Below are 121,896 nucleotides of genomic sequence, written 5' to 3'. Positions count from 1 at the left end.
ATAAAACTTAGTAATTGATGATTTCAAATGAGACTGTTGATATCCTTGTTTCATCAATATGTTTGTCAATAGCTTGCCTCATTTTAGAAACTGTTTATGCGGAGAGCATGCTCTTGCGAATCGAATCAACTGGGAGACTAAAACACCATATGCAGGTGATGAGGATATATATTACTATATAAGTAAGGGAAGTTGACGATTGAAAAATTGAAGTCATCACGTTATAGTTACATGTATCTCTATTACGCCTGTTGTAAAACTCCGGAGAATTTGACGAAAATGTAAGCTAAAATAGGACAGCGTATTCCAAGTGAACGTTACTGCAGTTTATATCAAGACGGGATTTAATGTTACTCACAAAACAGGAAGAAAGAAAAACACTGCTATTTTAGATTAAAAATAACATTTGAAGTCAAAGCCTTCTTGTATAAATTATTTATTAATATATTTGAATTTTGATATCATTCTTCTTACTATTTTCTTACTATCATTTTCATAGCACCATACTTTATTCGTAAAAAGTCGCTAAATCTACTCATCTCAGTAATATAACAAACACATATTACACATAGGAATACCTATAGATAATTGTATATTTTTCCACTTTTTTTACCTGTAAAAATAATAGATGTGTGGGAAAGCATTTTAATTCTCGGTCTAGATACGGGCTTAGTTGGAAACAAATACTCTAGATTGATACTTTACTCTTTTATTGAAAATTAATTTTGATACATTTCAGAAATGGATCATTCAGATACAAAGTGTAATAAGATTTAAGGTTTTACTCACTATGGGGCTTAGCGGGAAAAAAATTAAATTCCAATATTTTAGATACAATTTATTCTTGAATTAGTTTCACTAATCCGTAATCTAAAATCGGGTTGTTAATGCTAATATTGTTAATTTATTTATTTATTTATTTATTTATTTATTTATTTTTTACAGAATTATCAATAGATTTCTATTATATACATTTAAATTAAATAAACTTTTATTGCAACACTTATACAGCTTCCCAGTTCTAAGATTTAATTGCATGGTACAGAAATACAAGTATAGACATCTGGTTTCATCGACTGCTTGTCAAGAAAAACAGCTTCACTTTCAATAAACACCATGATCTTTCTATTGTATACAAATGATGAAGATGTTTAGAATTTCTTTCAGAGAAAATTAGGATGGGTATTTGGCACCAAAGGGGAAAAAAATTTTTAGAGGTTAAATTTCATCTATATTTTTTATACGAGCTGCAGTCGTGTCCAATGTTTTGTGAGTAGTCATCCACGCGCAGGATAGTAACACGTCATGTACTTTTTAGAATATTCATAATATATAATGAAGAAAAAGATCTTTTTTCTGTATAGATACACAAACTCGTTATCCAACCCTGAATAGGCCTGCCCCTTGATTCATCGGAATACGAGAAACCCTGATGTGATAAATTGCTTTGATTTAATTTGTAAAATTGAAAACCAAAAATGAACAGAGGCATTACGAGTCGGTCCTCGGCTGCTTTCCCGATGGTCCCCGGAGAAAATCGAACGACATATCCCTTTAGACGCATCTTGGGTTGATTTGAGTGTTAAAGACGTTTTCTTGAATTATAAAATCATTATGCCGCAGAGAATGGTCGTAGGATGGGTTTGTTATAATGGAAGAGGTAGCGGGTCACCTGATTAATTGATTTTAGCGTTTGGAGAGTCGGTATAGGTAAAAGTCTGTGCTGCTTGATGGTGACACTCGTGATGTGCCTGGAGGAAGGACGAATCATGGACAGGGAGTTGTAGAGAAAATGGTTCACAGTTTTCATCATCATCATGGCTTGTAAGTATTTATTTTGTCGTTGTGCAGTATTATTTCGGTGAATTTGTCAGACTGTTCACACAATCGATGGTTGCCATATTGGAATTTTCAATCGATCTAGCATGCCATTCAGCTGGTTGAAACTGTTCCTGGGATAAGCAGATGTCTCGTCAAATAATAGCCCATAGATATTTTCAAAATCAGTCTTTCAAAAATTTGATTATTCATTTAAGACTTTTGGTCAGTTCTAATTTTTTTGCTCTATAAAAATACCAACTGAATACGAACATGTGTTTCCTGAAAAGAAATAAAATTCCCCCGTTTCTTCATTTTAATTCTTTACTTGTAGTGACTGTTAATTATAAATAAGATTTACACACAGTGTTGGAATCTTTCATGTCTTAGGCTATGATTACTGCTCAGGAGCTTGTAAGGAAAATCTATAGTACAATGTGGGCTGTATGGCACATCTTTCTCCGACATCATTAGTCTTATTCCGAGTTTCAAAAGCCAGAAACTGTAGAATAATCATTGATTTCTACTTAAAACATGTGTTTTAATGTCCAGCTTTACAGTCATAGGACTTGATTCCAAACATCATCAAATCCATCGGCGAGGCTAAAAAGTGTTAGGAAGGGAAAATGTGTATTGGATCTACATAAATTTCTAAATCCAAACAGATTCTATAGACAAGTACATTAAACAAGACATGTTATTTGGCCAAATTGCTGATCTCCATTACGTGCCCAGAAATTAGAACAGACCATTCCACTCTGCTTGAAACCGTCCGACCAACCACTTCAAAGGTTTGCTTATCAATGCCAAATAAACAAAGCACCCCCTAAAACAAAGTGCCGTGGGTGTCGGAAGTCAAATTATTATTATAAGAAAACTTATTTTACAATGCTTGTTGATATGAGAAGTACGGAAAAAATAATTTAAGAAAAAGATGGATTTGCGTTTGAATTTGCTTTTAAAATTCGCTTGAAATAACTAATAAAAGACTGATATTTCAAAATTCTTGTATATTGAATTTTAATTGATTAATTTTATATTGCATTCATTCTCGATCAAACTTTGATAAATATTTTAATGAATCTGGTACACGATAGTGTAATTTCTAAAACACATAATGTTCTCAACTAGTGATTACACTGCTAAACAAAAGTTGCATGAAAAATAAGTATGATGGATTGCTACTAGATGCTGGTGTCACATGGCCACGATTAAAGTTCATGTCATAAAATGTATATCGAGCCGTTAAGTTCCAGATTAATTTACATTATTAGCCGCACGTTTCCGAGCGTGTAAAACTTAGAAATGATGAATCTTGGGTAAATAACGAATCTCCAGCTCACATGTTTCTGAAATGTGAATGAATGATTATTAGACATTTATCCATTTTTCTTTATAAATTGCGCCTTTCTTAAAAGAAAAGAAAGGAACTTCTAGACACTCAAGCAATGTATCACCCGTAATGCATGATTGTCTTCTACAAATAAAGTGTTTTTTCTGCATTAGTAAATAAAGAAAAAACAGAAAAAGTACAATATGAAGGGATAACGATTTTTTCCCCTCAAACAATAAAACTTTGAATGTCATATTGGCACTCTTCTTGTTTTGAAATTGTATTTCTATTATAGTATATTCTTTTCTTCAATGTTACTTTTGCCCCCTTTAACTTTCATTCATCTTTCATCGTCATTTATTCTACACACTGTAGCTTAATTACTTACTTCACTTCAATCAAATATGTTCATTAAAAAAAAATTGAGAACAAAGGTTTTCTTAATATTTTAGGCTCTATTACATATCAGGTTCTCTTTCAAACAACTTTCAGAACTCGTAGTATAGTCAAATAGTTTTACATATGTTACTGAACAAACTCCGTTTGATGTTTCAATAAAGAAATAAAGGATGAACATGTATATTTTATTCCCGTCATGCTTCACAACGGTTCTTAATAACAATTATGCTTGACGCTGTCTTCAATGGCTTTGTTGTGAATGCTTATCTCCACTGTACATTTCAGCAACAATTTCAAGGTCTTTGATCTAAAATGTACCTTGTAAAATACAAAAAGTTACTAATATGTTCCATTTTCAGCACAAAAGGAATACTAAATTTGGAGGTAAAATTTGATGTATATAGTCAATATATAGAAGATTATTCTTATTTTCTTACCCAAATGCGAATAAGCCGAGAAAAAATACCCATGATAAAGAAAAGAAATATGACAAAAATAAGACTAAGGAAAACTAAAATGAAACATTAATTTGTGGATGTATTAATATCATAGGTATACACGTAACACCGGTATATACATATCTTAAGATCTGTATACACAGTGTATTAAAATCTGCTTAATAATGTAAAGTTACCATTTCTACTATAAAGCTGGAAAAATGGCTAAATAGGCGATTTTTCGTTTAATAAAAGCATGAAAGAAGTGACCCACTATACATTAAAAACACGTGTTATAACAGAACGTTTTCTGTAAAATTATGGTAGACCAGCTGTTTGAAAGTCATATCACAAAAAGATTTAAATGGCACTTTTTTGAGTTGCGTGGCCAAGTGGTTAGCATGTAGGTTTTGCTGACGAATGCCGATATATAGGAGTTTTGTAGTGTAGGCCCAATCCTTGCACAAATCTTAAATCCTCTTTTTCTACAGAACCCTTTTGAATAGAAAAGCATTGTTTGGCACAATCTTATACCTTTTATTTAAAAAACTTTGTATTTAAAACCGAGTTCAAAATTTTTATTTCCTTAATTGAAATTCTGGTACTTTTTTATCATCTTTCTAATGCTGCAGAAAAATGACATCTCAATACCCTAAGTCCTTCTAGAAAGAAACCATCCAGATATAGAAATTTCTTTCCGACAGACGAATAGTTCTAATAAGACACATCTATCTTATTCCCTGGCGCCATTCTCCTTCTGTCGTTTAACTGTCTCCTTTTCTTAATCATCAACAATCATTTTTTTAAGTCTCGCTGTCTGTTACGTCAAATAATCTTGATACTCTTCTCTGACAGAATGTTCAGACAAGCGTAGGTGTGGAACGTTGAATAAAAACTGTTTTGATATTGTGTTTAAAAATAAATTTAAAAAAAAAACCTTTATATGTAAGCCGATTTTGGCCTGAAATTGAAGTAAATGTCAAGAAAAAAGATTCCCAAATGTATACACGATGTCTATAGTTAGGATCAAACTACATCCGCATTGGGCTTCAGTGAAATCCAGTCGAAATGATATCTATAGGAAAAAAAATCTTCTTCCTTCAAGACTGTTTGCAGTTTATTTTTAAATATTTCCTAAGTGTATTAATGTTACATTGATATTTCTCTGCTGATATCTTTGAGCGGTAACTATTCTGTGTTTTGTGTATTCAAACAGGTATTGAATAACCTGTAAGTGCTATTCTTAAGACAATAAAATATTAAGGCGATTCTAAAACCGTCTGTCGAAATCAATAATAGCTACCGCCCCAACTAGTTCAAACATTATCGTACTTTTTTACGGGCACCTGCTTGCTTATTAGGTTCTCCTCTCAATTCAATTAATCCTTTATCATTAGCGATTAGTATCGGTATCCTAGTCAATCCAGTATCGACTTTGTTTGAGTTTAAATACAGAAGAATATATAGATTTTTGGGTATTTTCTTGAAGATTTTTTTTTCTATACATTATTTTGAGTTCTCAAATCCTAATTCTTAGATTTGAGCTTAAATACAGTTACAGAGGTTTTACAAATAGTTTACACATTCCTGTTGAACCATAAGAAAGACGTACATGTATTAATAAGATCAAGTTTTAGTATATCACATATTTTTCATATAATTTAAACAATGCAGCATCATTCTTAACCTAAATGAATAAAAATATCATAATCATTCTGTTTTGTAAGACTTGCGAGATAATAGGCTAATTAAGGAACGTATTAATAGATAAACCTATTGTTTATAAATTAGTGTATCTGAGTGTATATATATATATATATATATATATATATATATATATATATATATATATATATATATATATATATATATATATATATATATATATATATATATATTCAAGTAAAGAAAAAAAGTTCTTCTGGTGTTCTGTGTTATTCAATGTAAGACTTGTATTTTTCTTAATTAGGTTTCACTAGGTTGTCTTTTATCGTTTCCCCGGGAGATTAAAACATAATAGTCCCATGTAACGGAAATGTGACAAACCACATCGGGATCGGAAGAGATGACTCAAATTATGTTTTCTTGTTTGTGGAATAATTTGGTTCCCAGTCCTTAGGGGGTACTGGCAGTGTCAAAAGTCTCTTTAACGTTTGATGCAAGTGATCTTCTTGGTAAAGTGATTTAAGACTTGTCAGATATTGGTAATCTTGAGTTATTAATTTGATTTTACATATTTAAAAAAATTTCCCTTCTTTACTCACAGAGTTGTGCAATCTTCTTTGGCATCAAATGAAATACTGCAAAAAGCATTGTTAATTTTACTTTTGTGACAGAATTAAGTTACGCATTTTTTTTCTTTAATCACCCCAGAGTATTATGTAATAGCAGCTATTTTGATATCTAAAGATAATTAAGTTATTTAGTTATGTTATTGCATAATCTAAATAAACAATCAGAGCGCGTTGTTGTTAATAGACTTTTGCAAAGATGATATTTCCAGAAAAGTTGATAATTTTTAATCAAAGCAAAATTATTTCGTAATGAAAAAAATATTACCACATTGACATCAAGATTAGATTAATGCACTGGACATGCAAATAATTTGATGTCTGTATTTCACGAAAACCCAATATGTATAGGAGCCTTGAGATATTTCTAATTAATCGCAGAGTGTAGACACATCAGTCACAGGTTATCGCCGGTGTCGTGAGGAGGAAAATTGTATCGTTCCATCAAGCAGCCGACAGCCCACGTCACCGAACAGCCAACATCATAGTCCGCAACTATTAAAATGGCATTGACATTACTGTCCACGTGAAACCCTTCACCGATAGGTTCTTTCAGAATCAGCAATACATGCTCATCTTCTCTAAAGCTGATATAGAAGTTGGCTTAAATTCTTTTAGCGGTAGACATTTGGAATGAGATTGGCAGACAATAGTTTGTATTCAACAACAGTCACCAGGGAATGAGATAAATTCCTTTTCAAGGTGCCAGATCCCTTATTCTTCTCATTGGACAACTGTATCATTCTTTATAATAAGATTTCAAATTACAGTGGTTAGTAGTTATCCGTTTATGCAGACTTCAGGGGTCTGTTTGACAAAAGAACTTACGACTAAGACCAAAATTTAATTCTGCTTGTAACTTTTTAACTTACATTATATTAAAAATGGTTTTTATCTTTTTGAAAGGAATGTACTAAGATATTTTTACGCTAGCAATTTTAAGCAAAATCATCTATTTTGCAAAATTTTACAATCGACTTAACATTTCGGTCTTAGTCGTATGTTCGTTTGTAAAACGGATCCCTGGGTTTTAATACTTTCATAAGTATATCTAAATACATTTAACAGTATTCAAGTACCATATTCCTTTTGACTTCAGTCCATATCTGTATGCCATTAATTCGGCGGACAAGGAGTCAATCTAGGTGATCAAGTTTTGAATTTCATATATTTAAGTCCGTATTTTTAAAAACAATAGGCCATTCCCTTCAGATAATAAGATGACCTCTTTTGGATCAAAAGCTTGTTTCCTAAGTGCACAGTGACGTCACTACTGCCTCTACAGTTTCCCCAAAGTACATATGACTGCGTTAATAAAGCATTGCTTTTTATTGAACTTCCTATTCTTTCAGAGTTGAAAAAAACATTTTCCATACATTCAGTTTTGATTCTGATATGAACCCCTTGTAATCTTAAATGTCTTGATTTAGTTAATCCCATTGCAATCTTTTTTTTTTCTTAAATTTCACTGCGCATTATTCTTTCTCTCAGTATCAAAAGTGTAATGAAATAGTGTTGTAAAGAACTTCAGCCATTGTCATATAAGTGTTATAGAGCTTTATATACAAGAAAGGACCTTTTTCCGAGATCATAACTCTAATTTGCCTCCTAAAGTTTTTCAATTTAGTCGATAAAAGACTGTAAGATGTTTTTGTTTGACAGCGACCTCGTGAAATATATAGATTTTTTTTGTTGTTGTAAAACTGAACAATCTATTTAAAAGCTTACTAAAGTACCCTTGTAATAAAAAAATAATAATAAACTAGAAAGGTTGGTTTTGGAAGCATATGTCATACCAAACTGACCCCATCGGAGATGAAAGCAGAGTCAGCAAATATTATTTTGAAAATGTGCTTAATATCAAACTTTAAGAAATATACCCATTTTTGTTTCCATGACATCGGCTATCATTTTCGAAATTTAAACCTCAGAAACTTGGAGAGACACTAAGTCATAAAATATAAGGCATTTTAAAACACCTTCAAAAATAACATTCCCCTTTTTATTTGTCCAACCGATTCCATTTTATTGCTTAAGTCTGTTTGACTTTATGCAAAGAATAATCCTGAAATGTTTCATAAGCATTGGCTGAACTGTTGCTGAGATTTAAAAATTTCGTAATTTTTGTTTCAATGGCAACTGTTGCCATTTTGAAAATGTTAAATATTGCAGTGACAACTAGACTTAGTGATTATCATAACATAGGATACTCGAAAGAAAAAAATGTGGTAGAAATTTGTTAAACAATTTGAGCAAGTTGTATTATTGCTTTCACGATGTTTTCCTATCAAACCAGCCTAATTGTTTTTTCATTCTTCCCAAATCTATTTTATATATTTATTGAAATTCAATGCAAATAAATGAAAAAGGAAAAGCAATCAAATTAAATATAAATTAAATGTAATTTTGCCATCTAACAAACTAATTTGAAATCCTCTTGTTTGAGATTTTGGGTATCTTATGACCTTAATGAAATATGGAGATAATGCTCAGAATTCAAGCTCAAAGTCCTTATAAACAATACAAATCGGAAGCAGAGCAAACAGGACCTCCAAAAACACCAGAGGTGGGATAAGGTGTCATGGAGAAATGAGCATCCCCGACCGGTCTCACCCGCCGTGTGCTCCTTGTCATGATCGGAAAAAACAGGACCATTCAGTGTGTAACTAAAGACCTAACAATTAGTATGAGGTTTCTCTAACTGCTCTCAATATCAAAATTGTATTGCATTAGTATTGTAAAGCATTTCCCCCGTTGCAATATAAGTCTTAGGATCTTTATGTACAAGAAATGGCTTACTTCCAAGATCAAACTTTAGTGTAAAATACTGGGGTTGAGATTTACAAATCGATGACAGAATATATACTTTCATGTTAAGGTTTACTATAACCCTTAGCAATCAGACCATGGGTATATGGTATAAAAACTTTTCAATGTTAATTGTTACAATACAATTTTATAGAAACCATGCCTTGCTAGAATGCTCTAATAACTGAATAGAGACAATGGTGGAAAAATCTTTGAGGAATCTTTTCCATTTTCAATAAAGAACATCTTTTATAGTACAAGTATATGTTAAAATGTCAAGGGGAAAGATTATTAATTACAAATCTGATTTCTTAATTAAGTTAGACTTCCTCAAGTTTTCTCCTAGTGAGTAATGTCAAGAGTTGATTTTTTCTTTCCAATTTCAAAAACTACATTTTTAAATGATACTTTCCCAACTTAGAAGCAGGTTTCTGTGTAGTACTAGTCAGAATCTCTTTTAAATTCTCTTTATTCTTTAATATTAAAATACATGTAGAACGTATATAAACAGGTTCTTTTTTCAATATTGAAATTTCAAAATTAAAGTATCAGATTAATATTTGACTTAGCGGCAGTCATGAAATGCCTGGCAACAAAGATGAGATATTAAAAATGGTGTTTAATGGTTATTAGAAAAAATAATGACAAAGTTCAAGACTATAATGTCTAAAAGAAATGTTATCAAGTGCATAAAAAGGTTTGTCATATAAGGTTCATTATTCCAAGAATCAAATTATTAAGTTCAATACAAGGAGTGTTTCTATGATATTCATGAAATGAAAACAAAGGTAATAGGACTAAAAATGAAATGAGGATGATAACTATGTGTATCGAATTTCCTTACTTAGCGATACCATGTTAAGTAAGAAGTATATTGAATGAAGCATTGAATAACGTACAACTCCTATCATTAAGTCAAAACTACGATAATGTCATTTTAAAAAAAATATGTAAATTCATTATTTTAGGAAAAGGAAGGAGCATATAATATTTTCTAATTCATATTTCAGTAAAAGGACAAAACACCACTGTGTGGTTATACTTTGTTATAGTTTATGTTAAGTAACTGTACATGAAATACTTTGAAACTTGATTAAATAAAATAAGTTTGATTATTTCTGTGGCCAGTACCCCTCTGAATATTGGTGGATATTACATGGCTCTATAAGTCAAAAGACGAAGAGTACATCATTTTCTATATGTCAAACACAAATTGGGTTAATCGGTACCTTTTAATTTTAAAAAAAGAAGAAAAAATATCTTTTTCTGCATGTCTAGTACAAATTAGGTTACTCAGTATTACGTAATTTTGGTATAAAAGAGTTGAAAAAATGAAATCTAAAACTGTCATTAATGTCATTCTTTTCTGTGTGATTTTGTTATGTTGTAACTATAGTTGTCCCTACACAGATAATTCTCAGAAATAAAGCGTTAGGACACTAGTTACTACAGTTTTACATGGTTTAAACTTATTTTAGCATAGTTTACATTCGAAGATTTGTTGACTATTGTTTACAATTAATTATAGGAATTTATTTATTTATTTATTTTTGTTGCTTTTTAAATACAATTTTCCTAGATTAATTATATAGTTACATCTATTTTAACACATCCCTTGACAAAAAAATATGATTTCATGTATTGGGTACAAAATAGACATCAATAAAATTTGTTTATTCTTTTCATTATACATAACAATGAACTTTTTCAATTCTATTTATTACATTGCTGACAATTGTCAAATTATCATTAATAATTCCTCTGCCATTGGAACCAATTTAAGCAAATGCTATTATGAGAAAAAGATACTTTGAATATCTTTATTGTCACGGGTATAATCTATCATTATAATACTTCCATGCAAGGAAAGACATTAGAGGGCCCCTTAGGATTTTACAATTCGCCTAGTCGATGCAAGACTGGAAGGATCTTTTGTTTGACAATATCTTCGTGAAATATTTAGAACTGTTTTGTTATTAAAATCAACAAACTGTTAAAAAGCTTACCAAGCAACCTTTGTAAGAATTAAGCACAAAACAAATTATAGACTTGCAAAGCTTTAAGAGTTTCAACTACTTTTTCACGTTAACTTACTTTTATGTTTGACTAGATATATCTACACTTTATGGAATTCTGTCAGGGACATTTCTTTTCGTAACATTTCACGGAAACAAGGTTCTTAGGATTTTATTTTAAATGAATTTGAGAAAATTATGTCCTAAAAGTACAACAGACAATATGCAGACATACAGACTTAAGTATATGCTATACTAAGTCTGATATATGATCAATTTCTCATACCTGCATGATGCGTTTTATGTGTTAGTAACTCCCAAGTGTCTTTTTCATCTTTTTTATATAGCATTTGGAATTTTTCTTTTCAATTGTATTTCGTTCGAATATGTTTTAACTATGTTGAGGGAAACGAATCTCTACCTGGTCAATATCTTCAGTGGATTTTTGTCCTTTTTCCCTCTTTGATCTCAAATGTTGAATTTTAAATCTTTGTCTTGTACTTCCAGTTTTAGTCTTTTATTTTAGAATATCATATATTTTATTGCAAAATAGGAGTGGAGCAAATTTGCCTAGAGCTTACATTATAATACAAGATGACTGATAAAAGTTCTTTAACCTTTTGAAAAAAAATGTGAATGGAGGTACAATTTTATAAAGTAATGCTGGGATTAGAGTTCATTTGTTGCTTTCTGGTCTTTTTTTTAAATTCACCACAGTAACTCCACTAATTGCTGCCGGAAACTCTCGTGTTTGTGATTGAGTAATCAATGAATGAACAATTATTGATTGGGGCCACAATAATGTAGCGTAATAAAAGCTTTACTAGAAAATATACGAAAATGTTCCAGAACTTTGACTTTGTTACCCCTGAAGTAAAATATGTTATATGACATTTACTGTAACGTTTCCGATTGATCGAAAGAACTACATGAAAGTCCTTCGTTACTTGTAGATTAAAACGAGTACTACAGAAGCTTTTTCACCACCACAATAAAAAACTTAATCGTTGGGAAAATGTGCTAGGTATAATGAAGCATTTGAAGCAAATCGCAGAATTCAGATACTTTGGGTGAATTTTGTTTTCACGAAGCGACATTGCTTTGTTTCCATAGCCACGAACATAACAGTAATTATAAGTTAGAAAATCTTGACGAAAATCAATACTACTCTGAAGGTAATCCAATTTTCTATTTTGTGTCGAGTGGTTTGGACACATCGTTTGTTGGCAATGCTTGATTGGTTCTCTTTGGTCATAAGACAACCGAAAATGAGACCGACCGTTCTGTATCACTTACGCTGTACTGGGCTCTTGATGTCTTCTCTTGGTTAAATACAGATAGGCCTCTTCCATCGATATTTCGTGACAAAACTTCATCGTTGCTTTGATTTGATAATGCCGAAAGAATCGATTTTTATGATAAGATTAGTGATGCACTGTAAAAGTCAATTTTTTGGTGAGATAAATGTTTGATGAAATTCTGAATGCTTCCCGTTTATTTTGTCGCTATTTTTGTTATAGATGAGATCTTGTTATTTAAACAAGGATCAAACAGGCTTTTTGTGGTATCCCTACATCTTCCAATTAAATTACTTCCGATCTCATAGTTCATAAACAAATTCAGGATTTAGTCGTCCTAATTTTGTTTTTTGCACAATCATATGGCATGCCTAATTCTGAAAATATGAAAATATATGTCAAATCTTAGAAAAAAATTATTACGTATTGCGGAACACATGGGCCATTTATTTCCTATTTACTGGTCTAAACTTTTTTTATGTTACAAAACAACTGCAAAAATTTTTATTATCGGGAGTTGCGTGTAAGATATTATGTCAAGCATAGAAAGTATTACAATGATTATTCCGGATTTAGGTTAATATGGAATGGTCAATAAAATGATTTGTTTTAGTACGTTCCTTGAGCTTGGGGCTTAAGTGACCTTTGACGATCAATATCAATTTTGTCAGCGGACGTGCCCTGTTGTCAAGAATATTTACGTTCATGATTTCCACTCAAAAACTTTTTTCCCATTAATCGAGAGGAGATTTATTTTGAATGGAGTGTAAATTAAAAGTTTATCAATTTTATTTCTGAATCGGCGACTCGTATGAATATGCTACATTCTTGTTTGATTGAATACGTAAAAGCGTTATGTTTGGATACAAACTGATTGCAAACAGGGTAATTAAATAAATCAACAACCCCATATATTGATTCGTTTGCTGAAAATATTTAGTTGACTACTTTTTTGCTTTGAATTTTGCTCTAAAGTGATTACAAAACAATGAATTTAAGATTCTCCGATTGATTCAATTTATTTGAGTTAGAATATTAAAGATGAATCGGTAAAAAATCTAACACTGACAAAAAATAATACCCCAAAGATAAATGACAGTTTTAAGAATTGAATAAATAAAAAGTTTTCGTAACATGATAATTATATCTCATTCTCTCAAGGAATCTGAAGGTTACTTAAGAAATATTTGTTTGTTTGTTGTTCAACGTCCCTCTCGAGAATTTTTCACTCATATGGAGACGCCACCACTTGCCGGTGGAGAGTTACAAATTTTGACCTATACTTGGCACTAAAGGCCATTGAGCAGTGAGGGATCTTTTTCGTGCCAGCACCTACTGCGACACTGGACCTCGGTTTATACGGTATCATCCGAAGGACCGGTCTCCACGTCCCACATTAGGATTCGAACCCGCGACGTAAGGATCAACTCCTTACTCCGCGACTCTAGAGCAGACGCTCTAACCACTAAGCCACGCGGGCGACTACTTAAGAAAATAAGGAATTATTCTAAAATATCTATCGGGATATAGATGCGGGTTAGTTGGTGCGCCTTATGGTAGTTTGATCACGTTTCAAACCCGTATCTATATACCAACAGATGTTTTAAAAGGATACCTTACTACTAATATTTACATTTGTGACTTACTTAGAACAAATATTGTGCGAAGTTATAATCTGAAACTCATAAGACGTCTTCTTTTTCAAAGACGTCTGTATAAGCCGTTGTATACGTCGACAATTTATGACGTCACTATGAAAGGCATCTTTATTTTGTGGTCATTCGACAAACCTGTAAAATATAAAGTGATATATACTCATTGCTCATATAGTGTTATATATGGGAACACATTTGCAAATGTAAAATATAATTAATATATAAGTCAGCAATGTTATTTTTCCTTTTTGGTTTTTCCCCATTCACTCATCTTTCATATAGTGCTTACGTGTTTATTGTGTTAATGAATATCCGGAACACCGAGTTTTAATCTTTGCTATATTAAAGCAAAATCCACTCTCCGCTTTGATTTAATTAGCGGAGGCCATTCTTTTATTAATATTCTCTTATTATTAAGCTAATGTAACAAGGTTGTGTGGAGGACAGGTTAAATCTATTGTATTGGGGGATCTCTGGCTATCTGAGGACATCTTTGCATATTCATGAGAAAGTTCAACGAAAGTGATCAACGAAACATCCGTTAACTTATTGTTCTCAGGGCTTATTGTCCTCGATAAAATAAAAACGAAATAATTAGTGAGCTATTAAAAACTGAATAAGGAAAACATAGGCAAGCTTATGATACGTAAGTAAAAAAACTCAGTAAGCTGTAACATCCACTGTTCCCTAAGAAAATCCGAAACAAATTACTCCTCATTAAAAATTATTTTTCGTTACAAAAAATTATGAGAGAGAGAGAGAGAGAGAGATTTTGGCTGATGTGGTTTTTCAGTTTAGATCTTATAATTGAAGGATGTCCGTGTAATTTTTAATCTATAAATTGTTACATGTATTATTGTATAAAATGACAAATGCATATATTAGTAGTCAAATGTAACTTTGTTCCTTTGGGTTTTTTGTGCATTTGGCTATCATTTTGTTCATCCTTATACATGCACTTACAAAAAAAGTATGGGTATATCTTATTATCTCAGTTCCGTCCATCAGACTAACTTCTACTCAAATTCCTCGTACATTTAAAACAGTAGCTATAAAGCACCTTTTGAATTTGTTTGGTGATGTCCTGTATATGTGCAGTAAGGTTTCGGAATTCTAATCTTTATCCTGTGGTCGAAAAACGACGTTTTTCTTCAGAAACAATATTCGCATAACCCCCTTACATTTTAAGCAGTAAAGCAGTAGTTAAATCATACCTTGGAATATGCAATAAGGTTTAGGAATTTCCTTTTTCATATCAACAGCACACCACCAATCATATTTCCAGGGGACAATTTGGCTACTGAGTAAAATGTAAGAAGTTCTTGGAATATGGTTTTTGTAGGAAAAAACGTTGTTTTTCTGTCCCCAGTTGACCTTCCAGAGAAAAATAAAATGCTATGAGGACACCACCCATCACGTTCCAAAAGACGATTTCGCTACTGTTTAAAAATGTAAGAGGAAAATGAGGAAACAGACAGTGTGACAGCTGTACGGACAAGGATAACAATAATATACCCGAACCTTCTTTAGAAAGTTCAGTTCTAACATGCAAAAACAACATTTTTTTTGTGAAAACTGATTTCCCCGTATGACCGCTAATGGGCAAGGTTATTTTCTTTTCAAAAGTAGGTTAAACTCAAAAGTCATGAGGTTTAAAATGTTAGTACTCAAAGAAAGGTTTTGTCCCAAGGAATACACATGTGAATATGAAAGCATAGGTCAAATTCCAGGGTCATGCAGTAAATAACAAAATGTTGGTACCCATATAAGGAATGCACCTGTGAAATATGCCATCCATTGCACTAACCTTTAAATAGCTATGACTAGGTTAGAGTTTCGGCGGATAAACAATTGCTACAATGAACATTTCTTAACTGGGAACCTCTAGTGTCATACAATATACATGTACATGCAACATACGAACATGCTACAATTATTATAACATTGATGATAATCAAAGTATATTAATAATGTAACAGATGTGAAATCATATATAATAATAAATATGTCAGGTTATATGTATGTATCATATAGATAATCAAAATAAATAATACTAATTCATATATTTACATAATGTGTGATTTCTATAAGAATCTTAAAGAACTTTTTATGACCAATAGCCGATGAGGAGTCATATTGCAGCAGCACTTTAAGAGAAGAAATATATTCCTTCGTGGACTTTCAAAATATTATAGACAGCGATCGCTCATTATCAATATTTCCTGTTTCGTTTAAAAAAGGTAAATTTGATGATACTTTTACCCTTTTTTGTGGTAAATTTATTGCACATATGCACTTCAAAATTTTTTTTTTAAATTCTAAACAGAATTGTTTGATGGATGTTTCACTCAAAGATTATGATTTAACTATAAATTATAAAAACAAGGAAAGACAAGGGGATTCTGGAGATACCATTATTCAGATCTCAAGCCGTAAAAGTAATGTAACAAATATACTCATGAACGGTAACAAGTTTATTAATTCATTATAAAAATGCAATGCTGCAATGCTTAATTATTCATCCTTTGCGTACATTATGATGTCAAGTGCCTCCACATGAAACTCAAGACCGGAATGTTTGATATAAAAGATTATGATTAAATTAAAAAAAAAACATTGCAACCTTTAATAATAAGGTTTATTTTGGAGAAATTGTATCTCTCACAAAGAAGTATTTTTATTATTTAAAACAATATTTCACATCTAAATAAAACCTCCAGACTGAAATATCTTTTGCCATAGTGAAAGATATAGTAATATAAAACAAAGTAAACCAGCCAATTATATGCCCTCTATCCTACCTTAAAATTATTTTAGCATCCTTCAGCCGTTAGGAATGTAAAAAAAGGAGAGAATTCGTTCAATAAAACAAATCTAGATCGTTTTTAAGGAGAGAACTTAATCTCTTTCTTTAACTGTATTGTAATATTTCATGAGCAATGAAACTTGCATGGGATCAATTTGATTCATTACGTGATCACTGGATCTCAGCCTTATAGCTGCCAAATATTCAGCAATTCAGTTTCTCAGCCTAGTTGATATCATTAAGATAATTACATATCGAATTATCAATTTGTTTCATTCGACTTTTGCCTGTTAGTAAATCGAAGATTTTCGAAACTTACAAGCTATGGACGTCTACTCTTTGTAAGACAGTTTGTTAGAAAACATTTTATCGCATTTCGGTAACCGTCATATTTGACAGATGCATTGTGTTCACCGAGCCTAGAATGGTTTATTTTGGGTTTTTTTGCTGCTTATTGCTGTCTCCAAATACAAACAAAATCGATACATGGCCTTTAGAATAGAACCTTTTTTGCTTAAAGTGGGGAAATGACGGCAACATGAAAGTTATAATTCCTTCAAAAACGTCATCCACCCCAAAAATAAAAACTTAAGGACTGAATTTTTTTCTATTTAAAATAAATAATTGACGAAATTTTCGGTAAACTATTTAGAGGAAACGCCCACTTATTTCAGTTCTGATATCTGAGTCCTAACATTGTGCTAACAGTTTCATTGAATTCATGAATTCAATGTTCCCCTTTTAAAATCTACAATGAAATAAACATATTGTTCGTTATTATCATCCATGAATCATGAGGCTTTAAAGTATAACAATGAATAAGGAATGATAACTCCTACACGTCCTTATTTTAGTCCCAGCATGAACAGCCACACGGCGCCTAATTGTAATATGTGTCTATGTTAGGATAATAAGAGTTGTTTTTTTCTGAAGGCAATATAGTTCATTGGGGGGGGGGGGGGGGGGGCGGATGAAACTTTACAAATTTTTACACAGAAGTAATGTGTTAAAGTTTTAACAAATTAATATAACATTATTTTTAAAATATCATTTACCTCTCTACTATAAAACTTAGGAAATTCACATTTTTACACATGCGATTAGAACTGAATTTTTTTTTCAAATATTTTGAACATTTACAGATAATAATACATGTACATATAAATGTTTACAATATAATTCAAAACTGCGTGAAAGTTCAATAATTCCAGAATTAATCGTTGATATAGAAATGAAATCATTAAAAGAAAAAAAGATTTCTAGTCTTAATAAATGGCGCTGGCTGGAATATGATTCGTTGAAAATTATTATTGTTTTATAAAGAGTACGTATAAGTGGTAATTAACTTCAATAAAAACATAGGAAAAGGTACGGTTGCTAAGGAAATTAAATGAAAAAAAAATCATTTTAGGTATAACCACATCTGCTTTCTTGGGTACATACCATTTTAGGTATAGTTATTATAAATCGGTTAGCTGGCTATCAATAAATAATACGCTTCCATCAAAATGCACAAAAGAATGCCAAAATACAAACAATTGCTGAAATTTTCTTTATTGTAATCAATTTTACTGATTTATAACTATGGAAACCAAAGTATATTCTAAATGACAATTAATCAAATATTCAGTTTTAAAAATTCACGTTTGTTTAATTTCATCAACTAAATATAGTCTAATAATCCTTGTGTCTGTCACAATTTGAGAGATAATTGATAATGTAATAATCATGGTGTAATGTTATGTTGCATGCAATCGATGTTTAGTAAGCAAATTATTAATATGTTTATTTTTCTATAGTATCTTGGGTGTTTTATATCGTTTGATGTCTTTACTCTTTTAAATTAAAACATGAGACGATTTTCAATTAAATGTAACTGTAGTTACAACGTACATGTGTTTCACATGGATTCCCAGTAGTCCTAAGCAATAAGACTTGCCATTCATACATATGTGATCATTTACATTCTTTGTTCCTGCATAAAGTCATACTGAGGATTCAAAATAGTTTTTAAAAAATTCAACTGTTAGACCTGTTGCCATGGAAACAAAATCCATAGCAACCTAATTATTATTAGTTTAAGTTTGCTGGATGAAGTTCTACTTATGCAAAATGTTTCAAGAAAATCCATGATCATGCTTGCCAAAAAAAAAAAAAATAAGAAAAATAAGGGCTTAATGAGAATGTATCTTAAGTATAAGAACTAATGTCTGACATTTTCATCGTGTTAAGTAAATTGAGACCTAGGTATCCTACATGCATATGGAGTCATGCAAGTTACCCGAGGTAAAATCGGTTTGTTCGATTTAAAGCGTAAATAGTTTGTAAAAAGTTGTTTGTGACACTATATATTCGACGAAAAGGGTGTGCATATCAGGCCCGTAAGAAGCAATTTTAGATTTTTTTTTTTGGGGGGGGGGGGGGGCACATCCATACATTTTCAATTGGAAGGGCACTATCAACTACCAAAAATTCTTGACAAGCAAAGAAAAAAAAAAAGAAAAAAAAAGGTCATCAGACGTTTTTATTGAGGGGGCACAAGCATATGGTAGCTATGTTTTCTATAGTAATCTATATATCGGCAAAATTATGGGGGGGGGCACGCCCCCCGTGCCCCCCGGTTCCTACGGCCATGCATATGTCCTTTACGATATGGTTTCCGTACACTGGAGTTTCTTTCGGGGGTATATAGTTTATGCCCTGTCCGTCCGCCTGTTTTTCTGCCCGCAAAAATTTTAACCTTGCCCATAACTTTTGATTGGTTGGAGCTACGGCTTTCCTATTTCACATGTGTAATCCTTGTGACAAAACCTTCCTTTGGGTACCAACATATAAGACCTCTTGACCATGAAGTTTACCCAAACTTTGGCCATAACTTTTGAACAGTTGGTGCGAGGGCTTTTATGTTCTTAAGTAACTTCTTCCCTTGCGTACCATTAATTTTGACCCTTTCACCTTGACCTTGGAGTCTGGCCCACTTTTAGAAAACATCAACCTTGACCGTAACTTTTAAAGTTGGTGCTTGGGTTTTCAAATTTACTAGGTATATCCATTCACACATGTTCTATCTTTGGGTAACAACATTTTTGATCTCTTGACCTTAGAGTTTGACTTGCATTTTGAGAAACTTTAACCTTCGCCATAAGCTGCCATACGGGGGCATCAGTTTTTCATAAACACATCTTGTTTTTAAATATTAACTCATTTTATTTTTTCTCCGACTTCCTTGTTCTATATAAAACAAAAGAACAATGTTTTTTTTTTTTTTTCGGGGGAGGGGGGGGGAGCTGATAAAAAAAACTTTCGATAAGAAAATTATTTAATCAGTTATTGAAATCCTTTGGATAAAGGGTAAATATGTGGTAAATTGTTTACCACTCATTTGATTATATTATTGTTTTTACCAATGTGTGACATGTATGCAGCACTCATTTTTTAGTATTTAAATCATGCAATGATTTTTCTTTTCTTCGTAAATGTAGAACTCTTATTCTGAGACAATGAAAATCCATTCTAGAGAGTTCAACAATCTCATATTTTTTCGATGTTCACAAATTTTAGATAAATTCCCTCAAATACCTATTTTTTTTTATATTTTACATGACATTCAATTACGATATTTTAAGAGAGGAACTAATAAATTCAAAGAACCCTTTTTCTAATGCCGTGGCAACCGTTGATTATTTTTTCATTAAAATTTAAAAAGAAAAAGAAGAGATTTTATAGAAATAGTTGTAGAAATAATTGTAAAGGGTCTTTTAGTCCAGGACTAATGCTATATATTTTGAAATGTTGAAGAATTTTGGTATCCAATATTTTGTAAAAATACCATTTATGAAAAATGGACAAAAGAATAATAACTTTTGTGTTCAGCAATTTGTCATCATGTCGGATTGTTCACCGGGAGGAAATTAAACCTTGACTCAGAATGTTATTAACTAATTGTTTGGTAAATGTCAAATTGGAAGGATAAAAAAATATTGATTGGAACTATTGTACTGTATACTAAAAAAAGGATTAGAAACAATTTGTTAATACTTAGAGTTCATGTCCTTAATTAATATTTCATACAACAGTCGTGAAATAATATACAGGAATATTATATAATTTTTTTAGTATTTAAATCATGCAATGATTTTTCTTTTCTTCGTAAATGTAGAACTCTTATTCTGAGACAATGAAAATCCATATTATATAAAAAGTATTAAGTGTTAAAGAACAAATTTTACAAATCAGATGAATCTATTAAGAGTAGATAAAAATGTATGAACTGCAAAAGATATGAAGCAGCTAAAATAGTATGTATGAACGTGTCGCTAACCTTGTGTAAAAAGACGAGTATCAATGACATTCATCTCAACTTACCTAAATATTTTATCAGCAAATTATTTCTAGCAATTGATTATTACTAGCAGAAGAACAAAAAAATGATGTGTCTTATACTTGTCTTCATTCACCAAGAACATTAAAATCAAAATTAAGACAACAAGAATGTATCACTATGGTAACATAAATTTCCTGTTTACCAAGTGAAAAATATTTAGGCGGTTTTGGAATGATTTCTTACGGAAGTTGCTTCCCTTGATTGTATCTATTTTCTGACTGTATCAAGCACCACTTTTTTAATCTCAAGCCTACATATTAGAACAGTATAATTTTTCACTATATATTGTTATGCTAAGGAGAATAAAAATTCATTAAACAAAACTTTCTCCTGTAAAGTAGTATAATAGTTAATTGAATAGCTCGATAAATGGACAGTGTTGGAATCAATTCATCTACTTAACAAATTTGAATAATGAAAACCTTATATACACATTAATCATTACTTCCACAAAATCAAAGAAAATTCATAGTTTACCACATCGCCATATCAATAAAAAAAATTATATGCAGTAATAAAGATACAACTGTTGACCTGGGGAAAAAAGAAAACTCGCTAGCATCCTTGTTTTTAAGGATCGGTAACTCTTACTGGTACATGTATCTAAAAGTTATTGATTGATAATTTATCACCTCTCCAGCAAATTGGAATACTTCCCTTTTAAATATTTCACTATGCGTACAATGTAGAACTTTGCATAAAGAGTTGTAACCATGGTGACGTGAATTCAAAAAGGCTTCTTTATTTGCCTCTTTATGCGCTTTGCAAGTTAAAGATCCATTTCATCTCGGATTAGATGTTGTGTCAAAATGATGAGACAGAAATGTGATACATTTCTTTCTTATGTCATTCCATGGCGCCAAAATTATTAACTTCTGCTTGGCCAACACATCGTAAAAGTGAATGCATTATTTCATCAAACACCATCCTTGTTTGGTATCTTTATTTAATGATGAAAGATTAATAAAGTAATAAATTCTACATTTACACCACCGTTGGAATGTATATAATGCCTAGACATGAAGTCAAGAGAATTAAGCTTTAACGATTTTGATTTCATTTCAAATTCCCTCTCTGATACAGAAAATATCGAATTCAACTTAAATATTCTGAGTGCGTGTTTCGTAGACGCATGTTAATTGAACATTTTAGAGCGTAGGTTTTAAGTTATAGAGATTATGAAAACTCAATCGATGCTATAAATGTAAACTATGTTTGTTGACATTATTGATTGAAAAATGTGTTATTATCAAAAGATGGTGTTTCTTATGGCTCATCAACGTTGTATAAATTTTATATGGTCCAAAATAAGAGTAAAGAATGTCAAGAATTCCTAGAACTTTTGTTGGCAGTAAGATAGAATGATCATGATACGATGCATATTCTAAGCAGGTAAGGCTTTAATTAGTGTCGTATTTCTATTTTTAATAAATCACCAGCCTATCCTTCACTCTAGATGTTCTAGAAATAATTTATGAATGATTCAGAAGGATCTATAATGATATTGAGCCTCTCTGTCCCTCCTTCTCCCACACCTCTGTTAATTAACCTTTTCTATGACAGAAACAGGTGTTTTTGCCGCTATTAATATTTTTCCATGTACTCAATATAAAAGGTACAAATCAATATCTAAAAGGTATTTGTACTCCGTAGACTAAGTTAAATTAAGTTTATGCCATTTCTTATTCTGATATGTCGGAAAATTATATGTATGAGGCGCCGTTTTTGGTATTGATTGCAATTTAGTGATTCAAATAGTTGATATCAGCTATTCAAATAGGTAATATCACCTGTTTATTTCAAAAAGGTGATATCACTTATTCCAATAGGTGATATCACCTTTTCGAATAAGTGATATCAGCTATTTGAAATTAATAGGTGATATCACTCATTCGAAATGTTTTTTACTCCTCAATAAAATATTAACAGCAGTGAAGGAGAAACTAAAGGAGTACTGTACAACAATGTGTTCGAAAATTGGTGTAAATCAGATGAGGATACTTTAAATCTCAAAGGAAGCTAAAGGAATTTTACCAAAATTAATAACATCAAAACTTTCCAACACTTTATACAACCATTCCGCACGATAAATTAAAGTCCAGGCTTTTTGACATTATAGACAGCTGCCTTTTTAATAAAAATGAAACTCGTAAATTTACTTACCTTGCCATTGGTCATTTGCAAAATCATTCTCTTAAAAAAACATTTTTATTGTGAACACAAGTACTCTGAAGTAGATATTAAAAAGATTCTTGAGATTCTGATTGACAATATCTATGTAGTTTTTGGAGATCAGGTCTTCCAACAATCTGTCGGAATTTCCATGGCTACCAATTGCGCCCCGTTATGAGCAGAACTATTTTTGTATTCATATGAATCAGAATTTATTCAAAAACTTATACTTGAGAAGAAGAAGACACTTACCGTGGCCTTCGACTCGACATTTAGATATATCAACGATATATTATCAATTAACAATAGTTACTTCTATTCATATGTCGACTCGATATATCCCAGTGAACTTGAAATAAAAGACACCACAGAGTCTGACACATCTGTTTCAGATTTGGCATTTTACTAGAAAAAAGACAATAATGCTAACCAAACAGCAAAACCTTATGATAAATGCGATGACTTCAACTTTTCTATCGTCAACTTCCCTTACTTATGTAGCAATATACCTTTATCACCTGCATATGGGGATTAAATCTCACAGTTGATTCGATATGCAAGAGCATGCTCTAATACGAACAATTTCTTTAACAAGGTAATCTATTGACAAACAAGTTGATGAAACACTGATATCAACAGTCTCGTTTAAACTCATCATTTTTCAAGTACTATGGTCGATACAATAACTTTATCAGCAAATACAATTTATCATTTAGTCAAATGCTGACTGACGTTTATCATACTTATTGTTAAACCATTGTTTACACAGTGAATTGTCGCGGGATTTTTCCGTTATTTCCCTTTTATGACAAGGAGCACACGGCGGGTGTGACCGGTCGGCAGGGGATGTTTTCCCTTCCATGGCACCTGATCCAAACCTCTGAATTTTTTTTTTGGAGGTCCGTATTTGCTCTGCTCCCGATTTGTATTGTTTTGATGGACTTTTGAACTTAATTACTGTTCGTTATCACCATATTTCATTCATAAAAAGGGTAAATTTATGCAGTACATACATATACATGTATATAGTTTTGAGAGCAGATATTTTTATACATAGTTTGAATAGGTGATATCACTTATTCAAATAAGTGATATCACAGTAAGTTGATATCACTTACTGGATTAGGTCATATCACTTAATGGCTGTAAACACCAAAACGATCCTTCATAGAAAATACATAATATGTAGGTGAACAGCGATAACTTTACATAGAGAAAGGCGTATAATTTAGTTTAATTGAAAGATAAATCAAATCAAAAATTCAGAACAAAGAGTTTGGGTGATATCTCGTGATTTGAAGTGAAAGACCCAGTTATAACAGGAAAAAATCACTAAATTCGGTAACATCAATTCATTTTATCCATAAAAAACCAAATCTGAAGACATTAAAAATGAACCAGCTTCTATGGGTAGGGGAGCATTGAAAGTTTTGCATTTTGAAAGATGTTATTTCATTTGATAAACATTTTACTTGGTAGCAACAGATTGTTAAGTGGTGTGAAAACTATATCTGAGAACATTCAGAATTTATATGAACTGAATTATGAGTTGGGTAGCATTTTTGGCATTTAAATGTTTTTGCATTTTGAAGGGTGTGGTGGGGTTAGACATTATATTTCTTCTATTGTAAGAAAAGAAACTCAATTTAATTTGTAAACATTTTAAAATATACCAACAGATCATTTAGTGGTCAACAAACTTTAGGACATTTATTTATTTATTTATTTATTTATTTATTTATTTATTTATTTATTTATTTATTTATTTATTTATTTATTTTTGACAAATCATATGAGTAAGTTAGCATTTTAGGCATTTTAATTTTTGCATTTTAAGGGTGTGGCGGGATAAGACAATGTATTTCTTGTTTTGTAAAGATTCACAATTTATACATTCAAACCTATATTATTCCACCGAAAGCCCACATCATCGATGATACACGGAAAACATTTTGAGGAAAAAAATATTCAGCATCCAGATGGCTACCCCTTTTCCAATTAAATCCCTGGAGATCACCATGATATATATTTTTGCGAAATGTCCTTGAGCATATATGGGTTTGAATGCCTGTATATACATGTAATTAATCCAAAGTTCAAAGACTTTGACTTCAGATAGTATCAAAATTTCATTACTTACTCGTAATTAACCAGTAGCTTTGACCTTTGAGATAGGACAATGAATCAAATTCATAAAACACTCTTAGGTCATTTATAGTGTACTTATGTATTAAATTTATCACAAATTTACTGATAGACAGTTATTGCTCAGTATTTTGACCTTTGAGATATGACCTTGAATCAAGATTGTAACAGTCCTTTATGTCATCAGATCAACATACGAGTACTTCAGTTTAAATCCATTCCAATCAAAGACTTGAGTTATTGTCCGGACATGATTTTGTGATAGATGGACAGAAAGTCAGACAGAAACTATACAAGTATGTCTCTTATCGTTTGAAGGTACATAATAACATTCCTTCTCTTAATTACTGACTTTCTACTGGACTTATGCGAGAAGCGCTGGCTTTTACAATAAACAGATTACATTTAAACTAGGCCAATATATAGAGGCTCTTTTGCGATATACATAATTAACTTAACAGTTAATTAAACGATAATAATGGGCATTTCAATGCTCATATTACGTTGTCTAGGAAGGGAATGACAACCACACTATCCTTATTCCCCACCCTTCCCACCTCGACCAACTCCTGCCAAGTTTTCCTTTCGGAATGGTTTTTTTTCTTCCTTGTTGGTTCCCTCAGAAAATTGGATTGAAAGGAGATATTTCGCTCACGAATAAGATATTTTAAGTTATTTAATCCTCTCTCCCATTATCACTTGTGTTGATTGCATACCGATAAATCATGTTACTGCCTCTAACACCATACCTACGACCAATAGTAAGGTTTTCTTCCCTACCTCCGTACATAACACAGGTTTAAATGCCATAGTAAGCCGTAGACTATAAAAGTCAGTGCTTCTCGCAGAAGACCGGTGACTAAATAGGGTATATGAAAGTTTTGGTACTCATATATAATGAAAAAAAAATAGAATTATTTCAAGTTATAGTATGTATGTCTCCACTTGAAAGGGATAAGATATATTTGCTTGTCTCTGTACATGTGTTCGTCCATCCGTCCATCTTAATGTCTGTTAATCTTTCATGAAATTGTACAGTTTTCATAACTCATGCGCTTAATTGGAATGGGGGGTGGAACTTTGGATATTTGTTGCCAATAATCTTGAAGTCCCATACGACCTTGACAGAGATCAGATTTCAAAGGTAAGGTCACAAAATGAGTAAATAAAGCAGTCTCTTGATTATAATACTGAAACCATTGACTGGTATGTATTCAAACCTGTTTGATAAACCATAAGTATTTGATGGTCCTGACCTAATGACATATTTTACAGTTTAGACTCGTATCGTCAAAGTTATTCATTGAAGGTCAGAGGTCAGAGGTAAAGTGAGGGAAGGAGAGTTATCCGGTTTTGTTTAATGTATGGGTTTTGTTTAATTTTCTTCTAATATGTTTTCATTATTTCCGACATGAAGAAACATCATGTTAAAAATGATTTTTGTAGCTTTTTGAGAACATTTTTATGAGAAATGTTTCTTTCCATAAATTGTCATATCGCTTTTCAAAGGAAAGAAAATTGATATTCATTTAGAGTAACTTTTGTATTCAAGATAGCAATGTGGACATTATTGGTCTAGAATATGTAACACCAATAGCCTTGTTTGATTGGCCGAAGGCCTTGTATGAATGGCCAATGGCCATGAGCATCCGTTTGCGCCCGATGGTCTTGAGTGATAGGCGGATGGCCTTGTATGATTGGCTGATTACCTAGCACGGTTAGCTGATGGCCTTGTATAATCGGCCGATGGCCTTGTGAGCCTGCAAGGTCGATGGCCTTGTAACTGTAATTAACCGAGGCCATGTGTTTGTGTTTGTGTCCTATGGCTTTGTAGAAAATAAATATACAGTGTATGCTAAAAAAAAACGCAATTTCTTAGGGTTTGAAAAAAATTGACAGAATTATTCATGTGTAACATTATCAACAAAATTAGTTCTCTGTCATCAAAATACAGTGGTGTTGGGGAGGTGGTGGTTTGCAGAAACCGAGCGAGAGAGACAAGGCAAACTCGTGGAGTAATCTGATTGTTTATTATTATCACGTGACATTGGTTTGTTCATTTGTTTGTTTGTTTATTGTTTAACGTCCCTCGTGACATTGGTAAACCATCGGCTGTTTAACTATATGTAATTACACTCAAATCAATTAATTTTCATTGACCAGAGGAAATACAAAATAAAGTGCATTTACCTACGGGCCTAGTTATACTTGTATTTTATATTTTTGAACTATGTTGCATATTTCAAAAGGTCCAAAGGCCACAACGCTCACCTGAGTCACTTTTGCCCAGCAGAATATTTTTAAAAGATTTTTATACCAATATTCCTTTGAAAAACTGTGACCCCATTAATGTGGCCCCATCCTAACTCTAAGGGGTCTTATTCTCCACACAAGGGGACTCTACAGTATCAATATGACCAACATGGTCTTGCAGTTATGGAGAGGAAAATTCTTCTCCGGTATACATGCATAATGTAAATTTTGATCCTGATTTTAAGGAACTCAAATCTGGGGTCCATAATTTAAAAAAATTGAATTCATACAACGTAGGGATGTTAGCAAATCAATTATTTTATTGTATTTCTTTAGAAGTTTAAAAAAAATTCTTACATAGTTCCATGCAAAAATTTGATCCTCTATTGTCGCCCCTCGCTATCCCCAGAGGCCATGAGTTGAACATTTTAGAATCTACACTACCTCAGGAAGCCTTCATGTAAGTTTCATCTTTTCTCGTCTAGTGCTTCTTGAGAATGAAATATGGAAAAGAAGGTTTTAAAAGATTGTTCTTATATATTTCAATATAAAAAAAATTTAGAATCTTCACTTCCTCAGGAAGCTTCCAAATAAGTTTTATCATTTCTGGTCCAATTTGTCTTTAGAAGATTTGAGTTTTTCTTAAATATTTCAATGTAAAACTTTTAGCCCCTATTGTGGTTCTAAATTAACCCTGGGGTCTTGATTTGATTAATTTAGAATCTACACTCTCTCAGAAAGCTTTCACAAACGAGGGTCATTAAAAAAATACGTATACTTTTGGCAGAACTTTTTTTAACATTATATAATTATAATCGAATTTGATAAAAATATTTTAACAATAAATCCGAATAATTTTGATGTAAAAATTCAAATATATATATATATATATATATATATATATATATATATATATATATATATATATATATATATATATATATATATATATATATATATATATATATATATATATATATATATATATATATATTAGGGATGTCAACGAATAGTCGACTATTCGACTATCAGTCGAATGGACCGACGATCGAATAACGAAACGACATTCGAATAAATAAATTCAGTGAAAGTGTAATTCTCATTCTAAAATTGAGAAATTGTCTTTCCTCAGACACAGTCGATAGGATAATTTTCCTCATTAAAAACCGCTGACTTTACATATAGAAAGTACAGTAATTGGAAATGCTTCACTTCCGCGATAATTATTTGTCAATTAATGTGTTGTTTTTGTAATAGATTTATCTCGCTATACTGCGCTTTCTTTATAAAAATTATTAAATGGACTTGATCTCATACCTCCTACCCATTATAGCCGTGACATGTTTGGACATTACGATAATTAGTATAAAATTAATATTCTTTTACATACTTCAAAGACATTTTGATAATTGGTACAAAAAGTATATTCAAATATTTAACATTATCACAGCCAGACATCGTGTGCCCCCCTCCCAAATCATTTTAATAAGCTTTAAAAAAGATATCGTATTGTCATTTTTTATGCTTCCTAAAAACCGACTTTACAGACCAATTTATGAACATGATTGACGGGGAAATCATACATTTTGGAGAAATCAGCGGTCTATAATTAGTAAATATAAACATGCTATCCACATTTTAGGTCCATGTGAACACCTGTGTGTAACATTTGATGTTACTTTTTGATAGATGTATATTTAAGAAAAGCGGATCTGGGGTTAAATATGTCATGTACCAGTGAAGTTTGAAAAAAAATTTTAGTTTCTGAAAAAGTTTCGAACATATTCGACTATCGTTCGAATAATGCAATCGAATATTCGACTAAAGAAAATAAATATTTTGACATCCCTAATATATATATATATATATATATATATATATATATATATATATATATATATATATAAGGCACAATGAAATTCACTTTTACAAGGATTCCCACTTTCGCCCCAACCCGGGGTCGAACTCTCGACCTACGGAATCTGTCTTCTAGCAGTACAGGAACAGCGTGCTGGACCGCTCGGCCATCTAGACTGGTCAATAGACTTGCTTTCGATGCCGGTGGAATTCTCGCGGCGCTGTCCTACACTACACGGTTATTGAGAATGGAATTGAGATAAAGTTATTTGAACATTAGATTTATTAGAGGATCGTTACCGACACACATTTTAATGAATGAATTTTATTTATTAAGCACATTTTACAACAACTCTGAAACTAACATAACTGCCCTAAGTGAAGAAATATTAATATAGAAAGCACAAAGAAATTCACTTTTACAAGGATACCCACTTCCGCCCCTATCCGAGGTTGAACTTTGTAAAAGTGAATTTCTTTGTGCTTTCTATGTTAATATTTCCTCACTTAGGGCAGTTATGTTAGTTCCAGAGTTGTTGTAAAACGTGCATATATATATATATATATATATATATATATATATATATATATATATATATATATATATATATATATATATATATATATATATATATATAATCTTAAATTCAAGACTGCGTAAATGGGGTCACGGAGCACTGTCAAAATTGAGTAATTAACTGACAATACACTTTATAGTTTCTACATTATATCTCGACAGATCCTGGTTATCGAATATCTCCAATCACTTATTTTCACAGGGCCAATATTAAGGGAACCGTGATCTTTCAATTCGCATCATAATTTCATAATTATGAATGTAAAAATATCACATTAAGCGACTGAGGGGAAATATGAAAACCATCTATCCTTATGTGTTCAATAACTCAGTAGTGAAAAAAGAATTAGATAGATTACACGATCAGTATGTACTGGTTCCAGCTGACAAAGCAGGTAACAACATTGTCTTTGTTTATTAGGCTCGTTATTTTAATTGTATTTTAGAGGAACTTGGATTTAATTCTAGAAGTAGTAATCCAACTTATACCAATAGCTCCCTTTTTAAGAAGGAAATTCTTCAAAATCATATGTCAATTTTGAATATTTTTAATATTCCCAACAACCAAAATGAATTTGGATTACTATATTTATATTGGATTCCGAAACTTCATAAAAATCCTTAAAATCAATGATACATAGCGGGTTCCAGTAAATGTTCTACAAAGTCTCTTTCTTTACTCCCCACTAAAATATTAAGAGCAGTGAAGGAGAAACTTCAGGAGTACAATGCATCAATATATTCGAGAAGTGGTGTAAATCAGATGTTGAGACTTAAAAATTCCAAGGAACGTTTGGAAAATTTGAAATCACAAAATTTTACCAAAGTCAATACATGTATCATTAAATCCAACGACTTTTTAACTCCATGTAGAACCATGATAAATTCAGGCTTTTTGACATCACTGACAGCTGTTTTTTCAATAAAAGTGGAACTCGTAAGTTTACATACCTTGTCATTGGTTATATGCAAATTTTTTTGTTAAAAAAACATTCTGATTGTACACACACAAGTACTTTGAAGTAGATATTAAAAAGATGCTTTTTTGGAGATTATGTTTTCCAAAAATCTGTTGGAATCCCCATGGGTACCAATTGCGCCCCGTTATTACCAGACTTATTTTTGTTTTCATTTGAAGCAGAATTTATTCAAAATTTTATACATGAGAAGAAGAAAACACTTGCTATGGCCTTTAACACGACATTTAGATATATCAACGACGTATTGATCAATTATCAATAGCTATTTCCATTTTTATGTCAACACGATATATGCCATTGAGCTTGGAATTAAAGATACCACTGAGTCATCATACTTGGATATTTTACAAGAAAAAGACAATAATGTAACCAAACAACAAAGCTTTATGATAAATGTGATGACTTTAACTTTTCAATCGTCAACTTCCCTTACTTGTGCATGAATATACCCTTATCACCTGTATACGGGGTTTATATCTCTCAATTGATTCGTTACGCAAAAGCATGCCCTATGTATAAACAATTTCTAAAACGAGGTAAGTTATTGATAAACAAGTTGATGAAACAAGAATATCAACAGTCTCGTTCAAAGTCATTATTTCGTAAGTTTTATGGTCGATACAATGATCTTATCAGCGAATACAATTTATCATTAAGTCAAATATTGACTGACTTTTTTCATACTAATTGTTAGACCATTTTTTACACACTGAATTGTCGACGGATTTTTCCGTTATTTCCCGATTATGACAAGGAGCATACGGCGGTTGTGACCGGTCAGCAGGGAATGCTCATTTCTCCCTGGCACCTGATCCCACTTCTGATGTTCTAGAAGTCCGTGTTTGCCCTGCTCCTGATTTGTATTGTCCATATATTTCAATCTAATAAGTTGCACTAATACAAAATAAAATGCAAACTTTGAAAGCTAGTGTTGCCAAATTTAGTTCTTGAGCTCTACTCAAAAATATTTTCATGAAACCAAAACACTATAGGTCTTTCACGAACATACGTAGAGATTGATTGACAAAAGGACATATTCATAGAGGAACTTCTCTTTTTCTCCCCTCCCCCAACAATAAATATTTTTAAAAAAACAGTTTTTCCCATTCCATTCAGTCGACATAAATATGTACATGATTATCAGATTAATCACATTTTGATAAATCTGCAAATGGACAAGTGAATAAAAAGCAATTCAGAAAGACTGCACTACAATCATCATGCTGCAAAATCCCTTCTATCTATTGGGAAATTACGAAGATTTTGATTATCCTGGATTTCACATCAGATGCATAAAGGGATGGTATAGACAGCGAAGATAACGCAATAAAGCTATAATACTACTAAACAGAACAACTAATTATGATGAAAGGCTTTTTGTCGAGGATTCTAAGCATTCATTCTGTTTATTCTTTAATTTTCTGCCTAAAATAATTACTGTTTTGCAAATTCATTATAGTATGACCATATGATATTAGGGCTCTTCAAAGAGCGTCTGATTTGAATGCTGAAACCCATTTTTTACGTTATACAAATATATGAAATAAAAGATTGTTTTTATTTTGTTTATTCAAACATAACAAATTAAGTGAAAAGAAATCTATTTGCGCAAATATTTCATTTTTCTTCCGAAAGAAGAGAAATTATTATTTTATTGACTTGTCTAAAATAATTTTGAAAAAGGATAAACTATTTAAAAGCGATGTCTATTATTGATTTTGATATTTAATTATATGATGTTGTTTGCATGTTTTAATTAACAAACATTTATTCTGTTTCTACTGAATTTTATCCCTCAGATTTTAATTTTTTTAATCTTGCAAATTAAGCAGTGGACACAGATATCTCCAGAAAGCATTGAATTATTTAGCTATAACGAGTTCCAACAAGCAATTGAGACTAGTATGCAGGCTTAATTATTCTTCTGATATTAGATTTTGACCAGCATGAGATGGTAGCGTTTGATCAGTATATTGGATACGTATTAATAGAATGTGATATTGTATATTTCCCATTACAAGGCATATTTCTGTTTGTATAATTGTACATCCTTTCGTGAAACACAACGAATTTGTATACAGACTCTTAAAATTATTTCAAAATAAATCAATTATACAATGTTTAAATCACATTGTCCCAAACTGCAATTTTTATTTTGTTGATTCAATGCATATTCATTTCAGAGAAAAAAATCTACATTGAGGCAGAAATATGGGAATGTGTACAGTAAATTAAAATATTGAAGTACCCTGGTCAGTTGAGAGGACAGGCTTTTTAAATGTTGAAATTTTAGCTTTATTTATGAAAAAATGCAATCAAACAAGACTACCCTGTTTTCATTCAGAACCAACATTTGGGTGTTACACCTCGGTCAGGGGATGGAATGGGATACAGCGAAGATTTACAACTCCTTATCGATATTCTTACCAAATGTGAGTAAATAGATGGCATTTATTAAAAATCCTTAGCATGTTTCAATTAAACCATAGCTATTCGGTATCAGCGTAAATTGCAAAATAGCATGTCAGACTCTTAGGTTTCCATCCATGCTTTTTTTCACTAACGCTATATTATATTGAGTTTTAATGCAAGGGAAGGGTTTTTTTAAATTTCATTTCGTTTCCCAAGCAACAAAAAACGAAAAAAAAACTCTAAAGCCTGTCACCTGAACAGACCCTTTGACTTAATTTTTTTTATGTGCTTTTATTTTACCTTTCTGCATTTGTCGTTGGAAAATGCTCATATGTCACTCCATTTATACTTTATGAACTCTGCTTCAGTGTAACTGGAATTAAGAAGTTAAAATTGCGAATTTGAATTCACTTGAAACACTGAAACTTCTAAAAATAAAGTGGAATATTGAAATGGGGTTCGTGTAATTGTATCAATGCCCCATTACTACCACGTACAAACTAGGTTGTATGAATATGCATATGACGGCTTTATTTTGCAGCAAAGGCTAACCACATCGAAATCTGACACTTTTTTGGAAATATTATAGCTCTATTAGAGTGAATATTAATCAACGAGAGACTTAAGACACTGACTAGATTTTGTCACTTGAAATAAAATGTGGAAATAACGAAAAGTAATCAAGCTCAAAAGTCCATTGAAACAAAACACATCGGAAGCAGAGCAAACATGGAGTATCTAAATTGTATAGCCTTTCTGATACGATTTTAAGGTATTTGAGATATTCTTAAAGGTGACATTGTAAAAAAAAAAAAGAGGAATATGCCAGCGTATTGACATCTGCAGGAAAATAAACAGCTTTATAATAGTATTGCTCTTAAAAAGTAGCAGATATTGTCTAATAACTAGCAACTTGAAATCTTAAAAGGTAGCTAAAGTAATAGAAATTTTAAAATATAGCTAGTAGCCAGCAAAAATATTAAAAATTAGTTAAAATAAATGATTAGTGACCAATTTCCAGTGAAGATATTAAGGAAAGATTTTAATAGCCTAAGCATTTGTATTTCAGTTGCTTTTTGCCAATATACAAGATGCAATCCTTTTTACAAAGGGCTTATTGGTTAGAGTTTAGTAACATATGTGCCACTCTGTTTCATAAATACAAACACTGATAACCACAGGATATACGACACTGCAAAAGAAGAACTTAACGTATCTACCATATGTGTTGATTCCTGTTGTTTATACATTAAACTAACATAATTGATTACTGAAAATATGTTGCTTAGTTCCATCCACAAAGTCTGTTTTGACGAGAATTTCTTTTATCTGTAAGATGATTATATCTATGATAATAAAGGAGTTATCGAACTTATAAGTTTTTATATAGCTAAAACATTTTCCATTGAATTATATTAATGATTTCACTTAAATAACGCAAATTAAGGAGAATTTTTTTTAGTATCTGTATTTAATTAAAACTCTGCAATATCAGCATCTGTCCTCTTAAGTATTCAATATCACATCATTCCAATGATCTTACCAAGCGTTATGATTTGCTTATTGATGTCAATACGTACTTAATAATTTTAGATTAATTTCAAATCGTTGTAAATCACTGGTAACTTTAGTGACATACTGATATCTGATTTTTGTCCCTTGTCGTGTGTTGTGTGCCGTCCGTCGATCATGAACTTCTGAATATTTTCAATATTTTCTCTGGAACAGCTGGATCAATTTTAATAAATTTTGGTATAGCTGACGATCTGGTGCTAGATGTTGCAAAAACCACCAATATTTGTGCAATCTTCAAAATTTGTCTACTCCTGTACAAGGCCGTAACTAGTCTCAAATTGTTAGTTAGGCAAGGGATCTGAGAGTCATTTGAGTCCCAAGCGGGTCCAGGGTAGGTCATGTAGGTTCTCGGGGGAGCAGAGAGGGTAGGGTGGGTTCCAGAAACCTGGTTTAAGTAAATTAAAGACTTAAATCTTTGAATATTTTCATGTTTTGAATTATTTTTTACATGCGTTCTAAACGATAATGAAGCACGTACTTGTGAGATGATCGATTTACAGAAATTGAAACAAAAGTTGAAAGTATTAATTTAGTACAAAGACACAAATGATTAATTGAAGTTCAAAGTAAAGCTTTTTCACTTTTCAGAAAACTCTAAAATTTTAGTGACGCATTTGCCTCACTTGCCTCAATGGTAGTTACGGCCTTGCTGTACATCGAACAAACTGTTCTCATGAAAATAAAAAGGCAGTAAGTTATTTATGAAAATTATGCAATTCATGACCGGGGGACTCAGAGTTCAGGCTCCAGGGTGGGGCTAAATTGGTCATATATTGAAAATTCATTGTATCTGAAAAACTTGTTTTTACTCATGGACAGGCAAACTGTGTGCATGATTATACTGAGTACTCAACTTTTTACCAGAATTTTTGCCACTTGATTCATAATTTAGGGGTTAGTGTGCAGCTTCGTTGACTATATATATTGAAATGCAATATATCATAAGAAAATATTCTTTTCTTCTAGTTGGCATTTAGCTGGCTGACTGTTTTTTTGTTTATAATCAAGACTGAGCTTTCTACCAAAATTGTGAAATTCATGATGGCCTCAGGGCTGGGAACAAGTTGGTCATATATTTTGAAAAATATTTTTTCCATTTCTTAAAGAGCACAAAAAGAAAACCACAATTTGATTACATTATTACCATTTATTTTTAACCCTCTAGCAAACCATCTAGCGATCTGGTCGCTAATTCGGGCTAAATTGGTCATACATTGTAAATGTGTTAAACGTTTGAAAATTGTGTCTTTACTCGTGGATATCTATAACATAAACTGACTGCATGATCTCAAACTGTATTTTTTTTTTATCACATGAGTTCAGAGTTCCATTTCGAAATTGGGCTAAAGTGGTTTTTGCCTTGAAATATCTGATGATACTCAGGTACCGTCAAGGCCATGGGCCTCTTGTTTCTCGAAGTCTTATTTTGTTTTTCTGATTAAATTACCCAAGACGAATGTTGAAAAATGTCGTGAAGTGGATCATTTAAGAAAGAGATTTACCATGTTGCTAATGATAATTTTACTTTTATTAGATAAAACTAACACCACAGGCATGCAAACTAAACAGGCCCCTGGAGTATGGCCAGTTTATCTTAATTACATCAAGTCGATGAAATGTGTGCCATTTTCAGTCTCTTCATCCTCAATAATCTATGTTCTGTTATTCATCGATCTCCACGCAATTTGCTTTGGTAATGTTTAACCAATTAAAATATAATCTCGTCAATAACTGAAAGAAAAATGAAGTTGTCACTCCATGAATTTCTCACATGATGTAATCGTGATAGCGAAATATACATTCTGGTCACTTCGGAATTGAGCCAATTATTGATCTTCCAATATAAGATTTATGCTGTGTATTTTATACGGAGATTCTCCTTGTAAAATTGGGTAGTAGGGAAAGTCTAGGAAATCGGCGCGTTATCCATGAAGATCAATATAGATATATGCTACAGTTTGCTACCTGGACAAGCACTTTTTAATGACGTATAGTGTAGCGCTTTGTCACATCACTAATAATGCGTTTGATACCAAGAATGTGAAATATAGCTTGATAAATATATCGAGTGGGAACAGGGCTATGTACAGCTACAGCTGGAGTTGATGTTATGCCGTTATACCACTATTAATGACAATTTATAAAACTGGAGCTTATAACGATTTCCCTCTATGTATTGGTAAGTTTACATGCATCAAAAATTGGAAGACCAAATAACATACCTGTTCATTGATTTCTGTGCATTAATCATGTCTCATGATAGTATTAAAAGGACTTTTTAATATGTTTACCTTTGAAATATGACAACGTTGCGATTTCCATGGAGAGCAACGTTGGCAATGGTTCAATAGGTTTCTAATGAAAATGAGTCTGATGAATGTTGGTATATTAAGCTTTAATATCTGCATAGAATATTGAAAATTCTTAAAAGTCCTGTAAATGTTGGTTAAAATATAAACCAATGTAAAATATAATGCAAAGTTACAGTGGATGTAATGATTCTTTATTAAAAACAATAGATAAAGTATAAATGTTTTATATATTTTGCAAAACTAAAGACTTACTATCAATGTGAATTTTTATTGCGTGTCTCGTGATTGATAAGATAAAATTAATTTTCAATATCTTCTTCAATCATGAATTATTGTAAAAATTTCAAAAGAAATATTGTTATTCATTAATTATTTCCATATCGTTATATTTTAGTTCTACCACTCCTTAAATTCTAAAAGTTAGGTTAGAATGGGTCAATCATTCTATCTGGAAATATTCCAGCATTTCAGCCACTTTAATATTGATTAATTATTGATTTGTTAAGTAGATTAATTTACAGAAATCAATCTATTTCATGAATAGCAGCTTCTTTATATGATTACCTTAAAGTGGTACCTTTTTAGGTAAACAGCAGCGAATTCAGCAACCAATTTTAATTGCATTTATGAAGCTCCTTTTAAGAAAAAAGATTTCATAAATAACAGATATAAATGTGAAATTGTTTTTATTATATATGTAATATCCAACACCTTAAATGAAATAACAGAACATGTGTTTTCGCAAAACTATTACACATAAAAGAGAGGTGTGTTTTAATTATTGAACTTCATAATATATATTATATGATTATATGTTATTACAGATTTTACAAATACAAAATGTGACCCGTCATAGCAAAGAAATCTTCTATTTTTCGCAAAACAGTAGTATTTCTGTGAAAAATCATAAACCTGTAAGTTAAAATTAAACTAAATGTGAGTTGTAAGTACAGTTGCAGCTTTCGAAAATGATATTTCATCAAAGTTTTAAGAATTAATTGCTATGAAATTAAATCATTGTAATCAAATTTAATGAAGTATAAGTCAAAACAATATAATTTAGATAAATGAAATAATAATGATTAAATTTTCACAAAAGGAAGTAAACTTGTCAAAGTTTAAAATTATCTTGATGGAAAAATGTATATATTCCTAAAGCAAATCATAGCAGGCTTTATTTGAGTATAATTATGAATGAAAAAGTTGCATGCAAAAAGACCTTATGTGTAATGGTATGAAATTATATCAGAAAGCACAAGAAACGTGCGTGATAAGTCATAATGTCTAGACCTAAACTCAACATTTGATGAAGATAAACTGTGATGTTAGAAAATATAACCTCCAAGGAGTAACGTATTTTTTTTGATGAGGACAGTATGGATGCACATTTTCCCATAAACTTATGGATTTTTTTTCATCATGATGTATTTTTATTTTTCTGATAAGGATGATGATGTAATTTTTTAGTAAGAGTATGTTGATTGTTAAATAAATAGTTTCAATTATAAATGTACACTTTGGGGAAAACAGATAACATATTTAGGTCAATGAAAGAATTTCTCGATAAATTATAACAAATTGAAGAATATCAGTGTTGTTCAGTATTCTAAGTTCAATAAAATACGAGTTAATTGCCTAATATTTGTCTTAACGTTCATGCAATGGACCAATCAATATTTGAACAAAAAACCTGACTTCAGTCTAAATCTATCAATATTTTGCCTTCGTGCCCAATTATCGAATTTCGCCCTAGTCCTTTATCGGAGCATTATTCCAATGATGCCAGGGTATAGGTTTTTACCTATCATTAACAATGCGTGTATTTTAACTAGGCAGCCATTAACGAGCGCAGTGTATACCTAGTCTCATCAAGAGTGTTTATTTTCATTCATTCGACTTGTATAAATCAACAATGGTTATCATTAACTTGGACAAACAGTCAGAATCTGTCGATATTTTCTTTCTTTCGTTAGCGTTTATATAAGTAAATATCTAAATAATATTAACTTGCCATGGAGTATGACTTTTTATCATCTGCCAAATGAAAATGCCTCAATGCTCAACCAATTCACAAGGGTTTTAATAATTTCATTTACTTGTTCCAAAGAGGTTTTCGTGCCACAGTTTTTGAAGATAAATTTGTGTTTTATGAAATGTTTCGCTAGTCTGGATGTTGTTAGCGGAAGACCCTTTGTCCGGGACTAGACAACAGAGGATATAAAGAAGAGAAAGGATATAAAGTCTTTGGGAGTCTTCGATGTTTAACCTCCTAAGGGGTGTCTGTTTGTGGCGTATTATGCATATATATCGGCTATGTACAATTTATGAAAATGTATAAATTAAATTAGGCAATAAACGAACACCATTTGTGACTTTTGATGTCCGGCTAATATTGGCTTTGCGTGTGTGAGATCCCATTTGGTCACCTATGGATAGTGTTGCCCCGAGTTTGGATATGTAATTGAAAACATTCATCAAATAAAGACTTCAGGAGAATTCAGCTATAAATATTTAACCACTTTATACCGTCCTCAAGAAACTTGTTGTCTTTATTTGGTGTATTGACTACATTCTCATTGCTGACTGCATTTTATATGGAACTATACTCACTGAGTGTTCCAATGGAATCGTCTCTTAAAAAGTCGATGAATCTTGCTTTGTCCTGCAAAAATACAACCTAGACATGATCGACTCTTTAAAGTAGTGAACCCGATATTATTGACATTTATAGAAAATTGATGGAATGACAGTTATAGCATTCATTTGGTGGTTTTATGGGTGGCAAATCAAAATCGGGAGGATCGAAAGGCTCCAAGGCATCCAAAGGAAGTAAAGGAAACAAAAGTGGAGCAAAGACCCGCAAACATCACCATCACCACCACAACCACCACCTTAATCATCATGGCGGGCACCACAAGGACCAAAATAATGCGCATGCGCAAAGTCCAGAGGGAACACAACAAACACATGGTAGCAATGATGATGAAGAAGACACAGAAGGATTCGAATTATTAACCGCTCTTGGAGAATATGCTCTCCCGGAAGGGTAAGGGGTTCCATTCAAGTGTGTTTCACTTTATTTGTCGGTTTTCTAGACATTTTCTATATATCTGAGGAATCTATACACATATCAAAAAGGATTACTCTGGTTTCGTTTGTTTTCTGTGTTGAAAGACCATGTATTAATTATTCTCTTTGATGGCTCCCTGTATCCTTTGTTCTCTTTCGGCTTTTTCTACTGATATTGTGAGATCAGTGCAATAAATATTCACAATTAGAGTGATTTTATTGATGGTTGGATGCAAGATAAAAAGGAAAATGGTATACCATCAAATCTCTTTTAGTTCACTCTCTTCCGTGCATTTGATTTATACATATTTTTATCTTCAGTTCTTCTTCCATTAGCAAGTTTATATAATAATTACCTAGAAATCATCACAATTATAGAAATCCAAAAATAACTCTTACCTTTCATTGTAGTCTAGTTCACTGAAATTTCTCCCCTTCCAATTATGTAAGTGAATTTTATCTCACTTAGATGTTCTTCTTACACATCATTATCATTTCTGGTCTGTTTTATTTCCAGTACAATCTAAAGTTTACATGTATAGAAATCCGAAGTTTGAATCTCTACAAAGTCTCAACAATCATGACGCCTCATTCAAACAATAAACCTCCAGCATCTTAATTTAACCAATCGTTATCAAAATTTTCATATCGAGGATAAAGTGTTCATATTTTTTTGTTTTATATCATAAATTCATTTCTTTAAATGTTTAAACACAATAATACTAGAATTAAATAATTTGTTACATCGTGCATGCAATCAGCACTTTACAATTAATTAATTAAATGGAGATTAGCACATTAGACTTCAATTCAGACTTCTAACTATGGTGTTGGTTGCATGTTTGTGGAAAAGTAAAATGCATACACAAAGAAATATTGAGTTAAATACGGAGATGATATATCTGAACTGAGTAATCGGGATAATTAGCGAAAGATGTTGGTATTTCCATTGCGTCAATATATCCTTTTCTCGGTTCAGTGGCCAAATTACTTTTAAAGCAAAGTTGGAGACATGATGCAAGGGTACACATGAATTTTTAATGTACATATACCATCTCTTAAATTAAATTGATCTTCATGCATTTTATGACGTGATTCAAAGAAAGGTGCGTAAACTTTAAAATTATTTTAATTTTCTCTCATCCTTTATTTCTTTTGATTAGGTTTATGTTTAATGTTTTATGAATAAACATACGTCATAATATCTCGAAGACTTTTTCATTTATTTATACCAAATGCTCCCATAGGACTATGTTTAGCGTTACTCTACGAAATATTATTAACTTTTAATGAAAATTGTCAAACCCATTACACTTAATCATTGGAATGCATGATCCATTTAAACTGAAGAGAATCGTAATGGAATAATTTTGTTTTTTATCGAACACTCTCACTAAGAATGATTCAATGAAATGTCATTGAAAATAGATTAACTGTGAAGTATGTTTGATAAATGCAAAAGAAACTCGTAAAGTATGTTTTATAAATGCAAAAAAACTTGTAAAGTATGTTCGATAAATGCAAAAGAAACTCGTAAAGTACCTTAAAAATACCCTGGTATCCTGCTGCTTGCAGATTTTCAAGTCTGCTTTTATTTTATCTTCTTTAAAATATTCTGCTGCCAATAAAATATTCTGCTGCTTTAGAAAAAAAGGAACTTTTACACATTTGAATACTTTTTGTTCTCAAATCTCAGAAAATTAACCGTATAATTGATATATTTGATTTTTTTTAAAATGGATATGTTTGATTTTTTTTAAAATGGATATTTTTTCCCATCGTATATTTTTGTTTAATCCAAACTTACTAAATTGCCAATTCAATGCTGTCTGTTATTTTCATCATCATTTTCAGTATCATCACTTGTACCAACAAAAATGAATCTATTTGCTTCAAGTAATTAATAATGTGACATAAACATTAATTTACGGTACAAAAGTTAATGTTCTGTTACTCATTAAGACAAAAATCCGCAGGATTTTCGGAATGTTTATATATCTTTACATATCGATTTTTATTCACATTTTTTCTGAATTCTGCATTTTTACATTATTGTATCTTGTGTTAATGTAAGTTAATTGTCCGGAATTAACCATGCAAAATTAAAACTTAGCAAATAACAATCAAGCACTGTTTGAGTTGTTATAGCAAATTGTCTGTTTTGTTTGGATGGTTATTTTTTTAGAGTTGAAATATGTACAATGTTTGAAAATAGATTGAAAAAGTAAAAAACAAAAACGAAACAAAAGAAAACAAAAATTGATTTAAGTCAATGAGGTCACAAGAATTGCAAGCCTCTTTTTACTTTATAATAAAACCTAGCCTTAAACAGTTGTATAACATCCCTTGATAGCGAGTCAATCAGTAGGTCCTTGGACTTCTAATACATCTAACAGTTATTGCAATATTACTTCCTGCTCAGTGTACTTTCATAAAGGAAATTATTTTCCAGAAATAGAATTCCTTGCTTAAAATTTCATCTTCAAGTTTTTAAACTGTAAGATTTCATTGTTCTAGAGTTGTGGTCAAATACTTCTGCCGGCTCATTTTTTCAAATCTTTTAAGAGCAAAGCAAACCTCGGCCTACATGGCAGTTTCCTCGAAGAGTTGTTTAGAAGACTGCTAGCTCAATAGTTAGATAAGACCAAACAATTCCTCGACTGCTGGTTCTTGACTGCTGACAATACAGATATTAAGACACAGCTGCCAAACTTGTATTGGGATTACTTCACTTTCAGAATTACTTGGTTAAAGGGATTCCAGTCTGGAATGTACGTTGCAAAAATGAGAACAATAGGAATTCATAGAACCATTTATTATCATTTTCTGAACAAAGTATTGTAATACCTCAAATTATGCATTGTTTAAGCTTACTTATTTTAAACTGGTAATGAAATAATTTACCAAAGTGTATTTTAATAGGAAAAGCCCCTTTCAAAACCATATCAAATTAACCCTTTGTATTTAATTCCACATGTCATTTACAGATAATATTATAGAGCCAACACTTAAGGTCAAGATCTAGTAAATGAAAGATGCCTACAAATTTTTCAAATTTGAGAAACGAGTTCTTTTAATGATCCTTTACAAATATGGCTTGCAAAAATAGGGTGTTTCGGGACATAATTTTTTGATAAACTAGACGAAAAAACATATTTTAAACAGTAATTTTTAATGAAAAACGAAGAAAGTCAGGTATAAATTTAGGAGTTTTTTCCATCTCAGATAGAAGAAATGCATCAATATTGCCTACAGTTTCTCAGAAAACGGTTTTTCATTTCTTCTTAACCTCTATTTTAAAATGATATTATATTGAATATAGATATCGGGGTTACTTTTGACATGATTTCAAATTGAATACATTGAAAATCCTTCATTTGCTACACAATTCTTTTACAGCAATAAAGTACAGGAAAAATTAAGCTTAAAACAATTATGACGTCATAATGGATCTAGCACCAAAAAGACAGTCTAAAGTCATTTACTAGATCTTGACCTTAAATCTTTGAAATAGAAATTTTGACGGAAATTCATGAAAATAATGAAATTTATTAAAAATTGAATTGTCCTCGTTAGCCTCGTAATTTTTTTTTTTAAATGATATATTTATTTCAGTATCGATGAAATGATAAATCATTCCTTCAAATGCTAAAAAAGGTAATGTGTCATCCAATGGTTGCCCGAGGATCCTTACGATAGCTCATTATAATGAATAATCATTATCGGAAAACATGCACCTCAAATTTGTATTTACTTTGTAGAACTGCCGTTGACCCAAATCCTGGCTCATTTTTGCAGACTATGCAAGACTTTGACAGGGAAAATATCAATAATTGAAATTATTTCTTTCTTACTTTCAAAGTTTATGAGTAGCACCGAACGCCAAGGTTCTACGAAAACTCAATATTTCAATGCTTATATAAATGTACAATGATGATAATTGTGTAAGTTGAAAACAATTAAAAATACTATGCAAGACATCATTTGAATATATATATATATATATATATATATATATATATATATATATATATATATATATATATATATAGTGTAAAAAAAAATTATACAAAGAAATGAAAATTTGAGTTCAAAATCAACAACACGACATAGCTGGGACTAGTACCCTTGATAAAAAAAAAAAAATACGCATGACACTCAAAAACTTCTGTACATGGAGTCTTTCTAAACAAGGTACATGTAATACTCACGTCTAATAATGAAGAATAGGAGAGATAACTCTGTTTACTTCATCAGAATAAGTATTGCATAATAATCAATTTATTAATTATGACATGATAATTATTACTTTTGCTCTTTTATTTATTCATTTATTTACTTATTTATTTATCATAGATAACATAAAATTTATTTTGTTTTGAATTTTATTATTTTAGTCTTTTGTGTAATTTTGATTCAATCTTTTGTTTTTATTCTAAGTTGAATCAACATTACAATACAGCATTTTTAGAGTTCCATGATTTTTAAAATAGTATTCCATTTTATAAATGATTTTTGAATTAAAAAAAACTATAAATGTACTATTTCTATTTAATTAAGGACAGTTGATGCAAACAAACTTTTATCATAAATTTTGAAAATAACCACTTTAATCATGTTTATATAAATAAAATGAATAAGTTTAACCGCATTGATTTTAATTTTTAATTCAAAATTTAAAAGTAATGTGATTTTAAGTGACAAAAAATTGTATACATTAATAAGGAGGGGTGCAGAAAGGTAGAATTTTGAACATCATAGAAAGTTTACAAATTTTTAGTATTTTAGAATTTTTTTATTTGCATCATTTACAGTCAAAATAGGTCCAAAAATATACCAATCCATGGATCCATTTTTTTTGGCTTGTATCATCTGTCCTTAATATGAAAACAACAATCAATATATTTCATTTTATAAATTTTCCTATTTGTGCTTTTTTTTTTTAAATTTTACATTGTATATTTGTTTTAATAAAATTATATTTTAAAATTCCTTTTGCATTAAAGTGACCATCCCATATTTGGTTATTTCTCTGTTCATGTTTAAAATTCCTTATCTAGTTGTGCTTTGCAAATTAAGTAAAACGTTTTTAATCGTCAAATGTATCTTTTTTAAATTAATTATTATTTATTTATTTATTCATTCATTCATTCAATTTATGTTGTTGTTAATTTGTGAATTGGATGCCTTGGTATATGTTTTTAATTGTATTTTGGAACTCTCTATACAGGAAATTAAAAGGATAAATTGACGTTTTTCAATAATTTAAAACATGAAATAGAAAAAAATTAAAAATATTATTATTGTTTTAAGTACACTGTTTATTTTGTTGATTTTTGTTGACAACTTCCTTTTTAAGAAAGGACAATTTTGTTACACGAACAAAAACATAAAAAAATGAAATGACAATGTATCAACATACTTCCTTACCTTTGCGATTAAATTACAAATAAAGCTGGTAACACTACAAAACACGTGACATATACGGTTGTATTCCAAATGAAAGTAGCAATACTACAGAACACGTGATTAAAGTGTTGCTACACTCCAAATAAAGCTAGCAATAATACAAAAACCCATGACTAATAGTGTGGCTACAGTCCAAATAAAACTAGCAATACTACAATACATGTGACTGATAGTGTGGCTAGAGTCCAAATAAAACTAGCAATACTACAATACATGTGACAGTGACAAATAAAGTGGTTAAATTCCAAATAAAACTAGCAATACTACAATACACATGACTAATAGTGTGGCTACAGTCCAAATTAAACTGTCTAGCAATACTACAATACATGTGACTAATAGTGTTGTTAAATTCCAAATAAAACTAGCAATACTACAATACACCTGACATTGACAAATAAAGTGGTTAAATGCCATATAAAACTAGCAATACTACAATACATGTGACTAATAATGTGGTTAAATTCCAAATAAAACCAGCAATACTACAATACTTGTGACAATGACAAATCATGTGGTTAAATTCCAAATAAAACTAGCAAAATTACAAAAACACGTGACTATTAGTGAGGCGACACTTCAAATAAAGCTAGAAACAGAATAAAATACCTGAAAAATAGTGTGATTACATTCCAAATAAAACTAGCAATGCTATAAAAATACCTGAAAAATAGTGTGATTACATTCCAAATATAGTTAGCAACACTACAAAAACCGTATCAAATGTAAAAGTAGCAATAATACACAACACGTTACTAAAAGATTCCGTTTGTATTTTACACTGACTTGAATTTTTTATTGTATCAATTGAGATGCAATTTTTAAAACTACATACATAGAAATTACCACTTTTTTTGCTAGATTTTGTATATTCAGTATTATCTCAACAATCTGTCTTTTTTTCTTAAACATGATTTTTTTTCCCTTAACCTACTAACATAATTATACCAAAAAGAATTTTCAATTAATTTTTCAATCTTTATCTCCTTCAAGTTGTTTTATTCAGATTGCATGACATATATGTATCGTTAACTTTTTAATGTCACCTACCTTTCACTTCTGATGATTTTTTGTTGGGGTATTTGCATGAAAGAGAACTGACGTTATATGTTGATTTGCAGTGAAGTAGGTTGCTGTGGACATCATGTCTTCATAAATAAGATTAATTTCATCTTCCATTTGTTAAAAATTCGTACAATTTCATATCAGCAAAATTAATTTTCTTCCGATACTCAACTAGAAACGTACAACACTTATATTCATAAAATGATACGCATTAATCATGAATAACTTTATATCACCCAAATTTGCAGGCACTCACCTATTTCACCTTTCCCTGTAATATCAAATACACGAGCTCTCTGACAAGGTTTTCTTTGTTTTGAATGAACAAAAAAGATAAATTGCCGAAAATGCATGCTGTAATATATACATATAAACAAGACATCGGAGCGAATATTTGTATATATTGCTCATGCGCAAAGACAGGAGAAATTGAATATGAATAAAATATGTAAGAGGACAAATCAAAACAACTTCATTAACATTGCTTCATTATATTTTTATATTCTCTTTCAAAACATTCATATAAAAACAGAAAAGAGACGATTTTTAGAAAAGTACTTGAAACTAATGAAGCTATTATAAACATAAACTGAAATGAAGAAATATTCAAAAGATACTTATAATTAAAAGTACTTAGAGCACTTAGCTCACAAAATGAACCCCAAACTCCAATATGAGTAAAATGGAAAAACCCAATTTTTTGGTTAGGGAAACTCCAAATATCTGTCCGATCAAAATGTAATATACGAGGACACAATGGAACTATGTAAAACAGATTTTGTGAAAGTCTGATTAAATGTTATTCAGTGATATAGGAGAAGTTGCGGATAAGAGACGGGTACCTGCAATGTTATGGAAAGAATGGCAGTGTCCAGGTTTTGCTATGGGATACCCTAAATATCTGGCCAATCGATATGTTAAATAGGTGCGCAATGGCACTATGTAATTTAAATTCTGAGAAAGTCTCATTAAATTTTGTTCAATGGTATAGGAGGAGTTGTGGATAATCGGTATACGCAAAGTGTTACAGACGGAATTACGAAGAAACATACAACCCCATCCCTATATTCCCTATATTTCCCCGCCCCCCCCCCCCTTCATTTCAAGCTGGGGGTATAAAAACTGTTCACAAAGGGAAAACTGTGAACAGATAAAGTTTTTATTCCTCTGAACCTGACACTACATCTCAGCTGTGACTTTAAAACAGTCACAGTTCATTTGAAGGATTTAGCATGGTTTCAAAAACTTGGGATAGCAAAGATAAGCCATAAGAAGAAAAAAAAAACAAACAAACAAAAAATTAAACAAAACAAACAAAAATGTCTGCAGTTTCTTAAATGATTGAAGTTAAAACTTAACAGATTTCTGTTCCTTTTCTTTAAGTTTTTAAAGTTCTTCTGTTACAGGTTAAGATAAAGTCAAGAAAGGTTACTCACTGTTCTCTATACATTCATAAACAGTTTGTATTCTTTTTTCTCAGATTATTCTTCTATCTAAGAAGAAAAGAATGAAATAGAGGATATTTAGATATCAAAGTATTAGAGTATTGCATATTTACTATTGTAATTTTCATGTGTATTCAATTGAAGAACACATTTGCAATAAATGTTAGGTAAATGATAATTAAAGGTATTCACAATTTATATATTGAGGGGTATTGCACACAATATTAGTCATGGATTATAATTCATCTATTTGTACTTTTTATTACTTAGGGTTCTATAAAAGCTTAAATAATTTGTTTGTTGCTTACTAAAATGATAAGAGTCGTATTTACTCTATTCTATTTTTAACAGCTCTGAAAGTTCAAAGGGATCGAGCAGTTTAAGCACAGTGATGATTAATATCTCTTTTGTTATTGTTTTTAATACTATACTAAAATTAACTTAGTTTGTCACAAAAGAATGCATAAATGTTTAAAAACACAAAAAATTAAATAACAACCGTCTGTTGATAACATACTTTCAGCCAATCCCCTTGCTAGTGCTCTATATGTTGACAAGTGACTCACTGTATCCTCTGATATGGTGATATGTACCTGGAACCTCAAATAGTCTGCCTTTATGTAAACTCTACAAACTTGACCTGTTCTGGTCCAGTCTCTTCGCCATCTTAACCGTATTTTCGGGAGAAATAAAAAAAATCGTTCGTATTGTTTGAAACTTTAGCTATACCTCTGCTATCAAATGGTGTTTTCTGCGTAAAACAGTGCCAGAAAAATCAAAATATTAGTACTCTGTTGGAGTTCTGTTTGTAGAAAGATGGCATTGGTCGTCAAGTGCAATTCCGCATGATGAAATTCAAATATTACCGATTGATAATATTTGCTTTGTGTGGCATCGATGTTTCACTGACACTGGAGAGTTCTATTGCTCTCTCACTCTAACTCAATAACATCGCAATAATGATTTCACTCATTCTATCCTCGATTATCCATCTTGATATATACTGAGCTGGCCTACATCCTCCAATTGCAGGAAAGACAAACTAATGATCCACAATAACAGAAATTTTCCCCTATCTGCCTACACATTTGAGTCGGGAGAGGGCAAGCAAACTTTTCTTTTTTGGTTTAAGTACTAGTATGGCCTTAGAGACTTCACATTTGTTCAAATGGTGATTAAAGGGTTTATTGTGGCCTTAGTCTAAGGTAATTTGAACAAGTTAAGGTCATAGGAGATTCGAAGTGTAAAATTTGAATACTTTATAATGGTTAAACATTAGAATCCATTTCTTTATGCTCAATAGTTTAAAGTATGTGTAAGCCTTGAAACAAGGCCATTTTAAACAACATCATTGTCACGTGGGTTGATGTTCTAATTTTTCGATGAACTCAATTTCAGGCGGGCTATCAAATATGGCTTTGGTGAATGTGTCGTTGAAGAAGTAGGTCAGTAACTGATGGTACGCACTTTTTCACGTGGAATAAATACTTTTGAGTGCATAGAACTGTATCTTCTGGCTGTCCTTTCTAATTCTTTTTTTAAATCTGTGAGCTAGATTTGCAGCCAGACTAGAGAATATGTTACGATCCCGACTTAAAGTCAGCCGAAGCCGGGTCAAATATATTTTCAGTGTTAAAGTTTTATGATTTATACGAAGAATCAAATATATTCACAGTGCAAAAGTTTTATGATCCATGAGTACTTACATGCATTTTTCCACATATGAGCTGCATGTTCATAATCTTCTCAAGGGATGTCTTTGTCCAGTAAGGGTAGCTATAACCTGGTTCAATTTCTAAAGACAACTGGGCTTTGCTGTGCGGCATTTTGTTTCAAACATCTTCCTAGACGATACATTTCCCTTTTGATATGGTCATCCTCTTTATCTAAAATGTAGCTAAATGTATTTGAGCTTAGATGTCCTTTTCTCGTTGCTTGGAAAAAAATTCTTTTCGATATACTTATATCTAGATATCTTTTTTACTCAAAAATATATCTATTAAAAAGTGTTATATTTATTACGGAATTTCACCTCTGAGAATCAAAGTTTCCTCTTTAAAAGAGTAACGCTTTTCGGAGAGGAATATCTCGTTGAAATTCTGAGGTGCAAGTCACTTACATGAGATTTTTAAGAAGAGTGGATATTTCTTTATTTGAACAATAAATATATACGATTAAACGAAAAAGTAATAATGCGATAAAGCATTTCTTAATAATTAAGCCATCAGAATTGGATTATAGAGGCGTAGGTCTCTATATATGCCTCCTTTAACTACATCACCAACAAAAAACGACACGAAACAAATCCCCATGCAATGAATGTCACTTAAAAATTACACAACGCTAAACCAAATCTCTTATGCACACTTCATGTGCACTTGGTAAGCTATTAATGTATTTGCTGCATGGAAAATTGAATTTAACACGAGACGTGCCAAATGAAAATTGTTTTTACCACCCATATTAAATGGCGTCGGGAGAAAACCCGTGGCGGAGGAGGTTACATCAATTAGAGCTGACGTCGACTGATTTCCGATCCCGACTTATGTAAATTTGATCCTAACAAAGTGATTTAAGTGGCAAGCACCATATTATTAAGCAGGGGACAAGATTTATTATGGCCGATGTTTATTTATACCAATTTGCTTGCATGAATAATAGCCCTGAAAGTAGTTTTAGGGAATTAAAACTGTCCTCTAGATGATGCTAACAAAGTTACTGGTTTTGCTATAATTTCACAGAAGCCCTCTGCGAGAACGGAACAAGTCCTTTGGTAAACGTGAAAGTTATTCTTTTGATATTGCAAGCTCAGTCACCGTGAAAAGCTAATTGCTGGGGGATATGTCTGGGGACCCTTCTGTCCCAGTCGGTCACCATAGTCAATAAAACGTTCGTGCGACAATACGTGAAAGTGTCAATCGACAGATGCATGTGATTTGTGAAACAATCACATCGCCAGATAGCGCCACATATACGGTAAATAATAAATGTGTTTTACACAACATTATCAACCTAGGAATTCTGCAGTAATTGTAGCTCCCTGTTCACCGTAATCAATACTCATTTTCCAAGCGTTCACCTGAAAGCTTCTTGTCGTTTTGGCCGCACGTCTTTGTTGCCACAAGTTTGAAAATTTGGCCTGCTGCGCAGCTTTCTGAAGCTGGCTCGTATCGCCGGATAAAATTCAATGACATACTTCTGTGAGAAGCAATCAAATTCTATTTCTTTAATTCATGCGATATATAGATCGATTGCTGATCGATCTCTTGAACAGATATGGGAACGCATTTTCATGAAGTAAGACGTATTGAATTTTTACTCATTTAAACATTGCGATACTAAAGCGAGCTCGCTTCATATCCGATACATTAACAGGAATAATCGAATAAAACAATTTATTGGGTTTTCATGTATGGGTTTTTACCAATACAGGACCTTCAGCAACTAGGTTTCAGGCAGCTTTGTTAAGTTACAATAGAACTATGGATCTGACATTGTTTAAGCGAATCGTTAAAGTTTGTCCTGGCGGAGACTGTGTAAAATATTGATGTGATTCGGGTATACCTTTAGTATTTACCAAAGATCTATTGTTGCATTTGCCTGGACGTGTACACGACCTCGTATAGGATTTAATTGATTACTGTACTGTTGTGACACGTTTGTGGGACTGCCTAGTCTCATCATAGTGTTTTTAGTCATTTACCTTTTTCCCTTGATGCCACAGCCGCGCATCTTTTCAAAAGGTTCTTGTTTGAGTCAGCGTGAGTGATGCAGACAAATCCAAACATGCTGCCCTGGATTTAGAACATCGATACAGGAGTAGATTCTGTCTCGCTTGAATGTTATTCCCTTTGTGGAGTTTTGTTCTTATTGGTAGCTGGTTAAATGCATGAGTAACCAACATTATTGTAAGTGAATCTATTATGAGAATCTGGAAATTGCAAATTTGGTCAGGCACTATTTATTAATGTGCAAAACGTGAATTCTAATGTTTTAACACTGTGAGAGGATGTTAATTTTTGATCTCTCTAACCAGTTTGGATGAGGAATCGCACATGAAAAGCTTTCCCTCGGGATCTTTTGTAGCCAAGGAATTATCGTCTTCTGGGGAAGATTCCACACTGAAATATTGATCATATTAAAGGATTAAACAGAAAATGTCGAGCCTCTGCTGTGGTGATTGACTGAAAAATAATTTTAATTAATCCTGTCTGTAGTCTTTCTCTGCCATCACGGGCCTTATACTCAACAACTGTATCTCTGGGCTTAGTCAGAATGTGCCCTCTTTTTAGCCAAGGTTTTCCTGTTGTCGACACGGGTCAACGATGAAATGCACCTTCTTTGGAAAGAAATCTGTGTCCAAAGAAGAATTATACGTAAAAGAGGAAGAAATGATGTAAGTAGATATAGGTAAAGATGGCATAAGTAAACTACCACCATACCAATACGGTCAAGTCTCCCTGCACAATGCTTTGTGTGTTTGTTTATGTTTCTCTATCCTCTTTTCACAATCTCAGTAAAAATGGCATTTTGGTAAAAATTTAAATATGATCATATTTTTTTGAAAAATCGGGTAAAAATATGTACTTAAGTTGGAAAAGTTGATCTAACATTATCAAGAACGCTTGGCCATCTCTGGTATTAATTGTGGAAAAGGCGTTCTTCAAAAGGAGAGTCCAGGGGATAATCGCCTACTTTCATGCAAGCCACATCCTGGACAAAGGATTCTGAACAACCTCATATCAAAATCGACTGTAGACACCAGGTCCGCAGCGCAAAGATGTGATAGTCCCCTTCACCGAATTCTGTCAGTTCCTTGTTCTTTTCCCCGTCTTTTCTTGTAAAGGTGAAATTTTGTCCAATCATCTTGTTTAACATGCAGAACAATTAGCTTCGTTTATCGATAGAAATAATTACATTAAATGAAACCCTTGAAAGAAGTCTGCTTCAGGTACCACAAAGCGTCCTATTAACAAAATGTACATAGGTTAAATGTGTTGTTTAATTAATCAACGATGATCATTTTTATTGAGGGAAAAAAGAATTACATTTCATTACGAAAATTTGTTCCCTTGAGGAAAGATGTCATAAAAATGACATAATTAATCTACAGACATTTTAATTGATTACCCCCGTTGCCCTTTCGCAAACATAGAACGAAAAGTGGAAAGAAAAGGACTCTGTAGATGCATTGTTTCTTTGAAGTGGTGGGCTTCTAAAGGTGCCGTTGGTATACAAGAGTATTTCGTGTTCATGTCTATTAGTTCAGTATCGGAAAGGGCGCCTTCATAGCCTGTCCTGTACAGTTACCCGAGTTTGAGGTACTTTCAAACGTTGAATGACTCTTGCAGTAGTATTGGGTCAATCGCCTGGAAATGTCCTATCCTAAAACGCCCATGACAGTCATGAATTGATAATATCCGTGTACTTTGGATTGTGTAATGCTTGACAATTACATGTGTCTATCGGTAATTGTGTGCGCATTGTAATTTTCGAGGAAATGCACTGAGGATTTTTTTCCCAATTGTGATGATGGAATTTTTAATGAGTCTTGACGAGCATTAAGTACATTTAACAAAATATTTATAGAAAAGTACATACAACTCTATTCAGTATCTAAAGCCCAGTTTCCCTATATGTATAATTCTATTTGGAAATGGATGGTCATTACACAGTATACGTTTCATTGCTTTAAAGATATTAAAAACATCTATTTCCATTTTCCATCACCTGATTAATTAATTAAGAAAGGCAAATGAGACGTGACTTAACTATAATTTTCAAAATGTGTAGGCACGTGACATATTTCTTTTTCCCATGTGGACACTTTTTCCCCCTGCCTTTCACAATTTCACTATCCTATTATTTTGACCCTTTGTTCGTCCTCAAAAGTGTTCTTCCCTGATAACGTTAATGAGCTGTTAATCCACTTCTAATTTCACATTTATAGAGTTACTTATTCAATAAAGCAGCAGCAATGCTCCAACCTGAACAGGCAAAAGCCTCTGTATTGTTTCCTTAGAATCAATACGGGTGAACAATGTCTTGACATTTTTACAGAAAATTAAGGGTTTCTCCCTGTATCATGTCCTTTTTCCACCATTGATCTTACAGGAGTATGGATGCAAGGCTTGGTCCAATTCTTGATTAATGAACGAACATGGCAACTTGGCGGTGAATGAATTCGGTGTACATGTCCTGGTAGCGATCTTAATTTGTTCTCATTTAATTATAATCACATTTTCTGCGAAAAAATAGATTTCTTTGCAAAAGAGGTTCAATTAGCTTAGGTGAAATGAAAGTTAATTCAGTCTCTTCGAATTATGAGGGTGTTTTTTTTCTTTGAGAGTAAATTTTGGGAATTACAAATCAGCCAGTAAAACTAAAATTCATTAGATGTTTTATCAATTTCTCATCGGTCACCAAAAGATCATCTCTTCAATGACTAAATATAAAATTGCAATACACACTCCCCCGAGTCGACATTAAGACTTTCGATTTACTACTGAATAACAGACCATCCAAGAGGAAAACCAGATATTGTTTTCTTTTACGATATTAGCGTCCTGTGATAAAACAAATAAGTGGAAATCATTATCTACACTGCATAGTTCTGCCATTCTTTTCTTAATGCGTTATTTTTTACTTTGTGATTACATCACATGTAAAATTCTGGATTTCAGGATATTAATTGATGGAATCTGAATATTTTGGGGACTTTCGTTTAAAATTCTTGAAGACAACTAACCATAATGAAGAAGAATATGAAAATATCTTTAAACTATTTTTTTGAACATAATAAATAATAAAGGTCAACATAATTAGCCTATTTTTCGTGCAGAGCTCTCACTGTTTTCTAACATCAGCTCTCCCAAGTGCTTAATAAGCTCTCTATTCAGATGAATTCGTTTTTTAAGTGTTCCATAAATATTCCCTCGTGTTCGACGAGGAACTCTTGGATAAGATTTCGCTTGCATTCGATAAGTAATCTGTATTTCCATTTTCCTTTATTGTTTCCAACATTACGAGATTCCCCTTCGCTTCAGATAACAATTTCTCATGGATTAAATAAATTGATTGGCAAATTTGAGTAATAGTTTGAAAACACCGTGTCATCTGCAAACAATGCAGTAGAAGCCTATTGCGGTCTCGTAATGATTCATGCTCGTCCCATGTTGTCTCATATCGAGGCAATCCTGGTGTGTTTTTTCAATAGATAAAGAAAAAAGAGAGAGATTGTTGTATTATAAAGTTGTTTTCAGACAAAATAATTGATAAAATTAGTATATTACATTGTATTAACGTTCGATGCCCTTCAACAACGAAAAATACTTTCAAAAACCAATGCTTGCACATGATATGTTTTTTTTTTATTCATTCAAAATGATCCTCCTCACGAATGAACAAAAAAAAGTAAAAATCATTTTTTTTCTTTTATATATATATATATATATATATTAATTGACATCTCAGACATTATACTTAGACCTACATGTAGTTCCTGTATTTATAATAACATGTTTGTTTATTACTTCTCAGAATATTTCATTTCTATAGATAAATTATCTGTAGATAAAGTAGATAAATTATCTATAGAAATGAAATATTCAGAAAAGTAATAAACAAACATATCTCATAATATAAATTTACTTCATGTTTTAATACTGATACTGCACCAGAAGAGTATGAGAATCTATTACAAGTCATACTCCACAATGTGTAGAACACCCATCTAAAGGAAAGAAGTTAAGAAAAAAAGGTAATTTCCTGTGTATAATAGAGTAAGCACAATTTGTGGGAAACATTTATCAATTTAAAATAGACATATTTCTTATAACATATTTATTAAACATAAAGTTGTCAAATAAGAACCATTTGCAGCGTCTATAAACCAGCCCAAGTTTTCTCCCAAGGCGAACTGTTCCTTAGAAAAGAAAATCAATCTCCACTGTTCATAAGACGGGTACTAATTACCTGTGTTCCCATGCTGAAATATTCATTACATACACATATGGCATCTAATATATTTTCGTCGTTAAACGACAAAGCAGTGTCTAGGAATGATTGAAATGATTTATGCCTCTTGTGAATTATTAATTATTTGATATGTTTCTGCCATGATTCTTCACAATTAATTCGGGTTCTAGAACAAAAATTGAGCATTTGATGTTCAAAGGAATCCCTTTTGTCTATACAGTTCACTTCGATTTCTAATTTTGTAAATAGGAATTTTATAAAAGTACCGTGCTCTTCCATTGTGTCATTGTGGTGTTTTTTAAACGATTTTCATGTACTTACAAAAAAAATTAACATTGTGTTATAAGTAGTTACAATAGGATATACGCAAAACTGCTATTACTGTATACAGAATAAAAAAAAATTCCAAGATCAAACTGAGAAAAGTAACACACTGTGTTGGGAAATAAGAATGCATATAACTCATTAGAGTATGTAATTTTGAAAAGTAGAAATATTTTTCATTCAGTTTTTTTTTTCAATAATATAGATAAAATGTTGGAATCTCTGACATATTACGCATAATACATGTATAACTTTTTTCTTAATTATTAATAACTCTATTCTCGCTAGGTTTCATGTGTACTTGATTCGAGTTAAAGAAAATTTTCACCACGACCAATACCTATTTGAATATAATTAAGCATTGAATTAGATGTAGTCTGGTAATTGCAATGGTGTTTGAAAACAAAATGAATAATGCATTTACTTAGCGCGTTGTGATTTTTTTTTTTGGTACACACTGTTGCAGTTACGAGACTATCTCTTAAAAAATCATAATAATGCATATTTTTACATTTTTTATATAACATAAGTAAATTTTCCGTTAGATGCTGGTTGTCCCCTTTTTTATGTTGTAAGGTCGAGCATTGGCAATTTCCAGGATTTGGACAGAGAATAAGTTTTTTTTTTGTCAGATAATATTAGGAAGTTGGGCCCCTTCCCCCCCCCCCGACCCCCCCCCCCCCCCACACACACACACACTTTTGGTATGTTTAGTTTTTTTTTTAATTTATTAATTTTTATTTTTGACTTGTCAGATATTATTTGGGAAGTCCCCCCTTTTGAAACCGTTGCTACGGGCCTGAATAAATCAACCTTGAAAGGACTTATTGCTGACTTGTTCAGTCGAGTCATTAGTTTTATCATTTCCACATTAGATTTAATACCACTTTTTTTACTGTCATGAATAAATATCGATAAATAATAAGTAGGCAAATCATTTCAAAACAAAAAGATAAAAGCTTTAAGGTAACGATTCAGCGAAAGATACTGAAGGAAAAAGAACAAGATATGAAAGCCCTAAAAAGTAATTAAAAAAAGTGTTTCAACATTATCATGCAAAATAGAAGGTGTTTTTCTTAATTATATAGTTAACTTTATCGGAAAAAAGTGTGTATTCTTACTTCGAAAAAGGTAATCTTTAAGTGAAAACATCATTAGTAAAACAGCTAGTTTAAATGAAAAGTGATTTGGATAAATCAGCCTCTCGAGTATATATAAATTTATATAAGCATAAAGAGACGAGTATGAGATGAAGTGGCTAGGTTAATGTCACTATGTATTCCTACGCTAGGGTTACTGTTATAGAGCAAAGACAATGATCGGGCTACATGACCATAAACTGAGAATTAAACTAAGTCAAAATTTCAGTTTGATATAACCAATAAAATATTGATTAATTACACGTCAAAATATTTATATCCTTCGGTTCATATTTTACTTGTCCAAAAATAAAGAGTTTAAGGAGAAATAACACAACTTTTTTCAGAAATCAGCAATATATTAGATTTGTGTTCATTTAGATAAACTTAAATAATATTTGCCAGATTAAGCGTGGAAATGTTGTTAGATTTTGTAATGATGTCATAAAACGTGCGCAAAAAATGCATAGCTTATATTGAAATGGCACAAATATTCTGACACCAAAGAAAATTTATGATTTCTTCATATTTAAGGAATTTGTCATTTATGTCATTTCTATTCAAAATCAGTCAAAAAACGTACATCAATCCATGTGTCATATTTTCTTTATGTGTTCTTTATCTTTACCGAAAATTCTAGTTTGGAGAAACTTGAAATATTAAAAAACTGTTACACAAAAAGTTGATCAAAGAAACTTATTTTATAAAACAAAATCCTCCTTTTAAAACTTGAAAAGGAGGGTATGCTAAATAAATCTTATATATCAAAAAGACTTAAAATTTAGATATTTTAAATTCATTAATTCATTTTATTGAAATTATTACATGATATATAGTGTATATAAAAAGGCCCGTGTCTTCTGGTGCTTTCATGACATAATGGTTTTTCATCGGTAAATCTTCACTGCAAAAATTATCTAAGATGACTCATTGTTTATGAGATATTTCATTTAATGAACTGAGCTTTAATTTTAAGCATATTTTTTGCACATTATTACTTTTAGTCTGTACACTAAAAATAAGGCCTTCTGGTTTATTACATTTTTCTCTGCGCTGTACGAACAAGCAAGCTTCAGATGTTGTCCCATGAATTTTAATTATCTTAATTGTCTTCTTATAATATTTGTCGGAGAAAAGCGGGTTTTTTTTCTATTAAGATGAAAAACATCAAATATGCAAGAAAGAATTCATTTGACATTGTACATGAAAATTAATGAAACATGCTCGAGTAAAGGTTGCTTAAACGCTTTCATTTACTATTTATTTTTTCTTATAATGACAGAGTCTACTAATCCTCCGACAAAAAAGTGTTCATGAACCCAGTCATTGGTTCATTAGTTGCTTTAAGAACTAAATTAGTGTATTATATGTATTACATAACAAAAATAAACTAAATGGTTTTCAATACAGCTAGCTAATCTTACTTGATACGTAAATATTTTTCTTAACCTCACTCGAAGATTTTGCTAGATATTGATTGGCTGCTTTCACATTGGTTGGTTTCTGATTGGCTAATTTCACAGCAGAGACAACTGGTGTCAGATTTTTGCAATAATTACCTAATAAGGTATGCATTGGACAAAGCAACAAAGCCAATAATATTCCTATGATACCTACAAAAGACACAGCTAGTTTTCAGCAATTGAGAGGAGACAGCGTTTTAAAAAATGCTAAATTTGACAAGCCGTCAAGAATTAAAAATTTTTAAAGTAACAAGCAGAAATTCAGAGGTATGGATCAATTCATGAGAGATTCCATTATTATTCAAACGATCGATGGCATTTCTAAATCGATTGGCTGATGGTTAACCAAGCTCCCGATTCGATCGATTTCTACCTGGTCCTCTGCAAAACAATGCAGAAACTTACAATGCAAAAAAACACGTGCTTAGGGAGACTTGGTTTGTTTCATTACACGTACTATGCGTTAACTTTACCAGCGATCTATCGATTCTCTCGGTAAGGTTTTGTAAAATGAGTTGGAATTCGATGAAATAGAAATATCAATACTGTTTGGACCCGTAGAAAAATCAAATGGGCCATAGAGGTTGTAAAATAACATTATACAAATAGCTTTGCAGTCGTGATGGTATTCATCGGTGATGTATAGATTGGGCTTTTTGAGAAATATTTGATGAAAATTGTTTTAAAAGACCACCTGGACCTGAAGCTAAAAGAAAGGACCTTTTGTTACAAACTGTTTGAATATGTTTCGACATGAAAAAATCATATGCAGAATGTTTCATGCACGAAAATGTTGAATAAACCAAATTTTCAATTCCAAAGGAATGCTGGCGTTTGTGTTTGCCCAGAACTGATACTTTTGTTCTTACTGATGGATATGATTGAAGTTTAATTGTATATTGAACCATATATATGGCATGGAAGCAAATGAAAAAAAAAATCCACTGAGAAAGTTAAAAATAATACGAATGAAATTGCTCAGAAATAAGTTCTAAGACTTCGACCAAATTCATTATGTCATTTTCCATTGAAATCACCTGTTTTTGGTTATTCTTTTCTTATAAGCTTTTTGTTGTTCTTTGAGCCACTCAAGACACAACTATTTATTCTTTGAATATAATGTTCTGTAATTTTAAAGAATGTATGTACAAGAATGTGTACAATCAACGTTTTAGATTTGTTCTCAAAAGTTCAGGTTGTGATATGCGGTATGCGAGAAAAGATAAAAATTTATGGTTTCCATCCAAAATTAAAAAGAAGCACAACAAAACAAACAAAAACCAAAATGAAAAAAACAACAAAACAAAACAAAAACAAACATACATAAAAAAAACTTTTTTTTTTAAACAAACAAGCTAATAAATGAAAATTAAAAAAATGGCAACAACAAATACAAAAATACATGTACATATATAAACAAAACGACAAAAAAATTCCTTTAATGACTTCATTTGTTTTAAATATTTAAAATAAAGTACTATTTCAAATGATCATGTTACCGGTAATAATAAATCAGTATCTGAAAACTGGGTTTAAGTACATTTAGTTTTCACAGATGAATATTCCTGAATTAAGTAATACCAATATGGTACACTTCATGCAATAAACATGATGTAAACATTTATTTTTTTAATTAACCTGTAACAGAAGCCAGTTTTACATGTATGTGAAAAGGTAATTGAAAATATGAAACACCTTTGTAAATAATAACGTAATCCGAATTGTCTCTGTTTCGTTTCAGGCTTGATAGTGTTCTAGGGAGTTTCGCCACGTACGCCCGGCTGAAAGGCCGCTATGACGACGATTGGATAGATAGACTGAATCATCTGTACACCACCATCATCTTCATTATCTTTACAATCGTCGTCAGCACCAAGCAATATGTTGGAGAACCAATTCATTGCTGGTGCCCAGCTGAATTCATGGAATCGATGGTGGATTATACGAACAATGTCTGCTGGATCCAAAACACGTACTATGTCCACCTGGATGACGATATCCCGAAGTCCCAGCATGCTCGGGAAGATCGTCAAATTACGTATTACCAGTGGGTACCGATGATTCTGCTTTTTCAGGCGTTGTTGTTTAAGGTCCCATGTATTCTATGGCGTATCTTGACTGCTTCCGCCGGAGTTAATTTGGATAAGATTGTGACGTTAGCGGCGGAAACACAGTACATTTCACCTGAAGATCGGGATAAGACGATAAGACATATCGTACGATACATGGACCGATGGTTAGAAAATGCCAGGGAGTATCGGTCCGGATGTTTTATACGATTACGTCAGACAATATCTAAGTATTGTTGTATTGTCTGCGGAAAAAGATACGGGAATTATCTCGTGACTATATACATGATAATTAAATTGTTGTATATGACGAATGCAATCGGTCAACTATTTATCCTCAATGAGTTTCTGGGAACAAATTACAATGCTTATGGGTTAGAGGTAATGCAGCATTTGGCCGAGGGAACAGAGATGGTTGATTCTATGAGATTTCCTCGAATAACTCTCTGTGATTTTAAAGTACGAAGACTTGCAACCGTGCAACAATACACCGTCCAGTGTGTGTTGCCAATTAACCTTTTTAATGAAAAGATATTTATTTTCATTTGGTTTTGGCTAGTGTTTGTTGCTGTGTTGAGTTCAGCTAACTTTCTTATATGGTGTTATACAATGATATTTAGACAGCACAGAGTACGGTATCTAAAGAAATTTTTGCGCATTAATGATTGCTACAAGTCAGAACTTGACAAAAAGATGTCTGTTAAGTTTGCCGAGCAATACCTGAGACAAGATGGAATTTTCGTCTTAAGACTTGTAGGAAAAAATGCCAATGACGTATTAGTTAGCGAAATAATACTTCAACTTTGGACTCATTACAGAAGCAAACCGCTATTTAAACACGCCAACCAGATGAGTGACGATAATAGCAATGTATGACTAACCGCGCAAAAACTTCTCAAGTTAGTGAAAAGTCAGTATTTGATGTATCCCTGCCAAGATGGTACTCCTAATTGTGACGTCATAAAGGTAGATATGTCATCAAACGGGTACCTGCGAAACGAACAGTTTGAGACAGAAGTCTAAGACAGGTGTAATCTAATGAAACGTCCACAATTCTTTTTAGTTCTTTCGATTTCATATGATTTATATAGAATGGATATATGCAAAACAATATGCATCTGTGTTATGTTGTAGCAATAATAAGTTACAATTGTAAAAACATTTTTCCTAAGTTTAATTTTCGTACATTTAGCTCCCAGTGGAATATGTAAACAATGAAATGTACAGAAATCCTTTTCGTTTTTTTTTTTTTAAAGAATATGAAAACAGTGCATGTGACAAACGTTCTGCCTGCTTGTAATTACAGCTAAACAAAGAATAAGACAGTTTGAGAATTAGCAGGAGAGTTTCCCATTAAGATTATATAAAACAATTCATTTAATCCTAGATTGATATTATATTGGTTTTTAGATTTTAAAAAAATATGGAATAATAAACATAGGAACAAAAAAGTATTTGTACGAGATTATCAAAAAAAAAAAATGTCATAATCTAATACTCAGCTAAATTAAAAAGATATTCAATGATTTCTACGTAATTGCATGTAATAGGCAATTTAAACAAAAACGTTCACTTTAATAGTCGTATACACACATGAAATGTGCAAGTGTACCTGTCTACAAAATATTGCCAAAATTACCCCACTGCCAATAAATCCTGGAACAGCGTTCCAGAACATTTTTTGATTATTGTCCAAAGGCAGTTAATTTTTACCTCCCTTCGTATTTTGTAAAGCGCAGCTTGTTCGATGATTTGCTTTTTTTCCTTTGAAGTTTTTTTTTTAAAAAATACAAATAGGGTAATAAAATCCCCTGGAGACCAAATATAAATAATTTAGAATATGGAATTACGCATGTCCTGAGAACATTCTTTTGGATTCTTTCTTTTATCTGAGGAAAATGTCATATTTATTAATATTTTTAAGTATAAAATGAAAATAAAAAAGGTGGATCCTAAAAACATTCTCTAAAGTAATTGGGATGGAAATTTCGGCATCGCAGTTTTGAACATTTTGATGGGACTATTTTATCTAGTCTGAAGAATAATGCTTGGAATTTCATCAGTTACTATTTATACAAAGAAGTGAATAAACACAGAAGCCGTATCGGGCTTGTAATTTCGTGATTTTGAAAAAAAATAATCAATTATTAAAACACAGTTCTGATGTTAGGCTTTCTAGTTGCAATAATGAGAATTTTAACACATTCAACAGAAATTTTTTTATTCCTGTCATCTTTTGACACTAAATTTCCCTGTCTTAAGAATAAAAAAGAGATTGTTATTATAATAGATCATTTTATTTGTATTTTACCATTTTTTGGTCACTTGAGCCTTACGAAATGACACGTTTGGTACAATTGAGTACCCTTTGATCTTATTCTTTATGTCTCTTGAATTCACTCTCAAGAGTTTGCATATGTAAAACAGTCAGAGGAATCAATAAACTCGGCAGTTATTGATTAGGACTTTTCAGAAGTCTTATTTAGTTTGCCGATCTATGATGATTAAGTGCTTAGAATAATCAATTGGTTTTTTTTTTTAATTGTGTATGCATGCTACATTTCATCACAGTCAGTATTTGTATAAAGAACCTGTAGGTGTACGCTGTGCATATTTAGTCACTCTGTATAAGAGATATTTATATACACTGCCCTCTCGCCTCTTACCTGGTGATACAATATTGAATATTTTCTTTAAAGAAGTTACCCGCTTATATGTGGTATTGTTCACATTTTTCTCCGTGTTCAGTGACTTTTCTGAAAAATTCAATAATATTAGAAATGTATTCCAAGCAAGAATTCCATTGTATTAGTTTATTTTATTTTTTTTTCTTTCTAGGAAACGTAATTCAAGAAGTGGTAGCTATGAAATTGAAGTATATTTGATAGAGAAAGTCGTTTTAGCTACGCAGTATTACGTAGACCTGTTAGGATTGTACATAACTGTTTGGTGCACCATTTCTCCTAGCCTTATGATCCAGAGACCTCATGATGTATTTATCTAAAATTCCCCAACCAGGGAAAAGATAAATACAGATACACATCTCTGGTGTCATCTTAGAAGAAGTGGTACACAGGTACGAATTACTGGCTGTTTGAAATTATGTTTCGAAATATTTATTACCGTGTTAAATACCTTATCCAAAAACCCTGTTACCTGTATTGCATATAATACAAGACCATTGTTCCGAATTGAGTACCGTTGTATTTGTACATATCTGGTTGTGAATGACAAACCATCTGATAATTTCAGTTTTAATTTTAATTTATCGGACTTTTGTGAAGTACTGTAGTTGTTAGAAACTGAGGAGTTACGTAGTTGTTGTCTTGTAGTGGTAAACATGTTCACCACTTTCAACTTAAGTTGTCACTTTTTTTGTTATAGATCTCTGTTACTGTTTTTAGTAAGCTTTGATACAAGTGCAATAATAAGACACTGTAAAATCATGCCAAGTTAATTTTTAAGTCCTTCAAATTCATAACATAGAAAACATAGATTTGCGAATTCTTTAATTTCTTCAAAATATCTTCTAAAATTAAAATTTGTTTGCAAAAGTGATAAGATTGAACAAACAGAAGTGTAACTCTGTAACGGACAAACTTGAAATGTGCGACAATAATGGTTTCATAGAAATTTGACAAAAAGCTGGGGTTTTTTTTTTAAATAATAAATATTCATGATCTGATTTTCTTATTTCATGTTGGTTCATACATGAGTATAGGGAAAATGAACTATCATTTACTCACATTTTTTAAGTTTCCTGTATGTTCTATGATCTTTTTTTTTAATGTATAAATAAATAGTATATATTCATATGTTAGAACTTAGAAATGACCTGGCATGATCTGATATCATTATATAGCTAACCTTTTTCATTTCTTATTCAACTTTTTTCTTCGGTTGTAATTTTTATGATTCTATGCAAAACAGCATAGTGTATATTATTAATGCTTTTGCATTGCTATTTGGTTTAGTAAATTGTTATATAACATTTATCGTTTTTAATAATAGTTTATAAATAGAATAATAAAGTTTAACATAAACATTTTCTATAATGAACTAGACCTAATTTACAAGAAAAGGTTAATACCGAGATCTAGTTGTCCAAGGAATCGTGGTTTAAAAAAATTGAAAATCAATTATGATCATAGGAATATGTACCTTTTTGTGATAGCACCAAAGGGTACCACCAATAAAGTACGCATGCCCAGCAGAGGTCTTTTTCTGTAATTGATTTAAGGTAGCATGACTACACTCATTCTTTTTTATCTAAAGAAAATCATTGAAATTAAGATGTACGATCTCCATCTGTTGGTAAGGGCATAATGAATTGTTTTTGCTCTTCGATGTTTCTCGTTGCGCTATCCGAAGCGTTGCTATTTATGTAGATGGTCCTCAATCACAGATGTGTTTTGGTACTGTATATCGTGACAATAACACATTTCTCAGTTGTTTTTTTTTTTTTTTTTTTTTTTTTTTTTTAGAATAAGTTCCTCGCCTTAAGGAAGTTTGAGGCACCAGTAGGGAGGTTGGAAACAGCTGTAAATGTTATTTTCTCGCAACACATCATGTCCTTACTTTTAAATGACCAGCTAAATTTGCCAAACGTTCATGCACTTTGTTTCAGTAATGCTACTTAGAAATTTTTATGTACTAGCATACAATTTTTCAGGTATTACTCAGTGTAGATTAATTCATTACGTTTGAAGTGTAATGTTAAGGTTTCATTGTGAACTTTGTGTACATATAGTCCTCATTTATGGCCATTTGTTCCAGTGTTTTTTACCATGAATAAACATGACCAAAGTGGTATCAATACTTTGGTTTTTTTTTTATTTATAAGAAATGTCAAGTAAACGTTCACTTTCTTCAATTGCAATTAACATCACATAGAAATGGAAATTCTTTTCAATACGTAGGTATGTACGTATATTGTAGAACTCCACTGAACGAGAAATTAAAGAGTTTCATACTTAAGTGGCTGAATATAGCATTAAAACATTATGGAGTGTAAAAAAAAATCTTATGCCTCCAAGTCTCATGACTGATTTTGTCTAATGGTCCAGGTCAGGATCAAAACATGTCTGCTGTATAAATCTTTCCAAAAAAAGGGGGGGGGGGTAGCTTTGCAACTGTTAAAACTGAAAATTGATTAGACAGCGAGTAATAGTAATATATGGCAGGAAAGGGACCACAACCCAAAGCATTTATCAAAAGACGCTGAAATATTTGGACTAAATGGTAGTGCCAGAAAAACTGTAACTTACACAACGTTTTAATGGTTTCTGAGATACTGAGAACTTCATATCATGGCCTTGTACCGTTCGAAGATGTCAAAGTAGCTCCAAGTTAAGGTGTAATTTTTCTGTGCAAGAATTAACAGAAAATTCATTAACAGAAAATTCAGTAACGTCTAGACATTGAAGAGAAGCACCAAAAAATTATAGACGATGCTTTGCAGGCCGAATCATGCTTAAGTTGTACAGATTAACCTTCCCAGTCGTGTGACAGGATATATTTCCAAATCATACTCGACAAAACGTCTGTCTAAAAGAAGAAAAAAAGACCTGATTAAAAGCTGCTGATGTAAAGCCGTAAATTCTAATCCAATCAAGTTCTTTGATAGTTGTTAACAGAGAGAAACCCCGGATGTTGTTGTCAGTTTCCCTTCAATCTGTAAAAAAAATGAAATGCGTTATCATTGACTGAGATTTGAATAATGACATTGCACCAAACAGACATAATTTAACGGATGAACTCTTGTCCTTGAAATCTTAAGTGAAACAGAGGATGTAGCCACCACGAACAATTACAAGAAACCTTATAACAACAAAGGCGACTCTAATCTTCTTTTCTCTTCGTAAGGAGTGTAATATGAATCCGAGAATCATAGATGGGAAGTAACGCTAAAACAAAGTCAAGGTCAATGAGAAGCTACATGAAGGTTGTTTGACCGCTTTCGATACACCTTTCTAAATTCTTCTTTATACCATACCTGACTTTTTTTAATACAGCTGTATTTGAAGTATTTTGTCCTTGGATTGAAACTTATGTGGAGAATCCCAGTGATTGATTAATATTAGTCTAGTAATTACAGATTGTCTGTAACGTTAATCTAAATGCGAGACTTATGTAAAGTAGTTTACGGGTAAAGAGAACTGTGGGGGTTAGTCAGAGACGAAAATACCAAGGTTTACAATGTATTTTACACTAAGTGATTAAGTAGATACAGTCTGTCCTCGACTTTATGTAGTAAGAACACATCGTCTCTCAACTAAAGATTAAATTACAACATTTGTAAGTATGGTATCGATCTTTTATAGGATAAAAGCTTTTGAGCAATAATTATGCACTTCAGTAGAAACATATTGTGAAGAGGGAAAACAACATTGAACAAAATCTATCCATCTCAGCATATGTACACTCTATGTCATGAGTGTACATTCTCTGATTTGAGTGTACATGTGTACATTTTTTGTCATGAGTGTACTCTCTAAGAGCATCTCAGTATGTTCTGTTTTTAGACTGAAGGATTTTTTTCTCCAAATAACTTTGATGGTTTATTTTCTTTCAGGAAAAACAGGTGTCTTCCCTTTTTCTCGGTTACATTACTGTACTAGCTGTCGCCCCCGTGGCGCAGTGGTTAGAGCGTCTGCTCTAGAATCGCGAAGTAAGGAGTTCGAATCCCACTGTGGGACATGGAGACCGGTCCTTCGGATGAGACCGTTTAAACCGAGGTCCCGTGTCGCAGTAGGTGCTGGCACGAAAAAGATCCCTCACTGCTCAATGGTCGTAAGTGCCGAGTATAGGACAAAATTTGCAGCTCTCCACCGGCAAGTGGTGGCGTCTCCATATGAGTGAAAAATTATCGAGATGGACGTTAAACAATATACAAACAAACAAACAAACTGTACTAGCTTTCACAATATGACCGTAGTGACCTTTGTTAATGGGACTTAAGTAAAGGTCACGAACATCTCTAGGCCATCAGCGACAACATACTCGTTTGAGTTCATATACCAACCACGAATTTGTTGCTCAAATGACCTTGAACTTTGAGTTATTACCCTTAAGTTATGACGCACCTCTTTGGTATGAATACCAACGATCTAAAGTTTGAAGTAATTCCATTCAAGTGTTTGAGAGTTATGGGTAGAACAAGATTTTGTTACAGACAGACAGACGAACAAGTGTCAAAATTAATAATTCTGGTTAGGAAGACATAAAAAGTGTACAGTTGTTGTGCACTCTTTTGTAAAATTTAACAGAACACAAAACAGGAACAGGACACAAAATCAGGTTCTAGCTCTACTGGTCATCTTTTTGCAGTTTTAGTTTAAATTAAGATAAACTTGGTACAGAAGTAGACTTCACAAAAATTACCCAGTTCTTTATCATGATTTTTTAATTTTTTTGATTTTGACGAACTGTTTCATTAATGATAATCATCAGAATAATTAGTTAAATCATTTTGTACCTAGATGTTTATCGAAATCAGTCCAAACTGTAAAAAAAAAGTTGTAATTTAAAAGATTTTACGGATTATTCTTTAGTAGAGTGGCCATTTATTGAAATCAAATTCGATGTTTGGGAAAAAAAAACATTTAAAAGCAACAATATTACAACAATACAAAGAGGCAATTCTAGAGATTCTTATACGAGGGAGGAGGAGGAAAAACAAAATACCGAACTCCAAAATTACCTGATAAGTAAAAATAACCATCAAACTCTTTTGACGGGGGAGGAGTGTCTTTACACTGTGTTAGTAATATAACGACGGGAAAAGGGTAAAAGAAAACATCCAAATCATCTGTAGGAAACCCTTTTCTTAAGGTGGAGGAGGTCACATACGATAAACTCTAGACTGGGTCCTTGGTAGCATAATCCAATAAATTCATTTATGAAATATGAAGATAACGAACAGTATTCAATCTCGAAAGTCCATTGAAACGATACAAATTTGGAGCAGAGCAAACACGGACCTCAAATTTAGAAGTGGGATCAGGTGCCATGGAGGAGTGAGCATTCCCTGCCGACCGGTCACACTCTCCGTGTGCTCCTTGTCATGATCGGAAAACAAAAACCGGGAAAATCCGTAGACAGGTCAGTGTATACACAATGGCATAACAAGTAGTATGAAAAATAAGTCAGCATTTGACACAAGGATAGGTTGTATGTGCTAACAAGGTCACTGTATCGACCGAAAAACTTGCGAAAAGATGACTTCAGACGAGACTGTAGATATCCTTGTTTAGTCAACTTGTCTGTCAATAGCTTGCATCGTTTTAGAAATTGTTCATACGTAGAGCATGCTCTTGCGTATCGAATCAACTGAGAGACATAAACCCCAAATGCAGGTGTTAAGGGTATATTGCTACATAAGTAAGGGAAGTTGACGATTGAAAAGTTAAAGTCATCACGTTTATCATAAAGCTTGGTTGTTAGGTACCATTAACGTCTTTTTCTAGTAAAATATCTAAAGATGAAACAGATGTGTCAGAATCTGTGGTCTCTTTTATTTCAAGCTCACTGGGATATATCGAGTCGACATATAAATGAAAGTAACTATTGTTAATTGATATATCGAAATGTCGAGTTGAAGGCCACTGCAAGTGTTTTCTTCTTCTCAAGTAGAAGTTTTTTGAATAAATTCTGCTTCATATGAATACAAAAAATAGGTCTGCTAATAAGGGGGCGCAATTGGTACCCATGGGAATTCCAACAGATTGTTGGAAGACCTGATCTCCAAAAACTACATAGATATTGTCAATCAGAAACTCAAGCATCTTTTTAATATCAACTTCAGAGTACTTGTGTGTACAATCAGAGTGCTTTTTAACAAAATAATTTTGTAAATGACCAATGACAAGGTAAGTATATTTACGAGTTCCATTTTTATTGAAAAAGCACCTGTCTATGATGTCAAAAAGCCTGGACTTCAAGTTATCGTGGGGAATGGTTGTATAAAGTGTTGAAAAGTCGTACGTTTTGATGCTATTGATTTTAGTAAAATTTTGTGATTTCAAATTTTCCAAAAGTTCTTTGGAGTTTTTAAGTATTCACATCTGATTTACACCACTTCTCGAATATACTGTTGAGCAGTACTCCTGAAGTTTCTCCTTCATTTAATACAGTAAATATTTTAGTGAGGAGTAAAGAAAGAGGCTTGGTAGAACATTTACTGAAACCCGCAAGTATATTAGAAACACTATGGTAAAAACCACAAATACTTTTGCTTAGGGTTAAATGTATTGTGATATCTTTTAGCGGTTTTTTTCTTCTTAATATGTCACATAAATCAAAAGGAAATTTATTCTATGCAAAGGTATTTGTTATTTCTTAAAAGTGTTGACTAATTTAAATCAATTCTATGGCTAATGTTAGATACCTAGGACCCTAATTAGAGATTATCGTATTTAAGTTCACCTTCAATCTCTCCCAGTAAAATTTTCTCCGTCGTAACCCCCTTATTCAACCAATCAAAATAGACTTTTGGCTATTTTGCTTGTCAGAAAAATGTTGTCTAGAAGAAGAATGCTGTCTAGAGGAAATACCTTCTCGCCCTCTTGGATCCTTCATTTACTGTTGTTGTTGGGTTTTCTTCCCTTTAAACGTTGTTTAAAGAGTCATGCATGAATGTTAAATACAGTTGGCAATGCCTTCTGTAAGCAGCGACATGTGCAGTGGCAGAAAGCAGTTGACAGTAGTGGTTAACGATAGTACAGTTGGCAATTCCTTCTGTAAGCAGTGGCATTAGGCGGTGGCAGAAAGCAGTTGGCAGAGGCTGATATATCTGACGTATCATAAGTAAGGAATTGAAAGTTATATGGTAGGAAGCTTTCAGTTTCATTTGATCAAACCTTCCCCAATAGCTCAATCCGTGAAAATTTCACTTAGCCTATCTTAATATTAAATAGAATATTGTTGATTCCGATATTGAAATATTTTAATTAAACATATAATTAAGTTAACCAATTAAGACGCCAGTATGGCACATCCAATGAAAGAACAACATATTACGGTTTTAAAGTTTGAAGTTAAATACAAACTGAAAGCATCTCACTTTCTAGAAAAAAGAATCAGTTTAGCTAGAGTTCAACTGTATCAGCTTGTAAATCCTTGTGGCCTTCATCATAAACTTCTTTTTACGACTAATTAGCTTTGTCTACGAGGGAATCTTACTTTAAATCAGGGCCAAACAAACCATAATCAAGAAATAATTCCGATGTGGAGACCAGTAACCAAATATAGACCTCATTTTCTCAGCCTGATGCTGATTTTACACACAGACTGTATATGTAACAATTATAGAGGGCCTTGTTAGCAGCCAGCCTCTTCCTCACTCATCACACCCTTGGCGAAAATTGAATCCATCTCTTCCGGTTTTATTCTTCTAATTAGGTTTGTGTGTCTACCTTTCCCTAAAGTATTCCCCAGAACTCAGATAAAAATTAATAAGACATGCAAACCAGCTCTCAAACCAAAGGATGGGGGAGACTTAACCTTGAAGTGATTTACTATAATGCATATACATGTAATCAATCTTAAAATGGCACTGGTGTTAATTTCGTTTTACTGGCTTGGACTCTGGACAAGTCAGGCGGTGCGGGGGTGAGGCCTTCTGTGTCAATTTTAACATACAGTCTATTTCATCTGTCATTTCAATTTTCTTATCAAGATCTGATGACTAAAATGTATCTAGGTTGTTTATATAACATTCACTTACTAGTATACAACTTTGCACATCTATTTGGAAATTAATCTAAACTTCGTCCAAAGGTTTTGTAGGGAACTCATTCAATGTGTTTGTGTATTACAACTATGTTTCTAGATGTGTTACCATTCAATTTGATGTTTTATTATTTTTTTCAATAGTATTTACAATGCTCAACATGAGTTACCAAGAGATTCACTGACTCACTAATGCTTGGTAACAACCAAGTCTGACAGGAAAATAGCAATATTTTCTACTAAGGTCACTAATATTAATAAATGATTATAATATACATGTAAATACGTAATTCAATAGATTATTCGTGAAGAGAAATAAAGGCAAATGAAAGGCATCAAGAAACTCACGGATATTTCTAGCACGAAAATAAAAGGTGGTTACAGTAACATTCTGTTTTATCTTTTTAAAGATGAATAAGTCAAGTAATGACACATTATTATGAAACATTTTGTGTTTGAGTGACCTCTTAACTCCGGAGTTTGCATGGTAGGGGATAGTGTCATAACTTAATCATGATATTATTAATAAATAATCAAAAGTGGGGAAAATCATTTGTCATCTTTGTATAGGGTGAGATCATCGTAAGTGACACACCAGACTTCACCCTGACTCGGGGGGGGGGGGGGGGGGAGAGAGGGGGGTTCCAGAGTCAGATTTTACACCAAGTCATATTTGCTTTCGGGCCATTTTCAGACGGGCCACATGACCCCGTCTAGTTTACAGTCAATGTCGCGAAAGACAAAAGGCACACACACTAAATCAAACAAAAGAAAGTAATTTGAATATCTTTCTACACAAATTAAAAATAATGGTAAAGCATTTTGAAATTCTAATCTTTTGAAATCATTATGTGTAGACAGTTTTTTTTTTAGACTTTGTCACTGTTTGTTTACTTTCGAAAAGATATTAATTCGGCCCTTATAGTTAAATTTGGACATTGCTATAAGGTTCTTCAACAGTGTAAATCCAATATTTTTTGTTTATAATGTTTACTTTTTCAATTTCATTTCAATTTTAATTTCCTGATTTTTAAAAAAAAAAAAAAAAAAAAAAAAAAAAACCTCTAAAATTCCTCAAAAGTTATGATGTTAATAACATGATGAACGTTATTAATTTGACCCCGTCTTTCAGTACTGTATCAGTACTCTGATATTTTGTTCAGCCTAAGTTATAAATTCAGACAACCAAAACAAGAAATCTGAGCTGAAACTGAAGCTTTTCTACTAATAATACCAAGTATTAGAAAAGTTGCACCGGATTGAAATATTTTTGTCCCCCGCTTTCGCAAAAGCGAGGAGATATTAAATCTCAATCATCTGTCAGTCTGTGTATGTACGAAAACGTTAACCTTGTTCAAAACTATTGAATGAGAAAAGATATGGCTTTCATACTTCACATGTATATTATCAGTGACAAGACTTTTCTAAATATACTATGCTTTTTGACCCCCTGGCCTTAATTTTGAAGTTTGACCTTCTCTTAAATAATTTTAACATTACAACGTACTTTTACATTGGTTTTGAATGAGACAAGCAAATTCAAAGAATTGTGGTCCCTTGCTTTCGGTGTCTTAGTGATGCCATTATTTCTGGCATATTGTAACTGTCTTGTATGTGTGTCCTTTGTTGTTCGTGCATTATACAAAAAAAAAACCCCATAAATTAATGAATTAATAACAGTTATGGCAAAGATTATAGCTTAAATTCTCAAAACTACATCAAACTTCAGAATCAAAGTCATGAGGTCAAATATCACAATGCAATCCGAAAGGTCTTGTCACAAGTAATGCACATGTGAAAAAAAAAAATATCAAAAACCAGAGTATACAATCGGAAAGGTCTTAAAATAGGTAATGCACATGTCAAATGTAAGTGCCATATCTTCTCTCAATCAAACGTTATCAGCTATGCTATTTTTTTTTTTTTAAAAAATGTGTTCAAACGTCAAGATCAGGGTCATGGGGTTAATAATCATAGTATATTTGGAAATGCTTGTCACAGGTAATGAACGTGTCAAATATGAATGCCCTATATTCGATCCTTCAAAAGTTCGCAACACTTATAAATTGAAAATTAGGTCAAACTTGAAGGTTAAGGTCACGGGGTAAAATATCATAATACATTCGAAAACATTTTAAAACAAATAATGCATAATTTGGCACAGGTAACACACTTGTCAAATAAGAACGTCCTATCATATGTCATTCAAAAGTAATCACCGTTATCCAGAAACTTTCGGATATGTTGTTTTATTTTACTTCCTAGGGCTTAGGTTTGACCTGTGCATTACCTGTGACATATTTTCCGAGCATGCTATGATTTTTGACCCCTTGACCTTCATGTTTGACCTAATTTTCAATAATTTTAACTTTGGTGATAACTTTTGAATGACATATGATAGGGAGTTCACATTTAACAAGTTTATTACCTGTGCCAAATTGTTTTCGAGTGTACTATGATAATTGATCCCGTGACCTTGACCTACAAGTTTGACCTAATTTTCAAACATTTTATCAGTGTTGCTAACTTTTGAAGGAACGAAGATAGGACATTCATATTTGACATGTGCATTACCTGTGACAGGAATTTCCAAATGTACAACGATTTTTAACCCAATGACATTGAAATTTGCCTAATTTTCATAGAAAAATACGAAATACCTATAATAATAACATTATTATTATAGATATTACGTATTTTTATATTTAATGAAAAATTCGGTAAAATTGATAGACCTGTACTCGAACTCCTGTGATTTGATTGAGAGAAGATATGACATTTTCATTTCACATGTGCATTGCCTGTTTCAAGACCTTTCCGATAGTATACTCTGGTTTCTGATATTTTTTTCACTTGTTCATCACTTGTGACAAGACCTTTCGGATTGCATTATGCTATTTGACCTCACGACCTTGAAGTTTGATGTAGTTTTGAGAAGCTATAATCTTTGCCATAATTGTTATTAATTCCCTAATTTATGTCTTTTTTTTTTGTATGATGCACAGACAAGACAAGGCACACAAACAAGACAGTTACAATATGCCATCAATAATGGCATCTTATCCACTAGAACACCTAAAGCAGGGATCTACAATTCTTTGAATTTGCTTATTGAACTGACATTCTAGTATAAAACCATGTAAAGCTGTTTGGAACCGTTGAAAGGTAAATAAAGTTTCAAGTATATGAGTAAAATGTATGATGAATTAACGGACAACATTCTTAAAGCGGGGGGACGCAATACAAGAAATAAAACCCGAAACTAGCGACAAAAAAGTGTCGCTATGAATCAAAGGTTTTTTCAACGCTTGGATCTGTAGCTCTCTGGTTTACCCGTCTGAATTTTCTCAACCAGAGAGCTACAGTTCTGCAGCTAAGGTAGTGACTGTTCCTTTGCGAAAAGCTTGGCATTAGAAGAGAAAGTAGCCGGTCTTTCGGATAAAACTTTTAAAGCTAGGTCCTGTGTCACGATAGGCTCAATGGCCCTGAGTGCCGAGTATAGGTCTCAATTTGAAGTCCTTTACCGTTATTATTTGAGTGAAAAATTCTTGCAAGGGATGTATTTACAACAAACAATCAATCTCAATAAAACCTAAAATTCACTAATGCCCTGTTGCCTGTTAGAACCTAAAGAGAGAGAGAAAGAGAGAGAGGAGGGAGGTAGGGAGCTTGACTGACAATCCTCCTCCAGTCCATCACAGAATCGTGTATTGACTCTAATAAGGGATCCTTTTTCACACTAGCTGATCTAGAGGTGTGTCAAAGATCTATCTTCTAGGTCAATGTCACCAATATTGAAATCTTCTTAAGATAGTTACTCTGGAACCCTTGACTGGAACAGATTCAAAGTTCAGAAATTTTTTTGCCCATGGTCTCCAGGTCATCTTGACTGAAGATCATATCTAAAAGATCAGTGAGCTTGAAATAAAAGATACCACAGAGTCTGACACATCTGTTTCATATTTGGACATTTTACTAGGAAAAGACGTTAATGGTAATCTAATAACCAAGCTTTATGATAAACGTGATGACTTTAACTTTTCAATCGTCAACTTCCCTTACTTATGCAGCAATATACCTTCGTCACCTGCATACGGGGTTTATATCTCTTTGTTGATTCGATACACAAGAGCATGCTCTACGTATGAACAATTTCTAAAACGAGGTAAGTTATTGACAAACAAGTTGATGAAACAAGAATATCAGCAATCTCGTTTAAAGTCGTCATTTCGTAAGTTCTATGGTCGATACAATGACCTTGTCAGCAAATACAATTTATCATTAAGTCAAATGCTGACTGACGTTTTTCATACTACTTGTTAGGCCATTATTTACATACTGAATTGTCGACGGATTTTTCCGTTATTACCCGATCATGACAAGGAGCACACGGCGGGTGTGACCGGTCAGGAGGGGATGCTCACTCCTCCATGGCACCTGATCCTACTTCTGATGTTTTAGAGGTTCGTGTTTGCTCTGCTTCAAAATTTGTATTGTTTAATGGACTTGAGCTTGAATACTGTTCGATATCTCCATACATTTCATCAAGGTCAAGTCGCTGGGCATTGAAACTTTGATATCGTGTCTGGGCTAAACTAGCCCTTGATTGATTTAAACCCATATGATTCAGGACCATCTTAATTTTACCTCAATGTAAAGAGGATAGTCTTTTTTTTTTGTCAAATAAATATGTTTTAATTTTGTTTCATAATATGCCATTTTAGTTCCCTACCGGTGAAACCGGAGGGGACTATAGGTTTCCTCAGAGTCTTTCCGTCCGTCTAGCTGTTCCTCTGTCTGTCAGTCTGTCCCACTTGGTTTTCCGCACTTTTTTCTGAACGCTTGCAGATATTGAGCTGATTTTTGGTATGTGAGTGAACCTTGAGTTACAGATCAAGTTTGCATTTCGTTCCGCTTCAATGATTTTTGACGGAATTACGACCTTTTCAATTTTCCAGGGTTTTCCGAAATTTTTTTTCTAAACGCTTGCAGATATTGAGCTGATTTTTAGTATGAGACTTTACCTTGATGAGTTATTATTTGATCAAGTTTGCATTTCGTTCCGCTTAATTGACTTTTGACAGAATTATGGCATTTTCAATTTTTAACGGGAACCAGATTACACTTGCCGGTAGGGGACTAGTATTGCTAATGCAATCTCTCAGAATGATTGTTTAACTTTAATTACGGTGCAATTCTTGATGTTAACACAGGAAAAATACAAACTTTTTAAAAATCTTAAGCTTAAATACTCTTCCTCGCTCATATTCATATAAATTGAATGAGGGTTTCGTTGACCTTTGAAAAATATGGCATCTATGGCAACTGTCAGTGTTTAAAGAACATGAATCTAAAATGATTCTGCAGTAAAGTAGCCAATGTTTCTATACACAGAGGATTTCCCAGAATAACATTTAACGTAATAGTCTGGTAACTCTATGTTCAACATTAAGTATATTATCATGGAAATATCATCTTATTACATGGAATCCAGGAACTGCTTGCAGACTAAAACATTAGGTTTGCTCTTTTTCCATTTTCAATTACTCTCATATTTCATAATTTCATCCCATTTCCATATTGCTCCACTAAAAGAACTGTATAGTTTTATAAAGAGGTTATCATTTAATGAATACAGAGGCCTGTTGACTACCCTGTTATCCTCAAACAAAGCAAACACATGACTGAATAAAAGCATAACACTTGTTTTATAACATGGTCCTTGAATCTATAGAAATAGGTGAGCTACTAAAATATATTCTATTTTGGTAAAGACTGGAAATGCTTTTGTTTAAGAGTCCAAAGTGTACCATGGAATGAGTTTACTAAAAACAGACCAGGCAGAGTAATGGTTTAACATTCATAGTTATACCCAGTATTATCTGCAGAAAGGTCATCTGTAAAATTTAACTGAGAAAGAACTTGAATTCTCAAACTTCATTGCAATGTCCTTTGACACAGAATTACAATGTAGCAGTTTCAGATTAGGGATTTCAGCTGCTGTTTGTGTGTAGGTGTATATGAAGAAACCCTCGGTCTGGGAGACATTATTCAGCTTCATACATCATCACCTGTGTGACAGCCAAACAGGTGAACTAATGTTTAATTACCTCTAAGCAAATACAACTTGAGACAGTTATTTTCACAAGCCTTACATTTATGGTTTCTGTTACATTACAGCTTGATAAATCGATCTCCTCTCGTGATGGACTTCTTACTGGGTGTGTTTGTATTTCAGCCTTATGTTCATACTACATACAATAAATAGCAAAAAAAGGAAACATCCTAATCAGGAATAAAAATGTCATAAACTAGATACAGTCACTTAATTCTGATCACTGTAGTTTCGATATTGTGGCTAAAGCATCAGTGATTTTCTCCATCTCAATATTGATTTCATTCATCTGGAAATTAAAAAAAAAATCATTTTAGAAAAAAAAAAGAAAAAACAAATATTTCTCACCATTTTTAAACACCGCTGTTCTCAATTTCTTTTTTTTCCCCTCAGTAATATACTGTAGATTGAGAAATAATCACGATGGTTTTAATTTCACTATGTTTGTGATTCATCATTATTCCGCGAAATTATACCCATAGTGTATGCTATCATTAGTTTTTAAAAACATTTAAATGCTGATACGCAATTTGAATTAATTTCTTGCAGTATGAAATTAAAACCATAGCAATTGGTACTTTTTGAGAAATCGTGAAATTTTAACACTGTGGAATTAAAACGACTTGCAGTAAAATGTTCATGTGGTTTTTATCAAAACTTCATTTTATCAAAACATAACAATTTTTTTAAATTGCTTTTTTTCTATCCTCTGTTACCAGACAGTTTTGTTCTCGATGTAGCTTACCTTCTCCATGTTTTGAATCCTGACTTTTTCTGGCACTTTCTCTTCATACCCAGGTACAGCGGCTGCCTCCTTTAGCTTGGTCATTTGTGATACAAGCTTTTCTTTCTTACTATCTAACTTCACTCTTTCTTTCTCAAAATCAATCAAACCCTAAAAAATATGAAATATTTATAAATCATATATTTTATTCAAGAACTTTAAGATTAAATGCCTAAAACTTTGTGTTTTATGGAATTTGTGTCCTCAAGTTTAGAACATCAAACTAAGATTCTTTATAACTTTATATCGACAGCACTTGCAGTGTACAATTTTTATGCATTTCTCTTGTTCACTACAGCAATATATACTCTTTTTATTGTACTGAATATTGGATATCACTGTTTAATAGCCGTAACTATATGCTGGATTTTAGTGGCTCACTGCAGTTAACTTCACTAAAACTGATAAAATAGTGCATTGTGCAATAGTTAATGGCTACATTAAACCTGTAATATAATACAGTACAACCTAGGCATTAATATTTTTGATTTTTTGATTTCTGCTGTGTCATGGCCAAGTGAAGTGTGTGAGAGGAATCTGTATCTAATAGCAGCAAGTAAAATATGAAAACGGGAAATACTAAACAAAATAAAATTGAAGGGCTCTGGTATACTGAAATTGAACATGAGATAACAATTGATGACCTTGGTCGACTGAGCATAGGAAATTAACAGAAGTATTAACAAGCAGGAAATAAAAAATGGCATTGGTGCAATTCATGAACTGGCACACAAAGAATTGCACCAAAAATAAGAATCCTGCTAAAATAATCAGACATACAATACTAAAGGAATGAAGAGCTTTGTAGACTAAGGATGGGACAACAGATGAAGATTTCCATGTCCTTTAGCTTGAGAATGATGAGCTACATGTATGTAACCATATGTCGTAAGAAATGATGAACTCTCTTAATTCAAGTGAGAGAAGAGCCCTATCACACAGATAATGAGAAATTCAGTCTGTTCTGTTTTGTATGAGATGGGAAGTAGAGGGTACTGTAAGTTATAGTTAGTTTGAAGAAAAGACAATAGGGGAGAGCTGACGAAAGTGCAGCCTCTGGAATAATATTACTTATTAGCAGTGTTTGAAACTTACAGTAGAATTAGCTAGACAAGCAGGGCTTACTGCTAGTGAAAGTTGTCAGCCCTGCCAAAACTCTACTATCCCGAGAAAATAAAAGTCTTTTATAGACTTGTTTTTAGCGATAATGTGAATGATCACATTAACATACCAGTAACTTCCATCCTGAATCTAAAGGCTGTCGAATTCTACCCCTTACACTTACTACATAGCTAAAGATACTAATAGTTGATCTGAGAGATATTTATCAAATATATGAATTTTAATTTTCAACAAATTTTAACACGTCCAGTCGGGCTTTGATACATGCAAATATGATGATCCCCCCTTTCTGCCATCAATTTTAACACTCTCTATGGAAATGAAATAAAATTAACATCTCAGAAAACTGACAAAAATGAGGTAAATTTGTATACCCGTATTTTACGGAACAATTGTTTCACATCACACGAGTAACCTAATGTGAATCAACTGATTTGTCTCTGATAGACTCACTGTAGAAATACAACATCGTATTTTATTTCTTACGAAAAATTGACAAGTTATTCAAAGAAAGAAAAATAGATAGGTTGATAGATCCCCAAAAAATCACAATGGTCGGACGTGATAAATATGAAAAATATTCAAACTTATAAAACACAGAGAATGAGTAAAACATAAGCGCTTTCATTTCTTCTTCATGATGTTTTACAATTTACAAAACATCACAAAGAAGAAATGAAAGTGCTTATGTTTTACTCATTCTCTGCGTTTTTATGTATTTGAATATTTTTCATTTAAAGTGTCGCCTCATTAATCCGGACCCGTCCCTGACAAAATCGTCCAGATAAGTGAATTACTTCTCAAAAAACCCTCTCAAAGCATGTACATATGCATGCACATAGTGGTATTAAAATTAATATAAAGGAAAAGAAAAAAACATTTATATTACCTTGATTTATTGATTTATTTTTAAAGTTTTAAAAGTAGTTATTAATATTCAAAAAATAAAATTAAAATGTAATTGACATGTGTGATTACATGGGCCAACCAAATTTTGATCTGCTACTGTTTTATTTCGGCACATTTTTTATTTATTCAAGCTCATATTATATGATAGAACTGTTCATTATCACCATTGAAAATGTTCAAATGAACAACCGTGTATATTCACAACACTGTACTTTTAGTAAATGAACACTGCAAGCTAATGCAAACACGCATAATTAGTGCATTCAATGTAAACACAAGCCATATTTAGGATTACCAAATGAATAATTTTTTCTACAGACTTTAATGTATCTTCCTTGAAAAAATGTTATCGGCATTTTTAACTAACGCCATGCAGTTATTATGTATTTCTTTTCTAAAGTAATGCTCATTTATAGACTGTAGTGCATTAAATAGAAAGATGATATTTTCTGAATTATGTATCCTTATAATTGTCTTATAAAAAGGAAAAATGAAGTTCAAATACATGTACGTTTTGAGAAATGGAAAATTTTGTGTTATAACGTGTTCAAAAGTTATGTGTTAGTACGTGAAAGTTATGTGTTATTATGCGAAAGTTACGCGTTTATTTGCATCGAAAGTTTCACAAAAGTTACGCATTACAATGCGAAAGTTAGGCATTTATTCAAGAAAGTTTCACATTATAATGCAAAAAAAATTTTTTTTGAACCTATGAAAGTGAGCTCAACGGGCTTTTGTAAAAGTGTGACATATTCTCGTCAGAGGAAAAATTAAGTAAAAATGTAGAGTTTGTTTATCTTAAGCATGAGATACAGATAACTGCTATGAAGACATGAGAGGCTTAGTCATTTTGAGTATGAAGTGAGAAATGAGGACTCTCTTATCCTGAACATGAGGGAAGATGAGCACTAGTGCCTTAAACATGTTGTAAGCAATGTAAACCTCTGTTACCTTGAACAAGAGGGAAGCTACTGTAAACATATTGCATTTGGCTTTGTATTCTACGAGTATTTAACACATTTGGTGGAGAGAAACTTCCGCTAAATCAGGTACATCGCTATAAATGTCTTCTTTATAGAGACAATAAGATAGACATTCAGAAATGCACCTAGATCAAATCAATTTCCACCAAATATTTCACATGCTAAATATAATACATTTACATCTAAGCTCTGTTACTTTGGACTAAAATAATAGTATTTTACTGTGTATTAATGTATAATGTTTCCTCAGCCCAAAAATTAATACTGTGAACATGTTACATTTGGCTGTGTATTCTTTTTAGCGCCCTTGGTGGAAAGCAATTTCCTCTAATTCAAGTGATGACTTGCAAATATACACAAAAACAAAAACATTCAGAAATGTGCTAAATTAAATCTACACTAACTTGTTCAAAAATCAATTTCTGCCAAATATAGTACATGCTAAATATAATACATTTACAGTGGTTGCAGATGGATTTCATACTAATGATTCAGAAATAAAAATTGTCATGAATAATAGTTGGTTTACAGTATGTTGTGAGGGGAGATGAGAAGAGTGAAGAGCTATGTAAGGCTTGGTTACCTTAAGTATGAAGGGAGATATGTAGAGCTTGGTTACCTTAAGTATGAGGGGGAGATGTGAAGAACTTGGTTACCTTAAGTATGAGGGGAGGTATGTAGAGCTTGGTTACCTTAAGTATGAGGGGGAGATGTGAAGAACTTGGTTACCTTAAGTATGAGGGGAGGTATGTAGGGCTTAGTTACCTTAAGCATGAGGTAAGTCTGGCAGTTGATTGAGACACTTTGTATTGCACATCCCTCAGGTGGTTCCTGATTGGTCAATACATGGACAGCACTGGAACTAGTCGAGGCCTGAATCAGGGTCTCATGTGGTCTCACGATATCTGCTGTCTGCTCATCTGTGCACTTGATGAACACTGAAAATAATAATACTAATTTCACAATGATGTTCATAAATTTAAATAAATATTTTCACAAATGTTAATTGCCTGCATAAAGAACTGAATTTTTTTTTTATAAAATTCATAAATTTTTATATTAGACACACAAGTAAACTGATTGCTCAATGTGTATAGTTTTACATTTCCTTAAAAGAAATGGAATTCTAGTACATTATCGACATTTCACGTTCCGCTTATTTGAATGAATTACCTTCTGCTTTATCTTTCCCTGTTAGTAGATAATCAGATCTGGTAGATCGTAGAGATTTTATTATACTCTGTAGAAACTCCACCTCCCCTTCCACTTTAGTGTTTCTGAAGGAAAACTGCACAACAAAAACACATTTTCAGCAATCTTTGGTACTGTTAATCACTTTTTATTTGTGAAAACTTTATTTTTGCATAATTACACAAGACAGTTTGCATTCATTCTCATGTATATTAGTATTCCTAAAGATTATATAGAACAAAAACCACAATTCATGAATATTCTGTCTCACAAATAAAGAGAGTCATTATCTATCTCGTGAAAATAAGGTGTCATGAAAATTTAGTGATCTACAGTATGTCAAATGAAGCTTATTAACAGCCTGAATATCCCAACTGAGCAACTGAGTAAAGGTGAAAATGTAACCAAACTAAAATATGATAAAATTAATTCCTGTTGATAGATAGAAACAAACGCTACACTGAGATACAGATATTCATCCTGTTGTATTGATTTCCTAGGTTAATATTTTTACCTGCTTGACCTCTGGATATGAGGTTACACACAAACTTGGTGGACAGTTCTCTGTTCTTCTTGGTAACCGCTGGTAGAGCTCTTCTGTGATGAAGGGCATAAAAGGATGCAGCAGTCTTAATCCTCCATCCAGGCATGTGTACAGGATATTCCTGGTGACAGTCTTAGCTTCCTCATCGGAGCCATAAATTACTGGCTTCATATACTCCTGCAAAATGGAAGACAACTTCACGGATACCAATTGAATCATTACATTCTACATCATTATAAATTCTTTACAGTGAATGCAGTCACATTTACATGTATATTTTTTCATATAAGCATAACTTATAAATGTCACTTAATCAAGTACTAAACTTATAAATTTAATCGTTAATATACATGTACATCAATAGTGATATATATATGTATGGTACATATCTATCAATTTGGATCATTGACACATAGATGTACATATACTTACAAGATACCAATCACAGAGTTCATAAAGCCAGAAGTTATAGCAAGCTGTGGTGGCACATTGAAAGTCATAAGTTTCAAATCCAGTGTTGGTCAACTCTACTGCCACACTGAGTCGACTCAAGATCCAGTAATCCATTTCTTTCTCTTTTCCACTAAACTTTAATAGAACAAAAAATGAAGGCAGTTCAAAGAATTTTTAGAAATAACTTTATATCCATTTCAGAACATCCAAATTTTATCCATCTACATTTGAGGAAAGAAAAGTTCAAGAAGAGAGATGCACACATACCTGAAATGATGGGTCTGGTTTGAAGTCCTGTCCTAATGCAGTCAAAGAAAACTTGGTGGCATTCCACAGTTTATTGCAGAAAAACCTGTAGCCTTGTACACGAAGGACATCTAGGTTTATGTCACGACCTTAAAGTTAATTTTTTATACCGTTATTAAATTAAGTACAATTTTTGTCTGTGAAAACAGTTTACTTGAGTTATTAAAACCAATAAATCAACAACCTACAATGATATCCTAAATGTACCTTTTTGAAGTATTTTTTTAAATTTAATTTCAGTGCCTTCTCTGGTAAAAATATTTACAAGACCTTTATATACCTTGCGAAGTATATGCCACTAAAGCAAATCTAAGTGCATCTGTACCACACTCTGGTATACCCTGTGGATAATCTGCTTTCTGTTTGAATGGATAAAAAAAGTCATAAATCAAGAATTTTTTTAGTGAAAGTTTCATCAAATAATCATAGTTTAAGACATAAATATTTTCTTCACTTCAGTATATGAATTCTACAACAAATAATTGTCCTTGAAACTGAATTACAATGTATATGTGAAATGCATTTCAGATTGAAATTGACAGGAAGGGACAGGTGTGCTTTTTGGGACAGATATATTGTATCTAGGTGTGCTTATTGGGACAGATATATTGTATCTAGGTGTGCCTATTGGGACAGATATATTGTATCTAAGTGTGCTTTTTGGGACAGATATATTGTATCTAGTTGTGCTTTTTAAGACAGATATATTGTATCTGGGTGTGCTTATTGGGACAGATATGTATATTGTATTTAGGTGTGCTTATTGGGACAGATATATTGTATCTAAGCGTGCTTTTTGGGACAGATATATTGTATCTAAGTGTGCTTTTTGGGACAGATATATTGGATATAAGTGTGCTTTTTGGGACAGATATATTGGGACAGATATATTGTATCTAAGTGTGCTTTTTGGGACAGATATATTGTATCTGGGTGTGCTTATTGGGACAGATATATTGTATCTAGGTGTGTTTTTTGGGACAGATATATTGTATCTAGTTGTGCTAATTGGGACAGATATATTTAGGTGTTCTTATTGGGACAGATATATTGTATCTAGGTGTGCTTATTGGGACAGATATATTGTACATGTATCATTAAACCACAAACAATTTTATCCTACACTTCTCATACCTGTCCTGCCTTTGCTTTTTCTATTTCTTTCTCATCCAGATTGCCATCATTTAACCTCTGATGTAGGTCCTTAAATAAACAACAAGAAAATATTTACATGATAATGTTATCTTAATGTTCTCCCTTCAATGTAAATGTACAACACCTATCACTTAAAGAACTTCCCATGGCAATGATCAAAATACCTGTATGCCTGATATCTGTAACTGTGAATAAATGATTATCAAAAAAATGGATCTTTGACAATTCTCAACCTGTTGCTAAGATTGCATAGATACGTGTATCTTAAACACCAAAACCAAAATTAGTACATGTACTTATTCTTTTGTAGTACTTTTGTTTAAAAAATTGAAAAATGAATCTTGTGATAGAAATGTCCAGCATTGCCCTCTATAGCTGCCATTAATGAAACACCTATAAGCATGATAAGCAGCCAAAAGCTTATCTGTATAATAAATGTGTAATAACTAGTTGTATCAGAATTTCTCTAATAAGTATGTTTGCATATACATTTGACAAACTGTAGTCTTGATCTTGATAATGAAATTTTCAAATAATTTTCCTATGTAAAAACTTCCTGAAATAATATGAAGAAATCTGAGTCAACTTTACATGAGGATGCTTTCATGTTCAATTAATGATCAACAGCCTTTTTATTCCTGAGAAGACATAGTACATTTTATTTTTACTGACTTAATATTGAAAAAGCTCTTCACATGGAAAAACACTGAAGCTTCCTAATCCAAGAATGCCTTAATGCATTAAGTTTAGTTGAAATTAGCCCAGTGGTTAGTCAGAATTCAGTAACATCAATGATGTGAAAAGTTTACAGGCAGTAAGGAAGAGGAATAATGAACTTCACAGGGCTCTCACACCACGTTTTGGTACTGGGGCTGGGGTCGTTAAAATTAGAAATTATTTGGAAACTTTGGGAAAATCAATATACATTAAAACTCATCATAACTGGGGTTTCTATTGTTTGATATTCCCTAAATTTCTGTTTTGCAATAGATAGTTTTCATATGACATATTTTCTCTCCGAGTTATTTCCCTTGGCCGCCAAATTGGTGGTCAACTTGGTAATTTTTCCTCTTTGTCTTACCAAATTAAAGAGGGTGTAGCAGAAATATTTGGAGAAAAATCTTTATAGAATAAAAATTATGAAATATAGGAGGCTTTAATTAACAAATGTATATTTTTCAGAAAAACAATGCTTCCTACCTCGCAATGGCCAGTATAAAAAAGTTAAAGTTGGCTGAATAATGAAGGAATATGGGCATGTTAACCTCCAATATGGCGGCCAACGGGAAATAACTCTTGCTAATTTAGGCCTACTGAAAACTATCTATATGCAGAATCATGAGTAGTAAGTTTATTTACTATTATTTTAATTTTGAAAGGTAATAACTAGTATTGTCAAAGAGTACCCGGTTAACCGTAGAACGATGCAAGTATCGGTTAGTAAAACTGCTACTTGGTTATTCGGATAAATAGACATCTTATATAGTAAATCAGTAGAAATTTTTTTTTTTTTTTTTTTTTTATAATTTCCCCCTATTTTATTTACTGTTAGATCTATTCAAAGTAAGACCTAGCGTTTTACCAATAATATCCATTTGTTTTGATTAGTATTTCACAGTTTATATAATTGCATGAATCACAGATGGCTTTGATTGTCAAGGGACATGTATACAAGTTTTTGAAGACTTAAGTTAATTATAATTACCTCACATAAATCTTTGTGAGATAGTCCACTGTACAACATTAAAGACGATACCGCCATATGTAACAAAAGCATGGAAATATTTAAAAAGAATGGATAATTTTAAATCTGTGAGGTGTTATTTATGTAAAATTGAATTAACATATATATAGGTGGGACAACAAATATGCTAAATCACCGCAGACTGAAATTTAACTCTGAAACCAGTGATATATAAAGCACATCCTGCAAAATAGCCAACTATTTCGGAGTGTATTACGAAGATATTGCTTGTTTGTAATTATAAACAAGAGGCCCAAGGGCCTTAACGGTCACCTGAGTATAATACAACAATTTGGAAAATCCACAGAGTATAAAATGAACTGAAAGGTGAAGCTTTGTTGCCCAAAAGCAAGAAAAATAGAGTGATCAGGATCAAAAAAGTAATTAGTCTAGCATTCATTAACAGTTCATAAATTAGGTTCTAATCTGTTCCCAATTTAACACTATCACCATACAGTAAATTAACGAACTATCAGTGCTTCTTTACTATCTTAATTCCTTGTTGAAATCTCTTACATTGGCCTTTCTTGGTCTTTGATAAACATTTAATAAGACAAGTTATTTTTGTCTCATTTTTATTTATCTATTACTTACAAGTCTACCTGATCATTAAAACTATGAAAGTACTTTTTGTATTACACAATAAAAATTCTTTCATAATTCTCTTATTAGTCCCCTAACGGTGAAACCGGAGGGGACTATAAGTTTCCTTTGAGTCTGTCCATCTGTCTGTCTGTCTGTCTGTCTGTCCATCTGTCTGTCTGTCCCTATGTCTGTCTGTCAGTCTGTCCCACTTGGTTTTCCGCACTTTTTTCCTAAACGCTTGCAGATATTGAGCTGATTTTTGGTGTGTGTGTCTATCTTGATGAGTTACAGATCAAGTTTGCATTTCGTTCCGCTTCATTGATTTTTGACGGAATTACGGCCTTTTCAATTTTTAGGGGTTTTCCGCAATTTTCTTCTAAACGCTTTCAGATATTGAGCTGACTTTTGGTATGTGACTTTACCTGGATTAGTTATAGATCAAGTTTGCATTTCGCCCCGCTTCACTGATTTTTTGACGGAATTATGGCATTTTCAATTCTTAACGGGAACCAGATTACACTTGCCGGTAGGGGACTAGTATTGCTAATGCAATACTTTCAGAATGCTTGTTCTATTAACCTTTCAACTACATTATTTACAGTGATTAATTGTCAAAAGTAAATGGCAAAGGGGAATAACTCCTTTCAGTAGATTACAAATTAATAGAGCCCTAGCCAGGACCAGAACACTTGACCAAATGGTCCAGATGTTCAAAAATCTGGTAAAAATACCCTTCCTTATTAAACTTTTACTCTTTTTGCCTCTGATATGCCCAGGTGCAGAGAATATTTTTAAAGAAATAATGCATTTTTACTACAGATTCACTATATTATCAATAGAGCCCCCCCCCCCCCCCCCCCATTGAGAAACACGAGAGCCTCTCACCCTGGGACCAGAAGTTTGCTCATCATAAGTAATCACTTTGTTTATCTGTTTAACACTAAGGAACAGACAGGATTATTTAATAGAATTAATGCATTTTCACTATATTAATCAAGAGCCCCACCCTTACACCAGCACATCTGACCCAGGGGTCATGCAGTTCACTACTCTGGAAGAAGCACTCTTGCTCATCATAACTATACACTTAACTTCTTTGCTTTTTAACCAGAAGCAGACAAGAATATTTTCAGAGAAATTTTGCTTTTTCACTATATAATCAATAGAGCCCCCCCCCCTCCTTTTTCACCAGAACCCTTGACCCTGGGGCCATGAAATTCACAATTTTGGAAGAGGCATCCTTGCGTATCATAACAATGTACTAATAGTTTGTTTAAATAATACCCAGGGGCAGAGAAGAAGATTTTTAAAGAAATAATTCACCTTCACTATAGGATATATATGGCCCCGTCCTAGCACCAGAACCCCTGTCCCTGGGGCCATGAATTTCACAATTTTGGAAGAGGCATCCTTGCTTATCATAACAATGTACTTCATTTGTTTAAATAATACCCAGGAGCAGAGAAGATTTTTAAAGCATTAATGCATTTTCACTATATAATAAATAGAGCCCCACCCTAACACCAGAACCCCTGATCCAAGGTCCATGAAATTCACAATTTTGGAAGAGGCATCCTTGCTTATCATAACTATGTTTTTAATTTGTTTAAATAATACTCAGGAGTAGAGAAGAAGATTTTCAAAGAAATAATGCACTTTCACTATATGATCTATATAGCCCCGCCCTAGCACCAGAACCCCTGTCCCTGGGGCCATGAATTTCACAATTTTGGTAGAGTCACCCTTGCTTATCATAACTATGTATTCAATTTGTTTCAATAATACCCAGGACTAGAGAAAAAGATTTTCAAAGAAATAATGCACTTTCACTATAGGATCTATATAGCCCCACCCTAGCACCAGAACCCCTGACCCTGGGGCCATGAATTTCACAATTTTGTAGAGTCACCCTTGCTTATCATAACTATGTATTCAATTTGTTTCAATAATACCCAGGACTAGAGAAAAAGATTTTCAAAGAAATAATGCACTTTCACTATATGATTTATATAGCCCCGCCCTAGCACCAGAACCCCTGTCCCTGGGGCCATGAATTTCACAATTTTGGTAGAATCACTCTTGTTTATCATAACTATGTATTTAATTTGTTTAAATAATACCCAGGAGTAGAGAAGAAGATTTTCAAAGAAATAATGCACTTTCACTATAGGATCTATATAGCCCCACTTTAGCACCAGAACCCCTGGCCCTGGAGCCATGAATTTCACAATTTTGGTAGAGTCACCCTTGCTTATCATAACTATGTATTCAATTTGTTTCAATAATACCCGGAGTAGAGAAGAAGATTTTCAAAGAAATAATGCACTTTCACTATATGATCTATATAGCCCCACTCTAGCACCAGAACACCTGACCCTGGGGCCATGAATTTCACAATTTTGGTAGAGGGCTCAATGCTTATTACAATCATGTCAACAGTTTGACTGCTTGATGTCCAGGAGTAAAGAAGAAGATTTTTAAAGATTGCATTAATTTTGGTGGTTTTAGCCCCACCCCTCAGACACCAGGGGGGGCAGGGACCATGAAATTCACAATTTTGTCCCCCTTCACCCATAGATGCCATATGCCAAAATTGGTTGAAATTGGTTGAGCAGTTTCAGAGAAGAAGCTGAAAATGTTTAAATGTTAACGCACGACGGACGACGACGGACAAAAACGGATAGCAATAGGTTACCTGAGTGACTCAGGTGACCTAATAAAATTCACATACAGTGCATTTCTCTTTAACAAATGATAAGATAAATACAGAAAAAATTGCAATGACTTTTAAATTAATGACGTTACATATAGTGTATATTACAGTAACTAACGAGTGTATGCATCTTGAACAAGGATGTTTAGAGGTCTAAAGAGAAACATCCAAGTAACCGGTTAATTGATCGGAAAAGTAAGCGAGTAACCAGTTACTAAAAATTATCTGATTTGACAACACTAGTAATAACTACTGTGAAAATTAACAATTCAGTTGGGAAAAAATGTACTTTCTGAATTGGGTTCAGGGGCTTTCAAACAGCCCCAATTACAGACAATCAAGAGCCATGCAGTTCAATTTCTGTCCTTTTCCCTAGGGGGCGAATTCAAAATGGGACGAATTCAACAGTGATGAGATATATGAAATTCTGCAAGTGTGAAGAGGCAAAAATAATATAGGGCAAAAATAACCCTGTTTATAGTATTAAATCCAAGGGTAAGCATTTTGTAAATAGTGAGCAACAGAAATTGATCTGTGGTTTATCCTCAAATAATTAAAGCAAATTCATCTCAGTATCTACAGGTATAGTCTTTACAACTCACTGCATTTTAAAATGACATAAGGGTGGATATCTAATAAATAGGGATGTCAACGAATAGTCGACTATTCGACTATCAGTCGAATGAACCAACGATCGAATAATGAAACGACATTCGAATATTATTATAATTAAATAAATGCAATAAAAGAGTAATAACAAGATGGAATTCTCATCACAAAATTGAGAAACTCTTTCCTCAGAGACAGTCGATAAGATAATTTTTCTCTACAAAAAAACAGTTGATTTTCCATGTACGTTTAGAAAGTACAGTAATTATAAGTGCTTCACTACTGCGAGAAATATTTGTCGGTAACGGCCTGTGTTGTTTTTGTAATAAATTACCCAGTAATATACTGGGGTTTGTTTGTACAAATATTAATTGGACTTGATCTTATACCGTGTATCAATTATCTTTTGTTATTTTGAGATTGCTCAAATGCAAGGAACAAACCATATCTGTGACATGTTTTGGCACGTCGATAATTATTAAAACAATTCACTTACATTTTAAACCGTTTACGGACATGTTGATAGCAAGAGCAATCGATAATTCAATAAGCAGTATCTAACTATTTAACAATTTCATAGGCACATGAAGTGTAAATAGTGTGAGATCCCCCCCCCCCCCCAATTTTTTTTCATAATGAGCTTTAAAAAAAATATCAGATGGCATTTTTTTTTATTGCTTACCAAAATAAAAACTGACTGCATGTACAGATAGGTTACTGATTTCTATTGACGGGGAAATCATACATTTTGGAGAATTAAGAGAATTAGGTTTCCAAATTTATTTTATATAATCATGCTATCCACGCGTTATGTTGCATTAATTTTCATGGTTCTTTTAAATACATTTAAGTAAAAGGATTTTTGAGTTATAAATACATCATGTACCAGTGAAGTTTGAAATAATTTTTTTTTTTCAGAAAATGTTCCGAATATTCCACTATCGTTCGAATAACGCAACTGAATAATCGGCTAAGGAAAATAAATATTTTGACATCCCTACTAATAAATAATCCACTTGTAGTATTGTACAGGTGAATAAATCTGACTTGTTTTGCACCAGAGATAACAATCTCTCACCTCTAATGTGATTCCATAGATGACATCTAGTGGGTCTATCACATTACCCAAAGACTTGGACATCTTTCTGCCATGAGCATCTCTAACCATAGCATGTAGGTACACCTGCCAAACAAAATACACAATTTATTGTGGCATAATTTACAAAACTGTCTTGTAAATTTTATGTCATATAACTCATTTCTGATCATGTGAAAAATACAAAAAAAAAAAAAAAATACATGTATATCTTCCAAATATTGTAAAATAAAGTGATTTAGACAAGTCAATCCATATACAAAGAAAAAAAGTTAAAATGCAATAGAGAGAAAATATTCATTCCAATGAACAAATTCATTTTCAAACATATACAGTGTAGGTTAGTTCATCCTGCCTGATCAATCAGCACTGACAGTTCTTATAAATTACCAAACAGGAGACATGAAATAGATTTTATCAGAGTTAAAGGTTTACAACAATATTAGCTTCTTTGAATATTTCCCCTTTTTATGTGAGGGGTATAATGTCATAACAGTTCAGAGTCTGAAGAAATATTTGCCTCTTTGAACAGTGATTTTTCTTTTATTTGAGAGGGGTTTAATTGGTCTGGAGCAATACTAGCATTTTTGAATGGTAATCTTCCCTTCATTTGTGAGGGGTATAATGGCATAGCAGTTTACAGTCCAGAGATACTTGCCTCTTTAATTTTTTGCAGGTATGTTAAGGCAGCACTAAGAACATTATGCAGCAAATGTAGACTTTTTTCATAAGATGTAACACTGATAAGTCAGAAATCCATGGATATAACATTTACTATTATTATCCATCGTATAGACAGCAATGAGTCTTATGCTAAGATAAGCAATCCACTATGACACCATCATGTGACATTTATACATAGAAAAATGTACCTGAATGAAAAGGTCGTAAGTTCAACACTACGCCTGGGATAATTCATTTCTGTTTGTAAAAATAATTTCAACACTACGCCTGGGATAATTCATTTCTATTTGTAAAAATAATTTCAACACTACACCTGGGATAATTCAATTTTGTTTGTAAAAAAAATTATGTAAAAACACCTCTTGGCCATGAAAAGTACTGCTAGAATCCTTCTCTCCTGTCACAGAAATAATTATTACACACTTTTGCATAAAACCTTACCAAAATTTTTACATTTTGTACATACAATCAAAGAATACCATCAATTCATGTTAACCACACAATTCTAGCAGCACTTACCAAGTACATGTTCTATAATACACAAGGCTGAAGCTGTTGATATGGACAAAAATTTTGTTTCGAAGTACATGTATGTGGCGTAGTGTTGAACTTTTGTATCTTCATTGTTAAGAACAACAGAGGAAAGGCTGATCAGGATTTCAAAACACTGCCCGTCTCCATTATAAACTAGAAGTACTGTGAGCACTGAGCTCACAAATGATATCCCCACTGCCATATGAATCCAATTTTTTGGAGAAAGTCCAAATATCTGTTTGATAAAAGTATAAAGTAGGAGATGCACAATGGCACTATGTAATTAAGATCCTGTGAAAGTATCTTTAAATTTTATTCAGTGGTATAGAAGGAATTGCAGATAAGAGATGGGTACCCCCAATATTAAAAGAATGACATTGTCCATGTTTTGGGAAACCCAGAATATGTGCCTGATCAAAAAGTAAAATAAAAGGTCATAGTGGCACTATGTAATAAAGATTCTGTGGAAGTACCATTACATTTTATTCACTAGAAAAGGAGGAATTGTGGAAAAGAGATGGGTACTCCCAATATTAGAGAAAGAATGGCAGTGTCTATGTTTTGCTATGGGAAATCCGAAATAGAGGTACATTCAAAAAGTGAAATAAGAGGTACACAATGGCACTATGTAACAAAGATTCCATAAAGGTCTCATTAAATTTTATTCAGCGGTATATAAGGAGTTGCAGTTAATCGATGGCTACCCCAAAGCATAACAGACGGATGGACAGACACACAGAAGAACACCTCCATCACTATATACCCCCGCACCCCCATTTTTTTTTGGGGGGGGGGGGGGGGAGGGGGCTATAAAAACAAGAGGCCCAAGGGCCTTAACAGTCACTGAGCATAATACAACACTGTAAGGGATCCACAGAAGTATAAATAAAACAAAATGAACTGATAGATAAGGCTATGTTGCCCAAAAGCAAGAGAAATAGGATGATCAGGGATCAACAAAATAATTAGTCTATTACTCAAAAACAGATCTTAAAATAGATCTATTTACTTGCCTGACTTGCCCCCCATTTGTCACTATCACCATCCAGACTAAAGAAAACAATAGTGCTTGAGCAATATTAGTAAGCCCATCTCATTCTCTTTCATATTAGCCTCTCTCCGTCTTTGAAGAGCACTTAGTGCACAAAGATAAGGTATATTTGTATCATTTTTATTCATCTATTATTTACAAACGACCAATGAAAACTATGAAAGTACATTTTGTATTATATATATATCATAAAAATTCTTGTATAATTCTCTTATTCAGTCGATCTTTCAAATTTTTTAGTGATTAATTATCATTGGTGAATAGCAAAGGGGAATAACCTTTCTCAGTAAAATACAAAATAGAGCTCTGCACAGCACCAGAACGCTTGACCATGTGGTCCAGAAATTCAAAAATTGGTTAAAAATACCTTTGCTTATTACAATTTTGTACTCTGTTTGCCTCCTACATGCCCAGGAGTAGAGAAGAGGATTTTCAAAGAAAATACAATTACATGCCTTCAAGAAATCGCAAATAAATTCAATGACTTTTTGTCTAATATTGGGATCATGAAATTCACAACTGTTGTGCCCTTTCAACCATTGATGCTTTATACTAGAATTGATTGAAATTGGTTCAGTGATTCAAGAGAAGCTGAAAATGTTCAAAAGTCTATGAAAGACGATAGACACAAAACGTTTACACACATCACACGATGACGGACGAAAAAAGATAGCAATAGGTCACCTGAGTGACTCAGTTCCCTAAAAATGATGAAAATAAATCAGTGTACCTGATTCTTAAACTTTAATTCCTTGTGAATCACTCAAGATATTTTTAACTCCCATTTCATATACTTGTACAAATGAATTCTGGTTACTTTTCATTTTCAATCAGCAAATACTTGATTAATATAGTTATGACATCATGGGTTTGGTATTTAACCTCCATGTCAAATCAGACTTTGTTATTTACACCATTCAAAAATGAAAAGATTTAGTTTATGTTATGTTTTGCATGTTTCCATTTATTTCTAGAACTTAAAATGAATCTTTATAAATATAAATATTGAGAAATTGTTATCTCTAAAGTTCATCTCTAAGTCATATACACTATGACTTCATAATATATTATAAGCAAGTTAAATATCTGGGTGTGGCCTTAACATACCCACAAAGTTTTTCCTTTGTTTGTGAGGGGTGTAATACTAGTTTTAGGTTGGGTACAATACTTGCATCTTTGAATGGTTATATCCCCTACATTTGTAAGGTGACGGATATAATGCTATGAAAGTTTTAAGTCTGGGGCAATAGTTGCCTCTTTGAATGGTTATATCCCCTACAATTGTGAGGTGATAGGTATAATGCTATGGCAGTTTTAGGGCTGGGGCAATATTTGCCTCTCTGAAAGGTTATATCCCCTACATTTGTAAGGTGATGGGTATAATGCTATAACAGTTTTAGGTTGAGGGCAATACTTGCCTCTTTGATTGGTTATATCCCCTACATTTGTAAGGTGATGGGTGTAATGCTATAACGGTTTTAGGTCTGGGGCAATACTTGCCTCTTTGAATGGTTATATTCCCTTCATTTGTAAGGTGACGGGTATAATGCTTTAGAAGTTTCAGGTGTGGGGCAATATTTACCTCTTTGAATGGTTATATCCCCTACATTTGTAAGGTGACGGGTATAACGCTATAAAAATTTTAGGTCTGGGGTGGTACTTACCTCTTTGAATGGTAATTTTCCCATCAGCTGCTGCCCCATCATCACCATCCTGGCTACCCAGAAGAAGAGAATGTCGTGTCCCGTCTCCAGCAGAGTGCCAGGGTAGAACACCTCCAAGTCTGGGGTCTGTAAAAAACAAAAGAATAAAAAATAATTTTTGAGTAAGAAAATAAGATCCGGGATAAGATAAAAATAACTGATAAAAACTGGGGAAAAAACATATACTATTAAACCCTTCTGAAAATGGAACCTTAAATTTTTACTTTTCTTTCTATTTCAAAATCCTCAAAATTCAAATGACAATTTCAGACCCATCTTTACATTTCCCAGGTATACCATAAGTATTTTACCTGGTCAGGCCATCCAAATATAGAGAAGGGAAATATTCCGGAGGAGAACCATGTATCCAGCACATCTTCATCTAGGATCAAGAATTTTAAGAAAATAAAATCATACTTCACAATTAATAGTTTAAACCTGTAGCGAGACTGTACAATGTGTTAGGCTATTTTTCACTAGTTAAATTGAAGTACCTTGTATTAGAGAAATTTTATCTGTGGAGACGTTAAATCTGGCAGCAGCCCTGTCCTTGGCTTCCTCTTCACTTCTGCCGGACACCCAGTATTTATCATCTACATCCTAAAAACATAGGGTAACAAACAATTAGTTATCAAAGAATCTGTAAATAAAATAATACATGTTGATTATGTTATCTCCTCTTCTAGACCCAGTTTTAAACATCTTTGTTGTAGACACTGAGAATTAATCATAGCTACAGCTAACATCTCTCTAAGGCACTCATCCACTTTGTCAAAATCAATTCCTCACAAAGCTGAGTTTACATTAACTTACTAATCCTGGTGGCACATGCTCATCATCTACTTTCACAAAATAAGCAGGAATACGATGTCCCCACCATAGCTGTCTAGATATACACCAATCTCTGTAAATAGGAAGTGCAACTGTATTCACAGAGAAATAAATAAATAATTTCATCAATATAACTACATAGAAGATATAAAACAGATCACCAACACTTCGTGAGAATGCAGCAGTAAATTTATTTGGTTGACCGGTTTCGACCAGAGACGGTCGTCATCAGAACAAATATACATGAAATGATTATACATGAAGTAAAAATTGCGGACTACGTTACTATGTAAATAAAAAATGCGGACGTCATAACAACTTGCGGACTTGAATCTTTACATTAATAATTTAACAACCATAATCGTGTGAAATTGTCACAAAACTTTACATTACATTATTTATCCTTAATGATTAATTAAACAGTCCATAAATTCCGTGGATGTTTATTGTTCTATTTTGTAAGGACTCCGGTAATTCATCTTGGCAGACAGTTTTGGTAGATTCATTGGATGCGGACTTTACAGGTAAGGACTCCGGTAATTCATCTTGGCAGACAGTTTTTGTAGATTCATTGGATGCGGACTTTAGTATACAAATTGGTGGCCATAATGTATAGCGCAGATCGGTATGGTGGATACCTGCGGAATAAATTTAACTCTAAGGGTTTTTGGAATAAGATCCTGTTGTTGACAATTATGTAGGTATGCGGCATGATTTTTTGTTCTGTAGAGTTTTATATGTGGTTTCCTGAGGGCTCTAAAAATGGCTACGTTTTCTTCTGATATTTTCTGGATTTCGGGTGTTTTCCTCCAGAAACACCTCACAAATCCCAAGAAACAGATAGTGATGAACCCCCTACAGAACCGAAGTCCGCAAACACACCAGATTTAAACGGACCACCCGAAATCCAGAAAATATCAGAAGAAAACGTAGCCATTTTTAGAGCCCTCAGGAAACCACATATAAAACTCTACAGAACAAAAAATCATGCCGCATACCTACATAAATGTCAACAACAGGATCTTATTCCAAAAACCCTTAGAGTTAAATTTATTCCGCAGGTATCCACCATACCGATCTGCGCTATACATTATGGCCACCAATTTGTATATTAAAGTCTGCATCCAATGAATCTACAAAAACTGTCTGCCAAGATGAATTACCGGAGTCCTTACCTGTAAAGTCCGCATCCAATGAATCTACCAAAACTGTCTGCCAAGATGAATTACCGGAGTCCTTACAAAATAGAACAATAAACATCCACGGAATTTATGGACTGTTTAATTAATCATTAAGGATAAATAATGTAATGTAAAGTTTTGTGACAATTTCACACGATTATGGTTGTTAAATTATTAATGTAAAGATTCAAGTCCGCAAGTTGTTATGACGTCCGCATTTTTTATTTACATAGTAACGTAGTCCGCAATTTTTACTTCATGTATAATCATTTCATGTATATTTGTTCTGATGACGACCGTCTCTGGTCGAAACCGGTCAACCAAATAAATTTACTGCTGCATTCTCACGAAGTGTTGGTGATCTGTTTTATATCTTCTAGTTTACAACTTTAGGTACAGACCCTATTGAATACCTTTCGGTATCCACACGTGAGAATTTTCCGCAATTTGAACCTCAGGGTGTTGGTCTCCAGTTTTTATTGTTTTGTGTTCAATATAACTACATGTATAAATAAAGTATAGGTATCGCTTCCTGTATTTACCTGTAATTCAGAGCTCACCTGTTGTTTTCTAACCAGTTGTACCATGTTTTCTTGTGCATCTCTGGAATTATTTTAAGTTCCTCTTCTCTCACAACCTATACAGGACCAAACACAAGCATTTCAAAATTTTTGTAGATTCGTCAATTTATTTAAATTTCAACAATACTAATAGATGTCCTACATATTTTTTTCTTGTAACTGATAAAACAGAGTCTAAATGGGGAAAATCGATGCACTTAAATTTTTGAAATTTTTATTTTAATGTCCACACCTTAACAGCATCCTGAGACATTTTCTCCATCTTCACATACCACTGCGGTTTCAGCATTGGCTCGATGATGTCCTTTGATCGACTGTAATTACACAGAAGAGTCTATAAATAGTAACCTATTAATGCAGGTGTTTGTGGCTCTACCTCTGGTGCAATAATAATCATCTAATGATAACTCATTTCAATAGTCATACATTTGTGCACAAGCAAATTAACTGAAATTTGAACTGTATTGGTGGAGCACAAAATATACATGTACCTGCATGTTGGTACAACCATGGGGTTTTCCTTTGTTTCTATATATAGATTTTTCTTTTTTAGAGCCTCCAATACAGCTTTCCTGGCATGGAACCTTTTCATACCCTGAAGAAAAGAAAAAGTTTTTAATTCAAGTTGGAAAAAAAAATAATGGCTAGGATAACTTATTTTCAAATGTGTTTCCTTCAAGGATTTTGTCAATATACTTCACATTTCATTTTGTTTCGAGTCAACCTCTTCAATACCAGTATTTGCTTTATACATATAGTTTATAAAGCAGTGGATACAAGTTAATCACACTAATTTTGGAAATACAAATATATTGATTCCAATGTTAGAGTGCATGTATTTCTGTCTTGGTAGACTCACAGAGAACTCTCCACAGTTGTTTGTGATATTTCCATTGTCATCCATAATTGTGATGAATGGCAAGCCATGTCTCACACCAACCTCATAATCATTAGCATCATGGGCAGGTGTGATCTTAACAGCCCCTAGAGTTGTAAAAATTCAGAATTCCATTAGCTACACAAAGTTAACATTCCAAAGATGTGAATAAATGTAGAAACTATTAACACTAGTTTTTTACTTCATCTTCATGACAACATCGGCAAATCCATCAGATATATGAAGAAAGAATCTAGCACTTTACATCCTCCAACGTAATGCTTTTACTGTTGTTATACAGTTAAAATGGCTAGTTATGGTAATTTTATGTTAAGTAAAAACAGATTTACCTGTTCCAAATGACATATCCACAAAGTCGTCTGTGACTATCGGGATTACTCGGTCTACCAGCGGGTGTCTGACAGATTTTCCGTGTAAATGTTTGTAACGATCATCGTCTGGGTGTACAGCCACTGCTGTATCTCCTAACATTGTCTCAATACGAGTTGTAGCAACAATTATCTTCTCATCTGATAAATCAACACAAGTTTGCTTTTAAACTGAATTTTTATAGAAATAGCATGGTGAATGCTGGACAAAATATTACATTTTAATTCTGCCCACACATGAAATCTATATCAATGTAATTACATGTACATTATTAGTGTTAGACCACACTGATGGAAATTTTCTTGACAAAAAAGTAAACACGAAAAATAATTGCAATTTTCACTTATTTCTGATTGACCTAATTAAAGTGTGGTTTGGTTCCTTAATTACCTGATCCTTCTACTGGATATGCAAATGACACGAGGACTCCAAATTCTACTTTCTCTTTGTACCCTGGCACAGCAAGCATGGTCCTTCCTGTTAGTTCTTTCTTATCCACCTAAGGAAAAAAATTCAGTGATGAAAAAAATAAAAAATAATTTGCATCACCCATTACCTAAAAATATGTATAGTATATATCTTTCCATTCCAATTACAAACATGCATTTTCAACAAAAATTTGGTAATTTTTTTTTTTTCAAACTAATGTAGATTAGCCCATCACCACGTAAACGTAAGTTTTTTTCAAACTAATGGCAAAAATGTTACAGCATCAAAGTAAAAATAGCTTGAAATATATTTTTTATGAAGAATATTTATCAATTTTAAAGAGCAAAATAAAAACTTACTTCAATGTCAGAAATAGCAGAATTAAGTGCACATGACCAGTTGACCAATCGCACACTTCTGTAGATTAACCCTTCATCGTGTAAACGAATAAAGGCCTCCGTCACAGCTCGATATAGTTTCTACAATATAGCCAAGATAGCAGGTAAGTTCAATTTGTGTCAGATATGGTGTATAGAAATAAACTGATATTTTACTTAGAATAATAACTTGTTAGTATTTACCGGCTCCATAGTAAAGCAGGCTCGGTCCCAGTCATATGATCCTCCTAATTTCTTCAGCTGGTGATAAATCCTGTCTCCTTTCCTAAATCACAATGATAAATCATACATGTATATTTTTCAGAGAGACTGTAATGGAAAGGGAAAGTAAAATATACAAAATATTTCAAAGAGGAGTTATTTAGATTGGTGCGCTTACTCATTTTTCCACTTCCACACATGTTCTACAAATGCTTCTCTTCCTAGATCATGTCTGGACTTTCCCATTTCTCGTTTTAATTTTTTCTCTACTACGACCTGTGTGGCAATGCCAGCATGATCACATCCAGGGTTCCACAACACGGTCTTTCCCTTCATTCTATGCCTGGAATAGGATCAACAGAGAATGTTAATGGTATCCAATTATCCATACAGCTCTCTCACAGATTTACATATATATACACATGTCAGATAATTCAGTTTTCAAAAATTTATAAAAGAAATCACTCATATTGATAAATGTTATAGAAAAAGTTTGAGGACGTCCACTAATAAAAGTTATTTTTTTCATGAATTTATAAAATCCTAACATTCATACCATCTTGCAATACAGTCCTCTACAGCATTTGTAAGGGCATGGCCAAGATGTAGGGACCCTGTAACATTAGGCGGTGGAATAACCATCATGAATTTCTCTTCATCTTTCAACTTTGTCAAGTCTTTCCCCTAGAAAAATAAACAATATTTATTTACCTGTAATGTAAAACCTAAAAAACAAATACAGTCAAACCTCATTAACTTGAACTCAATGGGTCTGAGAAAAAAAAATTGAGATATTCAAGGGTTCAAGATATTGAGGGTAAAATATGTCAAGGAAATGTATTTGGGACTTCCAAATGACTTTGATATATGCATAGTATTCAAGATATCAATGTTCGAGATACCAAAGTTCAACTGTACTTACATGTATAATTAATTCATTTCATTCATTTTTACAAAACAATGTCATTTCAGAACGTCAGTCATGACATTTTCATGATTTAAAAAGTGAGATTACATCCAGAAAGTGGAATTATAGTCTTATTAGGATTACCATATCCCATACACTGTTTTGGAATTTAGTCTTATTAGGACACTTTTACCCCTACTCTGGTTTAGAATTCTCATCTTATTACAACAGTTTTACCCCTACTCTGGTTTAGAATTCTAGTCTTATTAATGTCTTACGCCGAACTCTGGTTTGAAATTCTAGTCTTATTAATATTGTCTTACCCCGTACTCTGGTTTAGAATTCTAGTCTTATTTATTTAAGCATTGAATACTTATTTTTGGATGTCGTCGGTCCTACAACACACCTGGCCGCGCCGACAAATTGAATACTGTGCGTTAGCGCGGTATGATAATTTTTCGGCACGGCCAGGTGTGTTATAGGACCGACGCTATCCAAAAATAAGAATTCAATGCCTATATTTACATTCTCTTATTTTCTTTCTTCATAATTGTTTATTTCGTTAATCTTTATTATGAATTTAGTGCCTTTCAGAACTGCTGTGCTTAATAAACATAATAGCCGTTTGTTACGTTGGAAAGTTTAATAATGCAAATGAAGACTGTGAGAAAAAAAAATGACAAATTAATTTTAAATGCACAATTGCTGTATTTTACGTTAATTTAATAGGGTAGTTGTTTTTTTATTTGGTTAAATTGAGTCAAAACAATATATAATTTGGTGTTCCTAGATATTGAAAATGCAAATAGTTCCTGCTGTGTATTCTACCGTGCGGTGACAAGGTTTTGCGCGTGTTATAGGGATTTGAACATCGTAGATTTCTAATGGATTTCATAAAGAAAATTACACTGAATGTAAATATATCGTCTTACCCCGTACTCTGGTTTAGAATTCTAGTCTTATTAGTCCCCTACCAGTGAAACCGGAGGGGACTATAGCTTTCTTCTGAGTCTGTCCATCCGTCTGTCTGTCTGTCTGTCTAGCTGTCCGTCCATCTGTCTAGCTGTCCCTCTGTCAGTCTGTCCCACTTGGTTTTCTACACTTTTCTTTTAAACGCTTGCAGATATTGAGCTGATTTTTGGTATGTGGGTGTATCTTGATGAGTTCATTCCACTTCAATGATTTTTGAAGGAATTACGACCTTTTCAATTTTTTAGGGTTTTCCACAATTTTTTTCTAGATGCTTGCAGATATTGAGCTGATTTTTGGTATGTGTCTTTACCTTGATGAGTTATAGATCATGTTTGCATTTTGTTCCGCTTCATTGATTTTTGACCGAATTATGGGATTTTCAATTCTTAACAGGAACCAGATTACACTTGCCGGTAGGGGACTAGAATTGCTAATGAAATGCTCTCAGAATGCTTGTTTATATTGTCTTACCCCCTACTCTGGTTTGGAATTCTAGTCTTATTAATATTGTCTTACCCCGTACTCTGGTTTGAAGAATCCTGACTGAACCCACCAATCATACCATGCTGCCTCCACATACTGGGGACTGTAAGCATCAGGCATGGAGGAGTGGACATCTAAAATTCACCAATGTTAGAAGGGGAATAGTACAAATAATGAGGTAACAAGACCTAAAATATTTATTATTTTATGTAGGGGGTCTCATACTGAGCATTGGGAAATCTCACAAAGAAGCCATAGAAAAAAGTGAACATTTCTTTATTTTTAACATGATTTGTATATGACAACAATATTTAATCCATTTGTTTATAAAGTTACTACATATCATAGCAATTTTAAAAACACAGCATCATTTAACTATAAGGCTGATTGAGTTCATATTTTGATGACTTACCCTTCTTCTCCCCTGGTTTCGTGGGGATATCATATGTCACTTTCACTTTCTCTTTCCCACCATCTTTCTTTTTCTGGTTATAGAAAAAAAAATAATGCAATCAGATGATTCAATAAATTTTTAAATGTCAATCAAATTGAATTCTTTAACAAAGCTACTGTTAGTTGTCTGAGTTCACTCAGGTCAACCACATTGAATAAAATCCACACTGAATGACTTAAGTTTAAACGGTGAAAGATGGTTGGATAATATTACTAGTAACTAAGTTGTTTACGGAATCAAATATGGCTGACCCAATTGAACTCTGAGGCTAATCGAAGGTGAAGATGGAGCTGATCTCTCGAGACAGATGATCAACGGTCCCTGAAATATTGTGAGGATGACCAAAAGCAGTTATATTTTTAAACGTTGCTCTAAGATAGAGTGCAACAGATGACAAGTGTGGAAAAAATTAAGGTAATGCACGAAAATTGCATGGAAAAAAAGGTGTAGGGTTAATGACGGCGACCTAATTCTCAGAAGTTCGAATATTTTTTTCTAAGTTTTAATGAAGTAAAGTAAATGATAAATTTATGACAATAAAGGACAACATTCTGCCTTTCGACTGGCAAAACTTTTTCAGGAGTTTTTTTAATAAAAATCGAAGTTTTTAGAGTTTGAAACGAGGCACCAAGGAAATAATGGCGGCTCGTTACGTCCCTTCTCCCCTATTATACTATATGCCCGATTTTGCTAAGATTGTCTCAAGTCCCTGTGCCCTAGGGCTTGAGTAAAAATTATTCGATATTGGCAAATATTCGTTACTCAAACACGACTATATTTTGATAAAGTCACTGTTATTAATTTAAACATAAAGTGAAGTAAGAATATCCCTATTACCTCTCCCTCCTTCTTTGTTTGTTGTTTTTGTGCAGCCAACTTTTCCTGCTTTGCCTGAAACTTTGCAAGCTTTTCTTGCTTGGTTTTTTCTTTTTTCAATTCCTTCTCACTTTTGACACGTGGTAGGGATTCTCCATCCCCTCCTGCATTCTGGGGCAGACTATTGTCGCCCGACTTGTCGGCCATCCTGACGTATTTTAATCTGGTGTATGACTGAATCAGAAAAATAAAATAAGTAGGTCTATATTATTATTATTACACCGTGATTACATCATGATCACACTCCGGCATCCTTTCGTTTCATTGCCCTTAATTTTATGAATGCAGAGCCCGATCTAAAATATTTTTTCGCTCGCCTGGCTACAACGAGGGAACTTTAACTTGATTATACCAGTGACGTATAATACTTGTTACACGTCACTGTTTATACATAGCAGAAAATTTACATGTATTGAGTTTTTAAACTGCATCATTTAGTTTTATTTACCAAAGGGTTCCAATTCAAGACCGTTAGCAAAAAAGGTGAATGCGTTGAGTGCGACCGCACCCCAGTTTAAAAAAAAAATATCCAAAATTTTATATTTGACACAAAATTACAATGCACTTCAATATTATTTTTTATTATTTGAAGGAATGCTTAGATTTTGTTTATTAAAATGTGAAAAATGTTTTTGTATTTTGTTGTTGTTGAACATTGTGTTCGGGAATATTTTTTAAACAGTTAACATTCAACACCATCAGTCTGATGTTGCCAAGTAATGCTGATTACAAACAGCATTTTGCTTGTAAAAACAAATTTAAATATGATGAAAGTTACTAAATACTATTCACAACTCATTAGTCAGCCATCGCAGGGATAAGGGTGTCTCCTCCTCTGTTTAGACGTAGTTGACCAAGACAATCTCTTCCAGAGGGCACTCTGCAAGCTTCACTTTTTTCTAAATAATAATGTAACGTTTGAGTAAACGTCTTTGACAAGATAAAAGGGCGGATTCAGAAGGGGTGATCCAGGGGATTCGGACTTACGAAAATCTTAAAATCAATGAAAGTTGTCATAAAGATAAAATTTAATAGAAAAATGTAAAACTGGCTACAGAATGTTACGTATATGTCGCCCGCGTGGCGCAGTGGTTAGAGTGTTCTAGATCTAAAGTCGCGGTGTAAGGACTGAGTTGATCCTTACGTTGCGGGTTCGAATCCCACTGCGGGACATGGAGACCGGTCCTTCGGATGAGACTGTATAAACCGAGGTCCCGTGTCGCAGTAGGTGCTGGCACGAAAAAGATCCCTCACTGCTCAATGGCCTGGAGTGCCGAATATAGGTCAAAATGTGCGGCCCTCCACCGGCAAGTGGTGGCGTCTCCATATCAATGAAAAATTCTTGTGAGGGACGTTAAACAATAAACAAATAAACGTACTAAAACCAAAGTAGTGTAAATGGGGTGTAGAGTTAATGTAGGGGGTTTTGAAAACTGCCTATAAACGTTTATGTGGCGAAACCCCCACCTTCATAAAATCCTAGATCAGCCTTATGTGATCGGCTACTGACTTTGGATGGAATTATATATGCTACGTGAATTTGAACTTGGATAATTAAACCGGCTTTGCGTTTTTTCTGTTTAATTGACAAAATAATGAACCTGCATGCATGGGATTATTTGAACCCCAAACCCTCCGATCCCATGCAGAAAAACTATCAAGACATGAGGGTAAAAGTGACCAAATCGGCTATAGATACGTGTACAAATAAATGCTGAAAACATTTTTTTTCCTTTAACAAAATTTTGATTTCCTAATGCTTTAAAACATTATCACAGAAAAGGAAAAATAAAATTCACTGCCTGACTCTCTAGGCTTTTTTTTTAAGCATGGGAAGAAATTCTGTGGATTTTCTCCGGTGTTGCTTTAGACTGAATTCAATCAAAGCGCAATTAACGCTAATCTTTGTATTACCCATGAGAGTGATGCGAGACAAATGATGGCAGCACTGTTGAGGGAAGGATCCAACATTTTTTTCAGATTTAAAATTAAAGCTTTAAAGAACAATATAATATAAGGCCTTTCATTGGAGGGGGGGGGGGGAGATTACAATTTCCTACGTGCTCAATAATAATAACGAGTTTAAAATGAAACATATAATTATAGAAAATAAACGAGTAAACGATAAACAAATTAAAATAAAAAGGAAATTAAATTCCATGTTTGAGTTTGTAACCCTTATTTTTTTTTTTTTCTAGAAAGTATAAGCGTATCACAGGTTACTAATTTTATCCCTTTTCATTGACCACGCAAGTAGTGCCATATAAAAACAGGTTTTTTCATAAATATGTCTTCGGATGTATACGGGGTGGAATGGGCTGATTTTAGGGCATAGATGGAAAGGAGAGTGTCTGGGGGAAAAGAATTAAAATTTCAAACATTGAGAAATATTGCCTTTGAATGCGTAGTAGGAAGGGTGTAAATAGGCCATGTTTACCTTCTTCTCAAGGGGTAAGTTAAATATGCAGGGTATGGGGTAACTCACGGTGTCTTAGAGGGACTTGTACACTATAGATTCTCCTTAGATTTAAAAATATTTTAAGGCTATAATAAAGAAGAAATCGCTAATTTTCAAGATAAATTTAATTAATTCTAAATAAAATTTAAATAAATTCCACATGCAAAAAGGTAGAAGAACGCGTGGTAGCAAAATCATATTGAGCATATTAAAGGAAATAAATGCTATAATTATCAATGACATCCGAGGAAAATATTTGTAAAAGTATTTTTTTTTTCTTAGATCCACCTCTACAAGATTCTGCCATAAATTGTCTCGAATCACTCTTAGGGGAATATCGGTGATTAGCGTTAATAGCACTTGTATTGAGTTCAGCTCATAGCTAAACCGGACGGGATTTCTTGGGATGCTAAACTTGTCCAATTTTACCCTGTACTTACAAACAAATTTATGACAAACGAAGGGTAGTATACTTAATTTTTAAATGTCTTTCTTCCTTATTCTTATTACGAAATTCTGTTTTACATAATTATTTACATGTATATGGAATTTTTCGTTTAAAACCGCGGAACTTTCGCGTTATAGCGCGAAGGATTGGCGTCTTTTCCAGAAATTATATACTAGTACATGTACCGCGAAAGTTTTGCGTTATATCTTGAATGTTAAACGCGTTATAATGCAACAGATACGCGTTATATTTCACGAAGGTTTCACGTTAAATAACATGTGTCATGCAAAAAAAAAATAATAATAAAAAATAAAAAAAAAGTTACCAAAGTCAGCACAGTGGGCTTTTTACTGACAAGAAGAAAAAAAATGCCAGAAGTCTAAGAAGATATTCTTTTTCTTGAGGGGTGGGGGGTGGGGGTTAGGATCCAACTTCACACTTTTTTTCAGATAAAATAATTATCCGCTTAATTTTGGCCTATAGATAGTTTTATAGACGCGATTTTAGCGTCTACCATATTGGGTGGTCAACAAGCCCAGATTCCTTAATTATTCAACCACCCAATTTAGCTCGCTCCGTGATCGGAAGGTCGTGTGTTCGAATCACGGCCGCGACTGACCTAAGTCGATAAAAAATAGGTGCAACTGTTCCTTCGCCAGGCGCTCGATCGGCACTTTAATGTGACAGTTGCGGGTCCTTCGGATGAGACCTTAAAAACCGAGGCCCCATGTCACGGTATATAGGCGTTGGCACGATAAAGAACCCTCACTGCTCAATGGCCCTAAGTGTCGAGTAAAGGTCTAAATTTGAAGCCCTTCACCGGTATATGGTGAGGTCTCTATATGAGTGAAAAAATCTCTAATGGGATGTAAAACAACATACAATCAATCAATCAACCAATTTATATTTGTCATACTGGGCAATGAGGTGAAGATAACGAAGTTTTTATTAATTACGAATAGATGTTAACAAAAGCTTCCTTTAATTCATAATTTAAGTATTTTAAAGATTTTTCCCCCTATATTTCTACCACACATGTTTAAAATTGGTTGCTCAAAGAGTTTGGCCTCCAAGATGGCGGGCAAGGGAAATAATTCGGAGGAAAAATACGTCATACGAAACTATCTATAATGTAAATCCAAAAAGAGACATCTTGAACTGAAATATCACATAATAGTCATTTTCTTCAAGATATCGAGGAATTAATACAAAAAATTCACTGATAGCATGTTACAATATATTTTGATTTGCTGTACCACAAGTTCTGGTTGGACGAAAACGCAGTGGAGCGAAATATATCGTTACCTATCTCGTCTGTCGCGAGATTACACGCGTGCATCGACTGTATTCACTTCCGGTGAATATATTTTGATCGTGTGCATGTAAAATATGCGTTATCCATACAGAAGTAAGCATGCTTGGGGACCAGTGAACATTTTATTAACGGTAAAATCATTTTTTTTTTTATTTGCATGCATGTAATTTTCAAATTTAAGTTGTCAAATCGATCCATTCCGGAGTGTGTTTCAATCACATATGTTCTATGACAACCGGGTAACGTGTCAATCAAACCATCAGTTAATATCTGTACACTTATGTTTGATAAGGTGTCCTTCAATTATGTGGTGGATATAAGTAAATATGTAAGATTAGAGTCTTCACGAACATCTCTTATGCTATTCTTTAAAATGTTTACACTGGTTTCATTATGATGTACATGTCCAGCACAATCTCTTGATTTAGCTATATAGCGTGAATTAGCTATATAGAATTAGCTATATAGCTTAAATTAGCTATATAGATTTAGCTATATAGCTCTCTTAAGCTATTCAAAAGAGCTTGATAAAGCTATTTGTGTGCAGTTTTTTTACAAAAATGTTTAATGTAAGAAATAGACAAAAAGTTGCAAGTATTTGACTTTGTACTATGGGCTATCAAAAAAGCAATCCAAATCAAATGTGGTTTCTTTCATTGCAGCTTTTGAATACTTTTAAGCAAAAGATGTATTTCCATTACAGGGTTAGAAACTCCCTAAAGTTACAACTTGCAAATAATTGCGAGTACCAAGAAAGTGAACTCGCAATTTTATAAGACTACTCACAATTTTCATATAAGGTTAAAATTTATATAAATTAAATACATGTAACTTAAGGAAAAAGTAACTACTGTACAATACACAAAATACAACTACAGTGTGACTTTTATTTAAATTAATGATTTAAATCAAAAGCATTGTGTTCTGTCATATTATATAATTTTGCTACAGTTTCAATGCAAAAAAAATCAACTCGCAAGTTTTTGCGAGTTACCTAATTTTTAACTCGCAATTTGGAAATTCTAACTCGCATTTTGCGAGTTGTATATAGTGAATTTCGAACCCTGCATTATATTTTGGATAACTGTCCACCACCTTATGTGCATTGAGCAGGTTGGGCACACACCACCAAATGGTCATTTAACCCACGTTTGGTGGTCAATCGCCCATTTCGGAGTCGGTATTTATTGACATTTGGGAGAGAAAAATCGTTTTGTTCAATCCATGGAATGGCATGAAATGGTGCATAATTTTAACTCGTGGGGAATAAAATGTAGACAATTATTGGTGCTCTAAACGGAAAAAATTGGAAATTCAACGCAGCGTTTTTTGGGCAGTATTGTTCAAATATTTGACAAAATGGTTCACCAATGTAAAAAAGTGCAATGTTTCTCCGTTTTAATTAAAAAGAAAAATTCCCTCCTTCCCGAACGTTGTTGCACTTGTCAATCGTGTTTCTTACTTTCTATTTCTATCATCCGGGCAACCAGTCAAATAATTTAATCCAATAAAAAATGATGGTCTTTTTCAAACCTGGTCAAAAGTCTGATTTAACTACGGAGGCACTTTAGTGTTAATTGTCAATTAGGAAATAAAAGAAAAGAGAAGAATTTGCTTTTGTTTCATTTTATTTTGTACCCGATGGCTTTATTCTTTATAAAAATAGGATATACAATGAGATCATGATATAATTATTGCTTCAAAATGATGTTCTTGGAATAAAAACAAGAATAATTTCAACTGTTACTTTGTTAATCTTTCATTCAAAATCATCGATTAAATATAGTAGATTTATCATAAATATGCATAGTAAACCACAAAAGGTCACACAGAAATCGCAACCTCATACTAATAAAAAGAAAATAATAAATAAATGTTACATTCGAATGTATAAAAAATGAATTTTATAGCAATAAGTGCCCACCATACCAATAATGCATGAGGAGCTCGTGTTTAACGGGATTTTATAGAGATTTATTTAGACGAAGATCCAAAGATCGATTGAAAGTTAACTTCTACAGAGTTAAACCATTAGTCTAAATAAAATTTTATCCAACTAGACACAAAAAAATATTTTTTAGGATTGATTAAGCAAGAAGTTTGGCCATCACAGACAGCTGTATGTATCGTTTTTACGAAGTTCCACAGAAATTACACATGGAAAATCTACCGAACTGTATTAATTGTGCAAGGAATATGTTAACTAAAATTCCCTGATGCCCATGCCAATGCGCATTTGTATTATTTCAATAAAAATAGGATTTGAATAAAAAAGACCACATTTGGTCAGTAAAACCGACTCCGATATGGGTGAATGACCACCAAACGGGGGTTAAATGACCATTTGGTGGTGTGTGCCCAACCTGTTGAGGCATGGATAAGTATGATTGCTTCACATTGTGCTGAATTTTTACCAATCAATTATCTTGTTGACTATAATTGAGCTCCTTTATAATTTCATTCAAGAAGTAACTGTGTGGTCACAAATCAATTGCATTATATAGCCCCCAAACTTATAGAACTTTGAGTACAAAGTCTCTCAAGGAAACACAATTTGATGAGTGATTTTTACATGCATTGTTTTCAGAAGAGTTCAAAAAAATGTTTCCTCTGTAAAAGTTTCCTATGTATTCCCATGCAAAACTTTTATTGCCCATTGAGGCCCCACCCTACCCCCGGGGGTCTTGATTTGAACAAACTAAATTCCACACTACATGAGGATGCTTCCATATAAATTTGACCAATCATGACTTTGCTCTTCTTGAGAAGAAGATTTTTAAGATAAATTATTAGTAAACAACCCTTCACTAATAGAAAGTAAAAGGAATAATTTTTACAAACGACTAGGTGTATGAAGCATATCTCAAATTCATGTATAAATTTCTTAATATTGATTATTCACATATGGATTTTTTTCCTCACTTTTTCAGATCAGCCTTTTGATTAAGGGGGCACTTAACGATGTAATATCTCTGAATGGTGCAAACATTGGAAGTGTTATAGGTATAACACATACTTCTAGTAAAAATATTTTCTTTCTTTAAATGAGCAATGTTAATAGGTATGGTTAAAAAAGTAAGCAATGAAATTCTCAGCTTGTTGATCAATTAACTAAAATTGCCTGGTTTTTTATTAAGTAAAAGAAAAAAAATGTGTGAGTTGACCCAGTATTTATTTTGAAATTTTCAGGTTCAAATGAGGTGGTGTTCATTAACTTTTATGCTGACTGGTAAGTCATTTTCAATTCTGCATGGTCAAAAACACACAGTTGTGTATAGCTGCAGAACTGTAGCTCTTTGCTTGAGAAAATTCAGACAGACAAAGCAGAGAGCTACAGATCCAAGCGTTGTAAAAACCTTCGATTTACGCCGCCGCTTTTTTGTCGCTCGCTTCAGGTATTATCTCTTGTATTTAATGCTTTCCCCCACTTTAAAAACAGTATCCGATAATTAACCATATATTTTACTCCTATTCCTGATACCTTATTTACCTTTCAACGGTTCCAGACGGTCATATGTGGTTTTTGAATATCAGTTAAAAAAAAAATGCATTCCGACGTTGACGTTTGTGTCATCCTTAAATAACATGCCCGAGTTTTATTTATTTCTTTTCTTTTTTACAAACGTATTGTATTCTTTGTAGACATTATACATGATACCTGAACCTCCTGAATTTCTCGTCAATTATATGTTTTTTGAAAGACATTTTTTTCACACGACCCCCAACATGGACGTCGGAATGGGATTTTTTTAAACCGACATTCCAAAACCATTAGGGGCTGATTGGGACCGTTGAAAGGTATATAAGGTATCGAGAATAGGAGTAAATATATGGTTAATTATCAGATACTATTTTTAAAGCGGGGGAACTCATAATATACAAGAGATAATACCCGAAGCGAGTGACAAAAACGTGGTGGCGTAAATCGAAGGTTTTTACAACGCTTGGATCTGTAGCTCTCTGCTTTGTCTACAGGTCCGAATTTTCTCAAGCAGAGAGCTACAGTTCTGCAGCTAAGTTGTGTATTGCTGCTTTTTTCTTCAAAATGCTATGTCTTTGAATGGTGATGTTACCATGTTTACTAATAAAGAATACGTAAAATTAATTTTGAAATGTTCTCTGGCTCTATGTTTCTGTCTAAAAATTTATTGAAAAAAATCTCACTAGTGCTAGTTTCAGCCCATTCATTTCTGGTATAAATTGATTGTTACTTCAATGAATACTTGCTAGCTGATGCTAAAAATATGTTGAAAATCAGAAATATAATATTACTTAAATAGTTTTAACAATTAATATGCTGCTAATACTATTTTGTATCTCTCTATTTAAAGAAAGGGAGTCTTTTTTGTAAGTTTAAAATGCAAAACTTAAAAAGAAATGTTGCTTAACCAAGAACATCTTTGTTCAGAATAAACACCTCAAGCATATAAAGTTACTGACTTATTTGACTCTTGTGGTTATATATTTTCATGTAATTGTTTTAATTTTGAATACAATGCCAGTTGTGTTATAAATTTAAGAATTGCTTTATTAATAGTATAGTCAAATTAATAAGGTAAACTTTGATATCTCGAACCTGGCGGGACTGAGGAAAAACTTCGAGATATCCGAGTGTTCGAGATATCGAAGTTGATGAATTTGGTACTGATATTGTTATGTTACATGTTCTATTAACAGGAAATTAACCCACCCACCCTTTCCACCACGTGCATAATTTAATTTAAGCGGTAAATGTTTCGGTTCGTACTTAGTGATATCTTTTTAAAAATACATTTGCATATACACTTACAATGCATATATTATTTTATTCAATGCTGCAACACTTACATTTTACAAATTTCGATCGCTTTCAATAGCGATAATGATAATCATGCTGGTTTCAGATTTTCTGATACCCGGATATGTGTTACGCTTTGTAAATGATAAACCGATCACTGTAGTAAGGATTAAGACAGAAACAGGAATTATCGTTCTACAATAAATTATTGAAATTGCCAATATGCATAAACAAAAGCAGACTTTGTTTCGATTGTATGAACTTTAAGTTTTCTTTTTACATCACTGTGAGATAATCTAACTATCCCCCAGGGTTGGCTACCAGGTCCTTCATTATATTGCCTTATCAGACATGATGTGTACTGAAGAATTAGATTTTTGGTACTGACTTTCATACTCAAAATAATGTCTTTAATTGTTTAATTTCTTGAGTTCAATATCACTTTGATGTGTTCAGTGTTTACTTTGATATGTAATAATGTGTATAAGCGTGTATTTTCGACAAATTTAAATTCCTATTACAGTAATTGTCCCCAGCCGCTGTTTCATTATGGTGTCATCATATCTCAGAGTGCGCATTTTATTAACACCTCCAAATCACCTGGCCTGCGTAATAGAATTTAACTACCATAAACAGCTTGGGGCTAATAAGGTGTGATTATCAGAAATGGTCCCATGAAGCCTGTGCTAGACCTAACGGAAACGTTCAACAGACCTAAATTAGCATAATGGGATTATTGTGTACTAAGGTGTGAATTTAGCGGAGCGAGAAATTTGTTGGACTTCGAGATAATGCATGTGTTTATAGCACTTGGGACCGTAAATCTACTTCGAGATAAGTGAGGTATTCGAGATTTCCGTGTTCGAGATACCAGGGTTTTTTTAAATCATAAATATAATAAAAACGGTCTTGATTCACTTCGAAATATCCGTGGTATTCGACATATCAGTGTTCGAGATACCAAAGTTTACCTGTAGTAGTGTTTACAATAGCCCCTGCCAGATTATGGTGTTTAGAACAAGATGAACTTTTTTTGGTGATATTGAAGATGTTTCTTTTTTTCAGGTGTAGATTTAGTCAGATTCTAGCTCCGGTCTTTGAAGAAGCATCTAATAAAGTAAAAGATGAATTTCCTGTAAGTTAATTAAGAAAGTGTTTGGAAAGATTCAAATTTAATGATTTCATATTTTATAGTACATATACAGTGTACATGTAATTTAACATTTAATTTCAGACTCCAGGGAAAATTGCTTTCGGCAAAGTAGATTGTGATTCAGAATGTAAGTAAAAATTGTTTTTGTAAGACTATGGAAGTTTTATATGGTTTAATGCTTGACTATCCTGTTGAGTAAACCAGGAAATTATGTTAGTGGTTATTATAGACAAGAGGTTGTTTCTTTATAATGCATAAGTGCATCCATGTAGCAAATCTTTTAAGAATAGGAGTGTATGTACAATTATCATGATTATTGTACACTGTTTATGAAATCTGCCTTTTTTCCCTTTTCATGATCTATACAGTAACAAGCTAATCTTCTTATAAGCTGTTACCTGTATGACATCTGCGATGACATTATTGTTTCTCCCCCCGTATAATTATATTGATTTTTTTTATGTTTTTAATATTTATTTAAAAGCAATTACTGTATTTGTTCTCTCACATCTTATTAGCTGATATAGCCAGCCAATATCATATATCGAAATATCCAACACTTAAACTGGTTCGCAATGGACAACTTATTAAGAAAGAATACAGAGGTCAAAGATCTGTGGATGCTTTGGTCCAGTTTGTCAAAGATCAAGTCAGAGATTCAGTTCAACAAATTGACTCATTGGATAAATTAGATGAATTAAATGTAAGTTGCAAAGATAATTTATGATTTTGATGAAGGAAGGAATGAAGTTGGTTAAAGTTAAAATGTGATCAAATCCTGGAGTAATTCATGTTCCCATGTACCTAAAATATTTTTTGAGAAAAATTGCTTTATTAGACTAATAATCTTAATTTGGTTTGTGAATGTTAAATACATGTAGCCCATGCTTATTTCTTGTAGGAAAAAAAGAGACACATAATTGGTTACTTTGCTGATGTAAACTCTGATAGTTATAGGTTATTTAATAAAGTAGCAAGCACTTTACGTGAAGATTGTGAATTCCATTCTGCAGTCGGGTAATTCTTATTTTATTTTATGCTCCATCAAATACTTAATCCATGTGAAAGCTATATGTCTATGATTTGAAACAATGATATTGATGCATGGAAAAAAAGAAAAGATTTTAAGTGCTAGACAAAAGATAAAATTCTAAGTGCATGTGTAATATTACTGTAAATAAGGAGGTCACATTTGTTAAATATTTGGTGTTTCATTCTATTACAGACCAGTTTCTGAGCCAGAGAGATCAATGGGAGACAGAGTTGTTTACAGAGCACCTCAGGTATAGTAGGAAAAAAAAGCATTGATTATTAAACACATACAGGTAACTCTCGATACCTCAAAGTCCGCGGGACTGAGGAAAAACTTCCGAGAGATCAAGAGTTCGAGTTTTCAAGAGTCTGGAATTTTCCGGGTTTGTGGACAGGTTTTAAAATTAGTCTTACCGGATGTAATGATTGTCATGCAGAGCTAACCTTTCACACATGGTTTTTACAAAACCACAATATTTTTTTAATTTAGATGAATATTTCATTAAACTGAGTAAAGTGAAAAATGTATATCGTCATTTCATGTATATCTATTTATTCTTTGTAATATGGACATCATACTATGCATTCATTACATGAAAACAACATTTTACAGTGTCGTACATAGCATTGACTATTCCAAACATGATCATTGAATGCAGTTCTTTGAGTATTTGTCCAATAATAGTCGTCATACTGATATTGAGGCTGTTTCTGCTTTTTCATATTTCATTTAACTATGGCACTGACTCGAAATAAAAATTAAATTAGTATTTTGTCTTTTAATCAATTACTACTTTTCACTGACACTGCGTCTCTAAATTATCGTAAGACAGTCGATGATGATTATTTTAATAGCATATAGACAAAATATGAATAATTATAAATCAATTATCACCTTGCAGCATAAGTGTCACCTAAATAAACATCCCGTTCCTCGAGACCCGCATCTTCTGCCTTGGGCCATTTAAATGTCCAGGTAAAGGTGCTAATTATATAACCTTGTATACACATAGCCACTTCGAGGTATCGAGGGTAAATTCTAATAGAATATGCATAGCTGGACTGCATTTTGACTTTGAGGGAACAAGGGTTTCGAGAGATCAAGAGTTCGAGAAATCAAGAGTAAATTTGCTTAGTTATATAGGGGGAAAATTCGTGACCGGAGACTCACTTCGAGCAATCAAGAACTTCAAGAGATCAAAGTTCAAGCCATCAAGAGTTACCTGTATACTGAAATAGAAACATGTGGATGTGGGGAAAGAGGATGGAGTGCTATATATCATACTAATTTTCTATTTAAAATAAATTTCAATATGAAAAGTACATTTTTAAAGTTTTAGAGAAATTTTGAGTGTATTTCTAAAACCTTTGTATTTTTTCAATTATGCAAACAAGTGTCATATCGAGTAGAATGTTTGATGTGCAGTTGTGGCTATGATATTAAGAGTAAAATCTCAAGTTTTTAGTAATGTACATTGTACTTACCTATGTAGATAATATTCTTGATTTCCTCCAGACAACCCACCAGGATATTGCCTATATTGGTAGTCTGACAGATTTTGATGGTCTCTTGCACTGGGCTCAGCAAAACTGTGTGCCCCTGGTCAGGGAGATTACATTTGATAATGCTGAGGTTGGTATATCATAATATATATGTCCACTGTATAAAAAACTAAATTCATTTTCTGTTGCAAGGTAACCTATCAACTTGTAAAAACATCTCTTACTTAATTTTATCTCCATGTGTATAATATATGGTAAGTGAACTTATATTGGTGAATATTGGTACAAGTTGGCTGTGAAAATGCACAAGCGTACAACAGCATGTTCGATATTGAACACTCATATTCAGAACATTTCGGGGCATACAGTAGTATACATTGCAAACTCACCGTTCTCTCACCAAGATATGAACACCAAAGTTCTTTAGACTTTTAGTTCTTTTTTATTATAGACTATTTATTACCTATATAATAACAGGCCATACTCAATTTTATCATTGTGTAAATAAAAGCTCATAATGTACCCTATCTACATGTAAAAACAGCTCATACTGTATCCTTTCTATATATAAATAACAGCTTATACTGAATTCTATCTACATGTCATAACAGCTCTTCTGTATCCTATCTACATTTAACAGCCATGCTGTATCCTATCTATTTATAAATAACAGCTTATACTGTATCCTAGTTATATGTACATGTAACATGGCCATAGAATCGGGGGAATACGGTGGAGGGGGAGGGGCTTGTCAAGGAAATATTTGGTAGTTGATAGTGCCCCCCCCCCCCCCAACTGAAAATGTATGGTTGTGCCCCCTCAAAGTGAAATTGCTTCCTACGGGCGTGTGTAAGCAACAGCTCATACTGAACCTTATCTATATGTAATAACAGCTCATATTGTATTCTATTTACATGTATATGTAAACAACAGCTCATACTCCTTATCTATATGTAATAACAGCTCATATTGTATTCTATTTATATGTAAACAACAGCTCATACTGAACCTTATCTATATGTAATAACAGCTCATATTGTATTCTATTTATATGTAAACAACAGCTCCTACTGAACCTCATTTATATGTAATAACAGCTCCTACTGAACCTTATCTATATGTAAATAACAGCTCATGCTGTATTCTTGCAGGAATTGACAGAAGAGGGATTACCATTTTTGATTCTGTTCCATCACCCAGATGACAAAGACATTGTTCAGAGATTCTCTAATGTTGTCCAACAACAGCTAAAGACTGAAAAATGTAAGAACAAGTCGACAATGCATTGTAATCTTTAGTAATTTACTAACTAATTTAATTTTCAGAAACTTTGAGCCAGACCACAATAAAAAAAAACTTAAGAATCCTTGTGTTACAGTGAACTTACATGGTATTACTATTTAGTTTTTATTCAGACTATGACCAGTAAGATTTTCTCTGATTTCAGCATCTGTAAATTTCCTGACTGCTGATGGTTTGAAGTTTAAGCACCCTCTTCATCATCTTGGTAAATCTGAGTCAGACCTTCCTGTCTTAGCGATTGACAGTTTCCGTCACATGTATTTGTTCCCACATGATGTTAAAAAAGATCTAGAGTGAGTAATCTTTTTTGTCAGAAAACCCAATCTTTTAAAGCTAAAGACACTATAACTTACGTTAAAAATAACTTACAGTTAAAAATAAAGTTGGGAATTTATTTTGATTACCAAATAAAGTTATGAAAATGCTGCAAACAACACAATTAAAATCCAACATGTTGTAAAGATGTCAAATTTTATTTATCTATTTTCCTATCAGGAAAGTAATGCCTCTATTTGAATTTATGTATCACCTGATAACATTGTTACTCTTAGATTGATAAACAAAAATGGCATCAAGAAAACAAAGTAGACTATTTGTTATACAATTAACTTTAACATGAATGTCAAACTTCTTACTCTTAATGATATCTACAACAACCAATATGGGTTAAATTGTTAGCAATATTTAATTTAAAGATCTCAAAACCCGAACTAATAATGCCAAAATTGAACCTTGCTAAAAATTCTGCATACAAGGTATGGTAAAAATCTTTAAAAAATCTTCTTCTCAAGAACAGCAATGCCCTGCTTAGTCATATTTATATGGAAGCATCCTCATGTGGTGTAGATTTAAAATTTGTTCAAATCATGACCCTGGGGGTAGGATGGGGCCACTATGGGGGATCAAAGTTTTACATAGAAATATTTAGGAAAAAAATCTTAATAAATCTTCTCAATAACAGCAATTTCATGATAAGTCATATTCATATGGAAGCATCCTCAGGTAGTGCAGATTCAAAATTGTTCAAATCATGACCCCTGGGCATAGGGTTGGGCCACAGTGGGGATCAATGTTTTACATAGGGACACATAGGAAAAAAACTTTAAAAGTCTTCTTCTCAAGAGCTTGAAAGCCATGATTGAACATAATGATCGGGAAGCATCTTCAGGTAGTGTAGATTTAATTTTGTTCAGATCATGATCACTGTGGGGGGGGGGGGGGGGGAGCAGAGTGGGGGATCAATCTTTTACATAGGAATAAATGGGGGGAAAAAATCTTGAAAAATCTTCTCAAGCACAGCAAAGCATTGATTAGTCATATTGATATGAAGGCATCCTGATGTTACATGTACCGGTAATTTAAATTCAAGTTTGTTTAAATCATGACAGGCCACAGTTGGGGATCAAAGTTTTGCATAGGAATATGTGAAAGAAAAAATTGTGACTGTTCAGATTGTTTATGCACTTCAGTCATCAATATTTATGAAAAGGCAACTGTTCTTAATTGCAGATAGTGCTTAATTGCTTTATAATTACAGTGACTTATTTAGTAAAATTTTGGGAAAGTTTTTTTTTTTTCATTATACAGCATGTTTCTCAAATCATTTTTTGACATAAAAATTTGGCATTTATTTTGGCATTTATATAGCTTAGATAGCTTTATTAAGGTTTCAAAGCTTCATTTTATGTTAGCAAAGTATTTTACATGAGTATCAGATGACTACTTTTGAAATATTTTATTCTTGTTCACAATACAAAAGAATATTATTTCAGAACACCAGGGTTTTTGTCCCAGTTCATAGCTGACCTACATTCAGGAAAACTTCATAGAGAATTCCACCATGGACCTGACCCCACAACTCCATATCCTACTCCCCCGCCCCCTGGGGTAAGTAACAGGAAAATAAACATTTTGAAAAAAATTGCTGCCCTAAAATTAATTTTTGAGAAAAAATTATTAAAGATTCCATTGTATAAGTTGGCATAGATGTATATGTAGGCATTAAAGAAATGGATATTTGTTGGAGGTAGAAAGGATTTGTGCATCCTAAATATATGTACATGAGTATATAGTTGGTAGTTGCTCTAAATATGAATTGTTCAGTACCTGAAAGCTGCACTCCCCATCTTAATTGGTAAACTAGAAATATGTCCATAGGACACGAATGCACTGCCCAGGATTCGTTAGTAATGCAACATGAAAATGTGTATCAGTGTATGAAGTGTGATGAAAATATCTTGAATAGTTTCTTTAAGTATAAGTTATATACACTTAATAAATAGTAAAGTAAAAGTTCACTGGGAAGGTCAAGGGGGAAAAAATGGGACAAAGTTAATTAATTCTCACTAAATATGCCTAATTTTCAGTGCATAAGCTTACATAAAAAATATCCTGAATGGTTTCTTTGAAATTGAGATAATCACATATTTTATTTAAGCAAGGTCAAGGTCAAAAGAGAGAAAGTAAAAAATCTTGATGCACTTGAATAGTTCTCATCAATATGTACATGTATCAGCATATGAAGTTTGATTAAAATATCTTGAATAGTTTCTTTGAAATTGAGATAATCAATAATTCACTTTAAGAAAGGTCAAAGGAAAGATCAAGGTCAAAAAATCTTGATGCACTTGAATAGCTCTCATCAATGTGTACATGTTTCAGCATATGAAGTTTGATAAAAATATCCTGAATAGTGTCTTTGAAACTTAGCTGAACACAAATTTAAGAAAAATGAAGTCAAGGTCAAGGTAATAAAAAGTTGATGAAGTT

General features: G+C 32.7%; 3 protein-coding genes across 7 annotated transcripts in view; 2 read left to right on the top strand and 1 right to left on the bottom strand.

Annotated features, from left to right (window-relative positions):
• Positions 1 to 1,696: 1,696 nt before the first annotated feature.
• On the top strand, positions 1,697 to 65,440 carry LOC133174129 (innexin unc-9-like). Of its 4 annotated transcripts, none has more exons than XM_061309177.1 (2): positions 1,697 to 1,824; positions 61,220 to 65,440. In XM_061309177.1, exons 1-2 carry the CDS (start codon positions 1,793 to 1,795, stop codon positions 62,421 to 62,423), a joined length of 1,236 nt encoding a protein of 411 aa, XP_061165161.1. In that variant the 5' UTR covers positions 1,697 to 1,792; the 3' UTR covers positions 62,424 to 65,440. The 4 variants fall into 4 exon arrangements, with proteins under 4 accessions (XP_061165161.1, XP_061165163.1, XP_061165159.1 ...); XM_061309179.1 differs by lacking the exon at positions 1,697 to 1,824 and adding an exon at positions 37,300 to 37,394; XM_061309175.1 differs by lacking the exon at positions 1,697 to 1,824 and adding an exon at positions 39,791 to 40,573.
• Positions 65,441 to 78,414: 12,974 nt separating this feature from the next.
• LOC133174356 (valine--tRNA ligase-like) lies at positions 78,415 to 105,358 on the bottom strand. Of its 2 annotated transcripts, XM_061309467.1 has the most exons (27): positions 105,101 to 105,358; positions 104,222 to 104,294; positions 103,843 to 103,943; positions 102,004 to 102,131; positions 101,626 to 101,790; positions 101,430 to 101,511; positions 101,208 to 101,327; positions 100,810 to 100,918; positions 100,380 to 100,559; positions 100,012 to 100,136; positions 99,644 to 99,747; positions 99,385 to 99,466; positions 99,132 to 99,208; positions 97,373 to 97,463; positions 97,054 to 97,159; positions 96,871 to 96,941; positions 96,521 to 96,646; positions 92,570 to 92,674; positions 85,820 to 85,888; positions 84,966 to 85,044; positions 84,647 to 84,774; positions 84,359 to 84,514; positions 83,897 to 84,103; positions 83,365 to 83,479; positions 82,957 to 83,129; positions 79,139 to 79,288; positions 78,415 to 78,682 (listed from the first exon to the last, which is right to left on the bottom strand). In XM_061309467.1, exons 1-27 carry the CDS (start codon positions 105,284 to 105,286, stop codon positions 78,614 to 78,616), a joined length of 3,177 nt encoding a protein of 1,058 aa, XP_061165451.1. In that variant the 5' UTR covers positions 105,287 to 105,358; the 3' UTR covers positions 78,415 to 78,613. The 2 variants fall into 2 exon arrangements, with proteins under 2 accessions (XP_061165451.1, XP_061165452.1); XM_061309468.1 differs by lacking the exons at positions 103,843 to 103,943; positions 104,222 to 104,294; positions 105,101 to 105,358 and adding an exon at positions 102,678 to 102,687.
• Positions 105,359 to 109,336: 3,978 nt separating this feature from the next.
• The window catches only part of LOC133174165 (endoplasmic reticulum resident protein 44-like), a 14,395-nt gene continuing 1,835 nt past the window's right edge, over positions 109,337 to 121,896 (top strand). Inside the window, exons 1-12 of the mRNA XM_061309227.1 lie at positions 109,337 to 109,491; positions 112,291 to 112,363; positions 112,550 to 112,589; positions 115,203 to 115,272; positions 115,372 to 115,417; positions 115,809 to 115,993; positions 116,192 to 116,307; positions 116,516 to 116,573; positions 117,839 to 117,955; positions 118,977 to 119,088; positions 119,273 to 119,420; positions 120,900 to 121,014. Coding sequence (XP_061165211.1) covers positions 109,435 to 109,491; positions 112,291 to 112,363; positions 112,550 to 112,589; positions 115,203 to 115,272; positions 115,372 to 115,417; positions 115,809 to 115,993; positions 116,192 to 116,307; positions 116,516 to 116,573; positions 117,839 to 117,955; positions 118,977 to 119,088; positions 119,273 to 119,420; positions 120,900 to 121,014 — 1,137 coding nt within the window. The 5' untranslated portion in view covers positions 109,337 to 109,434. The remainder of the gene's footprint in view (positions 109,492 to 112,290; positions 112,364 to 112,549; positions 112,590 to 115,202; positions 115,273 to 115,371; positions 115,418 to 115,808; positions 115,994 to 116,191; positions 116,308 to 116,515; positions 116,574 to 117,838; positions 117,956 to 118,976; positions 119,089 to 119,272; positions 119,421 to 120,899; positions 121,015 to 121,896) is intronic.

Source organism: Saccostrea echinata, unplaced genomic scaffold (assembly GCF_033153115.1).
Source record: "Saccostrea echinata isolate AGI-Se365-2 ecotype Australia unplaced genomic scaffold, CSIRO_AGI_Sech_v1 ptg000057l, whole genome shotgun sequence".
NCBI classification, from domain to species: Eukaryota; Metazoa; Mollusca; class Bivalvia; order Ostreida; family Ostreidae; genus Saccostrea; species Saccostrea echinata.
Note: the sequence above shows the minus strand (reverse complement) of the source record. Positions and strands in the feature narration are given on the sequence as shown.

Coding starts and splice junctions, on each gene's coding strand:
- LOC133174356 (XM_061309467.1), bottom strand. CDS start 105,286: ATGGCCGACAAGTCGGGCGACAATAGTCTGCCCCAGAATGCAGGAGGG. Junction 101,791..102,003: donor GAGGACTGTATTGCAAGATG/GTATGAATGTTA, acceptor ATCCTATTCCAG/GCATAGAATGAAGGGAAAGA. Junction 85,045..85,819: donor AAAAAGCAAAGGCAGGACAG/GTATGAGAAGTG, acceptor CCATTCAAACAG/AAAGCAGATTATCCACAGGG.
- LOC133174129 (XM_061309175.1), top strand. CDS start 40,302: ATGGGTGGCAAATCAAAATCGGGAGGATCGAAAGGCTCCAAGGCATCC. Junction 40,574..61,219: donor GAATATGCTCTCCCGGAAGG/GTAAGGGGTTCC, acceptor GTTTCGTTTCAG/GCTTGATAGTGTTCTAGGGA.